General features: G+C 47.8%; 2 protein-coding genes across 3 annotated transcripts; both read right to left on the bottom strand.

Moving 5' to 3' along the window:
* Positions 1–21,912: 21,912 nt before the first annotated feature.
* LOC117362448 (peptidyl-prolyl cis-trans isomerase-like) lies at positions 21,913–95,330 on the bottom strand. 2 transcript variants are annotated; one of them, XM_033948825.1, is made up of 5 exons: positions 95,053–95,330; positions 67,875–67,905; positions 30,218–30,306; positions 25,117–25,289; positions 21,913–22,242 (listed from the first exon to the last, which is right to left on the bottom strand). In XM_033948825.1, exons 1-5 carry the CDS (start codon positions 95,119–95,121, stop codon positions 22,110–22,112), a joined length of 495 nt encoding a protein of 164 aa, XP_033804716.1. In that variant the 5' UTR covers positions 95,122–95,330; the 3' UTR covers positions 21,913–22,109. The 2 variants fall into 2 exon arrangements, with proteins under 2 accessions (XP_033804716.1, XP_033804718.1); XM_033948827.1 differs by lacking the exon at positions 95,053–95,330 and adding an exon at positions 77,584–77,590.
* A 24,211-nt stretch (positions 95,331–119,541) lies between these two features.
* LOC117362609 (peptidyl-prolyl cis-trans isomerase-like) lies at positions 119,542–135,733 on the bottom strand. The gene is made up of 5 exons (XM_033949224.1): positions 135,527–135,733; positions 129,350–129,380; positions 126,477–126,565; positions 120,580–120,752; positions 119,542–119,861 (listed from the first exon to the last, which is right to left on the bottom strand). The coding sequence occupies exons 1-5, from the start codon at positions 135,593–135,595 to the stop codon at positions 119,729–119,731; spliced, it is 495 nt and encodes a 164-aa protein (XP_033805115.1). The 5' UTR covers positions 135,596–135,733; the 3' UTR covers positions 119,542–119,728.
* Positions 135,734–144,179: the final 8,446 nt, after the last annotated feature.

Genomic DNA, 144,179 nt, shown 5'->3' on the forward strand with positions numbered 1-144,179 from the left:
CCTGCTTCTGAAAAGCAGAAAGGGAGACTGGTTGACATGGAAGGAAGACACTACCTTCTGAAGAAATGATGATACAGTCCTAACTCAGACCCCTGAATCCGAAATTCATAAAAAAGGATCTCTGAAGGATCTGCAACTCCGAAACCTGCCGGGTTGAAGCCATAGCTACAGGAAATACTGCTTTCAATGTCACATCCTTTAAAGTCACATTGGACAAAGGCTCAAACGGAGCCTTCTGTAAGCCCCCAAGGACTAACTTAAGGCTCCACTCCAGACAGACTTTCTTAACAGGTGGATGAATATGTTGTACTCCTTTCAGGAACTGAACTACATCAGACTGAGAAACAAGGGAAGATCGAGACACGCGGCCTCTAACAAGCAATGGCCGCTACTTGAACTTTAAGAGAATTATACGCCAAGCTCTTGGCAACTCCATCCTGTAGAAAAGATAGAATGTTAGCTAAAGAAGCATGGAAGGGCGAAATACCCTGATCACCACACCAAGACTCAAAAACTCTCCAGACTAGCACACGACGCAAATGGTCGAGAGGCCCATCAGATCTGCATACCACGGTCGGCACGGCCAGTCCAGATCTACTAATATCACCGAGCCCTGAAAGCAAGCTACACGCTGGAGCACACGACCTATCGGCCAAGGGGGAAACACAAAGACGACACTGAAGCTAAGACATAGCCAATGCATCTACCCCCTTTGACTCCCGCTCCCTGTGTCTACTTTAGAACCAAAGAAGCTTTGCATTTCGAGACAAGGCCATGAGGTCTATTTCTGGGAGGCCCCATCGCTGCCATACCTGACAGCTGGAATGCCCAAGTGGAGAGTTCCCATTCTCCAGGATCTAGAAGATTTCTGCTGAGGAAGTCCATCTGAACATTTGCTTGTCCTGCAATGTGAGCTGCCAAGAGAAGAGGAAGATGAGCTTCCACCCACTGAAGCAGAACCATTGCCTCGCTTGCCAATTGAGAACTTCAGGTACCCCCTGTGTGTTAATATAGGCTACTGCCATGACACTGTCCAAAAAGACCCTGGTTGGCTGATTCTAAATCAAGGCCTGAAACGCCAGAAACACCAGCCGGATCGCCCGCAACTCCAGATTGATGGAGCCTCTTCCAGAGACCAGACTCCCTGTGCTGAGGACTGAAGGCACTGAGCCCCCTCCAACCCAACCCTTAGTAATTATGATCCAGTCCGGCGATACTTGTGGCATTCCTTTGAACAGATTGATCTCGCTGAGCTACCAATTCATGCTGAGTGACGCTTGAGGAGTCCAGTAGTTGACTATTGTAGTCCTGAGATACTGGGAACCACCGGGAGAGAAGTGATTTCTGCAGTGGTCTCATGTGAAAGCGAGCCCAAGGCACTACTTCCAAAGCTGCCACCATTGATCCTAGAACTTGTACATAATTCCATACTCTCGGTCTGGGAGACTGTAGGAGACGAACTTGAGACTGCAACTTCTCTCCCTAATCTCTGGGTAGGAACACTTTCTCCTCCTTTGTGTCCAACAATACTCCCAGATGTTCCAATGTTTGGGAGGGGATAAGAAAGCTCTTTGGAAAGTTGACTACCCATCCCAAAGATTGGAGAAGAGAAATCACTCTTTGGGTCACTGCCAGACTCTCCTGTCTTGAAGATGCCCGAATTAACCAGTCGTCTAGGTAAAGATGAACATGAATGCCCTCATTGCAAAGAAATGCTGCCACTACTGCCATCACTTTTGATAACGTCCGTGGAGCTGTGGCTAGGCCAAATGACATGCCCAAAACTGAAAGTGCTGGCCGAGAATGGCAAAGCAAAGATACCGCTGATGCGGTGGCCAAATGGGATTATGTAAGCAGGCTTCTTTGAGATCTAGCGCTGTAAGGAACTCTCCTGGCTGAACTGCTGCAATAACCAATCTTATCGCTTCCATGCGGAAAGTCTGATGTTGAAAAACTGATTGACCTGCTTGAGATCTAGCACCGGTCTGACTGATCCTCCCTTTTTGGGCACTATAAAGTAAATGGAATATCTTCCCTGGCCCCTTTGTTCCGGAGGAACTGGAATTACTGCCCCTAGTTCCAGCTGAATCTGAAAGGTGACTTGCACCGATTCTCTCTTGGCTGTCCCCACACACGGGGACACCAAGAAAGAATCATGGGAGAAGAAAATTCTAATTTGTAACCTTCTCGAATAATGTCCAACACCCATTCATCATACGTTATTTTTGCCCACTCTGCCAAAAAGGAAGACAGTCGACCCCCTATGGAAACGGTGGAGAGAGCTGAGTCCCCGTCATTGAGAATTATGTAAGGCTGGGGTACGGGCTGGTTGAGCAGTTGGGGGTTTTGTAGGACGAAAAGGAATTCTTTTGCTGGTACCTAGGCTTGGAATTAAAAGAGGAACCTTAAGATGGTGGAAAGTATGGCTTCCCAGGCCTATATCTTCTAATATCCCGGAAACAAGGTTTGAGAGACAAAGGCCCCCGACGTCACAGCCGACCTCCCCCATAAAAGGGGTCGAGCCAACAAGGGTCTTCAGCGCTAGGCCAGCCGAGCAAGCACGTGGGAGCAGCGTGAGGGTGCTTGCAGGGAGAGAGGGCAGAGAGGCTGAAATAGCTGAGAGACGCAGGAGGCACACAGCAGCAGGAGAAAGGAGCGGAGAGTGTGCAGAGGCGGAGAGTGTGCAGAGAGACGGAGGAAGCAGAGAAAGAGAGCGGAGAGAAGCAGTGAACGTACGGAGAGGTGAAAAAAAGGAGCAGAAAGCACACGGGAGACGGAGGAGACAGTGCAGGAGAGCGGAGAGGAGCACTGAAGTCACCAGGGGCTGAGGAGGCAGACGGGACGCGGTGGTAACTCCGCTCACCCCCCGTCACAGCCGATCTCCCCCATAAGAGGGGTCGAGCCAACGGCGCGCAGCCGTTTGGCATGCGGCAAAGGCGCTCGCCTTAGCGAGAGCGCCTTTGCGAAGGGACTCAAGGAAGGGCCATCAACTTCCACACCTAGTTAATTAACTTCAGTCTTTCTTCATTAATTAACTTCAGTCTTCTTCATTCTTTCTTCCAAGTCTTTCAACTCTCTACTTCTACCTAACAAACATGCAACCAAATCATTCACACTTAACAGGCAGACCACACTATCCTCTAATCCCTTAGATCAGACTCTCTAGCACACTAACAAGCAGGCAACCTTAACTGACAATCAACTAACTGTTAACTAACTACTCTATCCCTCAGACCAGGAAATAACTAACTACCTCTATCCCTCCCTCAATACTTACTGACCAATACCTAACAGCCCCCACCCTAATATCTTGTATATAAAAATAATAATAATAATAAACCTTTGTAAATGGCAGGTAGGACTAGAAGCAGCAAGACTTCAATCAGAACAGGCAGTTCAGTCACCGAGCGTACCCAGGGGATGGCTATGGTCCGAGTACAGATGGAAGGGGAACCAGGACGGAGGACAGAGGTCTCTGTACAGACCAAGGCCATCCCCTCAAAGATGTCTACAGGCTCAACGCAGACAGAAGTAATGGACCAGTTGGATGAAAGCCTTTTGCTGGAGCTGAGGAGCCTGAGAGGGGAGGTTCAGCGCTTAAAGAGCATCCGAGACGACGAGACCTTCATCGATGGAGTCATCCAGGAGCTGTCTCAGATCGCTGAACAGGAACCTGACAAGACCACCCTGGGAACACCCAAAGCATCCAAACCTGCTAACTTGAGACAAACCGCCAAAATGCAGGAAGTGGCTGGAGACGCTGACTCCTGGTAACTGGTGAATTCCTCCACAGGAAAACGCAGAGGACCTAACTCTGTCTCTTTTTCTCACATACAGGGCAGCTCTACATTGACACCACAAATCGCCCTGAGGAACACATATCAGCTGCTACAGGAAGGTCCTGAGAACGAGGTACAAGAAGTTGTCCAGCAGAAGGTTCCAACTCCGGAATCAATAGTACGGCCCACCCCTAAGAAGCGCAGAGTGGTGGTCATCGGGGATTCGCTGCTGAGGGGCACCGAGGGACCAATTTGTAGATCAGACCTACAATCAAGAAAGGTCTGCTGTTTGCCAGGGGCCAGGATGTAACCGCTTGCCTTGACAGACTTATCAAGCCCTGAGACCACTTCCCCATGATTCTAATCCACGTCGGAACCAACGACACCGCCAGGAGCACCCCGGACAATATACCTGAAGACTACAGGGCCCTGGGGGGAGAAGCTGAGGATGGATGTGCAGGTGGTCTTCTCCTCGATTCTCCCAGTGAGGGGTAAGGGCAGAGCCAGAGAGGATCGAATACAGAGGGCGAACGACTGGCTGCGAGGATGGTGCAAGGAGATGAACTTCGGGTTCCTGCACCATGGAGAAGCTTTGCAAGGACTACAGGGACACGACGGGCTACACCTGACCAGACGAGGGAAGAATGTCCTTGGACACTGTCTAGCCCGCCTACTTCACAGGGCTTTAAACTAGGTAAGTCAGGGGAGGGTACAGGCACAAACAACATACCTGGCGAACTAAACTGCCAATACATTTTTGAGGATGAGGTAAGTAGTCACCGAAATTCTGGGTCAGGGACGAGTACACACACTTTCGAGTCGAGGGTAAATTCACATCATAAGTATGAGCCACATTGTAATTCTGGGTCTAGGGGGAGTACACATTGTAATTCTGGGTCTAGGGGGAGTACACATTGTAGTTCTGGGTCTATGGGGAGCGCAAATAATGCTAAAGGTGTTCAAGCAGCTAAAGCAGGAATATCCCCACTGAGAGGTAACAAAAATACAACATGGAGGGCTATGTACGTCAACGTACACAGTTTGGGAAACAAGATCCTGGAATTGGAAACAGAAATAAGGAATGCCGACCTGGATGTGGTGGAGATATCTGAGACCTGGCTCACAGACTCCCACGGGTGGGATATGGTCATACCGGGTTACAACTTGCTTCGGCGGGACAGGGAGGGCAGAATGGGAGGAGGTGTAGCATTATATGATGACATTAAGGTCACAAGAATCTCAGATGTCTAGTACACTGAGGAATCCCTTTGGGTTAATTTGGCCAGAGGGAAGGACAAATGCTTGTATATTGGTGTAATTTACAGACCCCCAAGACAACAGGATGACCTGGATATGGAAATAATCGGAGATATAGAAAATATCACCTTGCGTGGGGACACAGTATTGTTAGGCGACTTCAACATGCCTGATGTGGATTGGGATACACTTACCTCTGCTTTCGGCAGCAGCAGGAGGCTATTAAACTCTATGAAGGGAGTTGGTCTCAGGCAACTGGTGTTGGAGCCAACAAGGGATCAGGCAATACTTGACCTATTACTTACCAATGGAGAAAGTGTCACAGAGGTCTCGGTGGGTGACACATTGGCCTCCAGTGACCACAACATGGTATGGTTTAATCTTAGGAAAGGTTTCACTAAATCTACCACGCTGACCAAGGTCCTCAAATTCAGGGACACAAACTTCTAAAACATGGGTTCCAAAGCCAAACAAAAACCGATAGCGTGGAAGAAATGTGGTCGTCTTTGAAAGCCACCATAAAGGAAACGATAAACCGCTATGTTAAAGTAGTAAGTAAACGGCGAAGGAACAATAAGCCGCAGTGGTTCACTGCGGAGATCTCAGACCTCATCAAGGAGAAGAAAAAAGCATTCATCTCTTACAAACAATTGGGGAAACAGGACTCCAGAGCAGACTACCTGACCAAGTCAAAAGCAGTCAAAACAGCGGTCAGGGAGGCTAAATTCCACATGGAGGAGTCTCTGGCAAAAAACATCCAGAAGAGAGATAAATCTTTCTTCAGATATATCAGTGACAGAAGTAAAAACTCAGGCGGGATTGTACGTCTTAGGAAACCAGACGGAGACTATGTGGAAAAGGATTCCGAAAAAGCCCAACTATTAAATGAATACTTCTGCTCAGTCTTCACCCGAGAAGCGCCGGGGCTTGGCCCTCAGCTACAGACAAGGGCTGACTCAGTTGACCCGTTTAGTAACTTCGAGTTTACGCCCAGCAGTGTCTACGGTGAGCTGTCGAAGCTCAAGGTTAACAAGGCAATGGGGCCTGACAACCTACACCCCAGGGTGCTTAGGGAGTTGAGTGAGGTCTTGGCAGAGCCACTGTCAGCACTCTTCAACCTCTCCCTTAGTACAGGCAGCGTCCCGTTGGACTGAAGGATGGCTAACGTCATTCCACTCCACAAAAAAGGCTCAAAGATGGAGACAGCAAACTACAGACCAGTGAGTCTAACATCGATAGTGAGCAAACTAATGGAAACTCTAATCAAACACCAATTGGATAAGATCCTGATGAGGAGAATCTACGGGATCCCCGTCAACATGGATTTACTAAGGGGAGATAACAAAAGAATTACCCCTGTCGGGTCAGACCGGAGGTCCATCGAGCCCGGCAGTCCGCTCACGCGTCAGCCCCTCAGGTCCAAGACCTGATAGTGCTCATACCCTAAAACTGTCATACGCTTTTCGCTTATGACCTGTAGAGTAACCTTCTATCTATACCCTGTAATCCCCTTCGCTTCCAGGAAATCATCCAGCCCCATTTTGAAACCCAGTATTGTACTCTGTCCTATTACCTCATTTGGAAGTGTGTTCCAGGTGTCCACCACCCTCTGAGTGAAGAAAAACTTCCTTGAATTCGTTTTGAATCTGTCCGCTCTCAGTTTTTCTGAATGACCTCTTGTTTTTGATGTCCCCGCTAGTCTGAAGAATCTGCCCCTATCCACCTTCTCTATGCCTTTCATGATTTTATACGTCTGTATCATATCTCCTCTCAGTCTCCGCTTTTCCAGGGTAAAGAGCCCCAGTTTGTCTAACCTTTCGGAATATGAAAGGTTCTCCATTCCTTTTATCATCCTAGTTGCTCTCCTCTGGACCCTCTCAAGCATCGCCATGTCTTTCTTAAGGTACGGTGATCAGTATTGGACACAGTATTCCAGATGTGGTCGCACCATTGCTCGATACAATGGCAGGATAACTTCCTTCGTTCTGGTAGCGATACCTTTTTTGATAATGCCCAGCATCAAAGAGGCCAGTTATTCAGATAGCATTGAATATCGATGTAGAATCAATCTGTAATAATCCAGTTTGTTTAGTAGCTTGGAAAGAGTATTTCTAATACTTAATACTAAATTTGAACAGTTATAGTGGACATGGATATTCTTTTGTCTGGGTTGTTTAGTTTCTCACTGAAAAGGCAATAAGCCATATGCCAGGTTAAATGGTTAAAGATTTTCCAGTATAGGTTTCAGGGGTTCTGGAAATAACTGAGAAAAAAAGCACTTTTACAAAGCCACAGTAACGATGCTGTCATGGTAAACGCACCGAAGCCCTTCACATCTATGGGCTTCAGTGAGTTTGCCATGGCTTTGTAGAAGAGGCTTTAAGTTATTTGCATGTGATGATATGAAGGCTGTATTTGATTGAATTTTTCTTATTTGCTGGCTTTGTTTTGTTGCTTAGAAATGGGCATTGATTATGTTGTCTGGTTTTGCTTCACACTGAGAAAAACACTAAGCCTTGTGCTATTAGTTTGTTTTTTTTACACTAAAAATCCCCCCACTAAAGGCTTTTTTTACAAAGCCACAGCAGCACCTGCTGCAGTAATTGCTCCCATGACCATATGGATTTAACTCTAACCACCACCCAACGATCTCCCAATCGACATTGGAAATACCCACCTATATTATCTCTTTATCTGTGATCTAGAATGTACTGTAATTCTTCTACACTACACCCGATTTAACCGATCGAGTTGACATGTATTACCTCTGTAAAATGCATTATCTTCTGTTATATGTATTACCTTCTGTAATAAGTATTATCTTCTGTGAAATTGTAGTATCATAACTCATTACTGTTCCTGTAACTTACTCTTATCCTGAAATGTAACTCTACTGGAATATCCCAGATATTTTCTATATTGTAATCCGCCTAGAACCGCAAGGCACAGGCGGAATAGAAATTCCTAATGTAATTGGCATCAGAGCATTTGCTGCGCAGCAGCCATTATAGCGGCTTTATATAAATAAATAAAAAAAGGGGGGGGGGAAATTATGTGTGTGATATTCGGAGGGCTCTTCTTGATATTGTTGCAATTGTCTGTTTTGCTCAGAATTTTAAAACAAATTCACTTCTTGGACTAAAATATCACTAGTACAGAGTTGATATCTGGCTTTCTGTGTACAATGCCTCACAAGTTGTATTATATTGATGTTTTTGCAAACAAAAGTTAGAACCAACCCCTTTCACACACTGTAGGCTTAAAATATTTGTAATACCTTAGGTCTATAAAATTGCATAAAATCATTTTTCTGCTTTGAGCAGGGAGATGCAGGGGGAAAAAAATTTAGACTGGTGGGTTGGTAAGGGGACAGGGATGAAAAATGCTTTACTACAGGGACAATGAGTAGACAGGTATAGGGATGAACCCTTGTCACTTTCTACAGTTCAGAGAGTCACAGCTCTAGTCCAAAACAGCAATGCTATAACTGCATTATACTTCTTGGAAGGAATGGGGTAATCTAAATAGAGCTGCAGTTATGATCCTAAACAGCAGTGTTTTGATTCCATCAGATACCAAGAAAACATCTGCATAACCTGCTTGGGGTGGCAGTTACATCTCTAAAAGGCAGCAGTACAGCTCTGAAAGGTTGAGTGAAGCATGGAGGAAGTGAATGATGTGCATACAAATTCTCAAAAGAAATCTATCAATCTAGTGTGGAGAAATTGCTGGTCATTTTGTAATCAATATTGTCCATCTCTTGTCACTCTTGTTTTACCTCCATTTCCTACCTGTAACCATGATCTCTCCTGAGAAACAATGTCTTAATGCTATAAACTCCATTTTTACTCCAAGCATTTACCCCCTAGCCCAGGCTACCACCATATAAGGACTAAAAGTGAGTGTGATAACATTGTACAGAAATAAAGAATGAGAGATTTGTTTGCGAGACTCTAAAGTGCAGACATTTTACACTGGCAGCATGCAAACATGCAGAGCTGCCCTGTGCCCTAACCCACATAGACAAAATGAAAACTACAAGGCAAACATGATACTCAATTGAAAATATGTTTTAAGGGCTGGAGCTACCATGTATATCCCTTTCTTACTGCTAGAAAGCAGTTACTTACTGTAACAGTTGTTATCCAGGGACAGCAGGCAGATATTCTCACACATGGGTGACGTCATCGACGGAGCTCCGCAGCGGACAGCCTCAAAAGCAAACTTGCTTGAAGATCTTTGAACTTTGAGTGCTGCACCGCACATGCACGCGTGCCTTCCCGCCCGAACTAGGGGGCACGTCTCCTGTGAGGATCCTCAGTTCAGATACCTAGCTAAAAAGCCAACCAGGGGAGGTGGGAGGGTTGTGAGAATATCTGCCTGCTGTCCCTGAATAACAACTGTTACGGTAAGTAATTGTGCTTTATCCCAGGAAAAGCAGGCAGCATATTCTCACACATGGGTGACCTCCAAGCTGAGTAAAAAGGGATGGAGGGAGAGTTAGCAGATTAAGAAAAAAGATTTTGCAAAACAGATTGGCCAAAATGGCCATCCCTCCTGGATAAGTATCCAAACAGTAATGAGAGGTGAATGTATGAACCGAGGACCAAGTGGCAGCCTTACAGATTTCCTCAATAGGAGTTGATCTGAGGAAAGCTAAACGCCGCCATGGCTCGAACTTTGTGGCCCGTGACTCGACCCTGCAGAGGAAGACCAGCCTGAGTATAGCAAAAAGAGATGCAAGCCGCCATCCAGTTGGAGATGGTTCGCTTCGAGACAGGATGTCCCAACCTATTTGGATCAAAGGAGATGAAAAGTTGAGGAGATGTCCTGTGCGGTTGCGTGCGTTGAAGGTAGAAAGCCAAGGAACGTTTGCAGTCCAAAGTATGAAGTGCCACTTCTCCAGGATGAGAATGAGGTTTTGGAAAAAACACTGGCAGAATAGATTGATGTGAAATTCTGAAACCACTTTAGGTAAGAATTTAGGATGAGTACAGAGAGCTACCTTGTCATGATGAAAAACTGTGAAAGGCGGGTCCGCAACCAAAGCTTGTAACTCACTGACCCTACAAGCAGATGTAAGAGCAATCAGGAACACTGTTTTCCAAGTGAGATACTTGAGTGGAGCTTGATCAATTGGTTCAAATGGAGGTTTCATCAGTTGAGTCAAAACAACATTGAGATCCCAGACCACTGGAGGTAGTCTAAGTGGTGGATGAACATTAAAAAGTCCTTTCATGAAGCGGGAGACCATAGGATGTGCAGAGAGGTTTCCCATCAAAAGGTTGATGAAAGGCAGCAAAAGCACTGAGATGGACTCGAACAGATGTAAATTGAAGTCCAGAGTGTGACAAATAAAGCAAATATTCCAAAACAGAAGCCAAAGAGGAAGAAAGACAGTGGCTGCAGGTGACGGGTGAAACACCAAGGAGAAAATCTAATCCATTTTTGATTGTAACACTGACGAGTGGACGGTTTCCTGGAAGCAAGTAAAATATCTTGAACAGACTGAGAAAAAGGAGAAGAGTGTCAGGTAGAAAGGTACCAAGCTGTTAAGTGTAGAGACTGAAGATTGGGATGAAGTAAGGAACCTTGACTCTGAGTGAGCAGAGAAGGAAAAATTGGAAGAAGCAGAGGCACCCTGGTGCTGAGTTGAAGTAGAAGGGAGTACCATGGTTGTCTGGGCCACTGAGGAGCTATCAGAATCATGGTGGCATGTTCTGATTTTAGTTTGACTCGAGTCCTGAGAATCAGAGGAAATGGAGGAAAGGCATAAAGGAACTGAGCCCTCCAGTCCAGGAGAAACGCATCCGCTTTGAGATGTTGAGGAGTGTAAACGCGGGAACAAAACTGAGGCAGTTTGAAGTTGAGGGGGGACGCAAAAAGATCTATCTGGGGGGGTCCCCCAGCGGGCAAATACTTGATGAAGTGTGGGAGAATTGAATGTTCATTCGTGAGGCTGTAGAAGACGACTCAATTTGTCCGCCAAACAGTTGCGTTGACCCTGAATGTAGACAGCTCTGAGTAAGATGTGATGAATTGCCCAATGCCACAGCTTCAGAGCTTCCTGACAGAGGGAGTGAGATCCCATATCTCCCTGTTTGTGGACATAATACATGGCCACTTGGTTGTCTGTTCGAACAAGAACCACCATGTCATGGAGGAGATGCTGAAAAGCTTTGAGAGCATTGAAAATCGCTCCGAGTTCCAACAGATTGATGCGACACTGACGGTCTGTTGAAGTCCATAGACCCCCGAGTACGGAGACCGTCAACATGGGCTTCCCTTGCGTAGGTGGACGAATCAGTTGTGAGAACTTTCTGATGAGGGAGATTGTGGAACAGCAAACCTCTGGAAAGATTGGAACAGAGCATCCACCAACGGAGAGACTTCTGCAACAAAGGAGTTATTGTAATTTGTTGAGATGGCAGGTCCATGGTTTGTTGCCATTGAGATGCCAGGGTCTAATGAGGAATGCGAAGGTGAAGTATGGCAAAAGGAGTCACATGAACTGTAGAAGCCATTTGACCGAGTAGAACCATCATTTGCCGTGCAGAAATGGATGGAAGACGAGAGACCTGATGACAAAGTCGAATGAGGGTATCTTGACATGGTTGTGGAAGATATGCTCTCAGGTGGACAGTATTCAGAGTTGCCCCAATGAACTGGAGAGATTGAGATGGGGTTAACTAAGACTTGGGAAAGTTTATCTGGAACCCCAGACTTTGTAGGAATAGAAAGCACAGTTACTTACCGTAACAGGTGTTATCCAGGGACAGCAGGCATATATTCTCACATGTGGGTGACGTCATCTACGGAGCCCCGATGCGGAAGCATTTTCAAGCAAACTTGATTGAAGATTTAAGTTTGCTCTGCTGCTCCACGCATGTGTGCCTTCCTGCTCCACTAGGGGGTGCATCCCCTCGTGGTCTCCAGTTCACTTAACTAGCCAAGAAGCCAACCTCGGGGAGGTGGGTGGGTTGTGAGAATATATGCCTGCTGTCCCTGGATAACACCTGTTACGGTAAGTAACTGTGCTTTATCCCAGGACAAGCAGGCATGATATTCTCACATGTGGGTGACCTCCAAGCTTACTGAAGAGGGATGGAGGGAAGTTGGCAATTTAAGCAAATAGATTTCGCAATACCGATTGGCCGAACCGGCCATCGCTTCTGGACAGGGAGTCCAGACAGTAGTGGGAGGTGAAGGTATGAACCGAAGACCACGTGGCAGCCTTGCAGATTTCCTCAATAGGTGTGGACCTGAGGAAGGCTACGGAGGCTGCCATCGCTCGGACTTTGTGTCCCGTTACTCGACCATGCAGCGCGAGACCAGTCTGAGCGTAGCAAAAGGAGATGCAATCGGCCAACCAGTTGGACAAGGTGCGTTTGGAAACTGGGTGGCCTAACCGGTTTGGGTCGAAGGACAGAAACAGTTGTGGGACTTTCCGGTGTGGCTGAGTGCGTTGGAGGTAAAAGGCCAACGCTCTTTTGCAGTCAAGAGTGTGGAGCGCCACTTCTCCAGGGTGAGAGTGGGGCTTGGGGAAAAACACGGGTAAGATGATGGACTGATTTAGATGGAAATCAGACACTACTTTAGGTAGAAACTTTGGATGGGTGCGGAGTACCACCTTGTCGTGATGGAATACCGTGAAGGGTGGGTCCGCTACCAGCGCTTGCAGCTCACTAACCCGCCGTGCGGACGTGAGCGCGAGTAAGAAAATTACCTTCCAAGTGAGGAATTTTGGATGGCATTTGTCTAGTGGCTCAAATGGAGGTTTCATTAATTGAGCCAGAACCACGTTAAGGTCCCAAACCACCGGGGGAGGTTTGAGAGGGGGGTGGACGTTTAGCAGACCCTTCATGAAGCGAGTGACTAAGGGATGGAGCGAGAGGGCTTTCCCTTCCAGGGGCTGATGAAAGGCCGCAATAGCACTGAGGTGTACTCGAATGGAGTTGGTCTTTAGGCCGGAATGAGATAGTTGAAGTAGATAGTCAAGGACCAGGGGGACGGAGACCGACACCGGGTCCTGGCTGTGGGAGGAGCACCAGGTTGAGAATCTGGTCCACTTTTGGGAGTAGCAGGTTCTCGTCGAGGTTTTTCTAGAGGCCTCCAATATCTCCTTGACTGATTGAGACACGGGGAGAGCAGTCAGGGGGAGAGAAACCAAGCATTCAGATGAAGAGACTGAAGATTGGGATGTAACAGTGAACCCTGACCCTGTGACAGTAGAGAGGGAAACAGAGGCAGAGGCAGTGGATCTCTGACACTGAGTTGACGTAGCAGGGAAAACCACGGCTGGCGTGGCCAGCGAGGGGCAATCAGGATCAGGGTGGCTTGTACTGTTTTCAGGTGGACAAGCGTCCGCCGTATCAGAGGAAACGGCGGGAACGCGTACAAGAACCTTCCCTCCCAGTTGAGGAGGAAGGCGTCGGCCTCGAGCCGGTCCGGGGAGTATATCCTGGAGCAGAAGAGAGGCAGCTTGTGATTGTGAGGGGACGCGAACAGGTCTATTTGAGGCGTCCCCCACCGTTCGAACACTCCTCGTAGGGTCTGAGAGTGTAGTGACCACTCGTGTGGCTGGAGGAGGCGGCTGAGTCTGTCCGCCAGGCAGTTTTGTTCTCCTTGTATGTACACCGCCCGAAGGAAGGTGTTGTTGGAGATTGCCCATTTCCAGAGGCGCAGGGCTTCCCGACAAAGGGGCCAAGACCCTGTGCCCCCCTGTTTGTTTATGTAGTACATCGCTACCTGGTTGTCGGTTCGGATGAGAACCACTCGGTCGCGGAGCAGATGTTGGAAGGCTACAGCTGCGAGGTAGATGGCCCGAAGTTCTAGCACGTTGATGTGGCAGCGGCGGTCTTGTGCTGACCACATTCCTTGGGTGCGTAGGCCGTCCAGATGGGCTCCCCAAGCGTACTCCGACGAGTCCGTGGTGAGTACCTTGCTGTGGGGTGGGGTGAGGAAGAGCAAACCTTTGGAAAGATTTGAAGAGTCGGCCCACCAGCGGAGCGATCGTTGCAATGAAGGAGTCACTGTCACGGAGTGGTCGATCGGGTCCCGGTCTTGACGCCATTGAGACGCCAGGGTCCATTGAGGGATTCTCAAATGGAGGCGGGCGAAGGGTGTGACATGGACGGTGGAAGCCATGTGGCCCAGGAGGGTCATCATCTGTCGGGCTGATACTGAGGTCAGCCGAGAGATCCTTCGGCTCAGACTTACTAACGCCTCCAGGCGCGGAGGGGGGAGGAAGGAACGGAGGCGAACCGTGTCCAGCGTGGCCCCGATGAACTGTAGGGACTGCGAGGGGCGTAGTTGAGATTTTGGGAAGTTTATTTCGAACCCCAGACTTTGTAGGTAGGTAATAGTCTGTTGGGTCGCTGAGATAACCCCTTCTTTGGACGGGGCTTTGATTAGCCAGTCGTCCAGGTAGGGGAATACCTGGAGGCCCTGGGAGCGTAAGGTTGCTGCTACCACCACGAGGCACTTGGTGAAGACCCGAGGTGATGATGCTAGTCCGAAGGGGAGGACTCGGTATTGTAGGTGCCAGTCCCCTACTTGGAAACGCAAAAACTTGCGGTGAGCGGGGTGCACTGGGACATGTGTGTACGCCTCCTTGAGATCGAGGGAGCAGAGCCAGTCGCCCTCGTCGATCAGGGGGTAGAGTGTTGGAAGTGAGAGCATCCGAAACTTTTCCCGTACCAGGAATTTGTTGAGGCGTCTCAAGTCTAGTATTGGGCGTAGGTCTCCCGTTTTTTTCGGTACCAGGAAGTAACGGGAGTAGAAGCCCTTCCCCCGTTGGTCGGGGGGGACCTTCTCCACTGCTCTCAGGCGGAGCAGGTCTCGAGCCTCGGAGAGGAGTAGAGGTAGCTGAGTCCGGTTGGGAGGGCAATTCCTTGGTGGATTGTCTGGGGGAATGGCCCGAAAGTTGAGAGAGTACCCTGATGAGATCACGCCAAGGACCCATGCGTCCGACGTGATTTGTTCCCAGCGAGGGTAAAAGGCTTTGAGTCGACCCCCGATGGGAAGGAGGCCTGGGACTATGGCGGAGGGGGCCCGCCCCCTTCCGCGTGTCCCGTCAAAAGGACGGGGATGGTTTGGTGTTCGCGGGCGGTTGAGACTTGGGCATGGCCCTGTGGTGGGCTTGCGGACGTCTGGGTGGGGGCCGTGAGAAAGCAGGGGTGGACTTTTGTGGGTAGCGGCGCGGAGGGGCCCTGTATGGCCTGGACGCTGGCGGTTTGGGCTTTTGCCGGACAAGGGAGGCAAACGAGCGTTCATGTTCGGAGAGGCGTTTTGTCGCCGCCTCGATAGTGTCATCGAACAATTCCTTTCCCACGCAGGGGAGGTTAGCCAACCGGTCCTGTAAGTTGGGGTCCATGTCGACCAGGCGCAGCCAAGCTAGTCGGCGCATGGCGATAGCGAAGGCTGCTTCTCTGGAGGAGAGTTCGAAGCCATCGTAGGCCGCGTGGAATAGATGAAGGCGCAGGTTGGAGAGGGACTCTAAAAGCAGGCCGAACGTTCCCTGCCGGGAGGCCGGTAGGTCAGTCTCAAAGGCTCTCAATAGTCCAATGAGGTGTTTGAGGTATGATGTGAAGGTGAAAGTGTAGCTTTGCACCCTAGAGGCCATCATTGCGTTTTGGTATAGTCTCCTGCCGAACTTGTCCAGGGTTCGGCCTTCTCGGCCTGGGGGGACCGCTGCTGAGACCCGGGACGGGTGAGCCTTTTTCAAGGAGGATTCCACTAGCAGCGATTGGTGGGAGAGCTGTGGTTGCTCGAATCCCGGGTAAGGTACTGTGCGGTACTTGGCCTCCATTTTGGAGGGTACGGCCGTGACCATGTAGGGGGTCTCCAGGTTCCTGAAGAAGGCCTGTTGGAGTACCGGGTTAGGTGGTAAGCGAAGGGACTCTCTGGGCAGTGATGGCATATCCAGCTCCGCCAGGTACTCCTTAGAGTATCTGGAGTCGGACTGGAGGTCTAAGTCCAATGCGTGGCCCATGTCTTGGACAAAGCGAGTGAAGGATGGGCGAGATGTCCCCGGGGCCCCGTGCGGGGTCGGGGAACGAGACCTTCGTCGGGTGGAGAAGGATAAGGAGGCTTCCCTCGAGTATCGAGGTTCATGCTCTGATCCATGCTCCGAGACTGGGGAAGCACTGTGAGAGTGTTCCGGGGTTGTCGATCTTCGGCGTCTCGAGGAGCCCCTCGGAGACGATGCCGGGGTTAGGGGTACCGATCGATGTCGAATTGGTGACCTTGATCCGGACTCCCTCGGAGAATGCGTCCGAGGGGGAGTTCGGAGGATGCGCGGGTTGGAGAGTGATAACTCAGCCACCCTTAGTGGTCCCGTACGAGGTGTGGGAGAACGGCCTCGTAGAGTTGGTGAACCTCGTGCCCTCTTAGAGGTACGGCGGTTCGAGGTTTCTGTAGTTCTAGCCCGACGTTTTGCCCCTCTGCGGTCTGCGGAGGGGGAACGTCTCGGGCGTCTCGGCGAGGAGTCCGAGGAGGATGGGATGCGGCGAGGATTGCGCACCTTTCCTCGAGGTTGTTCGGTGTGAGGCTCAGGCTGGTCTGGCACATTCGAGGCCGATTGAAACTGGGCCATTGCAGCGGACAGCTCCGACGTGATCATCGCTCGGAGTAGGTCCTGGAAGACGGGCACGGACAGCATCGAAGGCATGTCCACTGCCTCGGTGCGCTCCACCGGGGGCGACCTCGTATTAGAGTATTCCCGTGTGGTGGAGGCACGGCCCGAAGGCTTGGAGGGCTTAGATGGGGCTGTAAGCATGGGGCTTCCGCCATGCGTCGCCGTTGTCCCTGAGGTTGGCTTCTTCGCTGTTACAGAACCTGAAGAGGGAAGAGGGGACTTACCCGGAGCCGAGGCTTTTTGTTGTCCCGAGGACTTCGGGGTCGAGTCTCGAGGCGATGCTGAGGTTTCCGGGGCCGAGGTCAAGGCCGGGGCCGACCTCGAGGCCGAGGTGGAGGGTTGGTCCGGGGTGAAGAGATCCGCCATACGGGCTTTTCTTCGGCGGAGGGCCCGGTTTTGGAAAATAGCGCACTGGGGGCAGGAGTCGGTTGGATGAGCCGCCCCCAGACAGAGGATGCACCGGCGATGCGGATCTGTGAGAGAAAGAAGCCGCTCGCACCGGGTGCACTTTTTAAAGCCGGTCAGAGGCCGGGACATTAAATCGAAAGTAGCCGCGGCTTGATTAGCCACGCGGCCACGGGGACCCGGAAGCCTCCGGGTCGTCGAAAACGAAGCAGGAATCAAGTAAAGGAGTAAAGAATTCGCGCACAGCGACTTAATCGTGAAAAAACAAGAAAAAATCGCGGTGCTAGAAGGCAGTTGGGGCAGAGCCTGAAAAACACGTCTTCTAGGCTCGCGGAAAAATTTGAACTGGAGACCACGAGGGGATGCACCCCCTAGTGGAGCAGGAAGGCACGCATGCGTGGAGCAGCAGAGCAAACTTAAATCTTCAATCAAGTTTGCTTGAAAATGCTTCCGCATCGGGGCTCCGTAGATGACGTCACCCACATGTGAGAATATCATGCCTGCTTGTCCTGGGATAATAGTCTGTTGGGTCGATGAAATAACCCCTGAAAGAGAGGGGGCCTTGATTAGCCAGTCGTCCAGGTATGGAAAAACTTGGAAGACCCTAGGTACGAAGAGAAGCAGCTACTACCACCAGACATTTCGTGAACACTCTGGGGGATGAGGCCAAGCCGAAAGGAAGAACTCTGTACTGCAGATGAAGATCCCCCACTTCGAATCCGAGGTACTTGCAAAAGGCTGGATGAATGGGGATATGAGTATAAGCCTCCTTGAGATCCAGCGAGCACATCCAATCTCCCTGATCCATCAGGGAATACAAGGTTGGCAAAGAAAGCATCCGGAACTTCTCTTTGAATAGGAATTTGTTGAGAGCTCTGAGGTCCAGAATAGGTCACAAATCCCCCGTCTTCTTTGGAACCAGAAAGTAGCGGGAATAGAATCCCAAGTTCCACTGGGACAGAGGAATCTCCTCGACAGCTTGAAGGCGAAGAAGAGCCTGGGCTTCCTGAAGAAGGGGAAGTTGCGACTGGTTGGAAGGATACCCTCTTGGAGGGTGATCTGGAGGTACCTGAAGCATGCGAAGAGAGTATCCCTCTCGTAGGATGGTAAGAACCCAGAGATCTGAGATGAGCTCCCACTGGTGATAAAAAGTGGACAGGCGACCCCCCTATGGGAAGAGGAGAATTCTGAAATAGGAATGCTCAAGCTGAGAACGTCAAAAAGGCTGAGCTGGCTTGATGGCAGAAGGAGTTTGTGACTTCTGTTGACATTGCTGCTGCTGCTGACGGCAAGGTGGAGGCCTGGAAAAAGCAGGAGTCGTTTTCTGAGGGTAACGACATGGAGTCTGTTTATACGCCCTAGCTGGTGGAGTCTTGGGTTTAGGGCGAATGAGAGAAGCAAAAGAGCTTTCATGCTCTGAGAGACGCTTAGTGGCTGCTTCAATAGTCATCAAATAACTCATTCCCTTGACAAGGTAGGTTTGCCAAACGATCCTGGAGATTGGGATCTATGTCAACAATACGTAGCCATGCTAGCCTACGCATGGCTACAGCAAAAGCAGAGACTTGGGAAGACAATTCGAAAGCATCATAGGAGACTTGCAGCATGAAAAGTCTCAACTGAAAAAGAGTCTTGAGGATTTGCTTGAGCTCAGAAAGATGTGTCTTGGAAACATCAGGATAAAAAGAAGGCAACAATTTGAGGAAATGGTTGAAATAATTGGTGAAAATGTAATTATAGTTAAGAATTCAATTTGCCATAATAGTTTTGGTATAAACGGCGACCAAACTTGTCCATAGTACGACCCTCCCTGCCTTGAGGGACTGCAGCATAGATCTTGGAAGGATGGGCTTTCTTTAAAGATGATTCCACCACCAAGGATTGATGAGAACCCCTTACAGGGAACAGTACGATAACAAGATTCCAGCTTAGATGGAATAGCAGTGATGGAATAAGAAGTTTCCATATTACGAATAAAAGTGTTTAAGTACTGGAGTCATAGGCAATCTCAAAGACTCCTTAGGTGGATGAGAAAGTTCCATATCTGCCAAATATTCAGGAGTATATTTGGAGTCTGAATGGAGGTCCAGTTTGAGAGCTTGTCCCATGTCAAACACAAACTTGGCAAAGGAAGTGGACGGAATCAGAGGCTTCATCTGGAGAAGGACTACGAGACTTTGGAGCCACCGAGTAGGAAGGGGAAGCCTCCCTAGAGTATTGAGAGACTGGTTCAGACTCAAGATGCATGGTAATAGAAGAAGCTGCACTGTCAACGTGAGGTGGAGTCATAGAATGTCTACGCTTCAGACTCCGCAAAGGTGATGCACCCGGAGTGCGAGGCACAGAATGAGTAAGCAGGAGGAGAAGAGTCTCGGCGAGCTGACTTCAATGGAGGAGTCCTCGACCTGGATGGACTTCGGGTCAAGGCAGAGTGCAGTCGAGACCTGTGCTTAGAGGTGGAAGAGTGAGGCAGAGAAGTCTCAGTATTCAGAGAAGAGTGCACTACAGAGGACTCACGACGAAGCTTGGAAGCAAGATGCCTTGAATGCTTCGAGCGATGCTTCGAACGAGGCAACTCAGGTGAAGAATCACTGGAGGACAACCGCTTTGATGCACGAGAACTGCCTCGAAACACGAGGACTGGAGGTTCCGGTTGGGTCTCAGGCTGGTCTACCAGAGGCAGAATCGAGGACGGGACCAGTTGAGCCACGATGGAGGATATCTGAGCACTTGGTCAAGATGGATTTGAGCATGTCCTCGAGCATCGGCACCGAGACAGAAGGATCTGATCTCGTAGGTGCAGCAGTGCGCTCCAAAGAGGGTGACCTCAAAGCTGAGTATTCCCTTATCTTGGAGGCACGCTTAGAAGGAGGGAGCAAGGACTCTGGTGGTTTCTTAGGTACGGCACCTGAAAGACACAGGAGACTTACCTATCGAGGACGTCTTTACAGGGGGTACCGTCGAGACCTTCAAGGGCGTCTAAGCCGGTGCAGGAGTGGAAGTCGAGGTCAAGGCCTTCAAGACCGGAACTCCCATCGACGTCTGAGTTGAGGCCTTCAAGACCGGGGCCCCCGCCGGGGCAGAAGTCAAGGCCTTGTCCGAAGGTTGCTCCATATCACCAAAAAGTTGTTGAAATTGGGCACACCTACGACAAAAAGCTCTAGGTGTAAGGGTGAAACAACGGTGACAATTTTCTGGTGAATGAATCGAACCCAAACACTTCAAACAACGACAGTGAGGATCGGTGACAGAAATCACCCGATTACACTGACGACAGCGTTGAACCCGGTAAGAGGCCAGGACATAGAAAAAATAAAGTCCATGTCGAATGATGTGAGCAGTTGGGCCTAGGCCCAAGGCTCACCGACCAGATGAAAGGAGACGGAAAGAAAAATAAACATTTTTTTTTTGTATTTAAACCAAATAAATAAAAGAAACCACACACAGCGACCGAACTTTAAAAGAAAAGAAACAGCCGCGGTGACTAGAAGGCAAGTGCTGCAGAGCTGAAGAAAAAACGACTTCTTGGCTCCGCGGAAATTAACGAATTGAGGATCCTCACAGGAGACGCGCCCCCTAGTTCGGGTGGGAAGGCATGCGCGCATGCACGGTGCAGCACTCGAAAGTTCAAAGATCTTCAAGCAAGTTTGCTTTCGAGGCTGTCCGCTGCGGGGCTCCGTCGGTGATGTCACCCATGTGTGAGAATATGCTGCCTGCTTGTCCTGGGATAATTACTTTTAGCCCTGTATATCGCCTATTAATTCTCTCGCTTCCTTATACACCATCCAGTTCCCCAAACCATTTCTAAATATCATCTATCTCCATTTCATCCATGTTTGGAGACTAGCAGCCTACTTTTACCCCTTCCTACAGGGCAATTTTGAAAGCCAATTCTGCAAGTAAAACACATTCCCTTTGAAAACTAATGCAAAATCTACAGCTGTGGACAGACCATGAGAACAATAGGGCGGTGCCTTGGGGATCCACTATTCCCTAGCCTGTATCTAGTTTAACAGGTTATTAGGGGCCCATGATCCTTTTTGCCCAAGGGCCCAGATCATCATTCGTTTGTCCCTAAAAGAACCCATGAGTTCAGCACAACATAGGTACCTATCTCTTTGATAAATTTCTCTGACTCCTTTCCTGTTTTGTTGTATCTTTGAAATGCTTCCGGATAAATCTTGACATGCTAATGGAATTTGAAAGTCTTTTTTGTAACATTGCTGTCTGTATACAGTCTCTTCCTCTGTAAACCGCTCTGAACTGCTTGTGGTATTGCGGCATACACAAATAAGTTATTATTATTAGTGTGGACACTGTGTTCCCTTAGCACAAAAAAACCCCACCCAAAACCCACTAGTTATCTGAAAAAGTGATTTATTAGGATACTCGAGATTTCGAATTTATCCATTCATAGCTTAACCATCATGGTAGGCTCTAATGCTCATATCCAGGGCTTTTTTGAAGGAGTGCTAGGGGTAACACTGAGTACCGGCATCTTTTCCATTGCTTGATAAAAATGACCCAAGGTCCCCAAATATTTATAAAGAGATCAGGTTCTGCACATTATCAGGATGCCAGGGAAAAGAAGTGGTCTGCACTTTGGGCATTTTTGTAACATTTTTTAATACATTACTGAAGAATTTGTAGGTCTTATTTTCATGTGTGTTATTACATTTTCGTATGTGTTATAGTGGCAAAATAAATAGCTTGGTATGTCATCTTATCCCATCAAGCTCCTTTGTATAAATAAAGTGTGTTTGGATATATGTCAAGCTTTACTTGACCAGGACCCAGTGATAAGTGCAATTATGAAAGAAGGTAGAAACCAGCCCATGGTTGGATTATTTTTATTCTCTCATCTTAAACTTAACTCTGCAGTCTGCATGGACTCATAAGGATATGAAGAGAACATAGAATGCTACTATTACAGCAGCAACTGAGGAGTACAGATTTCAGGGAGACTAGAATTAGACTATTATTTTCTGCCAGCTACAGAAGGAATGATTGCAGTGCTTAAGACAATGCCATTACAGTACTCCACAGTTAGCAATGACTAGTTTTTTGCTAGTCTTGCCACTGCTTGATCCATAAGTCTCCATTTTTTTGACGATATCCAATCCTTCCACAACACAGCCGAACACCACATGCTTTCCATCCAACCTAAAAGGGAAATAAAGTGTTAAGATAACTAGGCATTAAAGCCATCTATAAAACTCAATTTAGTGGAATACAGAGCTGAATTTAGGAAAGTTATAGCTTACATGGAAACCCCTTAATTTTAGGGTTTCACTCAACCTCAATGATGTTACTTGGCTTTCCATTAAAAAAAAAAAACCTCCACTAAAAAAAAAGATTGTATGATTTTCCTCTGGTGGCTTACTATGGTTAGATGGATGGACTTACATCTGTTGCCAATATGGCAGGTTACAAATCTCTAATTACTTATACATAAGTTTTCAAAATATATTTTTTGTCCTTGGCACAGTTATGATCCTAAACATATATGTTTCTTGAACAAGGACAACTTGTTTATGCAAGAGAAAGCTTTTGTCTTTAAGATGCTACATAAAAACCATGCAGATCGTCATCAGAGTTTCAATATAGTATTAAAAATTACAATTTATCAAAAAGTATACAAGCTGAATATTCAAAAAAAATAACCAACAAATATTCAGAATAAAGCTGCTAATAGTGGAAGGAAACAGGCTGAAAGGCAATTAACTAACATGGAGAAAAAGACCTCAGTGTTTCAAGGAAACAACCAAGAAACTATATGTTCAGTTATAAACTGCCATACAAAACACATCCCAGGTCAAAAAACTCCATGGAAAAGATTCATAAAGATACAGTTTAAAATACACAAGTTAAACTGCAAAAAAACAGCAAAAAACTATAAAAACTTGCACATATCTCCCATTCATCTCCCACAAGCAGTGGAAATAAATATCCGTTGCTCCAATACGGAACCAGACACACTTTTCAAAGAATACTGAGTTCATTCTTTGAAAAGTGTGTCTGGTTCCGTATTGGAGCAACGGATATTTATTTCCACTGCTTGTGGGAGATGAATGGGAGATATGTGCAAGTTTTTACAGTTTTTTGCTGTTTTTTTGCAGTTTAACTTGTGTATTTTAAACTGTATCTTTATGAATCTTTTCCATGGAGTTTTTTGACCTGGGATGTGTTTTGTATGGCAGTTTATAACTGAACATATAGTTTCTTGGTTGTTTTCTTGAAACACTGAGGTCTTTTTCTCCATGTTAGTTATTTGCCTTTCAGCCTGTTTCCTTCCACTATTAGCAGCTTTATTCTGAATATTTGTTGGTTATTTTTTTGATTAAAAATTACAAATCATAATTCCTATATTTTTGTCTAGACCAGTGGTTGGCAAACCGTGGCTCTTTAGTCACTTGAATGCGGCTTGTCTAGAGCAGGTGTGTCCAACCTGCTTCCCTTCCTTGTAAAGAGGACGCTGAAGCGCCGGGCTGACCAACCTCAATTCTGACATTGGAGAGGAAGTTCTGGGCCAGCCAATCGCTGCCTGGCTGGCCCAGAACTTCCTCTCAGACGTTAGAATTGACGTTGGGGTGGGAAGGGTGGTCGGCCCGGCGCTTCAGCGTCCTATTTATGGGGAAGGGAAGCAGGGAGAGCTCAGAACTCGGCAGTGGCCTGTTCCCCAATGGCGGTGACGGCCTGTTCCCCAATGGCAGTGGCTTGGGGGAGGGCACAGAGAGAGAAAGACAGGGGAGAGCGAGAGCGAAAAAAAAGAAGGGGGCAGGGTAAAAGAAAGAAAAAATTTGGGGAGGGAATGAGGTCTGGAGGAGAGGAAGCATACAGGAGGCTGAAAGAAGGGAAGAAATATTAGATGCACAGTCAGAAGAATAAAGTGCAACCAGAGACTGATGAAATTACCAGACAAAGGTAGGAAAAATTATTTTCAATTTAGTGATCAAAATGTGTCCATTTTGAGAATTTATATCTGCTGTCTGTATTTTGCACTATGGCCCCCTTTTACTAAACCGCAATAGCGGTTTTTATGCAGGGAGCCTATGAGCATCGATAGCAGCGCAGGGCATTCAATGCAGCTTCCTGTGCTAAAAACCGCTATCGCGGTTTACTAAAAGGGGAGGGGATATATTTGTCTATTTTTGTATAGTTCTTACTGCGGTGACATTGCATAAAGTCATCTGCCTTGACCTCTTTGAAAATACGTGGAATATAAATGATAATTAACATTTTCTCTGTGTACAGTGTGCTTTGTGTTTTTTTTAAATTTTATTGTTAGTAGACCATTTTGACTTGGCCACAAAGGGAAGAGGGAGGGAGGGAGGATAGCTGCTGAAATACATCTAGTAATCTTTGCAGGCTTGACTGTGCAGGGAATTATTTTTGTAAAATCATGTTTTATTATGTGACTGGCATTAGACTTTAATTTCTATGAATGAATAGAATGAAAATGACATAAAATTGCTTGCTTGTTTCTATGTGTGTGCGCTGAAGGGAAGTGGAGAGAGAGTGGGCTGAGGACGCTGAAGAGAAATGGGGAAGAGAGAGTGGGGAGAAGACGCTGATTTATAAATTGACAATTGTACAGAATATTTCCTTTTATACTTTAATATAAGTTCAGTATAAAACTATTTGAGGCTTGTGTGGATGGGATCAGATGGTTTGTGGGGACGGGGACTGAGCTCGCAGGGACAGGATGGAGACAAATTTTTTCCCCATGTCATTCTCTAGGCTCTGCCACGAATCGATTTCAACTACATGCAGGTGAGCGGGGTGTCAGTCGGGTTGACGTAGCCGTCATAGCACAAGCGGGTGCGGGGTATGGCTCTCAAAAGAAATCTTAATCGTTGCTGATTTTTGGCTCTTAACCGTTGCTGATCTTTGGCTCTTTTGACTAATGAGTTTGCCTACCACTGGTCTAGTCCAACATATTCGCACAAACTAAACTGATCAATGAGAATGAACACTTATTGTAGTTTATATACATTAAGATCTATTTTTTCCATATATACAATACTGTCTACTTACCAAGGGGTTTGTACAGTACAAATAAAAAACTGGGAACCATTTGTGTTGGGGCCGGCATTTGCCATGGACAGGATTCCAGGGCCAGTATGTTTCAAAGTGAAATTCTCATCTGCAAACTTTGCTCCATAAATTGACTTGCCACCAGTTCCATTGTGGTTTGTGAAATCTCCACCCTGTACAAGAAAAAAATCATGTCACATTAAGTGCTCTTACGGTCAGCTTCCATACACTTCCTCCCCCCCCCCAAGTATCTTTATTAAATTTTAAAAAACAGATACATAACTGGCACTAACTTCGTAGCTACAGCAGACTTACTTATAGTTAATATTAGGTATTATAATTTTTAACAGCTAAACAGGGTCAAGTCTACTATTCCAATTAAAGCGTTCTAGCATTACAGGTAGCTCAAAAATTAGAAATGGAATTTCTGAATCCGGGCAACATCAAGAGATCAAAGTGTACTACGTACTGTCTTTCGGACTGAACATTAAATTTCTTTATCCTTAAAAAGTCACTACATAAACTATCTTAAATGATTAAAAAAATGTTTGCACAACAATGAGGAAAACCAATTTAAAAAAGAGCCACCATAAAGCAGTTATTTACCGTAACAGTTGTTATCCAGGGACAGCAGGCAGATATTCTCAACTGGTGGGTGACGTCACCGACGGATCCCCGCAGCGGACAACCTCGCAAGCAGACTTGCTTGAAGATCTTTGTAAGATCTTGCGAGTGCCTTCCCGCCCGAATCTCCTGTGAGGTACCTCAGTTCAGATAACTAGCTAAGAAGCCAACCAGGGGAGGAGGGTGGGTTGTGAGAATATCTGTCTGCTGTCCCTGGATAACAACTGTTACGGTAAGTAACTGTGCTTTATCCCAGGAAAAGCAGGCAGCATATTCTCAACAGGTGGGTGACCTCCAAGCTAAGCATGATGGGATGGAGGGAGAGTTGGCAAGTTAAGAAAAGAGATTTTGTAAAACAGACTGGCCAAAATGGCCATCCCTTCTAGAGAAAATATCCAAACAGTAATGAGAGGTGAATGTATGAACCGAGGACCAAGTGGCAGCCTTGCAGATTTCCTCAATAGGAGTTGATCCGAGGAAAGCTACAGACGCCGCCATAGCTCGAACTCTGTGGCCCGTGACTCGACCCTGCAGAGGGAGACCAGCTTGAGCATAGAAGAGATGCAAGCAGCCATCCAGTTGGGTATGGTTCGCTTCGAGACAGGATGCCCCAACTTATTTGGATCGAAGGAGATGAAAAGTTGTGGGGCTGTTCTGTGAGGTTGAGTGCATTGCAAGTAGAAAGCCAAGTCACGTTTACATTCCAAAGTATGGAGTGCCACTTCTCCAGGGTGAGAATGAGGCTCTGGAAAAAATACTGGAAGAACAATAGATTGATTAATGTGAAATTCTGAGACAACTTTAGGCAAGAATTTTGGATGAATATGGAGGACCACTTTGTTATGGTGGAAGACTGAAAGGTGGATACGCAACCAATGCTTGTAGCTCACTGACTCTTCGAGCAGACGTGAGGGCAATCAGGAACACCACTTTCCAAATAAGATGCTTGAGATGAGCCTTGTCAATTGGTTGAAATGGAGGCTTCATCAATTGAGCCAGGACGACATTGAGATCCCAGACCACTGGAGGTGGTTTGAGCGGTGGATTAACATTAAAAAGTCTTTTCATAAAGCGGGAAACCACAGGGTGTGCAAACAGAGGTTTCCCATCAAGAGGCTGATGAAAAGCAGCAATCGCACTGAGATGGACTCTGAGATGTAGACTGGAGTCCAAATTGTGATAAGTGAAGTAAATAATCCAAAACAGAAGCCAAGGAAGTACACATTGGTGTTCTCGCCAAATGGAGCCAAGCAGAAAATCTAGTCCATTTCTGATCGTAACACTGCCTAGTGGACAGCTTTCTGGAAGCTACCAAAATGTCCTGTACAGATTGAGAAAACTGTAGAGTCAGTTAGGTTGAAAGGTACCAAGCGGTTAAGTGTAGAGACGGCAGATTGGGATGAAGTAAGGACCCTCGACTGAGTAAGCAGAGGGAAAAACTGGTAGAAGCAGAGACTCCCTGGTGCTGAGTTGAAGTAGAAGGGAGTACCACGGTTGTCTGGGTCACCGAGGAGCTATCAGAATCATGGTGGCATATTCTTTCTTGAGTTTGACAAGAGTACTTGAGAATCAGAAGGAATGGAGGGAAGGCATAGAGAAACTGACCCGTCCAGTTCGGGAGGAAAGCATCTGCCTCGAGACGCTTGGGAGAGTATATCCGGGAGCAGAACTGAGGCAGCTTGTTGTTGAGGGGAGACACAAAGAGGTCTATCTGAGGGTCCCCCATTGCGCAAACACCTGACGTAGAGGCGAGGAATTGAGTGTTCATTCGTGAGGTTGCAGAAGATGACTCAGCTCTGAGAAAGATGTTTTGATGGATTGCCCAATCCCACAGCTTTAGAGCTTCTTGACAAAGGGAGTGAGATCCCGAACCTCCCTGTTTGTTGACGCAGTACATGGAGACTTGGTTGTCTGTTTGGACAAGGACTACCTGGTCGTGAAGAAGATGTTGAAAGGCTTTGAGAGCATTGAAAATCGCTCCAAGTTCCAACAGATTGATGTGACAAATACGGTCTGCGGGAGACCAATGGCCTTGGGTACGGAGACCGTCTAGATGGGATCCCCATGCATAGGTTGACAAGTCTGTTGTGAGAACCTTCTGATGAGGGAGTGTGTTACAGCAAACCTCTGGAAAGATTGGAAGAGAGCATCCACCAGTGGAGAGACTGCCTCAACAAAGGAGTTACTGTAATTTGTTGAGAAAGTAGATCGGTAGCTTGTTGCCACTGAGATGCCAGGGTCCACTGAGATAAGCGAAGGTGAAGTCTGGCAAAAGGAGTCACATGAACTGTAGAAGCCATGTGACTAAGGAGAATCATCATTTGTCTCGCTGAAATTGATGCGAGATGACAAAGGCGAATGAAAGCATCTTGGCGTGGTTGAGGCAGGAATGCTCTGAGCCAGACAGTGTCCAGAATGGCCCCGATGAACTGAAGAGACTGAGAAGGGTTCAAGTGGGATTTTGGAAAGTTGATTTCGAACCCCAGACATTGGAGGAACATAATAGTCTGTCAGGTCGCTGCAATAACCCTTTGTTGAGAGGGAGCTTTGATGAGCCAGTCGTCCAGGTATGGAAAAACTTGAAGATTCTGGGTACAGCGAGCTGCAGCCACTACCACCAGACACTTCGTGAAAACTCTGGGTGATGAGGCGAGTCCGAAAGGAAGAACTCTGCATTGTAAATGAAGATTCCTCACCCGAAATCTTAAATACTTGCGAGAGGCTGGATGAATCAGGATATGAGTGTAAGCCTCTTTGAGATCCAGAGAGCATAGCCAGTCTCCCTGATTCATCAGGGAATACAAAGTTGGTAAAGAAAGCATCCAAAAAACTTTGACTAGAAATTGGTTGAGGCCCTGAGGTACAGAATGAGTCGCAAGTCCCCTGTCTTCTTGGGACTAGAAAATAACAGGAATAAAAGCCCATGTCCCGTTGGATCAAGGGAACCTCCTTGACAGCTCGAAGGTGAAGAAGAGCCTGAGCTTCCTGAAGAAGGGAAGTTGCGACGAATTGGAAGGACACTCTCTTGGAGGGCGATCTGGAGGCACTTGAAGAAAGTGAAGTGAGTATCCCTTCCGAAGGATGGTGAGAACCCAGAGATCTGAGGTGATCATCTCCCACTGGTGATTAAGAATGGTGAAGGCGAACTCCTATGGGCAGAAGAGAAGTCTTATGGAGGGAGGTTGGTATGCTCAGACTGGGAATGTCAAAAAGACTGAGCTGGTTTAGCTGCAACAGGAGTCTGAGCTTTCTGCTGTCGTTGTTGCTGTGACGGTCGTCTAGGCGGAGGCCTGGAGAAAGCTGGCATCGTTTTTTGAGGATAACGACGTGGTGGCTGCTTGTATGGTCGAGCAGGAGTCTTAGGCTTCGGCTGAATCAAGGAAGCAAAAGAGCGCTCATGTTCAGAGGCGCGCTTTGTAGCAGCTTCAATGGAATCATCAAAAAGTTCATTTCCCTGGCAAGGCAAGTTTGCTAAACGGTCCTGCAAATTGGGATCCATATCAACAATGCGGAGCCAAGCGAGGCGACGCATGGCTACTGCAAAAGCAGAAATTCTGGAAGAGAGCTCAAAGGCATCATATGTGGCTTGCAGCATGAAGAATCGAAGTTGAGACAGAGTTTGAATAATCTGTTTGAATTCTGGAAGACACTGTTCCTCAAGAGCCGGGTAGAACTTAGGCATTAATTTGAGGAAGTGATTAAAATAAGCAGTGAAAGTATAGTTGTCATTGAGAATTCTGTTAGCCATCATAGAATTTGATATAGCCTATAGCCAAACTTGTCCATGGTACAGCCCTCTCTGCCTGGATGGACCGCAGCGTAGAGCTTAGATGGTTGAGCTTTCTTTAATGAAGATTCCACAACCAAGAATTTTAGCACGGCGTCTGCAAAGGGCTCGAGGTTGAAGGGTAGCACAGCACAAACAAATGTTAAGGCAATGTTCGGGACCCAGGCAAGCGATGCACCAACGATGAGGGTCGGTGAGTGAAAGTACCTTGCCGCACTGGCTACACTTTTTGAAACTGGTATATAGAAAAAAGAAAGGCCGACGAAAGAATGAGGTTCAGCGGCCAGGCCAAAAAGAAATAAAATTTTTTTGGGGTTAAAGAAAAGGAGAAAAAAAAAAAAGACACGCAGGCACAGCGACTGAGAAAAACAACAAAGCCGTGATGCGAGAAGGCAACGAAGTAGCTGCAGAGCTGAAGTGAAGAGGACTTCTCGGCTCTATGGAAAACGTTGAACTGAGGTACCACTCAGGCGGGAAGGCACTCGCGCATGCGCAGTGCAGCACTCGTAAGCTCTTACAAAGATCTTCAAGTAAATCTGCTTGTGAGGCTGTCCGATGCGGGGCTCCGTCGGTGATGTCACTCACCTGTTGAGAATATGCTGCCTGCTTGTCCTGGGATAACCAAAATTATATCAGTACTAGTACACTATAGCTGGCAGAGGATTGCCAAGTCACCCCATACTTCCTTACCTGGCACATAAAATCCTTGATTACTCTGTGGAAACAAGAACCTTTGTAACCAAAACCCTTCTCATGAGTACAAAGTTGCTTGAAGTTTTCTGCCAAATAAAAGTATATATAGTTAACAGCTGTTAATAAAATAAGTCACCTAATTTTAAAACCACAAGAAATTATGACTACCATCCTAATCCTTAACTATCTACACAGAACTACAGTACATTGTCTTGCAGAATTCTTCACACCCTTGTATACTTCACATTGCTGTCTAAAAATGCAATTCAAAATGTATTAAACTAGGAGTTTCACTGATTTACACAAAGCTATCAACATGAAAAAATGAAGTCTGAAGTGCCTAAGTTTTCACATCCCTTGACTCAATATTCTGGAACCCCCTTCTGCAGTAATAGTAGCTATGAGCCATTTAGAGTAAGTTTATCCACTCTGCAAAGGATGGTGCAGCTTTACCTATTAGCAGAATCAATCAAGTTTTCAGGCTGGTTTGACTAGGCCACTTGGACATTTTCATCATCTTGCTGAGCCATTCTGCATCTATTTTTCCTTCCATCTTCACATCTCCCTGTCCCTGCTGCCTCCACTACACTATAATTTAGGAATGTGTTAGTGTATATATATAAAAGGGGTACAAAGCCTACCTTTGGGACTTTAGAGAATTTATTCACAATGTGATATACCGCTATGTGATGGGGTATATACGCCCATCACCGAAATCACCCGGCAGGGGAGACAGAGGAGCAATACAAGAGAACCTTCTGGATATAGGCTCTTCCCATAAGGTCAAACTGGAAAGTCTCCTTTGCATAGCCTTTTCACATGACAATGCTGTAGAACAGTGTTTTTCAACCTTTTTTGGGCAAAGGCACACTTGTTTCATGAAAAAAATCACGAGGCACACCACCATTAGAAAATGTTAAAAAATTTAACTCTGTGCCTATATTGACTATATATAAAGTAATTCACTTGAGTGCCACCGCCGCCATCGGGAACAGGCCGGCGCCAAGTTCTCCCTGCTTCTCTTCCCCGCAGGGCCGACCAACTCTCGCCACCCGTCGTCAATTCTAACGTCGGAGAGGACGTTCTAGGCCAGCCAGGCAGCGATTGGCTGGCCCAGAACGTCCTCTCCGACGTCAGAATTGACGCGAGTGGCGAGAGTTGGCCGGCCCCACAGGGAAAAGCAGGGAGAACTTGGCGCCGGCCTGTTCCCGATGGCGGCGGTGGCACTCAAGTGGCTAAAGAGCCACAGTTTGCCGGCCTAGGGACAACACTGGAGGGTGGCCAGCTGTGCACCCCCTTGGGACGTAAACCCGGGGTGGGGCAGACCGCCCCCCCCACCCTGGTATGCTACTATCTGTACCTCACTCCCTCCCTATGACCAAAAATTCTTTCTTCTATTCCCCGTGTACACAACCATCTCTTTCCCTCCCTTCCTCTCTCCAAAATCCATGCCTTCTGTGTCCAAACACTCATTCCCTCCCCCACCTCAGCATCTCTTTCCCTCCCTTCTTTTCTCCCAAGTCTATTTCTTCTGTGTCCAAAAACGCATTCCCTCCCCCACCTCAGCATCTCTTTCCCTCCCTTCCTCTCTCCCAAGTCCATGCCTTCTGTGTCCAAAAACCCATTCCCTCCCCCACCTCAGCATCTCTTTCCCTCCCTTCCTCTCTCCCAAGTTCATGCCTTGTGTCCAAAACACACTCCCTCCCCCCTTTTGTGTTCCATGTTTGCCTCCCAGCCCATCTTTGCAACTTTCTCAGCAAAACGAAGCTCAAGCCGCGAGGCTTGTCTTCTGCTTCCTGCCTGCCCTGCCGCGCACAAATAGCCGAACGGAAGTATTCTCCGACGTCAGCGCTGACGTCGGAGGGCAGGCTTTGCTTAAGCCCTCCCTCCGAAGTCAGCGCTGACATCGGGGAACGCTTGCGATCGGCTATATGTTAGCTGCAGGGCAGGCAGGAACAGAAGACGAGCCTCGCGGCTCGAGATGTATTGAACTCCGCGGGTCCCCCGTCCAGCTCTCTCCTGTCCACGTGGGGCGGACCGCCCCTCTCCCTAGACTGTGGCCTAGGACCCTGGGGGAGCCCGGGCTCCCTGTCAGCTCCGGGCCCCTGAATGCAGGACTGGTGGTACTGCCCTGATGGCGGCCCTGACCGTACGGCACACCAGGCAACATCTCACGGCACACTAGTGTGCCGCGGAACAGCAGTTGAAAAACACTGCTGTAGAAAACCCACCTAAAGAAGAGGGGATCTAGTCCGACTCTGGAGTGCACTGTAAAACCAGATGATTCATCACAGATTTTGTGTGGGATGAACAAAAGATGAGAAAGATCACTTCACTTTAATAGGATCCTTTCCCACAAGACCTCTGAGCCCAGAAAGACTAGTGAGGAGTTATTAGCAAAAAGAATTCCCATGCTGACCAGGGGGGGGGGGGGATGCATGCTGGCTTGCGCCTAACATCCAGTAAACCTTAACTTGTGTGGCCAGAGCATGGCCAAGGGCAAGCGACCAGTGGTAGCCAGAGCAGCTGGTGATGACCAGGACCTAGAAGACTACTAGATGGGCTGAAGACTCAGTAGACTAATAGATGGGCTATTTGGCCTTTATCTGCCATCATTGTTTCTATGGGAGATCTGGAAACTGGCAGAACCAGAGAAAAATCACTTCACTCACTAATAAGGGATGAAGAGTTCTTAGTTGTGGAGTCTACCCTAAGCCTTTGGACAATAAATTATGGAGTCACACTCCATATCTGTTTTGCTTCAGAAATACTTAGCTCAAGAGGGAAGTGACTGCACACAAACAGCAGAGACGTTGGTGCTTTGCCAGTGCAGAATTTTTATTCTCTAACAAGAGGATGAACTTCAAACCAGGAAAAGCCATGTCTGGGGGACATGAAACTTTCCTCTTCCCATAATGTTGTCATAACAGTGCCTAATATCCAAAGGAGACGAGCAATGCCCACTTGCACATACACATTCCCAACTGTTTGGCAATAATTTAAAATCTCAAATTATCTGAATTGAGCACAGATGCTTGGACATTTTTGGCTATTTGGCTGCTTCAGTGAAATGGAGGTCAGGGGATAAAGATGGGCAGAAAACTATACAAAGGTCATATCCACTTCAGAACTCCCCACCCTGGCCCTTCATGAACAATCAGAATTAAAGACAGCCTCCAAATACAGGTGTCAAAGTAGCCAACTAAGCAGAAGGAAGAACAGGATTATTGGAGAGAAGCTGCAACTAAACAAAACAAATGTGAGGAAGGAGAAGACTAGGTGCCTCTGGGAAAGGTCCTTTGTGTAATCCACATTAAGTTGGTGGCGATGAAAATGGTGATGAAGTTATAGGGAAATACTTGTAAAACCAATAAGAGGAAATTTTTTTTCACTCAGAGAATAGTTAAGCTCTGGAACCCATTGCCAGAGGTTGTGATAACAGTGGATAGCTGGTTTTAAGAAAGGTTTGGACAAGTTCTTGGAGGAAACATCCACAGTCTTATTGAGAAAGACATGGGGGAAGCCACTACTTGCCCTGGATCAGTAGCATGGAATATTGCTACTCCTTGGGTTTTGGATCTCATAGAAAACTGGGCAAAATGGTCTGTTTACCTTAAAGGTCTTTATGGCAATTTTTGGAAACCAAAAGATAGTCTTCAAATCTGATCTCATAGTAAACTGTGGAGTCAAGACTTGGCTCTCGCTTGAATATTTCTATAACTTTTTTGCACTGAATGTGCAGTTTTGTGTAGATCAGGTGCAACTAACATTTTAAAATGTTAGTATGGACAGCAGAAAAATGTACAAGAGGAAAAATGTCTTTACCTATTAATTTCCTTTCCTTTAGTCACAGCAGAGACCATCTACCAGCAGGTAGAGATAAAAGGCACTAAACTGAACTCTATCACACAGTATGTTATGTTCCTTGTTCAGCCAGTATCGCTAATCAAAAGGACAATTAATGAAAATGATAGAAGCAGAACTGCTTCCTCACAAGTACTAGATATGAATCTGAACCTGACGCTGCCAGAAGGCCAAACACCTAAGGAAGAAAATTAAATAAGAGAGGGAGTAACTCTTGATTCATCTGCTGTGACTAAAAAAGAAAATCATCATCAGGTAAGAATTTTTCCTTCATCAGCAGATGAATCCAGACTTGTGGGATGTAGCAAAGCAGTCCTCATTAGGGTGAGATAGTGAATGTTAAGAAGAGAAGCCAATGTCACAAAGTAGGCTAGCAACCTAGCCACCACTCAAGGTTGAGAACTAGTGAAACTAGTGGCTGCATGTTCTGAAGGAAGATATCCTTTGTCCATATTTGAGGACTAAAGTTTAGAACAGAAAGAAGCTGACCACATAGCTGTGGGTAATCAGCCAAATAGCAGCATGATAGCTACAGAAAGGAACCAGCGAGCCACAACTGAGCAATGAAGTGAAGCCCAAGCTCAAGCGAAGAGATATGAACCATCAATCGCTATGAAACTGAACTCCAAATCCAATATTGCAAGAGCAGAAACAATATTAGCAACAGGGCAAACTATTACCTGTAGAGAAGTCTCGGCCTACTCTCAGCAATGGAACCATACACCTACACAGAGCTGAGCTGCACTCAGCAGACCGAGCCCGAGTTGTGTTTTATATTCTAAACTAGAGCTGAACCCCGCACCAGGTATGAAGACATGCCCCTCCATTAGAGAAAGAGCTAAAAGAGGATTCCCAACCTGAGAGAAGATGCAAGACCTCAGCAGAAAAATGCTACACCCAACATCAAAGATGAAACCATCTTCAAGTTAAAGATGGTACATGCTCTCCATAACGCAATGAAGCGGCACTCCCAACCACAAAGCTATGTTCATAGATATATGAAGCTGTGCTTTGCCTATAGAGGAATGCAGATTGTACACAGATATGAAGGTGTGTACTATAGGCCAAGAAAGGCTGAGCATGAGATGCCAAGATTCACAAGCAGCAATGAAATTGTGCACAACATATGGAAGTGACTCTGGACTCCACATGCAAGAAGTTATGCTCCACATACCAAGAGGGATCTGTGCTCTACATCTAGAGGGAAAGTAGAACTTAAGCAGGAAGGCAGTGCTGGACATGCAGAGATTAAGCTGAGCAACACACACACAGATGAAGTGGCATTCTTCCTACAGTGATGGAATTGCGCTCTACATTCAGCAATAAGAGCTGCTTCCACTGACAGAGATGAAGATGAGCTGCTCATTCTAAGACAGAGAAGTGCTTCACAATCAGAACCAGAAAAATACTTGACATCCTAATTTTTTAAAAAAATGTTAGCACTACACCCAGAGAAGAAGCTGTATCCGCCAATCCAGCAATTGACTTCGACCTTCACCAAGATAAGGAATTGCGCTCAATATGAAGAGGCAATATTGAGCTTGACAAACCAAGCAAAAATTATGCTCAACATCCCAAAGATTAGGTTTTTACCTTGGCAATCTTTTTTCTTGTAGAGGCACATCAGTTGAATTAGTGGGTAGTCACCCTCAAAACAGTTTGTCTTTCAGAAGATGGCAATAATTTTCTTCGGCTTCACCTCCTACCTCAGTCCCTTAGTTTGTACCAAAGTAAATCGAATAGCACAATAATAAAGAATACACAAAAAGGAAACATTTACTTGTGCTTGAAAGCACACAAGATCTATGAGCTGTACCTTAAGAGGAGACTGCTAGCCCCTTTTCTAGGCCATCCTGAAGGAACATCAGTCATACTGCCACTGGTGCTTGGAAGGGTTCCACACTTCTATTGTCACACCAGCCACAAAACAGCTTCCAAGCCTTTACATAGGCAGTAACAGTTATTCGTTTCTTGGAAATTAGAAGAATCACAATAACCATATCCTAATAGCCCCTCAACTTTAATGCCGCTCAGACTCTCCAGGGCAATCAGGCCCTGTGAAAGAAGAGTCAAATGAAGAGTAAGCCTGAAGCTCCTGTCCCTCTTCAGCTGCATTAGATCTGCATACCATGGCCGCCACAGTCAATCTGAAGCGACCAGGTTCACGAGACCTGGTTAAGTCACTATCCTTCGAATAACCCAGCCTATCATCAGCCAAAGAGGAAACACATACAGCACACCTGCATCCGGCCTCCTCTGTACTAATGCGTCCATGATGGTGCTTCCGGGCTTGTAATCTGGCTAAAAACCTCAGCCTTTTTGTTGGTCACCGTCGCAATTAGATAGAATGCTGGACATCCACATCGATGCAGGACGTCCACATCGATGCAGCATAGTGTCAAATGCTCTTTGTGACTGAATCCATTCTCCAGAGTCCAGGGTCTGCTGACTCATGTAGTTGGCCTGAACATTGTTTACCCTACCACATGAGTGGCTAAGAGCTTCTGCCCACTGAAACAGTTTAAGTGGCCTTCCAGTTTCAAGGGAGTGCTCTTGGTGCCTCCTTGCCTCTTGACATAGGCCAATGCTGTGGCATTGTCAGAAAAGACTTAGAAACATAGAAACATGACGGAAGATAAAGACCAAAAGGCCCATCTAGTCTGCCCATCCACAGTAACCATAATCACCTACTCTGAGAGATCTCACATGTCTATCCCAGGCCCTTTTGAATTCAGACACAATCTCTGTTTCCACCACCTCTTCCACTGTTCCACGCCATCTACCACCCTTTCTGCAAAAAAGTATTTCCTCAGATTACTCCAGAGCCTATCACCTCTTAACATCATCCTATGCCCTCTCATTGCAGAGTTTCCACGTGAGCGGACTGCTGGGCATGAGGGACCACTGGTCTGACCCAGCAGCAGCAATACTTATGTTCTTGTTCTTAAATAAGACTCGACTCATTCACATTTATATAATGTAGGTATTTAAATGTCTATCATATCTCCCCTCTCCCCCGCCTTTCCTCCAAAGTATAAAGATTGTGATCTTTAAGTCTGTCCCCATATGCCTTATCACGAAAACCACACACCATTTTAGTAGCCTTCCTCTGGACCGACTCCATCCAACCCAGTCAAAGAAATTAATCAGATTTCTCTGACAAGACCTACCTCTAGTGAATCCATGTTTCTAGTCCTGTAATCTACAGGATTCCATAAACTGGACCATTCAGCACATTTACTTACTGTAACAGGTGTTATCCTGGGACCACAGGCAGATATTCTCAACATGTGGGTGACGTCACCGATGGAGCCCCCTAGCGGACGTTTTTCGCAAGCAAACTTGCTTGAAGACCTTCAAGCTTGCGATTGGCCCACGCGTGCCCCTCCCGCCCGACCTAGAGCATGCGTCTCTTCAGCGTGGCCTCAGTTCAGATAGCTAGCAAAGAAGCCAACCACAGGGAGGTGGGTAGTTTGCGAGAATATCTGCTAGCTGTCCCTGGATAACACCTGTTACGGAAAGTACTGTGCTTTATTCCAGGACAAGCAGGCAGCATATTCTCAACATGTGGGAGACCTCCAAGCTAGCCAGAATAGGATGAGGGAGAGTTGGCAAATTAGGAGAATAGATGTTGCAAAACGGACTGGCCAAAATGGCCGTCACGCCTGGAGAAAGCATCCAGACAGTAGTGAGAGGTGAATGTATGAACCGAGGACCAAGTGGCAGCCTTACAGATTTCCTCAATGGAAGTTGAGCGGAGGAAAGCAACAGACGTCCCCATCGCTCTAACTTTTTGGCCTGCGACTCGACCCGGCAGGGAGAGACCAGCCTGAGTGTAACAGAAATACATACGGCCAACCAGTTAGAAATGGTCTGCTTAGAGACAGAGCGACCCAAGCGATTAGGATCGAAAGAGAGGAACAGCTGGGGAGCCGAACGATGAGGAGTAGTGCGCTTCAAGTAGAAGGCCAGCACACGCTTACAATCAAGAGAATGCAGGGCCACTTCTCCGGGGTGAGAATGGGGCTTTGGGAAAAACACAGGAAGAAAAATGGATTGGTTGATGTGAAACTCAGAGACAACCTTAGGCAAGAACTTAGGATGGGTATGGAGAACCACCTTATCATGATGGAAGACAGTGAAAGGCGGGTCCGCTACCAAGGCTTGAAGCTCACTGACCTGACGGGCAGAAGTGAGAGCGATAAGAAACACAACCTTCCAAGTAAGATACTTCAAGTGAGCCCGTGCTAGTGGCTCGAACGGGGGTTTCATCAAACGAACAAGGACCACGTTAAGATCCCAAACCACAGGAGGAGGTTTAAAGGACGGATGAATGTGGAAAAGGCCTTTCCTAAAGCGGGAAACCACAGGATGAACTGAGATAGGCTTCCCGTCAATCGGCTGATGAAAAGCAGTAATGGCACTACGGTGGACTCGAACCGAAGAGTACTTGAGTCCAGTGTCAGACAAGTGCAACAGATAATCCAGGACAGCAGACAAGGAGGCAGAGATCGGCTACAGCTGTCGAGTAGCACACCAGGAAGAAAAGCAGGTCCACTTCTGAAGATAACATTGGCGAGTGGACTCCTTCCAAGATGCCTTCAGGACATCCAGCACAGGTTGGGAGAACTGGAACGAGGACATTAAGTCTCAAGGAACCAAACCGTCAATTGCAGAGACTGTAGGTTGGGATGAAGAAGAGAACCTTGACTCTGCATAAGCAGAGAAGGAAAAACAGGCAGAAGAAGGGGCTCCCTGGAACCGAGTTGTAACAGAAGGGAGAACCATGGCTGGAGGGGCCACCGAGGAGCTATCAGAATCATGGTGGCACGCGTGGATTTGAGCCTGACGAGAGTCTTCAGAATCAGAGAGAACGCATACAGAAACAGGTCCATCCAATCCAGCAGAAAAGCATCCGCCTTGAGCCTGAGAGGGGTGTAAACCCAGGAGCAGAAGCGGGGCAACTGGTGATTGAGGGGGGATGAGAACAGATAGACATCCAGAGTCCCCCAACGAGCAAACACCTGACGCAGAGTCAAGGAATGGATGGACCACTCGTGAGGCTGCAAAAGACTCCTCAACTTGTCCACCAGACAATTGTGCCTGCCCTAAATGTAGACCACAAGAAGGAAAATGTTATGGCGGATCCCAGATGATAGAAAGCATCCAACTGTCGGTGGTAAGATTTTCCCTCTGCGAGTAGAAATGATGGAGACGCCCCCCGATGGGGAGGGGAGAAGTCTCCAGAAGGAAGGGAGCCCGAAGGCTCATACCGGAATTGTCAAAAAGACGGCCCAGGCTTTGCCGAAGCCGGCGGCTGGGCCTTAGTTTGCCGTTGCTGCGGTTGTTGAGGCCGCTTTGAAGGAGGCCGAGAGAAAGCAGGATTAGATTTTTGCGGATACCTCCGGAGAGGGATTTTGTATTGCCAAGCCAGAGGGGTCTTCGGCTTAAGTCGCACCAGAGAGGCAAAGGACCTTTCGTGTTCCAAGATGCGCTTAGTAGCCACCTCTATGGAATCATCAAATAGCTCATTACCCACACAAGGGAGATTGGCTAGATGATCCTGGAGATTCGGGTCCATATCCACAATTCTGAGCCAAGCGAGGTGATACATGGCGATTGCAAAAGCCGTGACCGTCGAGGACAACTCGAAGGTGTCATAGGCCGCCTGAAACATATAGACACGGAGCTGGGAGAGAATCTCCTCGAGGAGACTAAACTCCTGACGACGAGACTCCAGCATGTCTACCTGGAACGAGTGGAGGGCTTCCATACAGAACCGGAGATAGGACATGAAGATGGTTATAGTCGAGGACACGGTTCGCCATCATTGAGTTTTGATAAAAACGGCGACCAAACTTGTCCATCGTACGTCCCTCCCGGCCTGGAGGGACGGCTGCATATACTTTTAAGGGGTTGGATTTCTACAAAGAAGATTCAACCACCAAGGATTGGTGAGAAAGCTGAGAACTTTCGAACCCCTGACCGGAATCGTCCAGTTAACGGGACTCCGATTTGGAGGGAATAGCCGGGACCGCATAAGGGGTCTCCAGGTTCCGGAGATATGTTTGCTGGAGAACCTGGTGCAATGGCAAGCGCAGCGCCTCAAGGGGCGGAAGAGCAACACCCATTTCCACCAGGAATTCCTGGATATAACTCTTTACAACTCCCTTTCACTTCAGTCAGCTATATATATTTTGTTTCCCCATCCATTCTGTGTATTTACCCTTATTGATCCCTCCTTTCCTATTATAAATTGTATTTCTTCCCCCTCTTTCCCAATGTTTCCTGTCCAAATTTGTCTAGTTTGTTTTAAAATGATTTTTAGATTTTATTATATTATTGTTAATTTTTATTATGTATTTTCTGTAAATGTAAATCGCTTAGTAGTTACGATAGGCGATTAATCAAATATTGAATAAAACTTGAAACTTGACTCAGACTGAAGGTCCAGGTTCAAGGCCCTGCCCATGTCAGAGATGAAACAAGTGAAGGAGGAGTTTCAAGAAGACTCCTGAGGAGATCCCGAGCGAGATCTTGGGGCAGCAGAAAACGAGGGAGAAATTTCCCTCAAATAGCATGCCAGAGCCTCGGAGTCCCGTGAATGGGAAATCGAGGAGGCTCAACTAAAGCGCCTCGGGGGCGTCTAAGAATGACCCTGCATAAGGTGGGTCGGGGAGGACCCCAGAGTCTGAGGAACCATCTTGTGGAGCCCTGAAGATGGGACAAAAGAAAATTCCTCCACCGGTTTCGAAGAAGACCCCAGAGAGGCGGTCATCCGCTTCGAGGGGGACTGCACAGTAGAGTCCAATTCAAGAACAAGGGTGTGCCTGGAAGGTTTTATGGTTGGAGACCTGCCCCAAAGGGGCAGAGAAGCCCGCAGCTTTTTAGGAGGGGCAAACCTCGGCAAAGTAGCGGATGAGAAGCGGGTCCCTGTCATGGGCCCCTGGAAAGTCACAGGCCCTGACTCCGGAGACAAAGAATTGCTCGAGGGAATCTTGCAAGTCTTGCGGGCACAGCCCCGAGACACAAGAGAAGGACACTCAGGCTGGTCATATCGTGGCTTGGTCGAGACCAAGGTCAGAGACATCGAGGACGGGACCAGTTGGCTCACCACCGAGGAAAGCTGTGAGTTAAGGTTAGCCTTAAGCATGTCCTCAAACATAGGCACCGAGACCAAAGGATGTGGGGTCACAGGTGCAGCAGTGCGCTCCTTCGGGAGCGACCTCGAGGAAGAGTATTCCCTATGGGAGGAGCCACGCTTAGAATGAGGTCTTGAAGATGCCGATTAGGCGGCACTTGCATGAGACTCAGAGGTAGGCTTCTTTGCCGGCACACCTGTGGAGGAAAGAGGAGACTTACCCAAGGCTAGAGCCTTGGAGGTCGAGGGGATTTCGAGACCGAGGATTTTGACGCCAGTCCCTAAGGATCCATCGGGCCAAAAAGTTGAAGAATATTGGCCACCCTCCGAAGAGCCCGTGGTTGCAAAGTCGCACAACGCGGACACGACTCAGCACGGTGCTCCGCACCCAGGCACTCCACACACCAACAATGAGGATCGGTGATAGAGATAACACTGTTATACTTAGTGCAGTGCTTGAACCCGGTGCGAGGCCCGGACATAAAGCACAGTTACTTACCGTAACAGGTGTTATCCAGGGACAGCAGGCATATATTCTCACATGTGGGTGACGTCATCTACGGAGCCCCGACGCGGACAGCTTTTCAAGCAAACTTGATTGAAGATTCAAGTTTGCTGTGCTGCACCACGCATGTGTGCCTTCCTGCTCCACTAGAGGGCGCATCCCCTCCTCGTGGTCTCCAGTTCACATAACCAGCAAAGAAGCCAACCTCAGGGAGGAGGGCGGGTTGTGAGAATATATGCCTGCTGTCCCTGGATAAAGCACAGTTACTTACCGTAACAGGTGTTATCCAGGGATAGCAGGCAGATATTCTTGACTGATGGGTGACGGCACCGACGGAGCCCCGGTACGGACAATTTTAGAGTGATTGCACTCTAAGAACTTAGAAAGTTCTAGCTAGGCCGCACCACGCGTGCGCGAGTGCCTTCCCGCCCAACGGAGGCGCGCGGTCCCCAGTTAGGATAAGCCAGCTAAGAAGCCAACCCGGGGAGGTGGGAGGGACGCAAGAATATCTGCCTACTGTCCCTGGATAACACCTGTTACGGTAAGTAACTTTGCTTTATCCCAGGACAAGCAGGCAGCAAATGGGGGGATTAGTATTAGAGGGAAGTAACCTTGAAAGAGATTTGGGTGTACTGGTGGATACAACAATGAAGTCAACGACGCAATGCGCAGCAGCCGCGAAGAAGGCGAACAGAATGTTGGGTATTATTAAAAATGGTATTACGACCAGAACAAAAGAAGTCATCCTGCCGTTGTATCGGGCAATGGTGCGCCCGCACCTGGAGTACTGTGTTCAGTATTGGTCACCGCACCTTAAGAAGGATATGGCAATACTTGAGAGGGTCCAGAGGAGAGCGACACGAATGATTAAGGGCATGGAAAACCTTTCATACACTGAAAGATTGGAGAAGCTGGAGCTCTTCTCCCTGGAAAAGCGGAGACTCAGAGGAGACATGATAGAGACCTACAAGATCATGAAGGGCATAGAGAAAGTGGAAAGAGACAGATTCTTCAAACTTTCAAAACATAAAAGAACAAGAGGGCATTCGGAAAAATTAGAAGGGGATAGATTCAAAACAAATGCTAGGAAGTTTTTCTTTACTCAGCGGGTGGTGGACACCTGGAATGCGCTTCCAGAAGATGTAATAGGGCAGAGTACGGTACTGGGGTTTAAGAAAGGATTGGACAATTTCCTGTTGGAAAAGGGGATAGAGGGGTATAGATAGAGGATTATTACACAGGTTCTGGACCTGTTGGGCCGCCGCGTGAGCGGACTGCTGGGCACGATGGACCTCAGGTCTGACCCGGCAGAGGCATTGCTTATGTGCTTATGTGCATATTCTTGACTGATGGGTGACTTCCAAGCTAACAAAAAGAGGGATGGAGGGAAGGTTGGCCATTAGGAAAATAAATTTTGTAAAACAGATTGGCCGAAGTGTCCATCCCGTCTGGAGAATGAATCCAGACAATAGTGAGATGTGAAAGTATGAACTGAGGACCAAGTAGCAGCCTTGCAGATTTCCTCAATGGAAGTGGAGCGGAGGAAAGCTACAGACGCTGCCATAGCTCTAACTTTGTGGCCCGTAACAGAACCTTCCAGTGTCAGATCCGACTGAGCATAACAGAATGAAACGCAAGCAGCAAGCCAATTGGATAAAGTACGTTTAGAAACAGGATGACCCATCTTGTTAGGGTCAAAAGACAAAAAAAAGTTGAGGAGATGATCTGTGAGGCTTAGTGCGTTCGAGATAGTAAGCCAAAGCATGTTTACAGTCCAAGGTATGAAAAGCCTGTTCACCTGGATGAGAATGAGGCTTCAGGAAAAAAACAGGTAAGACAATGGACTGGTTAAGGTGAAAGTCAGACACCACCTTAGGGAGAAACTTTGGATGGGTACGCAGAACCACCTTATCATGGTGAAAAACAGTGAAAGGTGGATCGGCCACTAGTGCATGTAACTCACTGACCCTCCTGGCAAAGGTGAGAGCAATAAGAAAAATCACTTTCCAAGTGAGAAATTTGAAATGTGCTGTGGCCAAAGGTTCAAAAGGAGGCTTCATTAATGCGGAAAGAACTACATTGAGATCCCAGACCACAGGAGGGGGCTTAAGAGGTGGTTTAACGTTGAAAAGGCCCCCCGCATGAATCTGGAAACCAAAGGATGAGCAGAGAGGGGTTTTCCATGAATTGGCTCATGAAAAGCAGCAATGGCACTGAGATGAACTCTGATAGAAGTAGATTTGAGACCAGATTCAGACAAGGAAAGAAGATAGTCCAACACCAGCCCCACTGCTTAGAGACGTGGGATTATGGTGATGTAAGAGGCACCAGGAAGAAAACAGAGTCCACTTCTGCTGGTAACAATGAATGGTGGTCGGTTTCCTAGAAGCATCAATGATAGAACGGACAGGCTGAGAGAGAAGAGAGTGAGCTGAAGTTAGCCTGAGAGATACCAAGCTGTCAGGTGCAGAGACTGTAAGTTGGGATGTAGTAGGGACTGCCGATGCTGAGTAAGCAGAGAAGGAGACAGTGAAGAAGTATGGGCTCCCTGGAACTGAGTTGAAGTATGGGCTCCCTGGAACTGAGTTGAAGTATGGGCTCCCTGGAACTGAGTTGAAGTAGAAGGGAAAACCAATGTTGCCTGGGCCACCGTGGAGCGATGAGAAAGCACAGTTACTTACCGTAACAGGTGTTATCCAGGGACAGCAGGCAGATATTCTCACATGTGGGTGACGTCATCTACGGAGCCCCAGCGCGGACAGCTTTTCAAGCAAACTTGATTGAAGTTTCAAGTTTGCACACTGCACCACGCATGTGCATGCCTTCTCGCCCACTAGAGGGCGCATCCCACCTCGTGGTCCTCAGTTCCATCACTAGCAAAGAAGCCATCCCCGGGGAGGCGGGCGGGTTGTGAGAATATCTGCCTGCTGTCCCTGGATAACACCTGTTACGGTAAGTAACTGTGCTTTATCCCAGGACAAGCAGGCAGCATATTCTCACATGTGGGTGACCTCCAAGCCAACCAAAAAAGGGCAGGTGGGAGGATGGCAATTTAGGAAAACAGATTACGTAACACCGACTGGCCAAACCGGCCGTCGCTTCTGGACAAAGTGTCCAGACAGTAGTGGGAGGTGAACGTATGAACCGAAGACCACGTGGCAGCCTTGCATATGTCCTCCACCGGTGTAGAACGGAGGAAAGCCACAGAGGCTGCCATCGCTCTGACTTTATGCCCCGTGACTCGACCCGGGGGCGGAAGACCAGCCTGAGCGTAGCAAAACGAAATACAAGCAGCCAACCAGTTGGACAAGGTGCGCTTGGAAACAGGATGTCCTAAGCGATTAGGATCAAAGGACAAAAACAATTGAGGGACCTTCCTATGAGACCTGGTGCGTTGGAGGTAAAATGCTAACGCCCTCTTACAGTCAAGCGTGTGAAGCGCCGTCTCGCCAGGATGGGAGTGGGGCTTCGGGAAGAACACAGGAAGGACAATGGACTGATTGAGATGAAAATCAGACACAACCTTTGGTAAAAATTTCGGATGAGTGCGGAGAACCACCTTATCATGATGAAACACAGTAAAAGGGGGATCCGCAACCAAAGCTTGCAACTCACCAATCCGTCTTGCAGATGTGAGGGCAATCAGAAAAATTACCTTCCAAGTCAGAAATTTCAAATGAGATTTGTCGATTGGCTCAAAGGGAGGTTTCATAAGTTGAGCCAAAACCACATTCAGATCCCACACGACGGGAGGAGGTTTCAGAGGGGGACAAATCTCGATTAGCCTTTTCATGAAGCGTGTCACCAAAGGATGGAGCGAAAGAGCGCGTCCATCCTGGTGACGATGGAAGGCCGAAATGGCACTGAGATGAACACGCACAGATGAAGTTTTCAGACCAGAATTAGACAGGTGCAACAAGTAATCCAGAACCGACGACACCGGGACCGAATCAGGATCCAGGTGATAAGAGGAACACCAGGAGGAAAACCTGGTCCATTTCTGAGCATAACAAAACCTGGTCGAAATCTTGCGGGAGGCTTCCAACACTTCCCTCATGGATTGAGAAACCCGGGGCGAAGGAACCAAGCGGTCAGGTGTAATGACCGAAGATTGGGGTGCAACATCGAACCCTGACTCTGCGACAGCAGAGAAGGAAACACAGGTAGAAGAAGAGGCTCCTTGGTACTGAGCTGAAGCAGCAGGAAGAACCAGTGTTGACGCGGCCACCGAGGCGCAATGAGAATCATAGTGGCCGTGGATGATTTGAGACGCACCAATGTTCTCATGATCAGAGGAAAAGGAGGGAACGCATACAGGAACCTTCCTCCCCAGTCTAGAAGAAAGGCATCTGCCTCCAGCCGGTCCCGGGAGTACATCCGAGAACAATACAGGGGCAGTTTGCGAGTTTCCGGAGAGGCAAACAGATCCACCTGCGGGGTCCCCCAGCGGTCAAAGACTTCGCGCAGGACTCTGGAGTTGAGCGACCACTCGTGCGGTTGAAGAAGTCGACTGAGCTTGTCTGCCAAGCAGTTCTGTTCTCCCTGGATATAGACCGCCTGTAGGAAGATGTTCTGGGATATCGCCCACTCCCAAAGGCGAAGCGCCTCCCTGCAGAGGGGCCAAGAGCCCGTCCCACCTTGCTTGTTCACATAGTACATCGCCACTTGGTTGTCCGTGCGTACGAGGACTACCTGATCTTGGAGTAAGTGGTCGAACGCTCGAACCGCCAGAAAGATGGCACGGAGTTCCAGCACGTTGATGTGATAGCGACGGTCTTCCGTCGACCACAGACCCTGTGTCCGTAGACCGTCGAGGTGGGCCCCCCACGCGTACTCCGAGGAGTCTGTGGTCAGAACCTTGCGATATGGAGGGACGAGAAATAGCAAACCCCCGGAAAGATTGGAAGAGTCGATCCACCAACGGAGCGATCGTCTGAAAGAAGGCGTCACCGTAATGAGACGAGACACCGGATCGCAATCCTGGCGCCACTGGGAGGCCAGGGTCCACTGAGGAATTCTCAGGTGTAGCCTGGCGAATGGAGTGACGTGAACCGTCGATGCCATGTGGCCCAGAAGCATCATCATGCGCTGGGCTGACACCACAGGCAGTTGAGAGACTAGACGGCCCAGCCGAACCAAGGCTTCCAACCGAGGGGGCGGAAGGTACGAACGTAGGCGCACAGTGTCCAGCACTGCGCCTATAAACTGAAGTGACTGGGCCGGGGACAACTGCGACTTGGGAAAATTTACCTCGAACCCCAGTCGTTGAAGGAAGGTGATAGATTGCCGGGTCGCTGAGATAACCCCCTCCCTGGTCGGGGCTTTGATCAGCCAATCGTCCAGGTACGGGAAAATGTGAAGCCCACGAGATCTCAGGGCCGCCGCGACCACTACCATACACTTCGTGAAGACTCGAGGGGACGAGGCCAGGCCGAAGGGAAGGACCCGGTACTGAAGGTGCAGTTCTCCCACCTGGAACCATAAAAATTTCCGGAAGGCGGGATGCACCGGAACATGGGTGTATGCTTCCTTCAGGTCGAGGGAGCACATCCAGTCCCCTTCCTCCAGGAGAGGATACAAAACCGGGAGAGACAACATCCGGAATTTCTCCCTGACCAGGAATTTGTTGAGCTTCCTGAGGTCCAGTATGGGGCGTAAGTCCCCGGTCTTTTTTGGGACCAAAAAGTAACGGGAGTAAAAGCCCGTCCCCCGCTGGTCGTGGGGTACCGGTTCCACCGCCCGAAGCTTCAACAGGGCCCTGGCTTCGGCCAGAAGGGTAGGAAGTTGGGCCTGATTGTAAGGGGAAGCCCCCGGAGGTTGATCCGGCGGCACCGACAAAAAATTGAGAGAGTAGCCCTCGGAGACGGTCCGGAGCACCCAAGCGTCGGATGTTATCTCGGTCCAAGCCGCATAGAAGGACCGGAGACGCCCCCCTATAGGAAGGGGTTCCCGTGAGATCGCGGAGGGGAACCTGCCCCATCCGCTCAGCCCGTCAAAAGGAGGGCGCGGGTTTAGAAGGACCCTGCGCCGGGGCTTGCGTCTGTCCCCCTCTGCCTCGCTGAGATGGGCGTCTAGGCGGCGGCCTAGAAAAAGCCGGGGTTGACTTTTGGGGATACCGCCTCGGAGGAGGACGGAAGGGTTTCTGCGGCGGGGGCCTAGGCTTGGGACGGATCAAGGAGGCCAACGAGCGCTCCTGTTCCGACAACCGTTTGGTCGCCGCCTCTAAAGACCAAAACAACTCGGACCCCAAGACGTTCCTGCAGGTTTGGGTCCATATCGAGGGTGCGAAGCCAGGCCAGATGGCGCATGGCCACTGCGAAGGCCGATACCCTCGAAACCAGCTCAAATGCATCGTACACCGCATGGAAAAGGCACAACCGCAATTGAGACAGGTTGGACATAAATTTGTCAAATCCAGCCCTTTGGGAGTCCGGTAAGGAGTCACGATATTGAGGGAGGTCCTTCACCATGCCACGCAAATATGAGGAGAAGGTGAAGGCATAATTTAGTACCCTGGTGGCCATCAGGGAATTAGAGTAGAGGCGACGGCCAAACTTGTCCAGGGTCCGACCCTCCCTGCCGGGTGGAACCGCCGCAGAAACCCGGGAGGGTTGTGTCTTCTTCAGGGCAGACTCAACCAGTAAAGACTGGTGGGAGAGCTGCACCTTCTCAAACCCCTTAGTGGGCACCGTCCTGTATTTTGACTCCATCTTGGACGGGACAGACGTGACTGTAAGAGGGTTAGCCAGATTTTTCAGCCAGGTCTGTAGGAGGATCTTATTTAAGGGGAGCCGAGGTGCCTCCCTAGGTGGAGTGGGGAGGTCCTGCTCCTCCAGGAATTCCTGTGAATACTGGGAACCCGCCATGAGGTCCAACCCTAGGGCTCGGGCCATGTCCTGTACAAAGGTGGAAAAAGAGGACGGCCTGGCGGGCGGGGAAGGGGTTCTCGACCTCACCGCCGAGGAAAGGGGAGAAGCCTCGTGAGAGTAATGGGGTTCTCTGCCGGACCCCGAGCCCCACGAAGTCAGCTCCGATGGTCTCGAGGGGGTAGGAGAACGTCTCCGCCTCAAAGAGCCTCTAGGCGAGGTACCTGGAGTCCGGGGAACGGGGGCACTCTCCCTTTTCCTCGGCGAGGAGTCACGAGAAACCCGTTCAGCAGGGGACCTGAGAAGCCTCGGGTTATCGAGGCGCAACTCTGACACCTGTAATGCCTCGCCCCCGAGCGGCGAGGAACGATCACGCCGCCGAGGAGAGCCCCGCGAACGCTTCGGCTTCCTCGGCCGGCGCCTCGTCCGAAGTCGAGTCGAGGGCGAGGAGCCCTGGGAGGACCTCGAGGAGGAGGAGGAGGAAATGCGTCGCACCTGCCGCATCTTGTCCCGGGGCCGCACGCTGCGCTCAGGCGGTGCCCCCGAGGTCGAGGTCGAGAGTAATACCGAGACCGAGGTCGGTGGAGCCCCGATACCCGAGGCCGACGAGGTCGGGGCCTCCGAGGTCGAAGCAGCCGGGTTCGAAGCCTGCTGCAGCTGTTCAAGGGCCCCCGACAGCTCCGACGAAATTAGAGCTCGAAGGAGGTCCTGAAAGGCCGGAATCCCGACGAAGGTCGTGGCTTCCGAGGTCGAGGCAGCCGTGACCGAAGCCCTTTGCAGCACTTCCAGGGCCCCCGACAGCTCCGATGAAATAAGAGCTCGGAGGAGGTCCTGAAAGGCCGGAATCCCGACGAAGGTCGGGAGTTCCGAGGTCGGGGCATGCTCCCTGGAGGGCGACCTCGGTCTCGAGTATTCCCTCGGGGCGTGCATGGCCGGAGTTTTAGGAAGGGCCGAGGACGACCCACCTGTCGCGGCAGGAGCCGAGGATGGCTTCTTGGCAGGCCCTGTAGGGGATGGAAAAGAGGACTTACCCGAGGCAGGTCTTGTCCCCGACGTCGATTTCGAGGTCGAGGGCCGAGGCGAAGCCGAGGCCCCCGAGGTCGCCGAGGCCGATGTCAAGGCCGGGGCCGAAGCCGAGGCCGACGTCGAGGCCTTCACAGGCGCGGGGTCAACAGCAAACAACTCCGCCTCTCTAGAGTAACGAGGCTCCCGCTCCGACACACGCTCCGACCCCGGGGAGGCACACAGGTAGCGCTCCGGGGTTGAGGACCTGCGTCGCCTCGAGGAGCCTCTCGGGGACGACGCCGGGGTACGGGGCACCGACCCGATGTCGGGCCGGAGACCTGTCCCCGAACTCCCTCAGCAAAAGCCTAGAGCCTCGGACCGGAGCCCCGGACCGAGGGGGAGTGAGCAAGAGGTGAGGGTTAGTCAGAGAACTCAGTAACCCTCAGCGGCCCTCCAACACGAGAAGTCGGGGAGTGACCCTGCTGCGGAGGAGAACTTCGGGCCTTCTTAGAACTCCTGCGGCCCGAGGTCTCGACATACTTCGAGCGACGCTTCGCCCCGCGGGGGAAGAACGCCTCGAGGTCTGCGGCGAGGAATCCGAGGAGGACGAGAGGCGCCGAGACCGGTGCACCTTGCCCACAGGGGCCTCGATGCGAGGCTCAGGCTGGTCCGGCACACGTGAGGTCGAGATCGGGGCCGGGTGAAGGTGGGCCAGCACGGCAGACAGCTCCGACGAGATCATCGCCCGGAACATGTCCTGAAAGACCGGCACTGACAGCATCGACGGCATGTCCGAGGCCGCAGTGCACTCCACCGAGGGCGACCTCAATACAGAGTATTCCCTTGTGGTGGAGGCACATCCCAAAGACCTGGAGGACTTCGCCGGGGCCACAGGCAAGGAACTCCCACCATGCCCAGCCAGCATCCCCGAGGCTGGCTTCTTCGCCGGTGTGGAACCTGTGGGAGGAAGAGGGGACTTACCCGGAGCTGAGGACTTCATCGACCCCAATTCCTTTGGGGTCGAGTCTCGAGGCGGGGCCAAGGTACCCGAGGCCGAGGTCAAGGCCGGCGGCAAAAAGATCCACCATGCGGGCCTTTCGTCGGCGAAGGGCCCGATGCTGAAATGTAGCACACCGGGGGCAGGACTCGGTGGGATGGTTGGCCCCCAGGCAGAGAATGCACCAACGATGCGGGTCTGTGATGGACAGGAGGCGATCGCACTTGGTGCACTTCTTGAACCCGGTCAAGGGCCGGGACATAGAAAAAATATAGGCCGCGGCCGACGAGGCCACGACAACCCAGGCTGTACCCAAAGTTACCGCGAACTTCGCGACGAAGCAGAAAAAAGAAAAAAAACACGCACACAGCGACTCTCGAATCAAGAAAATAAGAAAGCCGCAGTGCTAGAAGGCACTTTCGGGCAGAGGCAAGAAAGATGACTTCATGGCTCCGCGGAAACAAAAGAACTGGAGACCACGAGGAGGGGATGCGCCCTCTAGTGGAGCAGGAAGGCACACATGTGTGGTGCAGCACAGCAAACTTGAATCTTCAATCAAGTTTGCTTGAAAAGCTGTCCGCGTCAGGGCTCCGTAGATGACGTCACCCACATGTGAGAATATCATGCCTGCCTGTCCTGGGATAAGAAAAAATACGGCCGCAGCCCCACGAGTCCAAGCAGCCAGAGCAAGACCAGAGACTCGGTCAAAAATACACAAAAGAAAAAATAAAGATGTGAGCACAGCGACCTCTGCCCTCGGCTTAGACTCCAACTCCATTTTTATAGGTAAGGCTTGACTCATCTGCTGTATGAACTTAGCAAAGAACAGGCTTTCAGGTGGTGATCTCCTGCCAGGAGATAGAGATGGGTCTGAAGAGAGTTCATATGACTCATCAGCAGGGAGCTCTGGGTACTCAGAAGAGGAAAGGTACAATACATCAGAATCATACTCTTCGATGTGAGGTTCTGGTGATGGAGAACGTCGACATGATAGACAAGAAGGGCACCGAGGCTTCCACTGAGATGGAGAAGAACACCAAGGAGAGCATCGAGATATGCTTCGAGATGCTCAATGACATTGATGTGATGGAGATATACTGGATGATGTCACTCTCCTTGACCTAAATTATGCCAACCAACTCACTTTACAAAAATCTCCTTGATATTATCTTGAAGAGAAAGCACCGGTACCGTGATAGCCATCAGTATAGATGGTGCAAGTGGCGCTGGGTGTCTAGGCATTGATGACCTTGAAGAGGGACGTCTTCTGGGAGCCACTACCAGTAAAGATGGTAACCTCAATACCAAACATCAATGTTTTGAAAGTGTCAATGGTGGATGCCTGGGATGACGAAGTCCATTTGGAGGGGGAAGCATGCCTATGCTTCATAGCCTTTTTACTTAGATCTCCTGATGGCTGTAGCAGTGATGAAGTGGACATCAAGCGAGGCATCAATGTTAGCACTGGTTTTGATTCTGAAGATGGTTCCTGTGTGTCAAATGGACATTCCCGATATCTGGATAAATTTCTTGAATTGGAGCTGCCTAGCCTTTAGTGACCATTTCTGAAGTTCAGAGTAACACCAACAACTGTCTACATGGTGATCAGGACAAAGACACTGAATGCACCAATTATGTGGATCAGTGACTGAAATGGCCCTGTTGCACCATATGTACAGCTTAAAGCAGTGGTCTCAAACCCGCGGCCCCCATGTACTATTTTGAGGCCCTCGGTATGTTTATCATAAATCACAAAAGAAAAATAAAACAGTTTCTTGATCATAAGTCTCTTTAGTTATAAATGACAATATTATTATTAAGACTTAGCCAAAAGGAAAGATTTATAAACTATAAAGCACAGTTACTTACCGTAACAGGTGTTATCCAGGGACAGCAGGCATATATTCTCACATGTGGGTGGGTGACGTCATCTACGGAGCCCCAGCGCGGACAGCTTTTCAAGCAAACTTGATTGAAGTTTCAAGTTTGCACACTGCACCACGCATGTGCATGCCTTCTCGCCCACTAGAGGGCGCATCTCACCTCGTGGTCCTCAGTTCCATAACTAGCAAAGAAGCCATCCCCGGGGAGGCGGGCGGGTTGTGAGAATATATGCCTGCTGTCCCTGGATAACACCTGTTACGGTAAGTAACTGTGCTTTATCCCAGGACAAGCAGGCATGATATTCTCACATGTGGGTGACCTCCAAGCTAACCAAAAAAGGGCAGGTGGGAGGATGGCAAATTAGGAAAACAGATTACGCAATACCGACTGGCCAAACCGGCCATCGTTTCTGGACAATGTGTCCAGACAGTAGTGGGAAGTGAATGTATGAACTGAAGACCAAGTGGCCGCCTTGCAAATGTCCTCCACAGGTGTAGAACGGAGGAAAGCTACCGAGGCTGCCATCGCTCTGACCTTATGCCCCGTGACTCGACCTGGGGGCGGAAGACCAGCCTGAGCATAGCAAAAGGAAATACAAGCAGCCAACCAGTTAGACAGAGTGCGCTTGGAAACAGGATGCCCTAATCGATTAGGATCAAAGGACAAAAACAATTGAGGAACTTTCCTATGAGACCTGGTGCGTTGAAGGTAATATGCTAACGCCCTCTTACAGTCAAGTGTGTGAAGCGCCGTCTCGCCAGGATGGGAGTGGGGTTTCGGAAAGAACACAGGAAGGACAATGGACTGATTGAGATGAAAATCAGACACCACCTTAGGCAAAAATTTCGGATGTGTGCGGAGAACCACCTTATCATGATGGAATACAGTAAAGGGAGGGTCCGCAACCAAAGCTTGCAACTCCCCAATCCTTCTAGCGGATGTGAGAGCAATCAGAAAAATCACCTTCCAAGTCAGAAATTTCAACAGAGACCTGTCGAGTGGCTCAAAAGGAGGTTTCATTAATTGAGCCAAAACCACATTCAAATCCCACACGACAGGAGGAGGCTTAAGAGGGGGACAAACCCTGAGTAGCCCTTTCATGAAACGTGTCACCAAAGGATGGAGCGAAAGAGCACGTCCATCCAGGTGATGATGGAAAGCCGAAATGGCACCAAGATGAACACGCACAGAGGTGGTTTTCAGACCAGAGTGCGAAAGGTGCCATAAGTATTCCAGGACCGAGGACACCGGAACCGAAACAGGATCCAGGTGAAAAGAAGAACACCAGGTGGAAAACCTGGTCCATTTCTGTGAATAACAAAGCCTGGTAGAAATCTTGCGGGAGGCTTCCAATACCTCCTTCACAGATTGAGACAGACCAGGCGAAGTTAAGGAGCAAGAAACCAAGCCGTCAGGTGTAATGACTGAAGATTGGGATGTAACATTGACCCTTGACTCTGAGACAGCAGAGAAGGAAACACAGGCAGAAGTAGAGGATCCCTGGCACTGAGCTGCAGCAGCAGGGAGAACCAATGCTGATGCGGCCACCGAGGCGCAATGAGAATCATAGTGGCCGCGGACGATTTGAGACGCACTAACGTTCTCATGATCAGCGGAAAGGGAGGAAACGCATACAGGAACCTCCCTTCCCAATCGAGAAGGAAAGCATCTGCTTCCAGACAGTCCCGGGAGTACATCCGAGAACAATACAGGGGCAGTTTGCGGTTTTCCAGAGAGGCAAACAGATCCCCCTGCGGCGTTCCCCAGCGATCGAAAACCTCGCACAGGACTCCGGCGTTTAGGGACCACTCGTGCGGCTGCAGAAGCCGACTGAGTTTGTCCGCCAGACAGTTCAGTTCTCCCTGGATGTAGACCGCCCGAAGGAAGATGTTCCGGGAGACCGCCCATTCCCAAAGACGAAGCGCCTCCGAGCAGAGGGGCCAAGACCCCGTCCCACCTTGCTTGTTCACATAGTACATTGCTACTTGGTTGTCCGTCCGAACGAGGACTACCCAATCTTGCAGTATGTGGTCGAATGCTCGAACCGCCAGAAAGATGGCACGAAGTTCCAGCACGTTGATGTGACAGCGACGGTCCTCGGCAGACCATAGGCCCTGCGTTCGAAGACCGTCGAGGTGGGCTCCCCACGCGTACTCCGAGGAGTCTGTGGTCAGAACCTTGCGAAAGGGAGGGGTGAGAAACAGTAAACCCCCTGACAGATTGGAAGAGTTGGTCCACCAACGCAGTGATCTTCGCAAAGGAGGAGTCACCGCAATGCGACGAGACACCGGATCGCGATCCTGACGCCACTGAGAAGCCAGGGTCCACTGAGCAATCCTCATGTGCAGCCTGGCGAACGGAGTGACGTGGACCGTCGATGCCATGTGGCCCAGCAGCATCATCATGCGCTGGGCCGAGACCACCGATTGTTGAGAGATCAGACGGCCCATCCGCCCCAAGGCTTCCAACCGCGGAGGCGGAAGGTACGAGCGCAGGCGCACAGTGTCCAGCACTACGCCTATAAATTGAAGAGACTGGGCCGGGGATAACTGTGATTTTGGAAAATTTATCTCGAACCAGAGTCTCTGCAGGCAGACGATAGACTGTCGGGTCGCTGAGATAACCCCCTCCCTGGTCGGGGCCTTGATGAGCCAATCGTCCAGGTACGGGAATACATGCAGCCCACGAGATCTCAGGGCTGCCGCGACCCCAACCATGCACTTCGTGAAGACTCGAGGGGACGAGGCCAGGCCGAAGGGCAGGACCCTGTACTGAAGGTGCAGATCTCCCACCTGGAACCGCAAAAACCTCCGGTAGGCGGGGTGCACCGGAACATGGGTGTACGCTTCCTTCAGGTCGAGGGAGCACATCCAGTCCCCTTCCTCCAAAAGAGGATACAAGATCGGGAGAGACAGCATTCGAAACTTCTCCCGGACCAGGAATTTGTTGAGCTTCCTGAGATCCAGAATAGGGCGTAAGTCCCCGGTCTTTTTTGGGACTAAAAAGTAACGGGAGTAAAACCCCTTCCCCAGCTGGGTTTTGGGGACCGGTTCCACCGCCCGAAGCTTCAACAGAGCCCTGGCTTCGGCCAGAAGGATGGGAAGTTGTGCTTGGTTGGAAGAGGTAGCCCCCGGGGGTTGATCCGGTGGCGCGGACACAAAGTTGAGCGAGTAGCCCTCGGAGACGGTCCGGAGCACCCAAGCGTCTGATGTTATCTCGGTCCAGGCCACATAGAAGGACCGAAGACGCCCCCCTATGGGAAGGGGTTCCTGTGAAATCGCGGAGGGGAACCCGCCCCTTCCGCTCAGCCCGTCAAAAGGAGGGCGCGGGTTTGGAAGGACCCTGCGCCGGGGCTTGGGATTGTCCCCCTCTGCCTCGCTGAGATGGACGTCTCGGCGGTGGCCTAGAAAAAGCCGGGGTAGACTTCTGAGGGTAGCGGCGCGGCGGAGGACGGAAGGGTTTCTGCGGCGGGGGCCTAGGCTTGGGGCGGACCAGGGAGGCTAACGAGCGCTCCTGTTCCGACAACCGTTTGGTCGCCGCATCCAAGGACTCGTCAAATAACTCGGACCCCACACAAGGCAAGTCTGCAAGACGTTCCTGCAGGTTTGGGTCCATATCGAGGGTGCGAAGCCAGGCCAGACGGCGCATGGCCACTGCGAAAGCCGACACCCTCGAAACCAGCTCAAATGCATCGTACACCGCATGGAAGAGGTACAACCGCAATTGAGACAGGTTGGACATAAACTTATCAAATCCTGCTCTTTGGGAGTCCGGTAGGGAGTCTCGATATTGAGGAAGGTCCTTCACCATGCCACGCAGATATGAGGAGAAGGTGAAGGCATAATTTAGCACCCTGGTGGCCATCAGGGAATTAGTATAGAGGCGACGGCCAAACTTGTCCAGGGTCCGCCCCTCCCTGCCGGGTGGAACCGCCGCAGAAACCCGGGAGGGCTGTGTTTTCTTAAGGGCAGACTCCACTAGTAGAGACTGGTGGGAGAGTTGCGCCTTCTCAAACCCCTTAGGGGGTACCGTCCTATACTTCGCTTCCATCTTGGATGGGACAGACGTGACTGTAAGAGGGTTAGCCAAATTCTTCAGCCAGGTCTGCAGGAGGATTCTATTCAAGGGGAGCCGAGGCACCTCCCTAGGTGGGGTGGGAAGGTCTTGCTCCTCCAGAAATTCTTTGGAATATTGAGAACCCACCATGAGGTCCAACCCTAGAGCTCGGGCCATGTCCTGAACAAAGGTGGAAAATGAGGACGGCCTGGCGGGTGGAGAAGGGGTTCTCGACCTCCCCACCGAGAAGAGGGGAGAGGCCTCGTGGGAATAATGAGGATCCCTCGCCGACCCCGAGCCCCAGGATTCCCGCTCCAAAGGCCCCGAGGGGGAAGGAGAAACTCTCCGCCTCGAAGAACCCTTGGGCGAGGACCCCGGGGTCCGGGGGGTCCTCTCCCCCTTCCTCGGCGAGGTGGCACGGGAAGTCCTTCCAGGAGGAGATCGGAGAAGCCTCGGGTTATCGAGGCGCAACTCCGATACCTGCAAAGCCTCGCCCCCGAGCGGCGAGGAACGACCGTGCCGCCGAGGAGAGCCCCGCGGGCGCTTCGGCTTCCTCGAGCGGCGCCCCGTTCGAGGTCGCGTCGAGGGCGAGGCGCCCCGGGAAGACCCCGAGGAGGAGGAGGAAATGCGGCGCACCCTGCGCATCTTGTCCTTGGGTCGCACGCTCTGCTCAGGTGGCACCCCCGAGGCCGAGGTCGAGGGCAAGACCAGGGCCGAGGTTACTGGAGCCTCAATACCCGAGGCCGCCGAGGTCGTGGCTTCCGAGGTCGAGGCAGCCGTGACCGAAGCCCTTTGCAGCACTTCCAGGGCCCCCGACAGCTCCGATGAAATAAGAGCTCGGAGGAGGTCCTGAAAGGCCGGAATCCCGACGAAGGTCGGGAGTTCCGTGTCCGGAGCACACTCCCTGGAGGGCGACCTCGGTCTCGAGTATTCCCTCGGGGTGTGCGATGCCGGGGTCCTAGGCGGGGCCGAGGCCGACCCACTCGCCTTAGCCGGGGCAGAGGATGGCTTCTTAGCTGTCGGGGATGGAACAGAGGACTTACCCGACGCCGGTTTTCCCGAGGACGCCTTCGATGTCGAGGGTCGAGGCGAAGCCGAGGCCAAGGCCGGGGCCGAAGCCGAGGCCGACGTCGAGGCCTTCACAGGCGCGTCGACGGCAAATAACTCCGCCATTCTGGCCCGTCGGCGGCGGAGAGCTCTGGGCTGAAGAGTAGCACAACGGTCACAAGAAGCTGTCGGATGATCCGAGCCCAGACAAACAATGCACCACCGGTGGGGGTCGGTGATAGAAAGCAACCTCTCACACCGGCTGCATTTCTTAAAACCCGTCACAGGACGGGACATGTACGGAAAAACAGGCCGGGAACGACCGACGTCCCGCGGCCACGGCTGCCGGGAGCCCCCGGAACCCAACGAAAAGAAAAAAAAATTTTTTTTTTTTTTTTTTTTTTTGAAACGAAGGAAAATAACACTAAAACAAAACTAAAGAGCACCGCGATTCGAAAAAATACTCAAACGCGGCGGCAGAAAGGCAGCAAAATTGGAGCTCAAATCCACAGGGCTTTCTGGCTCCGCGGAAAAAATTGAACTGAGGACCACGAGGTGAGATGCGCCCTCTAGTGGGCGAGAAGGCATGCACATGCGTGGTGCAGTGTGCAAACTTGAAACTTCAATCAAGTTTGCTTGAAAAGCTGTCCGCGCTGGGGCTCCGTAGATGACGTCACCCACCCACATGTGAGAATATCATGCCTGCTTGTCCTGGGATAAAGAGTTTTACCTCATGCAGAATTGTCATTTCTTTAATAAGACATTAATTATTTTTTTCCCAAGGCCCTCCAAGTACCTACAAATCCAAAAGGTGGCCCTGCAAAGGGCTTGAGTTTGAGACCACTGGCTTAAAGCCACTAGAAGGCTTTGACATGGAGGGAAAGACCACTGACCTGAGATCAAAGGACTCAATGGTCCAGGAGGGTCAAGTTTAACACTGAACCCAAAAAATGCTCAACGCCCTCAGCATGGTCTTAAGGCCCGAAAAATGAACTGTCAAAACTGAGGTTTCTTAAATAAAAAAAAGATTAAACATTAAATAAAAAGGTAAACTATGGCAAAAAATAAAAAGGCAGAAACATGAGGTGCTTTGGAAGAACTCCAAACACAGCTTCTTAATTCCGCAGAAAACTAAGAACTGAAGATCCCACAAGCTGGCAGAGTGGGAAGGTGTCAGCGCATGCACAGTATGGGCAGTATCGAGACTGAAAAGTCTAAAGTGACAGTACGCTTTTGCACTGTCCATATTGGGCTCCGTGGATGACATCACCCACACGAGAGAATATACTGCCTGTTGTCTTAGGATAAAAACATAACGATATCCAATCAGAATGCAATTCACTAGATACAAAAATTTAATCTAAAGAATTGCTTAATTGATGTGATGCAACTGAACGAAACCTAAGTTATCCATAAAATCCAAAAATACTACTCTTATTTTGTCCATTTGTTATATTGAAAGCACCTAAAATTGTTGTTTATACTTTAGAACCATATAGATGATAAATGCTTGAGTACCTGATTGTAAAAACCGCTTAGATAACCTTGATAGGCGGTATATAAAAATCCTAATAAACTTGAAACTTAATAAACTTAAAACTGGACAGCTGCCAATAGTGCATTAAAAACCAAAAAACCCATAAAAACTGAAGACAGTTTTTGCTTGTTCTACATCTGAAGATGGTATATAGTGCAGTTCTAAGATGAATGCATGCTCTACATCCAGAGATGGGGCTATGCTATACATTCAGATGGAGTTCTGCTCTACACCTAGAGAGAAGCTGTGTCCTACAATCAAGAGATGGAATTGTGCTCGACATGCAAAAATGAAGCAGCGTCCTATATCTATAGTAGGGGGGGGCATGCTCAACTTCAAAAACTGTGTCTTCCACAGAGGGTAGGAGATGTAAGTCAGTTGATCCCCTCAATTCAACCTGGGTAAAGACTAAGAAACTTGTAAACTGAGGAAGGAAGTTCAAAAACTAGACAAATGGATAACACTGCCTTGGTCACCAGATGCTGTCTGAGTATTACAGCTACCAACATGGACTATATGGAAGCCAGAGGCTAGTTATGCAAAGGGCTGGAGTTGCAAACTAGCCCCAAGATAACCACAGAATAGCAGAAACATACAATGTATTCTTGTATGAACTATAACAGAGGTATAGCAGCCAGTGTTCCCTCTAAGCCCTGTGCATAAGCGCTTGTAAACAGGTTAGAAAGGGAGCAGCACACATGCCTGGAAACTGTTTGCACAATTTTTTTTTGCGACAGTAGGCTATGCTGCATATGTTGAGTAGAGGTGGAAAACTTGCGCACAAAGCACTAGAAAAGGGTCCAGGTGCCTTAAAAGATGCCCAAGATAGATCTTGAGAGACTGAGGGGCAGAAGTGTAAGAATAAGCTCAAAGCAAGAAAAACTCAAGGGAGGAGTAGTAATGTCAGTCATTTTACAAAGCAGTACAGTAAGCTGTGTAGATACTAAAATTAGCTGGCTGATAAAACAGCAGGGAGAGCTCTCACCCCAGAGCTTGAAACGTGGGTTTTCAAAATGGCCGCAGGTGCAGGCAACTGAACTACAAGATTGTGCAGGCCCCATCACCACCAATGCCAAATCTGAAGACTTTGACCCACTGCTCTTCACTTTCTAGCAAGAAAGCAGTACCAAGATAGAAAGGAAAAGAAAAAGGTGTACTAACATACCTGAAGCAGTTGGGAGTGGCTCAGAACTAATTCAGTTCCCTCTAAATTGGGGCCACAAGCATTTAGAAGATGACAAAAAAATGCACTTTTTTTGTTAACTAGGAAGGAGGATGGAGTAGTGGCATTGAGGGATGATGGGTAGAGAAGGACCTGGAACCACCAGCTCTACCCTGTAAAATAAGTCCTGCTTAGCCTAAACACACCTAGCTTCACTGAACTCAAACTCAGAACAGGAACAAAGTAGCAAAAACAACTAGGAGCTTGCGAGACCATTCATCTGCCTGTTGGAGATAGAGCTCAGTTTAATGCTCTGTCACACAGGATGTCATGATCCTTAGCCAGTGTTCTCTATCACCACCTGCTAGTTGATGGTTATAACCCACAAGTCTCACAAGGCAGACATTGATACAGATCAAGTCTTAGGTTTTTACTCTATTAAATGTATTTGTAACTAGCAATCCCTTTCATCAAATCAGTACAAAGTTAAATGAAGCTTGTCAAATATACAGTGGTTGGTGACATTTTATAAGAGAAGAATTAATGGGAAGGTAAGCAAAATAGCATCTAATGTCAAGGGCTTAAGCGAAGTGTCAGAAATTCATTACGGAAAATATAGAACATTTCACAGGATTAAAAACTAACTTGTGGTGGGTAGATATTTGCCAAAGTCTGAAACAATCCAGGACCTTAGTATGGTTTTCAATCGCTTCTAGGCATATGGGTGTTCGTGGGAACAGGAGGGGCAGAGATAGTTATACTTTATATAAATATGGTTGATGGTTGTTTCACTATGCTGGCATGGTTGTTTCCTCTGTACTGCTACCTTGCTGTACTTGATGGCTGTTATTTTGTTACCATCAATAAAGCACAGTTACTTACCATAACAGTTGTTATCCAGGGACAGCAGGCAGAAATTCAACACTTGGGCGACGTCTTCCACGGAGCCCCGTAGCGGACAGCCTCGCAAGCAGACTTGCTTGAAGAACTTCAAAGTTTGCAAGTACCTTCCCGCTCAAGTTAGGGCGCGCGTCTCCTCAGCATCTCCTCAGTTCAGATAGCTAGCTAAGAAGCCAACCAGGGGAGGTGGGTGGGTTGTGAGAATATCTGCCTGCTGTCCCTGGATAACAACTGTTATGGTAAGTAAATGTGCTTTATCCCAGGACAAGCAGGCAGCATATTCTCAACATGTAGGTGACCTCCAAGCTAACTAGAATGGGATGGTGGGAGTGTTGGCAATTTAGGAAAAGAAATGTTGTAAAACTGACTGGCCAAAATGGCCATCCCGTCTGGAGAAAGTATCCAGACAATGTGAGGTGAATGTATGAACCGAGGACCAAGTGCCAGCCTTGCAGATTTCCTCAATAGGAGTTGATCTGAGGAAAGCTATAGACGCTGCCATCGCTCTAACTTTATGGCCCGTGACTCGACCCTGCAGAGGGAGATCAGCCTGAGCATAGCAGAAAGAGATGCAAGCAGCCATCCAGTTGGAGATGGTTCGCTTGGAAACAGGATGCCCCAACTTACTTGGATCGAAGGAGATGAAAAGTTGAGGAGCAGTTCTGCTAGGTTGAGTGCGATGCAAGTAGAAAGCTAAAGCACATTTGCAGTCCAGAGTATGAAGCGCTATTTCTCCAGGATGAGAATGAGGCTTGGGAAAAAGACACTGGAAGTACAATGGATTGGTTGAGATGAAATTCTGAAACTACTTTAGGGAGGAATTTAGGATGAGTACGGAGTACCACCTTGTCATGATGAAAAACAGTGAAAGGTGGATCAACAACCAAAGCTTGTAACTCACTGACTCTTCAAGCAATCGTGAGGGCAATGAGAAACTCCACTTTCCAAGTGAGATATTTGAGATGAGCTGAATCTATTGGTTCAAAAGGATGCTTCATCAATTAAGCAAGGACTACATTGAAATCCCAAACTACTGGAGGCAGTTTGAGTGGTGGTTTGATATTGAAGTCTTCTTCTAGATTTGGAAACGACAGGATGAGCAGAAAGGAGTTTCCCTTCAATAGGCTGATAAAAAGCAACAATAGCACTTAGGTGGACTCTAATAGATGTGGACTTGAGGCCAGTGTGAAATAAGTGCAGTAGATAATCTAGTATTGAAGACAAGGAGGTAGATTGCAGCTCCTTGTGATGAGTAACACACCAAGTAGAAAATCTAGTTCATTTCTGGGTGTAACACTGTCTAGTGGACGGTTATTTAGAAGCCTCTATAATGTCCTGTACAGATTGAGAGAACTGTAAAGAGGCAATTAGGTTGTTAAGTGTAGAGACTACAGGTTGGGATGGAGCAGAGACCCTTGACTTTGTGTAAGCAGAGAGGGAAAAACTGGTAGAAGTAGAGGCTCCCTGGTACTGAGTTGAAGGGAGTACCACGGTTGTCTAAGCCACCAAGGAGTTATCAGAATCATGGTGGCGTGCTCCATCTTGAGTTTGACAAAGAGTTTTGAGAATCAGAGGGAATGGAGGGAATGCCTAGAGAAACCGATTCATCCATTCCAGAAGGAAAGCATCTGCGTCAAGGCGATGAGGAAAGTATATCCTGGAGCAGAACTGAGGCAGCTTATTGTTGTGGGGAGATGCAAAGAGATCTATCTGAGGAGTCCCCTACTGAGCAAACACTTGATGTAGAGGCGAGGAATTGAGTGTCCATTCGTGCAGTTGTAGCAGAAGACTCAATTTGTCTGCCAGACAATTGTGCTGCCCTTGAATGTAGACAGCTCTGAGGAAGATGTTGTGAAGAACTGCCCAATTCCAAAGCTTTAGAGCTTCCTGGCAAAGAGGAAGAGATCCCGTGCCTCCCTGCTTGTTGACATAATACATGGCCACTTGGTTGTCTGTCTGAACAAGGACCACGTGGTTGTGTAGCAGAGGTTAAAAAGCTTTGAGAGCATTGAAAATCGCTCCGAGTTCCAACAGATTGATGCAACAAAGACAATCTGTGCTGGACCAATGGCCTTGAGTATGGAGACCGTCGAGATGAGCTCCCCCAAGCGTAGGTTGAAGAATCTGTTTTGAGTACCTTCTGATAAGGGGGGCATGTGAAATAGCAAACCTCTGGAAATATTGGAAGAGAGCATCCATCAATGGAGAGACTATCTCAACGAAGGAGTTACTGTAATGTGTTGAGAGATTGGATCGCAATCTTGTCGCCACTGAGATACCAGGGTCCACTGAGGAACTCGGAGGTGAAGTCTGGCAAAAGGAGTGAACTGTTGAGGCCATGTGACAGAGGACCATCATGTGTCTCGCTGAAATTGTCAAAGGTGAATGAGAGCATCTTGACATGGTTGAGGCAGGAATGCTGAGTTGAAGCGTGTCCTGTATGGCTCCAATAAACTGTAGAGTTTGGGAGGGATGTAACTGGGACTTGGGAAAGTTGACTTTGAATCCCAGGCTTTGGGGAAACATAACAGTCGCTATTATAACCTCCTGTTGAGATGACGCTTTGATGAGCCAGTCGTCTAGGTATGGAAACACTTGAAGGCCCTGCGTCTGCAGAGCTGCAGCTACCACTATCAGGCACTTCGTGAAGACCTGGGGGATGAGGCGAGTCTGAAAGAAAGAACTCTATTGAAGATGGAGATTCCCTATCCAAAATCTCAGGAATCTGCAAAAGGCTGGATGAATTGGGATACGAGTATAAGCCTCCTTGAGATCTAGAGACCATAACCAATCCCCTTGATCCATCAGGGGGTACAGTGTTAGAGAGCATCCAAAACTTTTCTTTGACAAGAAATTTGTTGAGGGCTCTGACGTCCAGAATAGTTCGCAAATCCCCCGTCTTCTTTGGGACTAGAAAATAACGGGAATAAAAGCCCATGTCTCGTTGGTCCAAGGGAACCTCCTCGACAGCTCAAAGGCGAAGAAGAGCCTGAGCCTTCTGAAGAAGAGGAAGTTGCGACATGCTGGAAGGAAACTCTCATGGAAGGAGATCTGGTGGCACTTGAAGGAATTGAAGTGAGTAACCCTCCTGAATGATGGTGAGAACCCAGAGGTCTGATGTAATCTGCTCCCACTGTTGGTAAAAGTGATGGAGTCAACCTCCTATGGGCAGGATAGAAGTCTGATGGATGCAGGTGGATGTTATGCTCAGACTTAGATTGTCAAAAAGACTGCATTGGCTTCTGCATTGGCTTAGCTGCAGCAGGAGCCTGAGGTTTTTGTTGACGCTGTTGCTGCTGCTGTCTTCTAAGTGGAGGCATGGAAAAAGCCAGAGTAGACTTTTGAGGGTAATGCCATGGAGGCGGCTTATAAGGCTTAGCAGGTAGAGTTTTAGCCTTAGGCTGCACCAGAGAGGCAAAGGATGCTCATGCTCAGAAAGATGCTTGGTAGCTGCCTCAATGGTATCATCAAAAAGCTCATTAACATGACAAGGTAGATTAGTTAGACGGTCTTGCAAGTTGGGATCCATGTCCACAATGCATAGCCAAGCCAAGCATCGCATTGCTACTACAAAAGCAGTTACCCTAGAGGACAACTCAAAGGCTTCATAAGTGGCTTGGAGCATGAAAAGACGAATTTGTGAAAAGTCTCCTGAAGTTGTTTACACGCAGGTAGGCGATGGACAGCCAAATCAGGAAAGAAATAAGGCATGGTTTTAATGCAGTATAAGTAAGATGTGAAGATGAAAGTATAATTGAGGACTCTATTATACTATTATACTAAAGACGACAGCCAAATTTATCCATGGTATGTCCCTCTCTGCCTGGAGGAATAGCAACATAGACCTCGGAGGGATTAGATTTCTTTAGAGATGATTCTACAACCAAGGATTGGAGAGATAATTGTGCCTTCTCAAATCCCTTGCAAGGAACTGTACAATAACGAGATTCCATTTTAGAGGGAATAGCCAGAATGGAATAGGGAGTCTCAAGATTCCTGATGAATGTGTTTTAATACAGGATTCATTGAAAGTCTCAAGGTTTCTTTTGGCGGATGAGGGAGCTCCATCTCAGCCAAATATTCAGGGGTATACTTGGATTCAGACTGGGATCAAGCTGAAGAGCCTTACCCATATCAAAGATGAATTTTGTAAAGGATGATGCCATAGAAGTCGAAGCCTCCTTGGAAGGTGAAGAGGAGCGAGATCTAGGTGCTGCTGAGTAGGATGGAGAAGCTTCTCTAGAATATTGAGAAGGAATATCAATATCCAACGTAAGAGACACTGAAGAGGCTCTACTTTGTAATATTAGTGGAGTCAGAGTGCTTACATTTCAGAAGCCTCAAAGGAGAAGACCCAGGAGTCCGAGGAATTAATGTCCTCGAGTAATGCCTCGGAGAGACAGGTGAAGGAGGATCTCTTATGAGTGGTCTCGAGGAAGGAATCCTCGATCTCGACATGCCTCGATGTGGAGAAGCAGGAGGTGTAGAAGGCTGTGGAGGTCGAGACCTATGCCTGGGCTTCGAAGGGGTTTCAATGGGCCTTGACTCATTGCTCTTCTTAGATGGCAGGTGCCTTGAGGATGAGGCATGTTTCGAATGGTGCCTCGATCGAGGTTTGGCCCCCTCGTCATGAACAGGCTGGGTGCTTAGAGACTCGGGCCTGGAAGGACAAGGCAAAGAGTCACTGGAAGACAACTGTCGAGACCTATGAGGCTTGTCTCGATGGAATGCTCAGGCTGGCTCGCAGTAAGCAGGGTCGAGACGAGCAAGCTGAGCAAAGACCGAGGTAATTTGCGTGGTCAATATGGCTTTCAGCATGTTCTTGAACATAGGTGCCAAGACCAATGGATCTGGTCATACAGGTGCAGCAGTGCACTCCAATGAGGGCGACCTCGAAGATGAGTATTCCCTATGTTTGGAGGCATGCTTGGATGAGGTCTCGTAAAGGCTGGCATGACTGCACTCGTTGCCTGGACTGCCTGAGACCCAGCTGGAGGCTTCTTAGGTAGCATACCTGGAGAAGGAATAAGAGACTTACCCGAGTACGGAACCTTAAGAGGCACAGCAGACGAGTCCTTCGAGATCGAGGGCGACTTGGCCGAGGTCGCTACTAGGGTAGAGGCCAAGGCCTTGTCCGCAGACTGCTCTATAGTGCCAAAGAGCTCAAGAATTTTGACACGACATCTGCGAAGCGCCCGTTTTTAAAGGGTAGCACAGCGTGGGCAGGACTCGGGACAATTTTCGGGTTCTAAGCACTGAATGCACCAACGATGGGGGTCGGTCAAAGAAATGGCCCAACCACACTTTTTAAACCCGGTAAGAGGCCGGGATAGACAAAAGTACAGCTGCAACCGAACGAGGGCTGATGGCAGGGCCTAAGCCCGGAGCTCACCAGAGAGAACCTGTGGAAAGAAAAAATAAGTTTTGGGGTTTTTTTGACATGCCGCACAGCGACTTAACGATAAGAAAAAATAAAGAGAAAGAACAAAGCCGCGGTGCAAGAAGGTGGTAAACTGCAGAGCTAAGAAAAACAGGGCTTTTGGCTCCGCGGAAACTGAGAACTGAGGAGATGCTGAGGAGACGCGCACCATAACTCAGGCGGGAAGGCACTCACGCATGTGCAGTGCAGTACTTGCAAACTTTGAAGATCTTTAAGCAAGTCTGTTTGCGAGGCTGTCCGCTACGGGGCTCCGAGGATGATGTCACCCACATGTTGAGAATATGCTGCCTGCTTGTCCTGGGATAAAAATTGTTTACAACTTAAAAACAAACTTGTGTTTAGTAACAAAAATTTCAAATTTATAAAATCTGAAATTGAAGGAAACTATGAATGAAGTAAATGTTAAGGACAGGGGCGTAGCCAGAAGTCCATTTTGGGGTGTTCTTGATATTATCCCCCCCTCCCATGCAGCCACAGCTATCAGCCACAATAGAATATTACCTTTACTGGCAGGGAAGCCAAGCCCCACCACCCAAAAACATCTCTTGCCCGAGTTGCACCTGCAACAGCTTTTAATTCAGCAGGTGTGCTTCAGCCCCTAATGCCACTTCTCCCACACATGCTCAGTTAGACCTGAACCAAGCATGCACAGAAAGCCAGCATTAGTGCCTGAAGCACACCTGCTGAATTAAGTACTGCTGCAGGTACAACTTGGGCAGGAGACATCTTTGGCTGGTGGGACTTGGCATCCCAACCAGCCATGAAAGCAGAGGGGACATGAGATGAAGGTGAGGGGAACCCAGGTCCCCCAAAAGGCCCCTGTTAAGAGTAGGCATATCAAATATCTTATATGCTACTTCTAAATTCTATTAGGGACACATCAATCTTAAGGTTTTATTGACCACACATCAAATGTCCAAGTTCATTTTCATGAAGTAGCTACCACAGTAGTAACTACCAGCATCAACTTCAAGCAAGCACCCCACCATAACTGAAGTTATGTATTAGATTACAATGGGCTCAACTTTGTATGCAAGAATACAGCAGGGCCAAATATAAGCATATGGTACTAAGCAGAATGTGTTAAACATTAGGTATATTACTTGTATACACGTTTTCAGCCAGAATGCTTCCTCACCTGAGAATGTCAGATTTATAAAATCAGATTTTATTAGAATGCCAAGTTTTCAATGTTATGACAATTTTGGGAGGTGCAATCTTTCTGTATAGGTAGTAAAACAAGAACAAACCTGCTGTCTTTGGGACCACATCAGGCCTCAGCTGTAAAAAAGAGGAAAGTTGCATATTAGTTACCAAAGCTACTATACAAAATTTGTTTCTAATCATTCCAATCACTTGTTCACTTATTTTTTTAAGAACAGAATGCACCCCCACCTTACCAAAGTATGGACATAGAACAGTTCCCAAAACAAGCTTAGGGGACCCCCAGCCAGTTGAGTTTTTAAGCTATCCACAGTGAACACTATATATAAATCTTACCATTTATTTATTGTAGATAACCTTGGAACTTGGTCTAGATATTTCAAGCCCACTCTTAGAAATCACCAAATATTCAACTGGGATTGAAAAACTACCAGCATTTAACTCAAACTTGTAGGAAACATCTCTGAACTATACATTTATACAAGGACTCAAGCAAATTCCAGGTGCCAGATACAATGGTTGACTAAATTTGGACCTAGTACCTAAATTTTACCAGCTCTCTCCTCGGCACCTCCACAGGCACGCACATGCATATAGTCCACCCCTCGCCTTCCCAATCAGGACAAGACCCATTGCTGATCACAAGTCTGACTAGTGATTTGAATCAAATCCACCCTAGTTGATGCTGGACTATCTGAAGCTTCCTCTCCAATTCCCAGGTCTACAACTTGTCAACTGAGGAAGTCTGTCTATACATTGTCGATTCAAGCCACATGGGCCACTGAGAGGGACAGAAGATGAGCTTCCGCGAAACATCATGCATGCTTCCTGGCTGTGGCATTGTCTGAGAATACTTGCATCGCTTTTTCTTCCAGAAAGGGCTGGAGAGCAAGTAACAACCAACTGAATCACCTGGAGCTCCAGATGATTGATCAACCAACACTTCTGACAAGAAGTCCACTGCCCCTGAATGGAATGATCCCCGCAGTGAGCACCCCAACCCAACAGGTTGGCATCTGTCATAAAAGCCATCCACTCTTGATAGCCAAAGAAGCCTGCCCTTGCAGAGAACCTCTCCCTGACGCCACAAGATCAAACTTCTGCGAGCCGGTTCCATTCAGATGAGCGGCATCTAAAGGGGATGACGTTGCAAAGACCAGAGAGAGGAGGCTGCCATGGACCCCAGCACCTGCACATGCCAGGCCGTGGGATCTGGACAGTCCAGGAGATCTGATATGCTACTGAAGTTTGTCTGTGTGCCTTGGAAAGAAACACCCGACTCTGCCGGGTGTCGAAGAGAAGGTCCAGATATTCCAATGACTGGGACACTTTTCCTGAAGTTGACAATCCAACCTAAAGCCTGTAGCAGAGATACTGCCAACTCCACTGCGCACTCATTCCTGTCGAGAAGGAGCCCAGATCAAACAATCATTCAAGTAAGGATGAACTTGGACCCCCCCTGCCAGCAGAGAAAAGCTGTCAAAACATCCATCATCTTGATGGAAGTGCAGGGCACTATCGTGAGCCCAAAGGGCAGAGCTGCGAACTGGAAATACTATCGCAGAACATGGAAACCTGTGATGCTCCGGATAGATTTGAATATGGAGGATAAGCCTCCATGAGGTCCAAGGATGCCAGAAACTCTCTGGAAGAGATAGCAGCTATGACTGTACACACTGTTTCCAGAAACAATTGACCGACGAGATCCAGAATGGGTCTCCAGTCCTCTGAGCCTCTCTTTGGCATGATGAAGTAAAGGATTTGTGTTCTAAAATGGGTTCCATCGCTCTGATGTCAGACACACTTCAGGGTGTGGACCTTGGGACTCCTCTTCTGACCGACATGCTGAGTATCCAGAAACAAATCCGAAGGCAGGCAACAGAAGTCTACCTTGTGCCCCTTCTGAATGTACAGCACCTATTGATCCGAGGAAATAAGTCCACTCCTGGTAAAACAGAGTTGACCCCTGATATGAGAAAGCCCCGCCTGACCTCTGGCATCATTGGGGCTTTTTAGGAGCTGTAGCTCCTGGGATACGGAAGCCTGAGGATGTCTGGAATTGGACTTATTGTAACAAGGGCAGTAGCCCCAGGAATATTGTGGGAGGGGGGGGGTTGGAGCCCATGGCTCCCAGACTAAACCTGCAGAAGGGACAAAAATTACTACAGTCAACCCCTAAAGTCCAGCAAGACCTATTCACAGGCAGAGACTTAGGGCGGCAATTTGCTACACTAGTCATGAGGTCATCCAGACCTTTTCCAAAAAGCAGCTGGCCTTTGAAAGAAAGTTTGCTCAATGTGGCCTTGGAGGCAGCATCCCCAGCCCAATCACAGATCTAAAGATTTTGGCGCGCAGACACCGCATAAGCTGAGACCTTATTAGAATGAGATCATAAAGGGCATCAACCACATAATCAATACCGTCCACCACCAGCAGGGGGCAGGCATGTACCTCCGCAGAGGACCCACTGTGCAATCTCGTGTGACAAGCACACGTTGCAAAGAGGCCGCCGCCACTTTGATACCTGAAGAAGCCACTTCAAAAAGTTTTCAACATAGTGTCCACTGTGATCCTGAGAATCCTTAAGCATCACTCCTCCATCACTAGGGAGGGCAGTGCGCTGGCTACCACTGCCACAGCGAATCCACCTTAGGTTGCTCAAAAACTGCTGAAAATCAGTAGCCAGCGGATAATCTTAGTCATAGCTTTAGAGAGCTAGAAAAAGCTTTCTGGGGTATCCCATTGTTCTGTAACCAGACCAATAAGCTGGGGATGAGATGGAAAAAAGGAAGTGAACACATTAGAACAATCCATGACCAAATACTGAGATGTCGAAGGTAGAGAATCCAACTTGAGCTCTTTCAGAACATCAACAATAAAATGGTGGACAGAGCCATGCTTAAAAGAGTCTGAGGATGGAAGGGTCATCACCCAAATCCGGACTCTCAGGTTGGCCGAGATTGACCAGTCCTGGCAATGGTATTTGTTGGATTCAAAACAGCAGCAGTGTCCTGGCAATGGTATTTGTTGGATTCAAAACAGCAGCAGTGTCCGGAGGCATAAGAGACATAGTATCTGTATGGCAACTAATGCAATCAGTTCTGCCAAAGCCTGATGAGAGGACTAATGAATAGAAATCTCCGCCACTGGTGTAACTAGCTGAGAAAGAACCAGTGCATCCGCTGGCTGCGTCAACTGAGTTGAGTCCAAAGAATACGCTTTCCAGAAGAGCCAAAATTCAGTGAAAAGTCAAACCCTGTGGCCATGGCAGGACTCTGCCGAGACACTTGCACCATGCCAAAAGAGTCCCCCAGACTGGAACGCAGTCATTTGGCACCAAACTGTAAGCCACTGGGCATAATTGTTTTCCCCTAAGTCACAGACCCAGGCCGGATCACCAGCCCTGGAGTATTTGGAGGTGAAGTCTGAAGTTCCCCCTCCCCCAGCATGCTGTGGTACATGGCCGCTGATCCAGCGCAATCACTGCACACATTAGATAGATTAGGGGTTAGGGAGTCCATCCCAAATGATTTTTAATCAAACTGAGGCAGAGAGAAAACTTTGACGAAAAATCCAAGATAGCAGGCACCAGCAAATTCACACCAAAAACAGCAAAAAAATAAACAAAATCAGGAAGACTTCTGCATGGATTGCTTGCTGAATTGATACTGCAGATGGCTCTAGTGTTGGATTTCTGCAACTCCTGGTTTGAAAACCTAGCACAGTGGTCGGCAAACCACGGCTCGCGAGCCGCATGCGGCTCTATAGCCACTTCAGTGTGGCTCGCAGCTCAGCTAGCTAGAGCAGGGGTGCCTAACCTGCTTCCCTTCCCCATAAACAGGACGCTGAAGCATAGGGCTGACCAATTTTCGCCACCTGACGTCAATTCCGATGTCAGAGCAGAAGTTCTGGGCCAGCCAATCGCTGCCTGGCTGGCCTGGTACTTCCTCTCAGACGTTAGAATTGATGTCGGGTGGTGAAAATTGGTCGGCCCGGCGCTTCAGCGTCCTCTTTATGGGGAAGGGAAGCAGGGAGAGCTCAGAACTCGGCAGCTGCCTGTTCCTCGATGGCGGCGATGGCAGCCTATTCCCCAGCGGCGGTGGCTGGGGGAGGGCAGGGAGAAAGAAAGAAAGGGGGCAGGGAGACAGAAAGACAGACATACAGAAAGAAAGGGGGCATGTCATGGAGAGAGAAAGAAAGAAGGGGGTAGGGTGAAAGAAAGAAAAAGTTGGGGGAGGGAATGAGGTCTGGAGGAGAGGAAGCATACAGGAGGCTGAAAGAAGGGAAGAAATATTGGATGCACAGTCAGAAGAACAAAGTGCAACCAAAGTGCAATCAGAGACTGATGAAATTACCAAACAAAGGTAGGAAAATTGATTTTATTTTCAGTTTAGTGATCAAAAAGTGTCCGTTTTGAGAATTTATATCTGCTGTCTATATTTTGCACTATGGCCCCCCCCCTTTTACTAAACCGCAATAGCAGTTTTTAGCGCAGGGAGCCTATGAGCATCGAGAGCAGCGCAGGGTATTCAGCACAGCTCCCTGCGCTAAAAACCACTATCGCGGTTTAGTAAAAAGGGAGGGGGTATATTTTTCTATTTTTTGTATAGTTGTTACTGAGGTGACATTGCATAGTCATCTGCCTTGACCTCTTTGAAAACCCGTGGAATATAAATGATAATTAACATTTTCTCCGTGTACAGCGTGCTTTGTGTTTCTTAAAATTTTATTGTTGGTAGATCATTTCAGCTTGGCCATGAAGGTAAGGGGGAGGAAGGGAGGGGAGCTGCTGAAAGACATCTAGTAATCTTTGCAGGCTTGACTGTGCAGGGAATTATTTTTGTAAAATCATATTTTGTTATGTGACTAACATTATTTAGACTTTAATTTCTATGAATGAATAGAATGAAAATTATATAAAATTGCTTGCTTGTTTTTATGTGCATGCGCTGAAGAGAAGTGGAGAGAGAATAGGCTGAGGACGCGGAAGGGAAATGGGGAAGAGAGTGGGAAGAAGACACTGATTTATAAATTGACAATTGTACAGAATATTGTTTCTTTTTATACTTTAATATAATAAGTTCAGTATAAAACTATTTGAGTCTTATGTGGATGGGATCAGATGGTTTGCGGGAAAGAGGACCGAGCTCGACTGGACGGAGACAAATTTTTTCCCTGTGTCATTCTCTAGGCCAGGGGTAGGGAACTCCGGACCTCGGGAGCCGTATTCCAGTCGGGTTTTCAGGATTTCCCCAATGAATATGCATTGAAAGCAGTGCAAGCAAAAAGATCTCATATTGATTGGGGAAATCCTGAAAACCCGACTGGAATACGGCTCTCGAGTACCGGAGTTCCCTAGAGAGTTGTGCGGGGACAGAATAATAATAATAACTATTTTTCTATACCACCATAATCTTGCGACTTCTAGGCGGTTCACAATGAAAAAAAGCTGTACAAACAGCGAATTACAGAGTATAGGTAAATAAGAGAACATTGAACTGTCAGTGAAATTACAAGGTGAGTTACAAGGACAGTGAATTACAAGGGTCGCAATAAGTAAAGCTATACAATCGGCGAATTACAGGGTGAAAAGATAAGAGAACATTGAGTGGTCAGTGAATTACAAGGTGTAAAATGGTTAGAAGAAAAATATACATAGGTTATTGAGAAGAATTAACTTATTTTCGTATTACATTAAATGATCGGGCATCAGCGGGAAGCTGGGTACGATTGTGTGGAGGACATAATGGCAGACAGAGAATAAAGGATTCCTATTATGAGGAATGAAAGAATTCGGGTGAAGTGTGGTAGCTTTGGTTAAGGGGGGGAAAAAAAGTCTGGCTAGGGTATGAATTTCTTAAACAGGGTGGTTTTTAATTCTTTACGGAAGACACTGTAGGTCTGTCTAGTGACATCGATGAAGTAGCCTAGCCAAGTTTGCTGTCTGCCAGCTTGGAACTTGAATGTTCTGTCTAGGAAGGTTCGATATCTGCAGTCTGTGATTTTCGGGTATGTAAAGATGTTGCGGTTTCTGGTAGACCTAGTAGAGGAGTAGAATTCGAAGTGAGGTAGCAGGTAGTTGCAGACCATTCCCCAGATTAGTTTGTAGCAAAAGCAGGAGAATTTGAATAGAATTCGTGCCTCAATTGGTAACCAGTGTAACAGTTTATAGAAGGGACTGACATGATCGCTTTTCTTCAGTCCGAATATTAAGCGGACGGCCGTGTTTTGAACTATTCTCAATTTTCTCACGTTTTTTTTAGGTATCCCCAAGTAAATAATGTTGCAGTAGTCCAGGGTGGATAGAATCAATGACTGAACCAGTATTCTAAAGGATAGAGAGTCGAAGTATTTTTTTATGGTTTTCAGTTTCCAAAGAGTGAAGAAGCATTTTTTTCTCACCGAATTTATGTGATCGGTCAAGGTCAAGTGGGTATCCAAGGTGACTCCGGGAAAGATGATGGAAGCAATGGTAAAGGATGCAATCTGCGAACACATAGAAAACAATGGACAACTGAAGGCGAGCCAGCATGGCTTCTGCAAGGGAAGGTCGTGCCTCACGAACTTGCTGCACTTCTTTGAGGGAATAAACAGCCAGATGGCAAGGGGGAATCCATAGACATCATTTACCTTGACTTCCAAAAAGCCTTCGACAAGGTACCTCACGAACGGCTACATAAAAAGCTGTGGAACCACGGGGTGCAAGGGGATATCTACCGATGGATCAAACACTGGTTGGCAGGCAGGAAACAGAGGGTTGGAATAAAAGGCCAATACTCAGACTGGCAATGGGTCACGAGCGGAGTTCCGCAGGGGTCGGTGCTGGGACCTCTACTGTTCAATATATTTATAAACTATCTGGAGACGGGGACAAAATGTGAGGTTATCAAATTTGCTGATGACACCAAACTCTGCAGCAGGGTTAGAAACACGGAAGACTGTGAAGACCTGCAAAGGGACCTAACGAGACTGGAAGACTGGGCAAACAAGTGGCAAATGAGTTTTAACGTACAGAAATGCAAGGTCATGCATGTAGGGAAAAAGAACCCGATGTTCAGCTACAAAATGGGGGGAACACTGCTAGGGGTGAGTAACCTTGAAAGGGACCTGGGGGTGATGGTAGACACATCACTGAAACCATCGGCGCAGTGTGCGACAGCCTCAAAGAAAGCAAACAGAATGCTGGGCATCATCAAAAAGGGTATCACAACCAGGACGAAAGAAGTCATTATGCCGCTATATCGCGCAATGGTGCGCCCGCACCTGGAGTACTGTGTGCAGTACTGGGCGCCGTACCACAAGAAGGACATGGCGGTACTCGAGGGAGTGCAGAGGAGGGCGACTAAACTGATAAAAGGTATGGAAAATTTTTCATACGCTGACAGGTTAAAAATGCTGGGTCTGTTCTCCCTAGAGAAGAGGAGACTTAGAGGAGACATGATAGAAACCTTCAAAATCCTAAAGGGCATAGAGAAAGTAAATAAGGACAGATTCTTCAAACTATGGGGAGCCACAAACACTAGGGGTCACTCGAAGAAATTTAAAGGGGACAGGTTTAGAACAAATGCTAGGAAGTTCTTTTTTACCCAGAGGATGGTGGACACATGGAACGCACTTCCAGAGGATATGATAGGCCAGAACTCTGTACAAGGGTTCAAGGAGGGTTTGGATAGGTTCCTGGAGGATAAGGGGATAGAGGGGTACAGATAGAACTTGAGGTAGGTTGTAGAGGTGTTCAGAAACCACTTCACAGGTCGTGGACCTGATGGGCCGCCGCGGGTGCGGACCGCTGGGCTAGATGGACCTCTGGTCTGACCCAGTGGAGGCAACTTCTTATGTTCTTATGACTCCCAGTATTTTTATAGTTTTTAGTATTGGGTGGTCGTGACCATTTACATGTATTGTAGTTGTAGTGATTTTTTCATTTGGGCTTGCCAGGAAAATTTTTGTCTTTAATGAGTTTAGTTTCAATTTAAAATTTATAGTCCATTGTTCTATTTCGGTCATGATGGAGGAGATATGTTTTTGAGTTGGCAGTGGTCACGTTTGTTGTTGGAATTAGTATGGAGATGTCATCTGCGTATATATAGTATGTTAGGTTTAACTTTTGTAGTAGATGACCTAGGGAGGAGATGTATATATTAAACAAGGTGGGAGATAGGGGGGAGCCTTGAGGGACACCAGAAGGGCTTTTCCAAGATTTGGAGTAATTCCAGTCATGGACCACTTGGTAATATCGTTTGGTTAGGAATCCTTGGAACCAGGTCCACACTCTTCTTGAGTGTCCCATTTTGTCTAAGCATATAAGCATTATTTCATGGTCCACTAGGTCGAAAGCGCTGCTAAAGTCTAATTGTAAGATCAGGGTGCTGGACCCTTGGCTGAAGAGGTCATATAGGTGATTAAGGAGAGAGCCTAGGACTGGTCTCGGTGCTGAACCCTTTTCTGAATCCTGATTGGTGGTCGTTTAGGAGATTGAATTTATCTAAGTGGTTTACTAATTCCAGGTTGACCAGCCCTTCCAGTATTTTGGTGAAGGGGGTGCTCGCTATGGGTCTGTAGTTGGACGTCAATGTGAGTGAGGTCTTCTGATCTTTGGGGATGGGTGTGATCAGAATGTGTCCCATATTTTCCAGGTAAGTTCCATTTTTAAGAGAATATGTTGCCCAGTTAAATAGGTCTCTTTTAAATTCTGGTGCTGCAACTTGCATGATCTGAGATGGGCATTCGTCTAATAGACAATTTGATTTGGCGTATTTATTGAATAGTGTGAGGAAGTTGTTCCAATCTGGGGGCTCGAAGTGGTTCCAGATCATATCGACACTGGGCTCGCTTTCCTGCGATTTGAAGTGGAATTCGAAATTGGGTCCCCGTCCCCGCCAAAATCCCACCCGTTCTCACCCGTCCCCACAAGGAATCCCACCCGTCCCCGTGAGGAATCCCCTCCGTCCCCACCCATCTCTATAAACTTAAGAAATAGTTATTTCATTTAATTATGCTACTGAATTAAAGGCTCTTGTAGAAACCCATTTACAAATAAGCAAAGAGACTATTAATTTGGAAATATTAATTGGGAAGAATACATACTTTATAAAAGGGTTTCTACCAGAGCCTCTAATGTAAATATAAAATATAAATATTCAGCTGATGAGAACCCTCAAGCTGTCAGCTGAGGACTTCCTTTGCAGTTGGCCGGGGGTCCCTTTTGCCAAGCAGCAGTACAGTCCCTGAGTCACAGATGCTGGCACCTCAGTGGCTCATGGATGTTGCCAGCAACTGCTGTGCTTGGTGAAGGGGAGTTCTGGCCGTCTCTAGAGGAGGTCCTCTGCTGGCGGTGTTTGGGGATCTCCACCAGTCACAAGAAGGGTCAGCAAGTACTTCAACACTGTAGAAATAAAATCAGAAATGCATTTCCTTTTCTTTTGAACACAATATAAAGACATCTGCTATATACATTTTCCAAAGCTAACATATTTTAGTCAATAAGTTCCGTTTTTTACCTTTGTTGTCTGGAGACTTATTTTTCCATAAAGTTGGTCTATACTTCATTCCCTCTCCCAACTTTTTCTTTCTTTCACCCTGCCCCTTTCTTTCTTTCTCCCTGCCCTCCCCCAAGCCACCGCCATTGGGGAACAGGCTGCCACCACCTGGGAACAGGCTGCCACTGCTGCAATCGGGGAACAGGCCGCCGCCAAGTTCTGAGCTCTCCCTGCTTCCCTTCCCCGTAAAGAGGATGCTGAAGCGCTGGGCCGACCAACCTTCGCATCTCCACCCAATCTCCACCCCAGACCCCACCCCCATAATAGTACTAATTGTAACACAATTTTTTCCATCCATTTTTCATATAGCAGTTACTTACCATAACAGGTGTTATCCAGGGACAGCAGGCATATATTCTCACATGTGGGTGATGTAATCTACGGAGCCCCGATGCGGACAGCTTTTCAAGCAAACTTGATTGAAGATTCAAGTTTGCTGTGCTGCACCACGCATGTGTGCCTCCTGCTCCACTAGAGGGCGCATCCCCTCCTCGTGGCTCCAGTTCACATAACCAGCAAAGAAGCCAACCTCGGGGAGGCGGGCGGGTTGTGAGAATATATGCCTGCTGTCCCTGGATAACACCTGTTACGGTAAGTAACTGTGCTTTATCCCAGGACAAGCAGGCATGATATTCTCACATGTGGGTGACCTCCAAGCTAACTGAAAAGGGATGGAGGGAAGTTGGCAATTTAAGAAAACAGATTACGCAATACCGATTGGCCAAAATGGCCATCGCTCCTGGACAATGTATCCAGACAGTAGTGTGAGGTGAAAGTATGAACCGAAGACCACATGGCAGCCTTGCAGATTTCCTCAATAGGCGTGGACCGGAGGAAAGCTACCGAAGCTGCCATCGCTCGGACCCTATGTCCCGTTTCTCGACCATGCAGCGCGAAACCAGCCTGAGCGTAGCAAAAAGAAATACAAGCAGCCAACCAGTTGGACAAGGTGCGCTTGGAAACTGGGCGACCCAACCGATTAGGGTCGAAGGACAAAAACAATTGTGGAACTGTCCGATGAGACTGAGTGCGTTGAAGGTAAAAGGCCAACGCTCTCTTACAGTCAAGAGTGTGGAGCGCCACCTCTCCGGGATGAGAGTGGGGCTTGGGAAAAAACACAGGCAAAACAATGGACTGATTGAGATGGAAATCAAACACCACTTTAGGCAAAAACTTAGGATGAGTGCGGAGAACTTGTCATGATGGAATACAGTGAAAGGCGGGTCCCGCCACCAGCGCCTGCAGCTCACTAACCCACCGAGCGGAAGTGAGGGCAAGCAGGAAAATCACCTTCCAAGTGAGAAACTTAAGATGATATTTATCCAGAGGCTCAAACGGAGGTTTCATGAGTTGAGCCAGAACCACATTTAGATCCCAAACCACAGGGGGAGGTTTGAGAGGAGGATGAACATTCAAAAGACCCTTCATGAAACAAGAGATCAAGGGATGGAGTAAAAGAGCCTTCCCCTCCAGGGGCTGATGAAAGGCAGCAATCGCACTAAGATGTACTCGAATGGAATTGGTCTTCAGGCCAGAGTGAGATAAATCAAGCAAATACTCCAGAACCAAAGACACAGGGACCGACACCGGGTCCTGGCGGTGAGAGGAACACCAGGACGAGAATCTAGTCCACTTCTGGGAATAGCAGATTCTAGTCAAGACCTTCCGAGAGGCCTCCAATACCTCCCTGACCGACTGAGATACAGGGAGAGAAGTCAGGGGGAAAAAAACCAAGCAGTCAGATGAAAAAACTGAAGATTGGGATGTAACAGTGAACCCCGACTCTGAGATAGTAGAGAGGGAAACACAGGCAGAAGCAGAGGTTCTCGAACACTGAGTTGAAGTAGTAGGGAAGACAAAGGCTGGCGGGGCCACCGAGGAGCAATCAAGATCAGAGTGGCCCGCACCGATTTGAGATGGACCAGCGTCCGCAGAGGGAAAGGCGGAAACGCGTACAGGAACCTCCCCTCCCAATCCAGGAGGAAGGCGTCGGCCTCGAGACGGTCCGGGGAGTATATCCGGGAACAAAAGAGAGGCAGTTTGTGATTGAGGGGGGAGGCGAACAGATCTATCTGAGGTGTCCCCCACCTGTCGAACACTTGTCGCAAGACCTGAGAATGCAGGGACCACTCGTGCTGGAGGAGGCGACTGAGCCTGTCCACCAGACAATTTCGCTCTCCTTGTATGTAAACTGCTCGAAGGAAGATGTTGTGGGACACCGCCCACTCCCAGAGCCGGAGAGCCTCCTGACAGAGGGACCAGGACCTTGTCCCACCTTGTTTGTTGACATAATACATCGCCACCTGGTTGTCCGTACGGACGAGAACCACCTGGTCGTGAAGCAGATGTTGAAAGGCCACAGCGGCGAGATAGATGGCCCGAAGCTCCAGCATGTTGATGTGACAGCGGCGATCCTCTGCTGACCACATCCCCCGAGTGCCGTGCGTAGACCATCCAGATGAGCCCCCCCAAGCGTACTCCGACGAGTCCGTGGTGAGGAGCTTGTGGTGTGGAGGGGTGAGAAAGAGTAAACTGTTGGAAAGATTCGAAGAGTCGGTCCACCAACGGAGCGATCTTTGCAAGGAAGGAGTCACTGTCACGGGACGGTTGATCGAGCCATTGAGAGGCCAAGGTCCACTGCGGAATCCGCAGATGGAGACGGGCAAAGGGAGTGACATGGACAGTATGGCCCAGAAGTGTCATCATTCGTCGTGCTGGGACCGAGCCCAGCATCGAGATTTGTCGGCTCAGATTTACCAATGCCTCCAGATGCGGAGGAGGAAGGAAGGCATGGAGACGAACCATGTCCAGCACGGCCCCGATGAACTATAAGGACTGAGAGGGGCACAGCTGGGATTTCGGGAGGTTTACCTCGAACCCCAGACTTTGAAGGTAAATAATAGTCTGTTGGGTCGCTGAGATAACCCCCTCCCTGGACAAAGCCTTGATCAGCCAGTCGTCCAGGTAGGGGAATACCTGAAGACCCTGGGAACGCAAGGCAGCTGCGACCACCACGAGACACTTTGTGAAGACCCGAGGGGACGAGGCCAGGCCAAAGGGGAGGACCCGATATTGTAGATGCAGGTCTCCCACCTGGAAGCGCAGGAATCTGCGATAAGCGGGATGCACCAGAACGTGGGTGTAGGCCTCCTTCAGATCGAGGGAGCAGAGCCAATCGACCTCGTTGAGTAGATGGTAAAGAATCGGGAAGGAAAGCATCTGAAACTTTTCCCGTACCAGAAACTTGTTGAGGCGTCTCAGGTCCAGAATCGGGCGCAGGTCTCCCGCCTTCTTCGGTACCAGGAAGTAAAGGGAGTAAAACCCTTGCCCCCGTTGGCAGGGGGGAACCACTTCCACCGCCCGCAGGCGAAGAAGGTCTCGAGCCTCCGAGAGAAGGAGGGGCAACTGCGCCCGATTGGGAGGACACGCGCTCGGAGGGCTGTCGGGAGGGATCTCCCGAAAGTTGAGAGAGTACCCGGATGAGATCACGCCAAGGACCCAAGCGTCCGACGAGATGGACTCCCAACGAGGGTAAAAGGCTCGCAGGCGGCCCCTGATGGGAAGAAGGCCCGACGGTGGCGCGGAGAGGGCCAGCCCCCATCCACGCATCCCGTCAAAAGGACGGGGACGGCTTGGCAGGGGCAGTCGGCTGGGATTTCGACAATGCCCTAGAATGAGCCTGCTGACGCCTAGGTGGAGGTCTAGAAAAATCCGGGGTGGACTTTTGCGGGTAACAGCGAGGCGTGCCCCTTAGGGGACGAGGAGCGGCCGGCTTAGGCTTGGGACGCACGAGGGAGGCGAACGACTGCTCATGCTCCGACAAGCGTTTTGTAGCCGCTTCAATAGTGTCGTCAAAGAGTTCCTTATCGACACAAGGAAGATTAGCCAACCGGTCCTGAAGGTTGGGGTCCATGTCGACCAGGCGCAGCCACGCCAGCCGGCGCATGGCCACAGCAAAAGCAGCGACCCTCGAGGAAAGCTCAAAGCCGTCGTAAGCTGCATGAAACAGGTGGAGACGGAGGCTAGAAAAATCCTCTAGTAGGAGGCCAAACGCCCCTCGGCGAGAGGCCGGCAAATCCGTCGCCAAGGCGCTCAGTAGCCCAAGCAGATGTTTAAGATAGGATGAAAAAGTGAACGTGTAGTTCAACACTCTAGAGGCCATCATAGAGTTCTGGTACAGACGGCGGCCGAATTTGTCCAGGGTCCTGCCCTCGCACCCCGGAGGGACCGCAGCGGAGAACCGGGAGGGGTGAGCCTTCTTCAATGAAGATTCCACCAACAGCGATTGATGAGAGAGCTGTGGCTGCTCAAACCCCGGACAGGGTACCGTACGGTACTTTGACTCCATTTTAGAGGGGATAGCCGTCACCATGTAGGGAGTCTCGAGGTTCCTAATGAAGGTCTGCCGGAGCACAGGGTTCAACGGGAGCCTGAGGGACTCCTGGGGTGGAGAGGGCATATCCAGCTCCGCTAGGTACTCCTTGGAAAACCTCGAGTCCGATTGGAGGTCCAAGTCAAGGGCACGTCCCATGTCCTGGACGAACCTCATAAAAGAAGGGCGGGACGTTCCCGTAGCCCCATGCGGGGACGGGGAACGAGACCTTCGTCTTGCTGAAAAGGAAGGAGAAGCTTCCCTCGAGTAGCGAGGCTCACACTCAGACCCTCTATCTGAGACCGGGAAAACGCTGTGGAAGCGCTCAGAGGTAGAGGATCTGCGCCGCCTCGAGGAGCCCCTCGGGGACGCCGCCGGGGTAAGGGGCACCGACCGACGGCAGGCCGGAGACCTCTCCCCGAATTCCCTCGGCGAAAGCCTGGAGCCTCGGACCGGATCCCCGGACCCGGGGGGGAGTTAACAAGAGGCGAGGGTTGGTGAGCGACAACTCCGCCACCTTGAGCCGTCCCCCGGAGCGAGGTATTGGGGAGCAACTCCGCCGGCTCGAGGTCTCAGAATGCTTCGCGCGGCGATTTGCCCCGTGGGGGAAGAACGCCTCGAAGACCTCGGCGAGGAATCCGAGGAGGACGATAGGCGTCAGGACCGGCGCATCTTGCCCCGAGGTACTTCGACGCGAGGCTCAGGCTGGTCCGGCGCACGCGAGGTCGAGGCCGGAGTAAGGTGAGCGAGGGCCGCGGACAGCTCCGATGATATCATCGCCCGGAGCATGTCCTGAAAAACCGGCACGGACAACATCGAGGCATGTCCGAGGCCGGAGTGCACTCCACCGAGAGCGACCTCGTATCAGAGTATTCCTGTGTAGTGGAGGCATGGCCCGAAGATTTAGAGGACTTCGCCGGGACCGAAGGCAAGGAGGTTCCACCATGCCCGGCCGCCGTCCCCGAGGCTGGCTTCTTCGCTGATGCAGAACCTGAGGAAGGAAGCGGGGACTTACCCGGAGCCGAGGACTTCAGAGAACCCGAGGTCTTCGGGGTTGAGTCTCGAGGCGGGGCCGAGAGAGCCGAGGCCGAGGTCAAGGCCGGGGCCGAGACCTGGTCAACCGCAAAAAGGTCTGCCATCCTGGCTCTACACCAACGGAGTGCCCGGTTTTGGAAAGTGGCACACTGGGGGCAGGACTCGGTGGGATGATCAGCACCCAAACACCTGATGCACCAACTATGCGGGTCGGTGAGCGAAAGCAGACGCTCGCACCGGGTGCACTTTTTAAACCCAAACAGGGGCCGGGACATAAGACGAAAAATAGGCCGCGACCAGGGAGGACAAGCGGCCGCGACAACCCGGGAGCCCCCGGGCGGTCAAAAACGAACTGCGACTTCGCGATTCGGCAGCAGGAACAAAAAATAAAACAAACAGGCGCACAGCGACTTCCAACCAATTTAAAATAAGAAATCGCGGTGCAAGAAGGCACATGGGGCAGAGCCTAAGAAATACAGGACTTCTTGGCTCCGCGGAAAAAAACGAACTGGAGACCATGAGGGGATGCGCCCTCTAGTGGAGCAGGAGGCACACATGCGTGGTGCAGCACAGCAAACTTGAATCTTCAATCAAGTTTGCTTGAAAAGCTGTCCGCATCGGGGCTCCGTAGATGACATCACCCACATGTGAGAATATCATGCCTGCTTGTCCTGGGATAAATACACATATACAATATAATCGTATTAACAACACATAATGGTTAACCACAAAATTAAAATACAGAAAGCACACTATATGCTTTTCAACATTCATTTCTACCAGAAAACAGATAACCCCATGCAAATGCAGGACCAAAAACTAAAAGTACTAATATTCAAACAAACCCTAAGATGCAAGACTCTTCAAGCAGTACAACCCCCAAAGAAAACCAAGCAAATGCATTTCTTCCTGAACAGACAGCAGATGCAAAATAACTAAATAAAAGCATTTCCTCTACCGTTGTTGTCTCTCTCCCTCCATGTGTCTTGCTTTCTGGCCTGCCCCCCGGTGTTAGCTTCAGGCTGGTCCATGGTGCGATCAATGCAGGGTCTTCGGGCTGGCTCCCTGAGTGCTGAATTGCACAAAGTTGTGGGAAGCGGCTCCTCGTGCGCGTCCCACACCTGATCTGGAAGCCTTCCCTCTGACTTTGCGACATCAGAGAAAAGGCTTCTGGGTCAGGCGCAGGCAGAAGCCTTTTCCCATGGCTTTGTGCACTGCAGCACTCAGGGAGCCAGCACAAAGATGCCACATTGATTGCACCGAAGACCGGCAGCTATTGAACAATCTCTTGGGCCCAATGGAGGTGCCGGCCCTGTGGACCAGCAGAAAATTTCTGCGGACCAGGGGTTGAAGCTGAGCCATAAGCCGCACTCAAGTGGATAAAGAGCCACATGCGGTTCGCGAGCCATGGTTTGCCGACCTCTGATGTAGAGTAAACGGCAATCTCTTATGCATTAAGATGACAACACCCCTTTGCCTCCCACTGAAGATAGAAGAGTAGACTTCCCCCACCCAACCCCTCAGCAGCTTGGCATGCTCGATCTGAGAAAGGTGGGTCTCTTACAAATATGCTATATCAGTACCCAGCTTCCTGAGATGAGTCAATATCCGTGAACGCTTAATGGGAGACTTCACTCCATCCACATTAAGCGTAGTCACTTTCAAATCAGCCATAATCAGACTATCTGGATGCCCAGCTAAACTCCGCTGCAGATTGAGTATGTGCTACCAACCACAATGCCCTCGGTACCTCATCCCACTCCCACACCCACCCTCCCCACAAACATACACAGGCATACCCCCCCCCACCAGACCAGGTGTACCCTGGCATAGTTTTAGTCCCCATATCACTATATGCTTCTCAAGGGAGACGTGCATCTAATTTACCCTTACCTGTATCACTCTATGCCACTCTTAAGGATATGTGCATCTAGTTTACCCTTAAATCCTAGAACGGTGGATTCTGCAATTACTTCCTCTGGGAGAGCATTCCAGGTGTCCACCACTCGCTGCGTGAAACAGAACTTCCTGATATTCGTCCTGGACCTGTCCCCCCTCAGCTTCAGTCTATGTCCTCTTGTCGTGTCACATTGGTCATTGTAAATAACTGCTTTCCCTGCTCCATTTTGTCGAATCCTTTCAGTATTTTGAAAGTGTTGATCAGATCCCCTCAAGGGAGAACAACCCCAGTCTCCTAAGTCGTTCCTCGTAGTCCAGGTTCTCCATACCTTTCACTAGCTTCTTTGCTCATCTTTGCCCCCTCTCTAGCAGTTTTATATCCTTCTTTAGGTATGGAGACCAATGCTGGACACAGTATTCCAGGTGCGGTCTGACCATGGCTCTGTAGAGCGGTATTATAACTTTCTCTGATCTACTCGCAATTCCCTTCTTTAACATGCCTAGCATTCTATTTGCTTTCTTCTACCGCCGCCGCAGGTTGTGGGTTCAAACCCTACACTGCTCCCTGTGACCCTGGGCAAGTCACTTAATTCTCCACTGCCCCAGGTACATTAGACAGACTGTAAAAGCCCACTGGGGAAGATAGGAAAAATGCTTGAAGTACCTGTATGTAAACTGCTTTGAGTGTGGTTGTATAACTTCTGAAAGGAGGTATACAAGTTCAAATCCCTTTCCCTTATACTGCAGACAGGGGCCAAGCCCTCATCAACTGGACATTATTTAAAAAAAAAAATAAATAAAAAAAAAAAAGAGAAATGAAATGATCAAGAAAAATCCCAAAAATATTGGAAACACTGTTCTTTTGGTAGAACAGAAAAAGTAGAGATACTTACCTGTGGTTCTCCGAGGACAGTAAGTATGTTTTCTCACGTGGGTGAAGTCATCTACAGAACCTGGTATGGACACTGCCAAATGTAGTGTCACTTTAAATCTTTAGGCAGTGCCCACCTGACCGGCTTGCAGGACCATCAGTTCAGTAATAAAGCTAAATCAACTAAGTTAAGTGGGCGGGTTGTCTGCTGTTTCCAGAGAAAGCACACTTACCATAACAGGTGTTATCCAGGGACAGCAGGCAGATATTCTCAACATGTGGGTGACATCATCTACGGAGCCCCGTCACAGACAGCTTTTCAAGCAAACTTGATTGAAGATCTCAAGTTTGCTAGTGCTGCACTGTGTATGCGTGTTCCTTCTCGCTCAGCTAGAGGGCGCGTCTCCTCAACGTGGTCCTCAGTTCAGATAGCTAGCAAAGAAGCCAACCCAGGGAGGTGAGAGAGTTGCGAGAATATCTGCCTGCTGTCCCTGGATAACACCTGTTACGGTAAGTAACTGGGCTTTATCCCAGGACAAGCAGGCAGCATATTCTCGACATGTGGGTGACCTCCAAGCTAACTAGGAAGGGACGGTGGGAGAGTTGGCAATTTAGGAGAATATTTGGCGGAGATGGAGCTTTCTTATCCTCCCAAGGAATCTCCGCCTCCCTTTGAATCTGGTTTTGCAGCAGACTTTCTTCCAGAATTTGGAGACTCCTTATGCTATCCCGGCCATTCCGTCCAAAATGGAATCCAGGTACCGGACGGTCCTATGTAAGGGCTTTGAGAAGGCTCAACTCTCCCACCAGTCCCTGGTGGTGGAGTCTTCTCTGAAGAAGTCCAATCCTTCCCGAGTCTACGTGGCTGTCCCGCCGGGCCGGGAAGGCCGGATTATGGATAAGTTTGGCAGGCACCTGTACCAAAACTCGATGATAGCGAATCGGGTTCTGAACTACAATTTTACATTCACATCCTTTCTCAAACAATGCTTTAAATCTATGCCCTCCTTTCTGGATGATTTGCCGGTCCATTGCCGGACGGAATTTCGCCGGCTCCTGGATACGCTGTCGCAGATTCGACTTTATATGTTTCAGGCGACATATGAAGTCTTTGAACTCTCCTCCAGGGTCTCCGCCTTTGCGGTAGTCATGCGCCGCCTGGCTTGGCTCCGCATCGTGGACATGGACCCGAATCTGCAAGACCAACTGGCGAATCTCCCGTGCTTGGGCAACGAACTCTTTGACTCTATCGAGGCAGCCACCAAACGCCTCTCTGAACATGAGCACTCCTTTGCCTCATTGGTCCGACACAAAGCGAAGCCTGCTCCTCCTAAGTCGTACGAATTGCCTTCCCGGTGCTATCCCCAGAAATCGATGCTGGCGTTTTCCAGGCCGCCTCCTCGGCATCAGCAATAGCAGAGGGCCCCTCAGAAGCCTCAGGCCCCGGCGACGGCTAAGCCTGCGCCGTCCTTTTGACTGTCTGGGTTGGAGTGGGCCGGCCCCCTCCATCCTCGAGCCTTCTCTTCTGCCTAAAGGGGGGCCGCCTCCGTGCCTTTTCTCACCGTTGGGCACTGATAACTGCAGACAATTGGGTCCTCTCCGTCATCAGAGAGGGGTATTCCCTGCACTTCCGGGCGCCGCTTCCAGACCGGCCCCCAGGAGAGTGTCCTTCGAACTGAGGTCCCTTTGTGTCAGCGGGGCTCCGGGTTCTACTCCCGGTACTTTCTGGTCCCCCAAAAAGACCGGGGACCTATCCTGGACCTCCGAGGGCTGAACAAGTTCCTGGTCAAGGAGAAGTTCCGTATGCTCTCTCTTCCCACGTTGTACCCCCTGCTGGACGAAGGGGACTGGCTATGCTCTCTGGACCTGAAGGAGGCCTACACTCGCTTCCCGATCCACCCGGCCTCTCGCAGGTTCCTTCGGTTTCAGGTGGGAGACCTTCACCTGCAGTATCGGGTCCTCCCGTTCGGGCTCGCTTCGTCCCCCCGAGTCTTCACCAAATGCCACGTGGTGGTGGCCCTGCGGTCGCAGGGTCTTCAGGTATTCCCATATCTCGACGACTGGCTTATCAAAGCGCCATCGCGAAGGGGGGGTTATTTCAGCGACCCAACAGACTATTATATTCCTTCAGCGCCTAGGTTTCAAGGTCAACTTTCCCAAGTCCCAGTTGAGCCCTTCTCAGTCTGCAGTTCATTGGGGCTTTGCTGGACACGGTTCGCCTCCGCTCGTTTCTGCCTCAATCTCGGCAGGCTGCCCTCCTCCACCTGTGCAGGGGTGTCTCCCTTCAGTCCACGGCTGCCGCCAAGCAGATGATGATCCTGTTGGACACATGGCCTCCACGGTTCATGTGACTCCTTTTGCCAGACTTCACCTCCAAATACCTCAGTGGACCCTGGCGTACCTGTGGAGACAGGACCGGGATCCTGCCTCTCAGCGCATTGCGGTGACTTCCTCCTTGAGGCGTTCGCTCCGTTGGTGGATGCAGTCTTCCAATCTTTCGAGAGGTTTGCTCTTTCTCACGCCCCCCGCCACGGAAGGTCCTAACGATGGACTCCTCCGCATATGCCTGGGGGGCTCACCTCGATGGCCTCCGGACCCAGGGTCATTGGTTGACTGCCGAACATCGCTGCCACATCAATCTGCTGGAGCTTCGGGCCATTTACAATGCCCTGGTCGCCTTTCGGCATCTGCTTCAGGATCAGATTGGCCTGGTACGCACGGACAACCAGGTGGCTATGTATTATGTAAACAAGCAGGGGGGTACGGGTTCCCTATCTCTTTGCCAGGAGGCTCTTCGACTCTGGGAGTGGCGATATGCCACAACATCTTCATTCGAGCAGTCTATATCCAGGGAGAGCACAACTACCTTGCGGACAGGTTGAGTCGTCTTCTCCAGCCACACGAATGGTCGCTCCATGCCTCTATTCTGCACCAGGTGTTTGCTCGATGGGGGACGCCGCAAATAGATCTATTTGCCTCAACCACAAATTGCCTCACTTCTGTTCCAGGATTTACTCCCCGGATTGTCTCAAGGCAGATGCTTTCCTTCTGGATTGGACGGACTGGTTTCTTTACACGTTCCCTCTTTTTCCTCTGATTCTGAGGACTCTCGTGCAGCTCAAGTCGGCTCACGCCACTATGATTTTGATAGCTCCTCGATGGTCCCAGCAGCCGTGGTTCTCCCTTCTCCTCCAACTCAGTGTCAGAGAGCCTCTGCTTCTGCCTGTGTTTCCTTCTCTGTCTCAGAGTCGGGGTTCGCTGCTGCATCCCAATCTGCAGTCTCTACACTTGGTTCCTTTCCATCTGAATCCCTCCTTCGGGTTTTCTCAGTTGGTGTGGGATGATCTTGAGGCCTCTCGCAAAAGTTCTACTAGACAATGCTACTCCCAGAAATGGTCTAGGTTTGCTGCGTGGTGTGCTTCGCTTCGCATGGAGCCGCTGTGTCTGCTTCCGTGCTGGACTATTTGCTCCACTTGTCTCGGTCTGGTCTCAAATCGACTTCTATTCGAGTCCACCTTAGTGCAATTGCTGCCTTTCATTAGCCGATTGATGGGAAATCGCTCTCTGTCTATCCGGTGGTTTCGCTATTCATGAAGGGCCTCTTTAATGTTCATCCTCCACTCAAGCCGCCCCCCGTGGTTTGGGATCTTAATGTGGTTCTGGCTCAATTGATGAAAACTCCGTTTGAACCCATTGATAAGGCTCCTCTGAAGTACCTCACTTGGAAGGTGGTGTTCCTGGTTGCTCTCACGTCTGCTCGCAGAGTCAGTGAGCTGCAAGCTCTGGTTCCGGACCGGCCTTTTACTGTCTTTCATCATGACAAGGTGGTCCTTCGTACTCATTCAAAGTTCTTGCCCAAGGTTTCGGATATTTGGTGTACCTAGAATCAAACTGGAGGTCCAATTGCAGCGTCTTGCCCATGTCCATCACAAACCTGGTGAAGGAGGACGGCTTGCCCGCAGAAGGCCCCCCTAGGGGGAAGCCGAGCGAGACTTCGGGGCAGCAGAAAATGAGGGGGAAGCCTCCCTCGAATACTGCACCGGCACATCAGTGTCAACAAGCATGGACGTTGAGGAGGCCCCACTAAAAGAACGAGGGGGAGTCGATGACGGCTTGAGTTTAGAAACCCGGGAAGGCGCGGACCCGGGGGTCCGAGGGACGGAGATCCGAGAAGCCCGCTCCAGCAAGCCCCGGGGAGAAGAGACCCGTCGACATCGGAGGGAGGCAGGAGTCCTCGACCTCAGAGCCCCTCGGTCCAGGGACTAGAGAGTTGCGCGGGGACAGAAATCCCACCCGTCCCCGTGAGGAATCCCACCCGTCCCCATGAGGAATCCCTCCGTCCCCACCCGTCCCCACGAGGAATACCCTCCGTCCCTACCCGTCCACGGGAGGAATCCCCTCCGTCCCCGCCCGTCCCTATAAACTTCAGAAATAGTTATTTCATTTAATTATGCTACTGAATTAAAGGCTCTGGTAGAAACTCATTTACAAATAAGCAAAAAGAATTTATTAATTTGGAAATATTAATTGGGAAGAATACATACTTTGTAAACGGGTTTCTACCAGAGCCTCTTTTGTTTATAAATTTTTATAAACACAACTAATATACTACTTTATGTTGAAGCAAAAAAAAAAAAAAATAGAATTCTTTTCCTACCTTTGTTGCCTGGTTTCTGCTTTCCTTATGTTTTCATTCAGTTCCTTCCATCCACTGTCTCTCTTCCTTCTGCGTCTTCCATTTGCTCTGTTACTGTGCCTCTCCCTTTCTCCCCCCTTCCAAATTGGTCTGGCACCCATCTTCTTCCCTCCGCTCCCCCCATAGCCTGGCATCTCTGTCTTCTCCCCACTCTCTCTTCCCCATGTCCTTTCAGTGTCCTTCTCCCCCCTCTGTCTTCCCCATGTCCTTTCAGCGTCCTTCTCTCCCCCGTCTTCCCCATGGTCTTTCAGCGTCCTTCTCCATCCCCCCCAGTCTTCCCCATGTCCTTTCAGCGTCCTTCTCCACCCCTTTGTCTTCCCCATGTGCTTTCAGTGTCTTCCCACCCCCCCGTCTTCCCCAGTGCTTTCAGCGTCCTTCTCCCCCTCCTTCTCTCTCGCCCCGGGTGTAGCACAGCCGGCCAGGTCCCCTTACTTTTGTGGCGCTTTCCCGACCGACCGACAACAGCCCCAGTCTGACAAACCTCCCTGCCCTTAACCGTGAATCTAAATTTCCTTCTTACAGCTGCTGTAAGAAGGTAATTTAGATTCGCGGTTAAGGGCAGGGAGGTTTGTCGGACCAGGGCTGTTGTCGGTCGGTCGGGAAAGCGCCACAAAAGGGGACCTGGCCGGCTGTGCTGCACCCAGGGCAGGGCGGACCGCCCCCTCCCTTGGTAACCACTACCCTGCCTGCAACACAGAGCCGAACGGAAGTCTTCCCGACGTCAGCACTGACATCGGAGGAAGGGAGGGCTTTGTTTAAGCCCTCCCTCCCCTCCGACATCAGCGCTGACGTCGGGAAGACTTCCGTTCGGCTCTGTGCTGCAAGCAGAGCAGGTAGGGAGAAAAGCCGCACGGCTTAGTACATCCAGCCCTGCAGGAACCCCGCGACCCTCAGAGGCGTCCCCACGGGATCCCCGCGAGCCTAGGGGGCGTCCCCACGGGATCCCCTTGACCCGAAGGGGGAACCCGCAGGATTCCCGTCGTCCCCGTTCCCGTGCAGCTCTCTACCAGGGACTGAGGCGGCACAGGAGAGCGGAGAAGACTAGGGTCAGACAGTACTAGGTCCAACGGCTTGATGGACCCCATAGTGCGAGGGCCCGGAGACCTACCCCGCTTTGGGGAAGAATCCCTGGGCCGCCTCGCAGACCTCTGCCTCGAGGATGAGGCACGTCTCGACCGGTGCTTCGCACGAGGCCGGGTGGCAGGAGAAGTCCGCCTCGAGGGAACAGGCGAGGAATCACTCGAGGACAAGCGTCGAAACAGACAACTTGCCTCGAGAGCCATTGGCACGATGCTCAGGCTGGTCCGCAATGAGCGAGGTCGAGGCAGAGGCAAGCTGGGCTAAAGCTGAGGAGATCTGCGAGGTTAAGATAGCCTTAAGCATATCCTCGAACATCGGCTTCATATCCTTGAACAAAGGATTCAGACGTACTGGTGCCCCAATGCACTCCAATGAGAGCAACCTCAATGTAGAGTATTCCCTTAAAGTGGAGGCATACTTGGAAGGAGGTCTCGTCGAGGCTGGCAGGACTACACTCACTGCATGGGCGGCCAGAGACTCCGAGGAAGGCTTCTTCAGTAGCTGAGCTGAACCTGAAGGAGGCAGAGGAGACTTACCCGAAGCAGAGGTCTTCAAAGCCAGAGCCCCCGAGGACTTCGAGGTCAAGGGAGACTTGCTCGGGACTGAGGTCTTCGAGGCCGACGTCGAGACCAGGGTCGAGGAGTTACCAGCTTCCATGGCGAAGAGATCACGTATCTTCGCCCGACGTCGACGAAGAGCCTGAGGCTGAAGGGTGGCACGAGGGCAGGAGTCCGTAGGGTGATCGACACCGAGGCAAAGGATAGAAATAACCCAACCGCACTGCGTGCATTTATTAAACCCGGTTAGAGGCCGGGACATATGGTATAGAATGAGGGCCGTGGTACATGCAAGGCTGAGCGGCCACAGAAGAACTGGGATCCCGGTCGCGGAAAGAAGGGAAAAACAAAAAAATTATTTTTTTATTTTTTTTGAAAAAGGCAATAAAACAATAAAGACGCAGAGCACAGCGACCTCCGACTCGAAAACAAGAAAAGAAGCCGTGGTGCAAGAAAGGCACTCAGGATCGCAGAGAAGAGAGACAGGGCTTTCTGGCTCCGCGGAAAACTAAGAACTGAGGACCACATTGAGGAGACGCGCCCTCTAGCTGAGCGGGAAGGCACACGCATGCGTGGCACAGCACTAGTAAACTTGAGATCTTCAATTAAGTTTGCTTGAAAAGCTGTCCGCAACAGGGCTTCGTGGATAACGTCACCCACATGTCAAGAATATGCTGCCTGCTTGTCCTGGGATAATACCTGTTACAGGTAAAGTATTTGCTTTAGCCAAGAATAAGCAGGAATAATTCTCACACATGGAACTCCCAAGCTGCCTGTGATCATGTTTCTGGAAGAGCTGTTAAACGAAAATACAGGATCCTGGCGAAACCCTATAGGACTGGAGGAAAAGTTGGCTTTTAAGTAAAGCAGGGGTGCCCACACTTTTTGGGCTTGCGAACTACTTTTAAAATGACCGTCAAAATGATTTACCAACAATAAAATAAAAATTTTAAAAAACCCACAAAGCACACTGTACGCAGAAAAAATGTTAAATCATCATTTATATTCTGGGGGGAGTTTCAAAGAGGTCAAGAAAATGATTTTATGCAATGTCACCTCAATCTTTAGGGCACCACTTAAGTAGAGTATAGATTCTGCAGAACTGCTTGCCCAAACTGTCTTCTGGAGTTGTGCTCTAAATAGTAGTAAGAAATAAATTAATGGATTGAGGACCAAGTAGCTCTACTTTGCAGAATTTCCTCAATAGATGCAAAGTGGAAATGAGCTACCAAGGCAGCCATAGCCCATACACTGTGGGCTATTACACAGCATTGCAGCCTCAGCCCAGCCTGACAATATGCGAAGATGCAGTCTGCTAGCCAAGTAGAGATGGTTCTCTTAGAAAGGGGGGTAAGGAAAATAATTTCTACACAATATGATATAATATATTATACAATATCTAAGGTATGATTGAAAAATAATAGAAGGGTGGGGGGAGGGAGAGGGGATAAAATTTATTTAGAACATAATGTATTAGATATAAAAATGTTATTGAATATTCATCAATTGTATTATAACATGTTGTACACTTTCTGTAAAATTTGAAAATTAAAAATATTATATTAAAGTAATAAAAGGGTGGGGGGAGGGTGAGGGGGAAAATTAAATTTTAGATATATAATGTAATAGAAATAAAAGTGATACTATGTATTTATCAATTGTATTTTAATATTTTGTACACTTTATGTAAAATTTGAAAATAAAAAATAATGGGAAAAAAAAAAAAAGAAAGTTAACTCCTAGCCTATTAGAATCTAAGGCAAGAAAAAACAGGGAGGAGCAATGTTGTTTAGTCCAGGTAGCATGCCACTAGTCACACCTACCTAATGGGAGAGGTTAAACTGTCTAACCCCCGTGAAATACAAAATTAAGATATCCAGAATGTATTGAACCACATCGAATACAAGGACCTGGACTTAATAACAGTAGAAGCCAGGCAGATGTGCTAAGGGTATCAATACCACCAAGCTCAGGTTTGGCGGAGCCTGTTTTAGAGTAGCTACTGTTTAGAACATTCACCTCAAACGTTTTTCAACGAATCATTTTTCTTTGTCTCTAGTAAGGGTCACACACAAAAAGGTGACAGGAAACCCGTGAACATCACCTGCAGCCAGTGTTTAAACAACCCTGCTACCTCGAGCAAATTCAACAGAAGGGCAAGGACAGGAAAGCGACGCCTCAGCTCCTCCAGGCTATGCGGAATTGGCACCGTTTTCTTTCCTTACTCTTAATCTGCTAGAGCCTCCCCACAAGGAGGAGGAGAGAGTCTGGCTTGCCCCTTCTCTCTCTCTCGGCACACAGGGTGTGGCAGCACACTTGGAAATTGCAATTTCTTTTTTTTTTTTTTTTTTTACCACTAACCAAGATTACGCTCCATATAAACATAAAAAGTAAGACGTAAAACAAAACGTGATGCTACCGAATCTAAAGTCATGCCATCACAGCTATTAAAGGCTGTCTATTGAGAAATATAAGCGTTAGTTTGTCAAACACCATTTAAATAAGGAAACGACCCCTTTGATTTCGGGAATAAAGAGCCATTATATATATATATATATATTCAGATGCATTTTAACCAGAAGAAAGCCACTACAGCAAAATGAGGTAGGGCGAATTAAACAATGTTTACGGACTAAGAGCAGATTTACATCTTAAGGAAGCTTTATTTCACCCCCCCCCCTTTTTGCATTTGTAACCCACTCGCCTCCCCATCCAGCCTTCCTTTTGTTTAGTTTAAATACATACATTATAAAGGTGAAAGTGATGAACCTGCAGCATAGAACCTTTAACAGTTTTTTTTAAATCCGCATTCCTCGCAAAATGGCCCCGTCCCTGCGCGGGAAGATGGAGCCTTTCAGCGATTACGACTTTTCTATCTGCTCTGCACCCAACTCTCTGGACAAATTACCCCCCACACACACACACACACTTACTTAATAAAGTAGAGAAAATAAGGCCATTTTAGGAATGCGTCAAAAACCACCTTTTTTTTTTTAACGGAAGAAAAAAAACCCTGCGCCACTAGAATTATGTTTTCGTTAGTCCAAAACATCTGTCGCGCAGTGGTTTTTCTTTGTGGGGAGGGGAGATAAACAGATGTGGAGTATCTCGAGCCTGAAACCACCCTTCATTTTATTACCCAGATCATTTAACACAGCAGTAAAAATTAATTTTCTTTACACTAAATGTTCTTTATAGCTATTATTGTCAAATACCTCCATAATAATTCGGCCGAGAGAGACATCGTCGGCGGTAATGTCGAAGAAGCAGCGTGGAAGTGCCATGGTGATAGGGGAGGTGGGGGGAAAAAAACTGATTCTATCTGTCAGGGGTCTACGAATCGAAGGGCTGCGGCCCTATCCTTTTTTTCCCCTTTCCAGAGTTCCAAACGTTCCGAGCGCGCGAAGGAAAAAGAAGCGAAAAGCGGAAAATGACGTGCCTAAATAGGCAAAATACAGTCACGTCTGATAGAGGGCACCGCTGTCCAATTAAAAACACGAAGGGGCGGAGGGATCGAACCTTGAAACCAATAAAACCCCAAAGCAGAACTCTTTTTTTTCTCTCTCTCTCAAAGACAAGGTGGGATTAAAAAAACAACCCTCCGTTTTGGTTAATTAGTTCCAGTCCGAAGGAGCGGTGTGTAGGGAAAGGTGAAGGGGAGGAGTTTACAATGATTGGCAAGGGTGTTCCCAAGAATGAGCAGGGCGGTGGTGATTTTCTGAAAGAAAGTGCACAATGGTACCCGAAATGGGCTATCTGTTCTGCTCAGTATTTCATTGCCACGCTTAACTCCCTTCTCAAAGTGCCCCCACTTCCGACCCCTCCTTCTCTCTCCCCCTAGATTATGGCTGATTACTTTCATGACAAGGTTCACAAGATTGCCCTTGAGTTCACTACAAAGTGGAATCCTTTTCCTCTACCTACCATCTACTCTCATGAACTTCAACCTAGAGAACGGTGATTGTTACCCGCGGCTAGCCGCGGGTAACCCACCAAAACGGTGACCCAAAAAAAAGGTCACCGCGAGTTCGGGCACAAGGCCATTCACCGCCCCGCAGAGCAGTGAATGGTAGCACGGGGCGGTGAACAAGTAGTGAACGCGCGATGAACGAGGATTCGATCTGGCAGCCCACTCTCTCCCGCCGGCTCTCCATGCATCTCCCACCCTCCTTTTCCCTTACCTTTTCTTCTTGAAACTGGCGATTTCTATAAGGCTTGGAGCTGTATTACAGCCAGAGCCTTGAAGTCGCGTCGCGTTGCCTGCTGGAAAAAGTTTCCTCTGACGCAACTTCCTGTTTCCGGTTGCATCGGAGGAGATTTTTCAAGCAGGCAACCCGACGCGACTTCAAGGCTCCGGCTGTAATACAGCTCGTAGCTTTATAGAAATCGCCAGTTTCAAGAAGAAAAGGTAAGGGAAAAGGAGGGAGGGAGGGAGGGAAATGCACGGCTGGCCAGCGGGAGGGAGCTGCTGAGCCGCATGAAGGGTGTTGGGGATGGGGGGATGGAGAGGAGAAGACGCTGAAGATGGTGACGGGGCGGTGAAAGAGACAACGGGGACAGTGACGGGGCGGTGAAGGGGACGGCAGAGACAGGGACGGGGTGGTGAAAGGACCAGTGGGGACAGGGCAGTGCAGAGCATGGTGGTCCGGGGACGGGACGGTGATGGGGACAGAATTTTTCCCCATGTCATTCTCTACTTCAACCTCGTACCTCCCCTTCATCCGAACAGCTCAGGAAGCCCCTCCCGCTTGTCTCCCCCCCCAGCTACTGCTGACTTTTCTGCCTTCTCTGTAATCAGAGGAAGAAACTGCACAACTTCTGTCCTCATCCAAGCCTATTACATGCCCCTCAGACCCTATTCACACCCCTCTATTCGACCTCCATCTCACATACTGTTAAACCTCCCATATGCCATATTCTCAATCTATCTCTTTCCACTGCAACTGTCCCTGCTACCTTCAAATCTGCGGTGGTTAAGCTGCTTCTAAAAAAACCCTCGCTAGACCCTTCAAGCCCGTCCAACTATCACCCTGTCTCCCTTCTTCCATTCCTATCCAAGATACTCGAGTGTGCTATTCTCCGTCGCTGCCTGGACTTCCTTTCAACTCCACAGATTCTCGATCCTCTACAATCTGGTTTTCGCCCCCAACACTCCACAAAGCCTGCTCTCACTAAGGTCTGCAGTGACTTGTTCATGCCCAGATCTAAGAGCCTTTACTCTATCCTTATCCTTCTTGACTTGTCTGCTGCTTTTGATACTGTAAATCCGCAGGGGTCGGTGCTGGGACCGCTCCTGTTCAATATATTTATTAATGACCTGGAGGCAGGAACAAATTGCGAAGTTATTACATTTGCGGATGACACCAAACTCTACCGCAGGGTTGATACCATGGAAGACTGCGAAGATCTGCAAAGGGACCTAACGACGCTAGAAAAATGGGCCAAAAAATGGCAAATGAACTTTAATGTAGGGAAATGCAAGGTCATGCATGTAGGGAAAAAGAACCCGATGTTCAGCTACAAAATGGGAGGATCACTGCTAGGGGTAAGTAACCTTGAAAGAGACCTGGGAGTGATGGTGGACACGTCTTTGAAGGCGTCGGCACAGTGCGCCACAGCCTCAAGAAAAGCAAACAAAATGTTGGGTATCATTAAGAAGAGTATCACGACCAGGACAAAGGAGGTCATCCTGCCACTGTATCGTGCAATGGTGCGACCGCATCTGAAGTACTGTGTCCAATATTGGTCGCCGTACCTCAAAAAGGACATGGCGGTACTTGAGGGAGTCCAGAGAAGAGCAACTAAACTGATAGGAGGTATGGAGAACCTCTCATATACTGACAGACTGAAAAAGCTGGGGCTGTTCTCCCTGGAAAAGCGGAGACTTAGAGGAGACATGATAGAAACCTTAAAGATCCTGAAGGGTATAGAAAAAGTAGACAGGGACAGATTTTTTAGATTACGGGGAACCACAAGTACAAGGGGGCACTCGGAAAAATTAAAAGGAGACAGGTTTAAAACAAATGCCAGAAAGTTCTTTTTCACCCAGAGGGTGGTGGACACATGGAACGCGCTTCCGGAGGCTGTGATAGGCCGGAGCACGTTACAAGGCTTCAAAGAAGGTTTGGATAGGTTCCTAGAGGATAAAGGAATTGAGGGGTACAGATAAGAGTAGCGGTAGGTTATAGGGATAGTCTGGGACCATTGCTCAGGCAATGGGCCTGATGGGCCGCCGCGGGAGCGGACCGCTGGGCGAGATGGACCTCTGGTCTGCCTCAGCGGAGGCAACTTCTTATGTTCTTATGTACTCCTTGATATGCTGTCGTTTGGATTCTGTCCTCTCCTGCTTTGCCTCCTACCTTTCCCAACGCACCTTTAGTGTATGTATTGAGAGTCCTCTTCTGCTGCTACCCCGCTAGCGGTTGGTGTACCCCAGGGTTCTGTCTTAGGACCTCTTCTCTCTCTACACCTCTTCCCTCGGTGCCCTGATCTCCTCCCATGGCTTCCAGTATCATCTTTATGCTGATGACTCCCAGCTCTACCTCACTACACCTGAAATTTCACCTAAAGTCCAAGATAGAGTCTCTGCTTATTTGGCTGACATTGCTGCCTGGATGTCCTGCCGTCATCTGAAACTAAATATGTCCAAGACTGAGCTGCTCCTCTTTCCTCCTAAACCCTCTGCTCCTCCTCCTCCTTTCTCCATCTGAGTAAATAATACTGCCATTGTTCCAGTCTCCTCTGCTTGCAACCTTGGAGTCATCTTTGATTCTGACCTCTCATTTTCTACATATATCCAACATGCTGCTAAGACCTGTCACTTCTATCTCTTCAATATTACCAAAATTCGCCCCTTCCACTCTGAGCACATTACCCAGACCCTTATCCAAGCTCTCGTAACCTCACGCTTAAATTACTGCAATCTACTCCTAACTGGTATCCCTCAGTGTCGCCTCTCCCCCTTGCAATCTGTGCAAAACTCTGCTGCACGACTCATTTTCTACCAACCTCGCTACGCTCATGTCACCTCTCTCCTTAAGTCACTTCACTGACACCCTATCTATCATCGTATACAGTTCAAGATCTTATTGCTGACCTACAAGTGTGTTCATTCTGCTGCCCCTCAATATCTCTCCTTGCTTCTCTCTCCTTATACCCCTCCCATTCCTCAGATAAGTCACTCTTAATGTTACCTTTCTCCTCCACTGCCAATTCCAGACTTCGTTCCTTTCATCTAGCTGCCCCCTATGCCTGGAATAAATTACCCGAGTTTCGCCCCTTTGAGTCAGCAGCTACCATTAAAGGCTCAGGAGAGAGCTGAATCATGAGTGTTTGGATGGATGATTGAGCTCAGTACACTGATGATGATGAGAATTAGTAATCAGCAAAGCACAGGAATGCCTTGCAATTTAGAATAGTGGTAGTTTACCTTTAAGGAAGGAGGATAAACCCACATACACTAGTCTAGGGCAGGGCACACCCAAACCTGGAACCTAAGAAGCAAAATTTACAAGCCTGCAATGAACTATTTAACATAGCCTATGTGAATAAAGTTTGCAGAAGCCATCAGAAGAATCCAGAATTTGTGGGAACTGTAGTCAGTTCCCGAGTTTGTCCGTCAAGCCCCTTCCCTTCCCTTGTTTAAAAAGCAGACTGAAAACCCACCTTTTTGATATAACTTTCAATCGTTAACCCTATTCCTCTGCCCTCCAACCCAGCCAGCTGATTAACCATTCCCCTTAACTGTATCCATGACATCTTGTTTGTCTGTCTTGCCTGTTTAGATTGTAAGCTCTTTCGAGCAAGGACTGTTTTCTTACTCTTTGTGACTCTGTAAAGTGCCGTGTGCATCTGGTAGTGCTATAGAAATAATTAGTAGTAGTAGTAGTAAGATGGCCACAATCTCAACTACCTCTTGGTCATGGTACCCTCTCCTGCCATGCTTATGTCTAGGGTTGCAGTTGTTTTCTTGGTTCATAAGAACATGGGCTGCTGGAACCCTGTCCCTACAGCATCTAATCTCTTCTTGCCCACTGCAGCATCTCATTTCTCCTTCCTTCCTTTCTTTCCATATCTCCTCCCCCACACTAGGGAGCAGATGCAGCAAGCCTCACGGTAGAGCCATAGCTCTACTTCCAACAACAAAAAATCATAAATGTGCCTGTAAACTATTGCCCTGTTAAAATCGTGGCATACTATTATTAATGAGGCGCATGCAAATTACTGCCAAGTTAAAATGCACAGTTCATTGATAAAGGCACCTTTCCTAACAGTGCCACAGTATTTATTCTGTCCCATCCTGGCCCCCAAACATCAACTAGTAGCACCTACCTCAAATCACTGGTGTCTAGGGCAGCCCCACCATTACCCCTCATCCAGCTACAACTCCCCCCCCCAAAAAAAAAAAAAAACCAAACAACAACTGTCTAGTGGCACCCTTCCCTCCCACTAGCCTAATCAGAATTTTAAAAATTAAGTCATCCATGGTATCTAGTGGCACTCCCCCCCCCCACTACTAAATAATCATTTCTATAGTACTAAAAGGCATACACAGTGCTGTACATTCAACATGTAACAGCTGGTCCCTGCTCAAAAGAGCTTACTCAGAAGACCCTCACTCAGGTCTCCCCCCAGATCCAATACCTCTCAGGAAGCAAGAGAGCTGCACACTTGCTGTTGCTTGTTACCATCATTCATTCTCAAAATGGCATCTCCTGCTCCATGAGGTGCATCCTGGGGAATGGGCCATATAAGGGAGGAATTTCCATATATGGCAAACTGGTCCACCCAGTGCATCCCATTAAAACTTGGTGGTGGGTATATAAGAAAAATGTTTCTGTGTACTTCAGAGTAAAAAGGATCAGGAAACCAGTGGGCCCCAAGGAGTCCTGTGTTTCACAATGCTCTGCATATTTTTCATGCTCAAAAATAGACAAATTTGAGCATGGCTGAAAAGTAAAATCTGATACCCAGTGACAGCCCCACCAGTAGGTGGACTAGGAAACTGCATAGGGTAGCACATTTTTGGGTGGAGTAGGATTGTAGAACGGCTGAGTGACACTTTAAAGCTGTGAACAGAGCACTTGTGCATGCACAAGGCATGCCCTAACTCTACTCCTCCGGCAGAAAGATTGTGTTGGAGGGGGACTGGGCAGGCCTTAATCTTAATGCCCAGGGGCTTTGTGTCTGCACTACTTTTTAGTGCTGAACAACCCAGGCCATTTTATTTTTCTGATCATCATAATCCATCTCTGATGTCTACTTTCCTATCTTCTTTTAACTGTTTGCAGGGTCTGCTGTTCTTTTGACATTTTTTTTAAACTCATCTTCACTTCCTCCCCTACATCCATTACTGATATTGATCTTTAACCTTCAGATTTCTTCCATATATTTTCCTGCTTCTTTATCCACTATTTCACTCCTCCTCACCATTCAATCCTCAGTCTTCCTTTCCTATTGCATCTGCCTACAGTTACCCATCTTCCTCACTTCAGCCCTTTCACTCCCCATCTGCTTCTCCTTCCCTAACTTCCCCACTCTTTCCTTCCTCTAGTTACATGTCCAGCATTTTCCCTTCTTTTCATCTGTGATGAGTCCAGCATTTTTCCTTCTCCATCCCCAGCATCTCTTCTTCCCTTCCCTACTCCATTGTTCACCATTTCTCTTTCTTTTCACCCCTGCTCCATGTCTAGCATTTTCCCTTCTCTTCCTGTTCCTATTCCCATAGTCCATCTTCACCTTACCTACCCTACTTTTCAGATGTCTAAAAATCCCCTCTTCCTCTCACATGTCCAGTATCTCTACCCCACCCCCATGGCCAGCTTCTTACTCTCTTCCATTCTCTGCACCTCCTCCTCCCAGAATCAGGCCTGTTTCCGCCACTTATTTTATTTGCTACTACTACTAATCATTTCTATGGTGCTACGAGACATACGCAGTACTGTAAACATTATTTGCAAGTACTTTCTCTGTCCTTACCTCTGTCCCTAGTAGGCTCAATCTGTTGTGTTTTGGGGTTTTTTTGTACATGGGGCAATGGCATGTTAAGTGACTTTCCCAGGGTCACAAGGACCTGCAGTAGTAGATCCTTAGGATCAAAGTCTACTGCACTAACCATTGCCTTACTTGTACTTGGGCTGCTCAGCAGCACTAAAAAAGTAGTGTGTGTAAGAGCAGGGACTTTGAGCACAGATGTTCCACACCTTCTTATAGGGCTTGAGCACACATAAAAGGCCTTGAGCATTTGCGGGTGCTAAAAATCCTTGAACAGCACTAAGATCTGTAATGTGCCAATATCCAGGCCTCATCCTAGTTGAACTGGATTCACTTTTTTTTTTTTCTCCAAATGTGGCTGTGCCCAAACAGTTTCATTTTTATTTCATCAGTCCATGTTGTTCAAAAAGTTTCAGTCTTAGCAAGGTTTTCTTTTGTATACTTCAGGCAATGACTTTTGGGATGAGGTAAAATATGACATAACCACGCTCGAGAAATGGGCCACGACATGGCAAATGAGGTTCAATGTGGATAAGTGTAAGGTGATGTATGTCGGTAACAAAAATCTCATACACGAATACAGGATGTCCGGGGCGGTACTTGGAGAGACCCCCCCCAGGAAAGAGATTTGGGAGAACTGGTCGACAAGTCGATGAAGCTGTCCTCGCAATGTGTGGCGGTGGCGAAAAGGGCAAACAAAATGCTAGGAATGATTAAGAAGGGGATCACGAACAGATCAGAAAAGGTTATCATGCCGTTGTACCGGGCCATGGTGCGCCCTCACCTGGAGTACTGCATCCAGCACTGGTCACCGTACATGAAGAAGGACACGGTACTACTCGAAAGGGGCCAGAGAAGAACAACTAAAATGATTAAGGGGCTGGAAGGAGTTGCCGTACAGTGAGAGATTAGAGAAACTGGGCCTCTTCTCCCTTGAAAAGAGGAGGAGAGGGGACATGATCGAAACATTCAAGATACTGAAAGAAATAGACTTAGTAGATAAAGACAGGCTGTTCACCCTCTCCAGGGTAGGGAGAACAAGAGGGCACTCTCTAGGATTGAAGGGGGACAGATTCCATACAAATGTAAGGAAGTTCTTCTTCACCCAGAGAGTAGTGGAAAACTGGAACGTTCTTCTGGAGTCTGTTGTAGGGGAAAACACCCTCCAGGGATTCAAGACAGTTAGACAAGTTCCTGCTGAGGTGAGGCTGGACTCATTTAGAACACTGGTTTTTCACCTAAGGGCTGCCGCGTGAGCGGACTGCTGGGCACGATAGACCACTGGTCTGACCCTGCAGTGGCAATTCTTATATTCTTATATCACTGTTGTGTAATTAACACTATACTGTCTACTGCTATGATAGCTAACCTTTTCCAAATTATGTAATGATCTTTATATTCTAGTGTAGGTTTTTTAATTATTTAAATTTTTATTAAAAAGTTCTGAAAATTCATAAATATAGAGACACACTCTACATAACTATTAGTGAAAATATACAGTATGTATACTATACACACTATAGGGCTCATAATCAGAACTTTAAAATGTCTAAAAAAACCACCTAAGTCAGCACTTTGACATCCTACTAGACAGGTTGTCCAAGTGCCAATAATCAAACTGACTTTTTGGATGTGTAGTGGGTCTTTTTATGCCTTTGAATGCCACTGTGTGTCCAGAGCTGAAAGGGGCATATCTGGTTAGGGCAGTATGTGGGTGGGATGTGGGCCAACCTAGACTTAGACATGCTGCGGGGATAATCAAATGTTTTACTAGATATTCTGAATGAAACTTGGATGTTGTGAGTTAGGTGACATAAAAACAGGTATAAGTGCCAAAAAGATATCCAAAGTGACTAGATAACCACTGCAGACAAAGTAAACACCCACACACACTCCCCCGGTGTTCACTGACCCCCTCACATCCCCCACAAAGATCAGAATAAAAAAAATGCATACCTGTCTCCAGAACATCAGCATTTGGTATAGAAAAACCTAGTAGAACTGCACTCAGAAGTCTTAAGTAGCCTGGGGGGGTGGGCTAGTGAACCATAGAGAGTAGCAAGTCCCATAAGTCACTCTAACCACTACATTTATGGTGTGAGCCCATCAAAACCCTACTCTACTGCAACATAGGTGCCACCTGCAGCCATGAGGGCTATTGGGGTTGTAGACAGGTGGGTATAGTGGGTGTTTTGGGGGGCTCACCATTACCTATAAGGGAGTTCTGGTGAGATGTTTATATGGCACCCTTTATGTGAAATTCACAGCAGTGCCCTGTGAGGTGCACCACTGCTCTGTTGCTATGTCTGGATGGCCAGTCCATTACAAGATTGGCCCCTCCCATGCCCAAATGGTCTTGTTCTGGGCTTTTGGGACTTGGACGCTAATAGAATTCTTGCGTGTCGGAGCAGTTACCACCAGTGCCGGCTCTAAAACTCACGCTATGCGTTCGTAAAAGAGGGGGCAAATTAGTGGAACTGATTTAAATTATTAGCAGGAATACTTGGTCATGTTGTATGGAAACAATTTTATCTTCAATTTCCCTCACCAAAGACAATTGTGCTAATTAGTTCAATAGAATGCATCCTTTTTTAATCAGGCTCCTTTAATTTGAGATGAACTTCCTATTTTAGTGTAAATCTTTTTTATTGTTGTACAACAAACAAGCAAACAAAGGAAACAAGTAGCACAACTCCCCCCATTCCCCTGCCCCATCTACTCCCAACAAGCCCTATCCAAACGAATTTCCCCAGGACAGAGCAAACCATGAAATAAGCTGAGCAAGCTGTGTTCTTATGCCACTCAGCAAACATGTAGCAGAAGCTATCCCCCTCATCCCCACCCCCCACAGAAACCACCTCCCCAGCTCTCAAACCGCATATGAAATGAATGCACACAGTAATCACACCCACCATCCGTACACTTCCATACACCATATCAATCACCCAGGGGAATATCTGAAGACAAGCACACTGAACAACATCCATACCAGCCAGCCACGCACAACCAAACACCATACCAAGCACTCCAGGGAAGCATCCAAGGCCAAGCGGTATCATAACCTAGAATGAGTTTAAGACCAAACTTCTGGCCCTAAGGGAGAGCGATTGAATCTAGGAGTCCCAGATCTGCAAAAAAATATTTTTTTTCCGCTTGAAAGACAAGCGGGCATGGCGTTGCTCCAAGAGCATCAAATTCTGAAAGTGATTCCGCCAAGCCTAGTAAACAGGTGCAGTCGGTTGCATCCAGACACTAAGTATGATATTCTTACCCAAAACAGCTCTATTTTAATTAGACCTGTAGGCCAATATACTGTTTTCTGTTCAAAAAATTATCTTGAAATGTATCATCCTTTATTATTTTATACTTATTGTCATTATGTTTTGCTTTAAGTACCTGTATGTAAACCGCTTTGAATGTGGTTGTAAAAAAACAAACTATAAAAAGACAGTATATAAGTCCCAGTCCCTATTATGTTAACTGGGTTTGTTTCCAGGAATTGAAAGATATTGTTATCTGCCATGAACTTTTAAGGGCTTTGGCAGAATAGAAGTCAGAATGTAATGTAACTACGATATTATACCTAACTAGCCTTATAGCCCGTTACATTAATGGGTGCTAGAATATATGTGTGTGTGTCTGTCTTTATTTCTTTCTCTCTCTCTCCTTAGCCGCTTTCTTTCTTTCTTTTTCTTTGGCTGTCCATCACCACCCCTTGCTTGCTCCCCCTGTCCATTCTCCCTTCCTTTTACCTCCCGTGTCCACCACCACCCCTTCACTGCTCTCCTTATGCAGCAGCAGGCCTTCTCCCTTTGTTTTACCCCGTCCAGCAGCACCTTTCCTTCTCCCCCTGTCCAACATTAGGCCTCCGTTCCTTTTTCTTCACCCCCCTGTCCATCAGCACCTCTTTCCTTCTCCCCCTGTCCAGCAGTAGGCGTCCTTTCCTTTTTCTCCCCCCCTTCCTCCTTCTTAGCCCTATGATACACTTACCTTGCTCTGCCCCTGATCAGAGGTCCCGACAGCAGCCCAGTTGCACCCATTTGAAAAGTACCCTCTGCCGCATCCCGCACACCTCCTGACGCGACTCCCGCTGTCCCTGGCCCCCTTTGTCTGTCTTTCTGTGTATCTCCCTGCCCGTGTCTTTCTTCTTTTCTTTCTGTCTCCCTTCCTCCCTCTGTCTGTCCGAAGCAGCATTCCCTCCCCCTCCATTTCCCTCCCCCCACACCAGTTCCCTGTGCACCTGCCCCTGTGTCTTTCTGTCTCCCTTCCTCCCTCTGTCTGTCCAAAGCAGCATTCCCTCCCCCTCCATTTCCCACCCCCCACACCAGTTCCCTGTGCAGCAGCATTAGCATTTCCTCTACCCCCCTTTCCCTTCCCGCGGTCCCGACTACACATGGCGATTCAACTACACCCGGTTCTTAAACTGACCCGAGTCCTTTGCCGCCCCCCCCACCTTCCCTTCCCGTGGGCCCGACTACACATGGCGATTCAAGCAGCGTGTGCAGCAGTCTTCACACGCTGCTTCGGGTCCTTCTACTGCCCTGATTTACTCTGGCACGTCCCTGATGACATCATCAGAGAATCGCCGGGTAGGTAGTCGGGCCCGCGGGAAGGGAAGGGGGGGCAGCAAAGGACTTGGGTCAGTTTAAGAGCCGGGGCGGAAAGTTGCTGGGCTCCTTGGTGGGGGCGCTGAGCGGCCGCGATCCCTCTCCTCCGAGACACCCCCTCCACCCGCTGGAGGAACGGAGATCGGTAGCTGGCTGCGGTTCCGGCTTGTGGAGGCATCGGCGGCTGGTGACGTAAGCGCACATGCGCACTCCTACCTAAGGTGCCCTACATCTCACGGAAAACGGATGCACGCAGGTAGGAGTGCGCATGCACGGATTACCATTTTATTATATTAGATGATGATATTACCATTCTCTCCCCCATATAAATATATGAGTAAGCCTCCAAATCTGCTCCCCCTCCATACCCCTAGATTTCTCCTGCAGTTGAAGAAGCCTATCTCACCTTCTGTGCCTGAATCTTTTTCCAGTATTTATCTCACATCCTCTCTATCCCCCAATCTTCTTTCTATAGGGCTGTGCAAGGCTGAATGATTTATAGTCTGTTGTACATATCTGAACAGTTTACAGGCAGTTTCATCACATTTTTCTTTCTCTTCTAGATCTTGCCTTGACTGCAACTGTTCATGTAAATGATGATGCCCCTGACATACTTCTGCCCTATAGCTTGGTGACCTTACTGGTATTTGTGGTGCTGCCTGAAACTTATCAGTATGCGGTACTGAGCCTGGTTCTAACCTGTGGCTGAAGTGTGGACACTTGAGTTCTGGTATGATGCCATCATGTTGAGGAAGCTGAGGATCAACTACAACTGCTTAACCTTGTAGGTGCAAATGTTAAGAGTAGTAACCAAACAGCCCTCACCTCTGCACAATGATACACCCAGGTTGCTCCTATGAGGGCCAATGACCCTGTAAGATCTGATTCAGAGTGGATTACCTAAGCTTGCATTGGTGTTAAAGATCAACCCTGTATGAAGGCGCCAGGAGGAAGGGCAGTTGAGCCGACGGCTTCAGGGTCCTGTCTATCAGCACCCCCAGGTCCCTTTCTTGTTCGGTCTTGCCCAGTGTCACACCTAACATTTTATATTCATGTTCCTTGTTTTTCTTACCCAGGTGCATCACTTTGCATTTTTCTATGTTAAACTTCATCTGCCACTTTTCCGCCCATTTCTCTAGCTGGTTCAAATCTCTCTGAAGTTCTTCTCTGTCCTTTTGTGACCCAACTACCCGACATAGTTTTGTGTCATCTGCAAACTTGATTAAATTACTTGTTGTTTCATCTTCTAGGTCGTTTATGAAGATATTGAACAAGATGGGCCCAAGAACCGAACCCTGGGGTACACCGCTTGTCACCTCTTCCCAGTCCGAGAACTTCCCTTTTATGCCCACCCTCTGCAATCTGTCGAACGCTTTCTGGAAGTCCAAGTATATTATATCCACCGGTTCACCGCTATCAATTTGTTTGTTCACCTCCTCAAAAAATTGAAGTAAATTAGTCAAACATGACTTCCCTTTCCTAAAGCCGTGTTGGCTGGCTCTCATCAGGTTGTGATTTTCCAGGTGTTGCTCTATGCTATCCTTTATTAGTGCTTCAATCATCTTCCCAGGAACCGACGTAAGAAAGTACAAGCTTTTAGGGGGTTTACATCAATGTCTCCTGGGCTGCTCTTGTAATTGATGTTCTGTATACTTATGTATATTTCTCTATATTAATTCTAATACTTGGATCTTTACTTTTATTTGTGAGCTGTGTTTAGGATTATTAGTTTTCTTTGATTTTTATTGCAAATCTGTACTCAAGTAATTAATGTCCTTATTTGGAATTTTGGAAAAATGAATAAAGAATAATTAATTCCAAAGGGCATAAGAATTGCCGCTGCTGGGTCAGACCAGTAGTCCATCTTGCCCAGCAGTCTGCTCACACGGCGGCCCTCTGGTCAAAGACCAGCGCCCTAACTGAGACTAGCCCTACTTGAGTATGTTCTGGTTCAGCAGGAACTTGTCTAACTTTGTCTTGAATCCCTGGAGGGTGTTTTCCCCTATTACAGACTCTGGAAGAGCGTTCCAGTTTTCTACCACTCTCTGGGTGAAGAACTTCCTTACATTCTTTCAATTTTAGAGTGCCCTCTCGTTCTCCCTACCTTGGAGAGGGTGAACAACCTATCCTTATCTACTAAGTCTATTCCCTTCAGTACCTTGAATGTTTCGATCATGTCTCCTCTCAATCTCCTCTGTTAGAGGGAGAAAAGCCCAGTTTCTCTAATCTTTCACTATACAGCAACTCCTCCGGCCCCTTAACCATCTTAGTCACCCTTCTCTGGACCCTTTCGAGTAGTACCATGTCCTTCTTCATGTACGGTGACAAGTGCTGGACGCAGTACTCTAGGTGAGGGCGCACCATGGCCCGGAACAGCATTCTGTTTGCCCTTTTCGCTGCCACCGCACATTGCGCTGATGGCTTCATTGTCGATCAGAACTCCCAAGTCTCTTTCCTGGGAGGTCTCTCCAAGTACTGCCCCAGACATCCTGTATTCGTGCATGAGATTTGTGTTATTGACATGAATCACTTTACATTTATCCACGTTGAACCTCATCTGCCATGTCAATGCCCATTCAAGCCTGATTATGTCATGTTACAGATCTTCACAATCCCCATGTCTTCACTACTCTGTACAACTTCGTATCATCCACAAATTTAATCACCTCACTCATCGTACCTATGTCCAGATCATTTATAAAGATGTTGAAAAGTAGAGGTCCAAGCACCAAGCCCTGCAGCACCCCACTGGTGACGCTCTTCCAATCCGAGTATTGTCCATTTACCCCACTCTGTTTCCTATGCTCCAGCCAGTTTTTAATCCACATGAGTATTTCACCCTCGATTCCATGGCTCATAATTTTCCGAAGTAGTCATTCATGTGGAACCTTGTCAAACACCTTCTGAAAATCCAGACATACAATGTCGACCGGGTCACCCTTGTCTATCTGCTTGTTTACTCCCTCGAAGAAGTGCTGCAAGTTTGTCAAAACAAAATCTGCCTTTGCTGAAACCGTGCTGGCTAGTTCTCATCAGACCATGTCCATCAAGGTGATCAATGATGCGGTCCTTTATTAGCGTCTCTACCATCTTTCCCGGAACTGAGGTCACGACTCACCAGCAGCTTTGAGTCCACAGTCAACATTCCCAGCCTTGCTCAAGGATAGGGGGGAAGAGGGAGTATCCAGAATGTGAATGCAGTCTCTAGTGGCCAGATTCAGGATGCATGCTATCAGGCTCAAGGATCACAGGATACAGTCTGTATCCCCTTGCTAAGCGCTGCTATTGTGATGGTCAGCCTCAATTTTCAAATTATGTGAGAATACTTGTCCTACTGTTCTCAGAGAGCACGTGCTACAGGTAACTTCACTTTCTCTGAGGACAAACAGGTCAGTTTCTCATATTTAGGAATCTCTAGCTTCCAAGCTCACTGAAAACAGCAAACAAATAACAGGGATTTGCAACAGTAAGACCAACCAGAACCAACACCACTTTAAAAACATGCCTAATGTGATAGGAGAGTGGAGCTGTACTCTAGACCAGTGATTCCCAACCCTGTCCTGGAGGAACACCAGGCCAATCGGGTTTTCAGGCTAGCCCTAATGAATATGCATGAGAGAGATTTGCATATGATGGAAGTGATAGGCATGCAAATTTGCTTCATGCATATTCATTAGGGCTAGCTTGAAAACCCAATTGGCCTGGTGTTCCTCCAGGACAGGGTTAGGAACCACTGCTCTAGACCAGTGGTTCCCAACTCTGTTCTGGAGGACCACCAGGCCAATCGGGCTTTCAGGCTATCCCTAATGAATATGCATGAGAGAGATTTGCATATAATGGAAATGACTGGCATGCAAATCTGCTCCATGCATATGCATTAGGGCTATCCTGAAAACCTGATTGGCCTAGTGGTCCTCCAGGACAGGGTTGGGAACCACTGCTCCAGACTCAAAATCTGCAGAATTGAGAAACCAAACTAGCTGGGCACAACCACTGAGCCTTAAACCTTACATCAAAGAATGCTGGTTTAGAAGGACTGAGGCTGAGATAAACACTAAAGAATGACACTGTATAGTAGGTCCTCCCCTAAAAAGCCCTGATGGTCAAGTGGCCTCTTTGAGGACAAAATTGAAGCCCACCATTCCCTGCTGCTGCTCAAATTAAAATGGTTGTTGAGGCTGGCAGCTATTTCACAACTGTTTCCAATTACAAAATGACTGCCATGACAGAGGAACATTAAGAATAACCATATTAGGTCAAACCAATGGTCCACCTAACCCAGTAGCCTGCTTCCAACAGTGGCCAATCCAGGTTATAAGTACTTGACAGAAACCTAACAGTAGTAACATTCCATGTTACCAACCCCAGGGCAAGCAGTGGCTTCCCCAAGTTTGTTTCAATAGTAGACTATGGCCCTTTCCTCCAGAAACTTGTCCAAACCTTTTTTTGGACCCAGCTATGGTAACTACTGTTATCACTTCTCTAGCAACTAGTTCAAAAGCTTAATTATTCTTCCCAAATGAAAAAAATAAATTTTCCTCTTGTTTTAAAAATTGTTTCCATGTAATTTCATTAAGTATCCCCTAGTCTTTGATTTCCAGAATGAAAAATCAATTATTTTACCTGTTCTACACCAGTCAGGATATTGTTGACCTCAAGCATATCCTCCCTCAGTGTCTCTTGTTAAAGCTGAAAAGCCCTAATCTCTTTAGCTTTTATTCATATGAATTCTATCCCCTTCATTTTGGTTATTTGAACCTTTTCTAATTCTGCTATATTGGTGTTTGAGATAAGTTGAGCAGAACTGAATGCAATAATCAAGACATGGTTACACCATGGCATGATAAGAGGCATTATGTTCTTTGTCTTATTTACCATCCCTTTCTTAATAATTCTTAGCATCCTGCTTGCTTTTTGGCCACCGCTGCTGCACAGTGCACACTGGGCAGAATTAAGCCTTGTGTCTACACCAACATCCAGATCTTTCATGGGTGCCAAGTCCTAAGGTAGACCCTATCATCAGGTAACTGATTTGAATTATTTTTCCCAACATACATCACTTTGCATTTGTGCACATTAAATTTCATCTGTCATTTGGATGCCCTGACTTCCAATTTCCTAGTTTTCTTGTTATTTTTCAGTCCACCTGTTTACACAACTTTGAAGTTTTGTGTCATCTGCAAAACTCAATTACTCATGTTCTAATTTCCATGATTTATAAATGTTAAAAAGCAGTGTTCCAGGATGAGTGTTATATCAAATCTCTAATAAACTTGAACCCTGCAGCACACCTAACCTTTGTGTTTCCTATCTAATAACCAATTCCTAATCCATAGCAGAATGATAAAATATATATAAAATTGCCATTTAGTCCCTTTACCCTGTCTATGGTCTAAGGCAGGGGTAGGCAATTCCGGGCCTCGAGAGCCGGTCAGGTTTTCAGGATATCCAAAATGAATATGTATGATATGGATTTGCATGCACTGCCTCCTGCAGATTTATTGTGGATATCCTGAAAACCTGACCTGGCTCTAGCTCTTGAGGACTGGAATTGCCTACCTCTGGTCTAAGTCAGCAACACTTTTAAAAAGTACTAGAAACATGGCAGCACATAACAGGCCAAATGGCCCATCTAGTCTATCCATCTGCATTAACCTTTAGCTCTTGCTATCTCTAAGCAATCCCACATGCCTATCCCAGGCCCTCTTGAATTCAGACAGTGTTTCCATCACCTCTTCCGAGAGGCTGTTCCATGCATTTCCCATCTTTTCCATAAAAAAGGTATTTCCTCAGATTACACCAGAGCCTATCACCTCATAACTTCATCCTATGCCCTCACATTGCAACCCAAAGACTAATCTCTGCAAGACTGAGCCCACTTGTTCTAAACTGACATCTATGCTAGTCTCATTTGGGGGGGGGGCTGCTTATCTAGAAATTTAACAGGATGGATGTGACTGTCCTACAGCCCAACTACTCAGGAGTTGTCTCTTTTACCTCAACCTGTGGATGAAGATTAACAGATCCCTTAAGGGAGTATAGTCCCATGTACATTAGGTAGAGCGTGAGCCTACCAGGACAGATAGGAAAAATACTTCTGTACCTGAATGTAAACCACTTAGGCCATAAGTGGTATATAAATGCTTAAAAGCACAATTACTTACCGTAACAGGTGTTATCCAGGGACAGCAGGCAGATATTCTCACATGTGGGTGACATCATCCACGGAGCCCCGACGCGGACAGCTTTTCAAGCAACTTGAAAGAAAGTTCAAGCTTGCTGTGTTGCACCACGCATGTGCATGCCTTTCCGCTCCACTAGAGGGCGCATCCTCACCTCGTGGTCCTCAGTTCACATAGCCAGCAAAGAAGCCATCCCAGGGGAGGAGGGTGGGTTGCGAGAATATCTGCCTGCTGTCCCTGGATAACACCCGTTACGGTAAGTAACTGTGCTTTATCCCAGGACAAACAGGCAGCATATTCTCACATGTGGGTGACCTCCAAGCTAAGCAACAAAGGGATGTTGGGAAGATGGCAATTTAGGAAAACAGATTACGCAAAACCGACTGGCCAAACCGGCCCTCGCTCCTGGATAAAGTATCCAGACAGTAGTGCGAGGTAAACGTATGAACCGAAGACCAAGTGGCAGCCTTGCAGATCTCCTCGATAGGCGTAGACCTGAGGAAAGAGACCAAAGCCACCATCGCTCGGACCTTATGTCCCGTGACCCGACCTTGCAGAGCGAGACCAGCCTGAGCGTAGCAGAAGGAAATACAAGCCGCCAACCAATTGGACAAGGTGCGCTTGGAAACCGGCTGACCCAATCTATTGGGATCAAAGGACAAAAACATTTGAGGAACCGTCTGATGAGACTGAGTGCGTTGAAGATAGAACGCCAACGCCCTCTTACAATCAAGAGTATGCAACGCCACCTCTCCAGGATGAGAATGTGGCTTGGGAAAGAAGACAGGAAGCACAATGGACTGATTGAGATGAAAATCAGATACCACCTTGGGCAAAAATTTAGGATGAGTGCGGAGAATCACCTTGTCATGATGGAATACAGTAAAAGGTGGATCCGTCACCAAAGCCTGCAGCTCACTAATCCTACGGGCAGAAGTCAGCGCAAGCAAAAAAATCACCTTCCAAGTAAGAAACTTCAGGTGAGACTTATCCAGAGGCTCAAACGGTGGCTTCATCAGCTGAGCGAGAACCACATTGAGATCCCAAACCACTGGAGGAGGCTTGAGAGGAGGATGGACATTCAAGAGCCCTCTCATAAAGCGAGAAACCAAAGGATGAACCAAAATTGGTTTGCCATCGAGGTGCTGATGAAAAGCAGCAATCGAACTAAGATGGACCCAAACAGAATTTGTCTTAAGGCAGAACGGGATAAATGAAGTAAATAGTCCAAAACGGAAGACAAAGCAGCTGACGAAGGATGAATAGAATGCAAAGCACACCAGGAAGTGAACCTAGTCCACTTCTGGAAATAACATTGCCTCGTAGAGGCCTCCAAAACATCCCTCACCAACTGGAACAACTGAAGAGAAGGGATCAGGTGGAAAGGAACCAATCTGTCAGATGAAGAGACTGCAGATTGGGATGCAACAGCGATCCCCGACTCTGAGATAGCAGAGAAGGAAAAACAGGCAGAAGCAGCGGCTCCCCGACACTGAGCTGAAGAAGCAGGGATAACCAGGGCTGCCGAGGCCATTGAGGCGCAATCAGAATCAGATCGGCATGAGTCGACTTGAGATGAACCAACATTCTCAAAATCAGAGGAAAAGGCGGAAACACGTAAAGGAACATCCCTTCCCAAGTCAGAAGGAAAGCATCCGCCTCGAGACGATACGGAGAGTATAACCGGGAACAGAAAAGAGGCAACTCGTGATTTAGAGGGGAAGCAAACAGATCTATCTGAGGAGTCCCCCAGCGCTCGAACACCTGACGTAAAGTCTGAGAATGAAGAGACCATTCGTGCGGTTGAAGACGACTCAGTTTGTCCGCCAAACAATTTCGGTCTCCCTGAATGTAAACCATCCAAAGAAAGTCCCACAGGAGAAGGGCCTCCCTGCAAAGAGACAGGGACCCTGTGCCCCCCTGCTTGTTGACATAATACATTGCCACCTGATTGTCCGTGCGTACGAGGACGACCTTGTCTCGAAGCAGATGACAAAAAGCCACCCCTGCCAAATAAATGGCTCGAAGCTCCAGCAGATTGATGTGGCAAAGGCGATCCGACGCCGACCAAGCACCCTGGGTCCAAAGACCATCCAGGTGCGCCCCCCCACGCATACTCCGAGGAGTCTGTTGTCAGGACCTTGTGATGGAGGAGTGAGAAAGAGCAAACCCCTGGAAAGATTGGAAGAGACGGTCCACCAATGGAGCGAGCGTCTCAAAGAAGGAGTCACGGCAATGAGACAGGAAACCGGGTCCCGATCCTGCCGCCATTGGGACGCCAAGGTCCACTGAGGAACTCGAAGGTGCAACCGGGCGAACGGCGTGACATGAATGGTGGAGGCCATGTGACCCAAGAGGACCATCATCTGCTTGGCCGAGACCCAGAACCGCTGGTAAACCTGCTCGCACAGTCTGACTAGAGCCTCCCGACGGGGCTGGGGCAGGAACGAGCGAGCGAAGTTGAACAGTGTCCAGCACGGTGCCAATGAACTGCAGAGACTGCGTGGGGCACAACTGAGACTTGGAAAAGTTCACCTCGAACCCCAGACCCTGAAGATAAGTAATAGTCTGTCGGGTCGCTGCAATAACCCCCTCCCTCAACGGCGCCTTTATCAACCAGTCGTCGAGGTAAGGGAAAACTTGAAGGCCTCGGGATCTCAGGGCCGCCGCAACAACCACTAGGCACTTCGTGAAGACTCAAGGGGACGAAGCCAGTCCAAAGGGGAGGATCCGATATTGGAGCTGCAACTCCCCTACCTGAAAGAGTAGGAACTTGCGAAAGGCAGGATGCACCGGAACATGGGTGTAAGCCTCCCTCAGGTCGAGGGAGCACATCCAATCTCCGCCGTCGAGCAGCGGGTACAGAACCGAAGGGAGAGCATTCGGAACCTCTCCCGGACAAGGTATTTGTTGAGCCGCCGGAGGTCCAAGATGGGACGAAGGTCCCCGGTCTTCTTGGGAACCAAGAAGTATCAGGAATAGAACCCCCGGCCCCGCTGATGAGAAGGGACATGCTCCACCGCATGGAGGCATAAGAGAGCCCCGGCCTCCGACAACAGGAGCGGCAGCTGTGCCCGATTGGAAGGACACGCGCCTGGCGGACAGTCGGGGGGAATCTCCCTGAAGTTGAGGGAGTAACCCTCGGACACGACTTTGAGGACCCAAGCGTCTGAGGTGATAAGGGTCCAAGCGGAATAAAATGCGCGGAGACGACCCCCGATGGGAAGCGGGGTCAATGACAGTGCGGAGGGGGCCTGCCCCCAACCGCTCAGACCGTCAAAAAGACAGAGTGGGCTTAGATGCCGCCTGCGCCTGTGGTTTCTGCTGCGCCCGGGACTGCTGAGGTGGCCTTCGAGGAGGCGGTCTCGAGAAGGCCGGAGTAGTCTTCTGAGGGTAGCGCCGAGGCGGAGCCCAGTAAGCCTTAGGAACGGCGGGCTTCGCCTTAGGACATACCAGGGAAGCGAAAGATCTTTCGTGCTCCAAGAGGCGCTTTGTGGCCGCTTCGATAGAGTCGAAGAACTCGGAGCCCACACAGGGTAGGTTAGCGAGGCGATCCTAAAGATTAGGATCCATATCCATGATCCTGAGCCACGCCAGCCGGCGCATAGCTACTGCTAACGCGGATACCCTGGAGGTGAGCTCAAAGGCATCGTACATAACATGGAACAGATAAAGACGGAGCTGAGAGAGGGACTCGATCAGCCGTCCCGATGCGAGTCCGGCAAGACCCCATGGAAGGCCGGCATAGACTTCACCAACTGTCGGAGATAGGACGTGTAAGTGAAGGAATAATTCAGAACCCGATTTGCCATCATCGAGTTCTGATACAGCCTCCGGCCAAACTTATCCAGCGTGTGGCCCTCTCGCCCCGGCGGGACCACCGCGGAAACCCTGGAAGGGTGAGATTTTTTGAGCGAGGACTCCACCAGCAATGACTGGTGGGATAACTGGGCCCGCTCAAATCCCGGACAGGGCATGGTACGGTATTTGGACTCCATTTTAGAAGGAACCGCCGTAACCGCATACGGGGTTTCAAGATTCCTCAAAAAGGCCTGGCAAAGCACCGGATTTAAGGGGAGGCAGGGAGATTCCCTGGGCGGGGAAGGCAAATCCATCTCCGCCAGGAACTCCTTCGTATATTTGGAACCAGATTTAAGGTCCAAATCCAACGCCTGCCCCATATCTAAGACAAACCTCGAAAACGAGGAAGGCCGCACCCCGGGCCGATCATCCTCCGGGGTAGGCGAGCGAGAACAGCGAGCAGCTGAAAACGAGGGTGAAGCCTCACGGGAATACCGGGGCTTGCGGCCAGTGCCACGACCCGACCCCCAAGAGTGCTTCGGGGTTGAGGACCGCCGAGGTACCGAGGAACCCCTCGGGGATGACCTCGTGGTACGGGGCACCGAACCTCTCAGACGCCTCGGAGAGGGGTCCCGGAGCGAATCCTTCCGAAGAGGAGACCGAAGCAACTGCGGGTTCGTAAAAGAGATCCGAAACCCGGAGCGCCCCATCCGCCCGGGAGCGACCCTGCCTTGGAGAGGAACCCCGAGAGCGCTTAGCGCCCCGACAAAGCGGGGATGAAGTAAGCTTAGAACGGTGCTGCAATCGAGGCAGGCCCGAGGGCCAAGAACCCTCCGAGGCCCCAAGCGAAGACTCTTGCCCCGAGATGCCCGAACGCCCCGCTCAGGCTGGTCCGAGGTCGAAGTCGAGGGAGGCTGCAAATGGGCCAAAGCCGAGGACAGCTCTGAAGAAATTAACGCCCGGAGCATGTCCTGGAAGACCAGGACCGCTATCATGGATGTGAGAATATGCTGCCTACTTGTCCTGGGATAATAGATGTTTCCAACTATAACCATGGGTTACAAAAATAAGTTTGAAATAGAAGTTTTTATTTTGAAGTGAAAAGTTTTGTTTGTTAGCTGGGTAATTTAATGCCTGCCTGAGAGTGAGAATTCTGGAATGTTTATGTCTGCATCAGGTCTGATGAGGTCACGTAGCAGTGAGCAGTGCAGGTCAGGATTCTATAACTGACAGAGAGAGAAAAAAACAGAGTTGGGAAGAGTTCAGTTTTTAAAGACAGGTTGGTCTGGGGTTTGTATGAGAATAGTTTAAAATACATCAGGGTTGGAAAAGTTAGGGAATTTCAATTATTTTTTCTTTTCTATGGGTATGGTATAGAGAAAATTAAAGCAATAAACATATTTTTCAGGGTGTTAGAGTTTTGCTCCCTTTGATTTCTTTAAGTTAGGAAGTAGGTTTGCTGTTGATCAAAACTGAATCTCAAAAGAAGAAAAAAAGAAGCACTGGTACCCAACAGCTGTGTAAAATAAACAACAGAGTTCTGTAAGAAAATTTTACATTTGAAATCTGTGGAAAAAAAAAATCTGTTGAAAGGACTAAATTCTATGATGAAAAGTTTATTTGGGATTTTATGTTAAAGTTATTTTGATATATATCTTTTAGAATTGTAATAAAATAAAAACTTTTACTTCTTGTAATTTTTTTTAAAGGTGATTTCATGTTTAACTTTTCTCTCTTAATAGACTGAAAATAGCGAGTTTTGAAGAGGGAGGAGTTACACAACTCTTAAACCCAAAAGATGTCACCTACATACTATATTTCCCCAACACATGATGCATGTAACCCAAGAGGTATGCAGCAACAACAACAAAAAAAAATCCATCCTTCTTGCTCTCTCCCCGTGTATGGCAGTGGTCAATTCAGAACAGGTACAGAAGATACATGGGACATATGTAATAAAAAAGAAATAAAAATCCATCTTGCTCCCTCCCCATTTTGAATTTGGAGCAGGTACAGAAGCTACATGGGCTACATATAGAGCAGCTCTATATCTTCTGTAGACATCCGATTGATCTGCCACAAATGGAAACCTATACTGCTTGCCTCCTCTAAAGCCTAGGGCTGTGTAATTCAGGTTGGCAAATTTCTCTTCCCCTCTCCCCCCCCAAACATATTTTATCACAGCTGCAACCTAGATCTTTGCTCTCTACCAGAGCTTGGTAAGAGATTCTATTGTAGCATGGTTGCATCCTTACCCTGCTCTTGCCTTAGCACTAAGTACAGAGGGAAACTTAATGTGGTGTTGGGAGAGAACCACACACATACAGCAAAAGAAAGTGATTTATTGGGACAGGAAGGGGCAGTGTACATAGGGGAGCATGGGTATATTTATAAAGGGGAAGAATAAAGGATGTTTGGGGAATAATAAAACACAAAAGGCATAATGGGGCAGAGGTGGGTGGAGTGAGCAGATGGCTGTTGAGCTCCTCCTTTGAGGGTTGAGGTGATGCAAGTCCTTCCCAGGTCACTGAGGGATCCTCCCAGGTGACTCTAGCTGTAAGCATTCAGTGAGTGAGCATAAAGAACCTCTTGTTTTTGGTTTGAGTGCTACTGTTAGGGCTTTGAAGACATTCTTGACCCTACTCTAAGGTTGAAGGTACTAAAGATTGGGTCTGCTGTGCCCTTCCCAACATGCCGAGTAGTACTAGTGTTAGCAGGAGGCAAACCAACTTCCTAACTCTTGAAGCAGTATGATGACAGGGGAAAGAGCAAATTTCATTCTCAAGGTAGCAACTCTTGACTAGCCATGGCAGGTATGAGCAGCAGTGAATGAGGGTGCTCCTATGCCCATAACCAACAAGGGGGAGGGGGGTGACTTCTTGGCTTCAGTTCAATGAAACCAAGGTTTCAGTTGAGTTCTACTGCATACATTGTAAACCCTGGTTTGTTTTTGTTTTTTTTTTGGGGGGGGGAATCTAGCCTCCATTAAGTAGTTACACAGAAATCAGCTACAATTATACAGATTAATACTAGCAATACATATTTAATTAGCTTTCTTCAATACCTACCCCCTCTAACATCAGGGGGTACCTATATGAAGTTTACACTATTAACTAACAAATTTCCTCAAGGACAGTAGACTTTTATTTCATATTTGTCTGTCCAAATGGACTCTGCACAATGTGAATAAGGACATTTCCTCAAACGTTACACAGTAGCAAGTCAAAAGCACCTTGATGACAGGATACAGAATGTCAGAAACAAAGACATAGCATAGCACCAGCTGGAACACTATAATTAAGGCCCTATCAGAGCTGCCCACAGTTTGCAATGACAATCCTTTTGTTGGTTTTGCCACTCTTTGACCCAAGTTTCTCAATTGCTTTCACAGTTTCCAAGCCACTCACAACATTGCCGAAGACAACATGTTTTCCATCCAACCTAGAAAAGGAAAAAGTTCAGATTTTAAGTTATATAAAAGTTAGTTAAAAGCCAACTGCCATTAATACCCATTCCATGTCTTCTAAGGCAGTGGTCCCCAACCCTGTCCCAGAGGACCACCTGGCCAATCAGGTTTTCAGGCTAGCTCTAAAGAATATGCATGAGAGAGATTTCCATATAATGGAAGACAGGCATGCAAATCTGCTCCATACATATTATTTAGGGCTTTCCTGTAATCCTGATTTGGCTTGGTGGTCCTCCAAGACAGGGTTGAGGACCACTACTCTAAGGCATACAAAATCATGAATTTGGTCTTCATTTTAGTTTAGAGCTGTCTCAACCCAGTCCTTGGCACACCTTTCCAAGCAGATTGTCAGAATATCCACAATAAACATACATGAGATTTGCTCATAAAGAGTAGTTCATGTAAATTTCATGTATATTGTGGATACCCTAAAAATCAGACTGCTAGGTGTCCTAAGGACTAAATTGAAAACTCCTGATTTAGAGGTAAACCTAATTTTGACCTAGAAAGAGCAACAGTATGTAAAAGCACATTTCCAAGTTTGGACTAATATGGGGCAGGGCCTCAGCACTACTTTTAAGGATAACTATTAGCTACTGTATCAACTTGGAAAGAACCACCTTAGGTGAATTTAAATATTCAGAGGCTCAAAACTTTAGATTATTATTTTTTTAAAGTTAGAGATAAACTCACCAGGGAGTAGATGCTGTACAGATGAAAAACTGGGAACCATTTGTATTTGGGCCTGCATTAGCCATAGACAGGATCCCTGGACCAGTGTGTTTAAGAGCGAAGTTCTCATCAGCAAATTTTGTTCCATAAATTGATTTTCCTCCTGTTCCATTGTGGTTTGTGAAGTCACCACCCTATAAGAGCAGCAAGCTAACAGATTAAACATCTACAGTTGTGTGATCAAACTTACAGCAGAGGCATGCCTCCAGATCAGTTTTGCTTAAGGTAGTTCTGTGCTTCATCACATTATCCTACAAGGCAGATATAGAAGTGTTCATATGTTAATACTCTTACAAGGGAAATGGAAACAAAATTGTTAAAATTAATATTTGAGAGAAGTGTCATACAAGATAGTTGATTTTTCTAGTGCTCCAAGAGGTAAAAAAACAAAAACCCAGGATTATGGACACCCCCCCCCCCCCCCACACACACACCTTAATAGCCAAGCTAGTAGTAAGCTGTGCTTGCTGGACTATTATATTTAACACGTTCCAAGAAAAACATAACCAGATTGAAACTGATTCAGAACACCAATTTATTGTCTGAAGAAGTTTTGATCACATTACTCCTTTTTATCATGAGTTGCACTGGCTTCCTGTGGAGGTACGTATAATCTTCAAACTGGGTTGCTTATGTTATAGTTGCCTATGTTCTAGCCCCATTCTATTTGGCCCAGAGATTTTCAGTAGCATCCCAAAATAGTAGAAAATCGCATGCTCTCTTTGTATTTCCTTCTATCAAGGGTTATAAAAGCAAGAAATACCATGATCAAACAGCTTTCCACGATAAGGTTTTGCGACCATTGTTCTTCATATCTCATTCTTATGAACATTTTAGAAAACTGAAGACTTATCTTTTTTCAAAATATTTGGTCAATTAAACCTCTAATGCTTTGTTATTATGTATAACTTGTAAACCACATTGGTTACACGGTATAGAAATACAATGTTGCTAAGTCAGCTGTTAACATGACAAACACTGTGCATGTTCTGTTAGATGCCATCAACTCGTGCTCAAGTCCTAGCAACTTGATGAATTGCGGATCTAAAGAAAATTGGTTTTGTGCTGTCTGGAAAGGTCCTCCATCGTTATCCCCATGGTTGTTTTCAATTTGTCCAGCCATCTGATTACGGGTTACCCTCTTTGCCTGGTTCCTTCGATCTTCTCAAACATGTCCTTCTCCAGTGATCTCTCTTCTGATCGTGTGACCAAATAAGAATGGCAAAACTTCATCATTTGGGCTTCGAGTGACATAGCTGGTTTGATCTCTTCTAGAAACGATTTGTTGGTTCTTCTGATGGTCCACAGAACATTGTATACATACTCCTAATTCGACAATAGGAAGAATCTGGGCCCAGGAATGGGAAGCAGCTATTTAATGGGCCTGCTTAGTGAGCTCAAATGGTTTTCTGAAGGGCTGCATTTTGATTTTTACTACAGTCTGCATACATGGTGGAATGGCCATTTATTCCATCTGTAAATCTAGGCTTTAGATGCCAACCTCCCATTCTTTGCATGCCTTGAGAATAAAGGTGATCCAAAAGGCAAAACTCGTTGGTAACTGAGGTACTGAAGTACTCGCTCAACATCAAGCAAATGCCAACGCTTTATCCTCTTAAGACCTTGTAGGGCAAAAAGCATACAAACTTCCCAATTGACATGGAAGGCTTTCTTACCTTTGGTAAGAAAGATGGGACCATGCCTAAGGAGAGCCGTGTTTCTGTGAACCTAAGGAACAGCTTCCTGCAGGAAAGAGCTTGTAATTTAGAAACCTGTTTCGCTGATGTAACTGCCACCAGAAACAGTTTTAAGATATAAAAATGGAAACTTCCCGTTAAGGGCTCATATTGAGCAGTACCTAGACCCTGTAACATGATACTGCCAAGGCTCCAGGATGGAAAAGGGAACACACTAGAGCACAAAACTGCAGAGTCCCTTTAATGAACTGGGTGACATCTGGGTGAGAAACCCAAGGAGTCTTGTTCCCCTTGAGCTTGGAAACAGGAAAGATCTGCTACCTGCACTTTCAGAGAACCTACCAAGATCCTCTTCTGAAGTCCCTCTTGCAAAAATTCCAGGATTATTGAAAAAGTCAGAGCTTGCCAGGGCTCTACATCCTTCATCACACACCAGCGCTGAAAGGACTTCCAGGCCTTAGCTGCCACCGTGGACAGCTTCTTTGCTCTGAGCAAATGTAATGACCACATTCAAAGAACCATTGCTTGTCAGGGCGCCCACTCAAGAGCCATGCTGTAAGCTCAAAGTGTTCCAGATTCTCAATAAGGACTGGTCCCTGAGTGAGAGGATACACTTGGACCGGAAGTCTGAGACCTTCATTCCTCTGGAGACAAACTAGGTCTGCATATCATGGTCTGTGAGGCCAATCGGGCACCACTAGGACTATCAAGCTGAGATGGATCGCAATTCTGCGAAATGACTCAGCTGAACATGTGCCATGAGAGAAAACATACAAAAGTTCATTCTCCAGCCACTGTCGGAACACATTCAACCCCTCGCTTCCAAGCACACTACAGCCAGCTGATTAGCTCCGAGCTCCAACTGGACCATTTCCACTGAAAGAGTGTCCAATATCCCTGAATGGGATGCAAAGTGTAGTGGGGTTCCCCAACCCTGAAGGCTGACTTCTGTCAGCACCACAATCTGTTAGGTCAGTGTTTTTCAACCTTTTTACACCTGTGGACTGGCAGAAATAAAAGAATTTAACTTCTAGAACTAAAATTTTAAAACCCCGTTTCTGCCCCATCTCCGCAAGCTCGGTCCCCACAAATCATCTGATCCCATCTGCACAAGCCTCAGTTATGATTTTATATTGAATGTATTTTATTAAAGTATAAAAAGAAACAATATTCTATACAATTGTCATTTTATAAATACAAATAATTCAGAGCAAGGATCAACAAAACCCCTGTCTCCCCTCCCCTTCATATATCTATTATTAAGAAAACAGAAATACAATGCTAACAGAATACTGCAGTCACACATGACAGGAATAGTGTTATGGGAGTGCAACTACAGGCAAGTGCCCCTGGTCAGAGAGAGCCCTAAGCCACTGCCTAGGCTTTGCAGTCCCCAGTTATGTCTAACACCAGCTCTAGCAGGATATATTTTTCAAATCTGATATTCTAATCACAAAATAGAAATAAAATTATTTTTTTCTACCATTTTGCCGTCTCTGGTTTCTGCTTTCATCTTCTTTTCACTCTCTTCTTTCCAGCGTCTGCCCCTTCCATCCACTGTCTGCCATCTCCCCCTTCCATATGGTATCTGACTTCTTTCTATGTCCCTCTCCCCTTTCCATCCAGCCTGTACCCCCTCTCCTTTTTACATGATTCATTCCAGCTTCACTGCTCTCTTCATTTTTATCTCTTACACCAGATATAGCATCATTGTTCCTCTGCTTATTTCTCTGCTGACCCCTTCCTATCTTTCTCATGCCTATCTCTCCCCTTCCCCTCCTCTAATCTCCCTGCCAGCTGTTTCCTTCCTTTTTTCCTTCTCCCTTCCCTCCTCCTTCTGTCCAGCAGTAACTCTCTTCCCTTCCTCCCCTCCCAGCAGCATCTCTCCTTCCCTCCAGGGCCAGTAGCAGCTGTCCCTCTTTTCCCTTGTCCAGCAGCTTCCCAGACTCCTTTCCCTCCTCCCCTCCCAGCAGCATCTCTCCTCCCTCTGTCCAGGTCCAGTAGCAGCTGTCCCTTTATTTCCCATGCCCAGCACCTTCCCAGCCTCCAACAGTGGCTTTCTCTCCTCCAAGCAACTCTCCTTATTTGCCAGCGCAGCGATTCAGGAAGGCAGCCTTAGGTCCTTTGTTGGGTCACGCCGCCTCTGAGGAAAGAGGAAGTTGCATCATCAGAGACGGCCGCGATTCAGCAAAAGCCCCAAGGCTGCCTTCCTGAATCACTGCGCTGTTAAGTAAGGAGATCTGCAGAGAGGGGAGAAAGCCACTGTCTGAGGCTCCCTATGATCTCTCCGGCCCAGCTGAAAATATCTCAATCTTGCCGGCCCTGCATGGATCAGCAGGAAATTGAAGTTAATCAATCTCCCCGGCCCTGTGCAGACCGGCAGCAATTTCCTGCGGACCGGCACAGACACAGAGAGAGAGAGGCCTGAACCAAAAGGGGAAAGACAGGAGGCAGATGCTGGACTATGGGAGGTGCAGACAAGAGAGGGGGAGAGACCTGAGGAAGAACAAAGATATGCAAGATCATAACAGAAGGAGACATGTTGCCAATAGGGATAGAGGAGAGAGAGGAAGAAAAGTTGGACTTATGGAGGGACAGAGAGAAATGTTCATTGGAAAGCGAATGCGGTCAGGAGAGGAACCATGCAGGAGGAGGCAGAAAGCAAGAAATATTGGATGCAGTCAGAAGGAAGTCCCAACGAGAAACTAATTAAAATCACCAGACAACAAAGGTAGGATTCCAATTTAGTGATTAAAATGTGTCAAGTTTTGAGAATTTTATAATCTGCTGTCTATATTTTGCACTGTGTGTCTATTTCTATAGTTGTTACTGATTGCATATTTTAAAGTCATCTGCCTTGACCGCTCAAAAAAACCCCAAATATAAATCATTAACATTTTCTCTGCATAGTGTGCAGTTTTAATTTTGTGGTTACCATTATAAATAAGTTTATATTGTGTGTACATGAAAAATGAATGGAAGAAATTACATTACAATTAGTACTATTATAATGGAGGTGGGGACAGGGGCAGAGCTTGGTCTGGGGTACTTGGTTGGTATGTGCTAGACTTAGTGTACTTGGCTTGATGAAGTTGAGAAACACTGGTCAAGGTGACTATGGAGTTCACTCAGTAAGGGCTCCTTTTCAAAGCCACAGTAGCGATTCTCCCATTGCAAATGCAAAGTCCATTCAATTCTTATTGGCCTCAGTGCATTTGCTGTGGCAAACTGCTACCGAAGCTTTGTATAAGGAACCCTAAGGCAGGAGCTACTGTCTCTGTGCTAAGTCTTAAACAAAAAACAGATTGCCAGGGATGCAAAAGCATTAACTGATTCCAACATGAGTTTGTGAAGTTGATTGAATACCACTCTCTCAAGTACGGTAGTTTTGAAAGAAATGGAAGGTTTGATACTGGTCAGTAGTTATTTGGAATAAGAGGATCTGCATTACTTTTTTCAAGGGTGGCTTAAATGCTCCTGGAACACAGTTTAAGTGTCAAATCTTAAAAAAAGGAAGTCATAGGACCATTGGAAAATAGTTAACTAATAAAAATAGTGCATATTTAATTTTCCCCACCACCAAATTGCCCCATCCCGCCCAGCTACTTTTTCATGCAAGAACACTGTTGGACATAGTGATGGAAAGAGATATGTGGAATGGTGCAGGAGAGGGGTGATAGGAATGGGAACAGGGACAGTGGTGAAAAATGCTGCACATGATCCAGGGGATGAGGGAGAAATATTGGACTGTGAGTGGGCCAAAAAAGAGGGGAGATGTCAGACCACTGGAAGGAGGGGATGTCTATGAGAGAACTTGCCCAGTAACTAATCAGTACAAGTACAAGTTTATAAGAAACCAAGACTTTGGCTGAGACCGATTTGTTTATAAAAATAAATAGAAGAAATGGCATTACAATCAGTCTATTATTACAGGGGTGGAGTCTGGGAAGGGTACTCTGTTGGTATTTATTAGACTTAGGGGGTACTTGGCTTAAAAAGGTCGAGAAACACTGCTTTAGATTACAAATCTGTATCTTGACTTGTCATGGTCCAAACCATTTGCCCTACTATGCCCAACTGCATTAACAAAATGACAGCTGAAATACAACAGCATTTTCATACACCCATCAGCACTATAGAATATTCATCATGAAGACTTACTTGGCACATAAAGTCAGGGATGACTCTATGAAAAGTGGAACCTCTGAAACCAAAGCCTTTCTCTCCTGTACACAATGCTCTGAAATTCTCTGCCAACAAACACATGCAGATTAGTCAAACGACAATACTCCCCATCTGTCCAGTTCTTAATGATTTAACTATGCATACTTTATGCAATTCCTGAACTATTAAGTATGAGGACTTCTCCCTGCTGTCAGCAATATTTTCCAATTCCCAAGACGACATCAAGCATTACTAGCTTAGTAGTTAGAATAGCAAGCAGAGAGCCAGTCAAGTCTGGGCCAAATCCCAGCTCCTTGGAATTCTGGCAATAGGCAGGAGTGATGCCCACTAGAGAATGACATGGTGGCGGTTACCCGCGTTTAGCCGCGGGTAACCCACCAAAATGGGGAACGAAAAATAGCAGTCGTTGCGGGGACAAGGCCATTCACCGCCCTGTGGAGCGGTGAATGATCTTGTCTCCGCAGTGAGGCATCAAGGATCGCTTGGTCCCCACAACCCCTGCCCGCCCGATCGATCGTAGTGTTTAGCCAGCTCCCTCCCTTCACCTCACCTTAGTTTGCAGGCTTTCTTTTTCGGCGACCCACACGCGCGGCTGCTCAGTGTTCAATCTTCTGCTCTGACGCAACCGGAAAGAGGAAGTTGCAGCAGAGCAGAAGATTGAACACTGAGCAGCCGCGCGTGCAGGTCGACGAAAAAGAAAGCCTGCAAACTAAGGTGAGGTGAAGGGAGGGAGCTGGCTAAACATTACGATCGATTGATCGGGCGGGCGGGTGGGGGCTACAGGGACCGCGCGATCGCACGTGTTCCCAAGAACTGGAAGGAGGGAGTGAAAGGGAAAAGGATTCTGGGCCAAGGGGATGAAGAGGGAAAGAAAAACCCACAGCAGGAAATAAAGGGGAGGACAGGCAGGTGAGCCAGATGCTGGAAACAGGGGGGGGGGGGAAAGAAAGAGGGAAAGAAGCTAGATGGGGTTGAAAAGAAGAGACACACTGGTATGGAAGAGGAAGATAGGGGAAATCTGGACACAGGAAGGTAACAGAAAGAGGGGAAATTATGTGCATGGGGCATAGGGACAGACATAAAGGGGACATGCCATGGGGATGGTATATGGACACGGGGGGGGGGGGGGGGGGCAATGGCAGATACATAGGGAAGATATTAGAAATGGGGAAAATAGGAGCACAGAAGCGAGATGGTTTGTGGGGATGGGACAGGGACTGAGCTCGCAGGCTCCAGTGGTTTGCACAAATTACATTGTAACGTGCCATGAAAGTAAGAGGGAAGAAGGTAGATTGATAGGCCACGCAAGAGGAGCTGAAGGATGGTAGAAAGGAACAGATGGTAAAGGAGGGAGGGAAGGGTGGTGGAAAGGAATAGAACAGACATTGAAGGAGGGTGGAGAGGAAGAGACCCTGAAGGGAAATGTGAAAGACAAGAGTGGGGAGAAGATGCTGGAAGGGAAGAAGACAGATGCCAGACTATGGGGGAGCGGAGGGAAGAAGATGGGTGCTAGACCAATTGGTGGGGGGGGGTGAAGGGAGAGGCACAGTAACAGCAAATGGAAGACGCAGAGAGAAGACACACAGTGGATAGAAGGAATTGAATGAGAAGATGTGGAAAGCAGAAACCAGACAACAAAGGTAGAAAAAAAAAAAAATTATATTTATTTATTTATTTTTGGCTTTAGGATAAAGTAGTATATTAGTTGTGTTGATAAAAATTTATAAACAAAGCCCTGCCAGCTGAATATCTCTTTCTCTAGTTCAGCAGCAGGAACATTGATTTATAAGAAAGGAATAAGCTAAATATTACAGTACTAAGGCTTATATGGATGCTGCGAGGACGGTGACGGGCGATAAATGGGATAGCAGTAGCAGTGACGGGGCCCTGGTCAGAACTGGCCTATCCTTTACTGCCAGAATCAGATACTTGAGCTTTGCTCTGCCTGTTTCCAGTAGAAAAACCCTGCTCCAATCTGTATTGGAACAGAATTTCCAGGTATTCCAAGGACTGTCAAAGCCAAGTGGCTATTTCTGAAGTTTTATCATCCAGCTTAGGCTCTGCAGAAGCTGGACCACCACGGGCTACTGCTGCTTTTCCCTCTGCCTCAGGCGGTGCTCTTAGCCGATCCAGGTAAGGGTGCACTTGTATCCTCTCCTTACAGAGTTTTGCCACTACCATAAGCATTATCTTGGTGAAGGTACTTTAGCCAGACTAAACAGAAGAGCAGAGCACTTAGATATTCTAGTACATAGAACCTAAAGAACATTCTGTGAGCCAGGAACAGGGGAATATGCATATAAGCCTCTGCCAGAACCAAGAGGCAAGGAATTCCCCCGGTGCCATTGATACAATGACTGACCAGACCGTTTCCATGAGGAAGCAGGGGACCTTGAGGGCTGCACTGACCAGCTTCATATCCAGGATCAGTCTCTAGTCATTCAAGTCTCTTTTGGGCACGATAAAGTATATTGAGTATCTGTCTGAGCCCCATTTGCCTTCTGGTATGTCTCAGGGGAACAGAGCCTCTGCAGCACCAAAAGACTCACTTACAGGAGAAAAAAAAACCTGGGAAAACCCCCCCCAGAAAACGTGAGCACAACAGAGAGCTCCTACAACTTTGCTGTAGAGAGTAAGACTGAAGAAATATAGCACAGCCTAGAATGAGAGGAGGAGCTGAAGAGTATGTATATTAGTCTCTATAGACTTCACAATAAAGGAGGGTAAATATCTGTTGGTCAACTAGAAGCATAAAAACAGAACTAGCCAACAAAGAAAGGACACTTTGAAAACTTAGATAAACAATGGCTTTTTGAAATGTTTTGTATTGCCTAAAGCAAAGCACATACCTGCAGTCTTTGGAACAACATCAGCCCTTAGCTGTGGAAGAGGGGGAAAAAAAAAAAGGAAAGGGAGTCAAGTTTCAGTGAAGTTCACCACAAAAATTAAAATGGACCTATCTGTGCACATCCCACAGGTATCATGAGCCTGAAGTGTACAGAATAAGATTCTGAAGTTTGAACTCTTCCAGATACAGTAGTTTATTTGCCATGTTACTAGGAAGACATTTTTGAATTGACACCATGCTTGCTTCCCCCCTCCCAGCATGTACAGCAATTTTTACATTTAAGGGGTTACCATTGCATATACTGGGGGGGGGGGGGAAAGCAAGCATGGCGTCAATTAAAAAAAATGGCTTCATAATAACATGTGAAGCCAGAAAATAGGCAGAGAATCTGCATACTTAACAGCAACACAATGGTAAGTAGAGTCTTTATAGCTGCTGCTAGCAGGGTTAGTTAACACTATTAGACAGTAGGCACATTTATGGGTCTTTATAAAGGACAATTTATTTTTCACAACACTCCAAGTCATTCCACTCCTTTCCTGCTCCCTCCCAACCCCTGGATCTTCACTGAACACCTCCCCTATACTTCCTTTCCAGAAGTAATGTAGGTAAAGCTCTAGGGTAGTGTCTCAAACTGTGTGCCATAGCAGAGTGGTGTGCCCCAAAGAGATTCCGGGTGCCATGAGAGATTCCATGTACTTCGCCTACACAAGAGTTATGAGTGTGTGCTTAAGGATACAACCACACAGAAAATCATTCTTTGACGTGATTCATCCTTGAAAACTAACGACAAGTAATTTTATTTTTTATGCAGTAGTTATCCTAACTTGAGCAACAAAGCAACTGAGGCTGTGTTACTGTTTGAATCTTATCTTTGCAAACTTGGATTTTCAGCTCCGACAGAATTAGAATTGCTAATCATTGTGCTTATTTTTTAGTACAAATTAACTCAAAACTTCATCCATCTGCATCTCTTTTCAATTTAATTTCTATCTACTTTAGTAAGTCTCAAATTTATTTTTTTGTTGGTTTTGCATTTTTATAATTTCAATTATAATGTGCTAGAGCTACACAGTTTTGAGAGACACTGCCCTAGGGCCTAGTATTCAGTGTGGTGGCAATAACAGGGTGCAAGCGCATACTTCTGGTGGAGCCTAGTAAAAGCAATGAGTGAAGAACTAGGGAAATTGGGCAGATTAATTTAACCCACTGCTACAAAACCAAGTACTGCAAGGATGGACAGCATCAAAGAAAAATATACCATGACATATCCAAGGTTTGTAGAAATACAAACATGTAAACTTTTTTTCCAGAAATTTTAGCCAGTCTTCTGGCAACTACATGTGCAAAAATATGTGCAAGTCCTGAAAAAAAGAAAATCATCAGTAACCCTGCCCTCCTAAGCACATATGATACAGACTCCCTAAATATTTGGGCCCTAGGCAAGTATCTATTTGCCTATGATTTAACTCTATCCAGGCTGCCACTGCAGAGAGTTCCCCAAGAGTGTCTCTTGTAGAACTTTGCTGTAGTTGCAAAAGGAGTTAGTGAGACCTGTGCTGCAGTCTGTGCACCCTATCCCCACCCCCTCCCGCCTAGATCTTACCTACAGTCCCTGAAGCTAGTCACCCTGGATGCAGGCAGAGCAAGGGAATAGTGATGATTAACCCCTCTACCTGCATGTGACCAAAGCCCAAGCCTTCAGACATGAATTAAACATCAAGCTCCATCCTCTAAAAACTTTGCCAGTTATTTTAATCTAGCCAAACCATTAAGGGATTAATTGGCACTACAGAATTAATAAAATCAACTGAATTCAGTCAGAAAGTTTTGAAGTAGAAAGGAAGAAAAGATGAAATCAACTTAAAAATGCAGTACCTCATATCTGTAATCCATGTGTACACAGAAGAGGTCAGATTTTAGAAGCAGAGGCAGCTAGATGGTTGATCCGTAATGCTTATTAAGCCACTGCCTCAGATTTGTACAATTTTACACACTCCTCCCTTTTCTTCCTATTGTCTATTTTGTAATATTTGTCTTTATTCAAATTTAAACTGCTTTGATATTCTATGGATTGAAGGGCGGATTAGGTTCCTAGCGCAATCTTTCAAGTAGAAGAGAAACCTGAGTTAAGTACACTGTAATCCACACAGAAAACCAATGGTGCAGACCCAAAACGTGTGCATGGAAATATCAGCGAGTTAAAAAAAAATTAAAAAATTAAAAAAAACCTCCATAATCTGAATTGCAGAAAAATGCTCTCCAACAATGAATTCAGACTGGATCTGTTTTACTCACCGATATTGTTTCCATCCACACATGTACCTTATAATTGAGCGTCCACAGTCTGGGACCCCTGAGGAAGGCGTGTTTAGCCAAAAAAAAACAGACCTTGTTGGGTCTGCACCATTTTCTATGTTGATTTATATGGATTACTGTGTACTCTCCTTGTGTTGGACTGAGAATAAATACCTGCATCAAGGACATATCTTCCAAGGTATCATTCTTGTTTTCTCCTTTCCACTGTGGAATTGTTGTTTGGGGGGGGGGGGGGGGGTGTTGCTAATTAAGAAACACGAGTTGACCAGTGTGTTATCTGCTTTTAACCGAGTTGTGTGGAAGATATCTACCAGGAATTTTTCAGCTTTGCCTCCTTCCTCAGTGGGCTGTGCAGAAGTTCCTCGTTTGTCTCAAAACAGTTGTAAACCACTATAAGGGAGAAATAAAGAGGGGCACAGGGAGCCTCCCTGACCATCCACTTGGGCTGATCTGAAGAGAAATAAAGTGGAACAAAACCAGCCACCTACTCGAGTGGAAGTAGATATAGATAACTTAAGGAGCCTCTTAGCAACAGAGGTTGCTTACTCCTGGCAGAATTCTGCACAAAACCCCTGAAACTTCTTTCAATATTTCAAGAATTCACTCATCTTAAGGTCTGAAATTCCTTCCAGTCTTTTCCTTTCCCAGGTTTCAGCCTCCTCTGTTCCCTCTCTCACTCCAACTGGAGCATCTGGCCTCCTCCATCTCTCTCTAAATCCTACCTTACTCACACCCTGAATCCTCTCCCTCACTCTCTTCACTGGCTAAGAATCTCTTCCTCCCTTCCCACCCCCTTTCTGGTCCAAACAATTCTACCATCACCCCACCCCTTGGGAGTCCAGCATCCATGCCCCCTCACCCCATCCAGCTAACCACCCCTCGCTTTTACCCGGAATCCCTTTCCTGCTGTCCATGGCCTGGCATTCCTGTCTCCTTCTCTCCACAGCCAAGCACCTCTTCCTACCACCCCTTTCTGGTCTCTCTCTACCATCCCCCTCCCCTGCTTATAGATCCAGCATCCATGTCCCCTCACCTCCTTCTCTTGCATCTCTTCCTCCATTCCCACCCTGTTTGATCTTGGTCATTTTCTCCACCCCCTCCCCAAACTTATAGGTCCAGCATCCATATCCTCTCCTTCTTCCACCAATTGTGGTCTACCATGTCCCCTTCCGGTCTAGGACTGCCCTCTTTCTCCAACCATTCCACCCTTTAGCATCTCCCTGCCGTGCTGCGCTTGATAACACCCCCTCCCTTCGTGGAGCTGGTATCTTGCACACACTGGAAAACAGGCTGCTTGCAGCCAGCCCCACTAGGGCCTTTCTTCTGTCACGTCAAAAATGACATGGTAGAGGAAAGGCCCTGGCGGGGCCAGCCACAAATAGCCTGTTGTAGCTGGCTGCTAGTGCTGCCTTTGGGAGGACCTGCAGGTAAGAGATACCAGCTCCACACAGGGAGGGCTGCGATTGAAGGCAAATCTGCGTGGAGAAAGTGTTATCAGGTGAGGAGCAGGACCAGGAATGCATGAGACAGGTCTACGCATAATTCTGTAATTCTCTTTTACTCTTCAAACTTGTCTGACAGTAGAAAATCCTCTTGGTATAACCCTCCCACCATTTGGGTCTCACAGAGAACCAGGGTATGAACCCAACTCCGCCATCGCCAATAAGAAGGTGGGTCCGAGGAAGTCCAAGATTGCAGTATGCTCTTGAAAGCCAGACCTTCTGACATAGCAGAACTCCCCTTCTGTGAAATCCCTGAGATATCCAGCACAAATTGCTCCACCATCCCGTCTCCCCCCCCCCACAGAAAAAAAGAGCAATCGAACAGTTTACTTAGATAATTCACTATAAGGGACCAGAGCTGCTGGATATGTCTGCAGCATCAGAAAGAATGAGCCAGCGTGCTGGGTTCCCCATCACACTTGATACAAAGTGGCTTATCAATTCCACCCCTCTTAAAGAGCTGTGACTGACAGGTAAGTCCGATAAAGGACATTCCCGCAAACTCGCTCCTACCAAAGTAGGAATTCCCTTAACATTCCATAAAACATCCCATAAGCCTAGATACAATTGGAGCTCCTTCTCCCAAAAGGACTTAATTATTGACACATCTAAGGTGCCTTCCAAAGCAGGGCTGTGGAGTCAATAGATAAATCCTTCCACTGCTCAGTTTCTGGTACTCACGACTACGACTCCAGGTACCCAATATTGTCTCCGACTCCTCAGCCCTGTTTCAAAGTAATCAAAGCTCCATGAAGGGATAAAATTTAAGTTTACAGCTTCTGCTCCTGCAAAAAAGCCCCTCACATGCCTTCCAATGCTCTTACCCAGACAGTTCGGTGAGAGCAAGCTGATTATAATGTTTAACCTAGCAATATGCAAACGTATCCCCCCAGACACCCAATATTTCTTGGAGCTGTAAAAGATGTTTCAAACATCCTGACTCCTCCACCACTATTAGGTCAAACCCAAGCCTTTTCAATGTCGAAACACAACATTCTCCCTCTCCAGAGCAAACGCCAGGTTCCCGCTAATAACTGGTCAGTAAGGTATCCCCTTTATTTAGTAGCCTCCACCCAGGCTACCAAATAAATTCTCGGCTACCAAATAAAGGATAATTCTCTCTTTGTAGGCTGAGACCCACAAAGTACATCTTGGGTTAAATGGTGTGGGGTCTCAAATGCCACCATTTTTTAATATGGCAGCACAGAAGAGCTAGTGGACATTAACCCTGCCTCTTTCTCATACACGGGGGTAGGGGCCAAGGATCAGAGGTGCTGAGGTGCCAGTGGAAACTAGGGCAATTTTCCTCTAGAAAGTGGCAGAAATTTGCTGCCAAGAAAAGACCAAACTTATGCTACATTTATGTTCCCATGTTGTGTTCACTTTAAAGTCTTCTTCAGCAATTCTATGTATTGAGGCAAAATGGCTAACAACCTCCTAACTATTCATTTTAGAAATGCTATGCACCAGTGTCTACTATACTACACAACCCTGTAAAGTGAACACCGACTTCAGTAACCATATACTGTACTTCTGAGGACCCACACTGAAAGCTACTGTAGCCACAATAGCTCTCCTAGGATAGATCATGAATATCATCCACCTCCTATTCCACAAACTTAGACCAGCCCCTAATGCTCTCATTCAGGGCCTTTAGTTTCCAGAACAAAGGGAGAAATACGACTTCAATTCTTAACAGCTAGTCACCACCACAAATTAAGCAACCGCAACACTGCAATAAGTATACCCGAATTCGCCACATTGTAATGCAAGTATGGCCCTTCAGAAGTTAGTTCCAGTTACCTAATTTGATTTCTCTCGGTTAACGGCACGTGAATCTTTATGTCTGTCTTCTAAATGCTACTTTTATGCTACAGTTTCACACAGGCAGAAGTTATTAGTATACTACACACCATAAGCACAAGGTCTAACGGCTCTTTAAGGCCGACTGTTTAATTTGTAGGGCAGTGGTAACCAATATGAAGTAGTGTGGAAAAAGAAAGGTAAGACCAACTCGCAGCAAGGAGACCACGTGCGGCCCCTAAAGCTAGGCCACTTGCAATGCAGGCTAGGATCACTTAAAGTACAAGATTTCAAATAAGAAAAACCAGAAGGCTTAAATCCGTCTTTTCAAATAAGATCAATTAAAAAAAAAGCTGCAAATAGGCAGGCGGGTGGGCAGGCGAAACAAGAGAAAGAAACTAAAGAGCCTACTTTGAAGCCAAAAAAGATTACCATACCTTAAATACTAATAAGTGGCCAAGCAGTGGCCCTGGTCCTCCCCTCCCCCTCCCATTTATAAGAACTATATGGCATCGAGCGGCCCAGCATATTCACACCCATCCCATCGTCCTCACCATCATAACGATGCGACCAACAGCTGCACCGTCTGCTGCCATATCGAAGAAGACTTGCGGGAGAGCCATGCTAGCTACGGTGGACTCGTTCCAAATCAGCAACCTTCTCTACCCCACAGTATAACGGAAAGAGAACAAACCCGGCCCAACGTGCAACATATATAGAGAAACGGAAAGGGCAGATCGACGTGCTGAAAGGACCAATCCGACTCAGAGAAAGTTTAGCGCGCGAGGGAACACAAAAAAGGGGCGGAGCTGGAGATACGAACGTCTCCAGTTTCTGAGCTCGGGCAGTACTGAAAGAGGCGGGAATATATCAGTGATTGACAGTCGAGTTATATAGTTTGACGGAAGCTCGTGCAGACGTTGTCCAATAAGACGGATCTCTTTTCCTGCAGGACCAAATTAACAAATACTGTATTCGGTTTTATTGTAATAGAAGTTATTGTATCCTTATTGTTTGCTTGTAGCGGGCTCCTGTGCTCTATTTCATGTCAGACTCATCTCACACAGGACAGTACCGGAGCAATGCAGACAATGCAAGGACGTTGAAAACCTTATGCAAATTTAAATTCGTAGACTCTCCTCCCCGGAAGGTTGTTTGTTTGGAATTTTGTCAAAATATCCTTATTTGTTTTTAATATTAAAAAAACCAAAAGTACAACAATAGTAGCAAAAATAATAATGGGTACAGGAGACTTGGCAGAGTTGCATATGAAATAAGAGAAAAATATTGAATTTAGATGGCAAAAAACCCCAGACAAATATACTGTATCTTTAATAATATACAGGGTGCCCACAAAAACACTCCTTAATTTTAAATGGTTCCAAAATCAAAACTTATTGGAATATATTTATAAATAAGATGACAGCAAATACAAGTCCGAAAAAGCACAGTTAGCAAGATGTATTGTAGGAGGAGTGTGTGGTGCAGTGGTTGAAGCTACAGCCTCAGCACCCTGGGGTTATGGGTTCAAACCCCCACGCTGCTCCTTGTGCTCTTGGGCAAGTCACTCAGTCCTCCTTAGCCCCAGGTACATTAGATAGATTGTGAGCCCACCAGGACAAATAGGGAAAATGCTTGAGTACTTGATTGTAAAACTGCTTAGCTAATCTTGATAGGCAGTATATAAAAACCTAATAAACTTGAATTTACACAATCGCTTGCACTTTCACCCTTATAAGCTGCAATTGGTGCAGAAGTTGCAACCTAACAAAATGACCAGATGTTCCTTAAGTAGCCCCCGAGATCATTGGATATTACTGTTTGTGACTTTTTCCTTTGGGGGTATGTGAAAGAGTGTACATACCTCCACTACCTGCAACTATGTATGGTTTGCAGAAATGCATCACTGAAGCTATAAATGCAATCACGCTGGATAGCTTCGGAGCGTCTAGTCCGAGCTCGATTATCGCATCGATGTTGGCCGAGTAACGTTTGGAGCGCACATCGAGTGTATGTAATCAACAGATACCATATTAAACTTTATGAGGTGATGAATCTGTAGCCTCAAATGTGAAAGAATATTCCAATAAATTTAGGTTTTGTAACCATTTAAAATCAAGCAGTGTTTTTGTGGGCACCCTGTAGTTCAATGGGCCTCCAAATTTTACATATCTTTTTATAAGATATATATTTTTGGTATTTGTAGAATTGTCACAAAAAATGAATATTTAGGGACCCTTTTACTAAGATGCACTAAGAATGATTCCTGTGCAAACAACATACAATTTCTTATGGATATGTTGTGTATCCCAAATTGCTAGTTGGATTGTAGAAGGTGTCAATCATTTTTCTCAGCTCTTTCTCCTTATCTCCCTGGGCAGTGCCCTCTCTCTTTAGTCTTAACTTCTACAAGTGAGTTGAGAAGGTGTCTTTCCTCTGCTCTGCACTAGATTTGTTATTTTTGGGTATTACAGTAATCCAATCTTTTTTTAGGCTTCCCTGTGCTAAGAGGTTCACAGTAGTCCTGGGACAGCTCTGCCTGGGAGAAGGGTTAGATGTTGGGGTCTGAAGCCAGGAGGCAGGTCCAACATTATGGGAGGGAAACAGGGCAGCTGCCATGGGCCCCAGAGCTCCAGGGGGTCCCGCTGTCTGGGTGGGACCAGCCCTATAATGAAGCCAACTGAGGTGTGATAAATACATGGCATGAGGCCATTCTCTGTCAGTTGAAAGGAAACTCCAGAGATAGAGGGCATGGGATGAAGTTAAGGGGTGACAAAGCTCAGGAGTAATCTAAGGAAATATGTGTTTTAAAAAGGGTGGTAGATGCATGGAATAGTCTCCCAGTAGAGGTGGTGAAGACAAAGATTGAATTCAAGAAAATATGGGACAGGCCCATGGGATCTCAGACTGAGATGAGCAGACTGGATGGGTCATTTGACCTTTATCTGCTGTCATGTTTCTATTTTACTGCTAGTTATCTTGAGCCCCTAACGCATAGCCCTTGTGTGGGCAAAGCACCGTCATTGTCATGCTTGTTTGGTTGTAGTTTATTTACCACAAAGAGTGGAGGAAGAGGGCCAATTTAGCACCAGCATACAGATAATTTGGGGGATGCTGCCTATTCCAGAATGCATTCTGATGACCAACTAGTCTACCACATTCCGGCAGCAGAGAATATGGTTTCATAATTTCAATTTTCAGTACACAGAAATACACTCATTATGCTCTGATTTCACTTTTATTGCCATGCAGATATTAAAGGTTCAGAATATATCTCCCACTTAGCCATCAGTGCTACTATGAATCTAAGCTGAAGAGGGGGGCTTGGGCCAAACTGGTGTGCTGCTTCTTGCAGAAATCATGATTCATGAAAGGCCACTGCGGGAGCAGACTGCTGGGCATGATGGACCACTGGTCTGACCCAGCAGTGGCAATTCGTATGTTCTTATGCATCAATGCCAGATGAATGACTGAAAAATAGGCTCAGGCAAGGAGATTTGATAGAAACATGGTTATACAAAAGATGCAAAAATACAGAATCTGCATGGGTGTCCAGTACAGCACCACCAAAGGTTCACATTTCATGGTCATCCATAATCACATTTTTTATTTGAATTATTCTGTGCATGCATGCTTCTGGAATAATCTTAGGAACAAACTTAGGCCAGTAAAAATGATGCCTTCTCGAGCAGATAGCATTGCACTGGCGCTGGGATTTCTCTGCACTGCCTGCTCTTCTGCATGGGGGCCAGAAGGATAGTATGTCATCTCTCATGCAGCTGTTCTCAAGTATACTGTTGATGCATACTGTTGATGTTGGAAAGTGGAAAGATACAGAAATACAAGAAGTAAAAAAGCAGGAAAAGAAAAGCATGCAAATGCAGGAAGTCAAGAGAGAAGCTTACCAAAGGCAGAGTTACAGTTTAATTACACCTGCATTTTCCAGTGTCATTTTATCATTAGTATTGCCAGTCCAAATCCAATCCCAGGCTTGCCCCATTCATATGCAGCCTTTGCCCTCTCTCATCAATGTAACATTCTCTGCAGCTATCAATTCCCTCTCAAGCTTACCCACACAGGGACTTTAGTGTGTATTTCTGAATTGATTGAATTTGCATTTTATCCCTGTTCAAAACAGGGACGATTATGATGTTGTTTAGATAAGTCTATGTTATATGTAGTAATTGCAGGGAAACACGATTTTATGTGATATGGAAAGCGCATAGTTATATGCGGTATATAATTTTTTTAAATAAATAAACTGTGATGCTGTCAGTTCTTTTATTATACAGTTTTGACATTTATTTTTGTACAATATTTATGTTAATGACACTTGAAAAGAAATGTTATTTCATAGTAGTATAATGTGTTTCCTTAGAGAGAATGGAGGATGGTAGTCATATGATAGAGAATGTGTGTTATTTAAATGTTTTATAGTGCTGCAAAGGTCTGTTCTGGGGCCGGCTTTTTTCAACATTTTTGTAAGCGACATTGCTGAAGGGCTGTCTGGTAAGGTTTGCCTCTTTACAGATGATACTAAAATTTGTAGTAGGGTAGACACCCCTGAAGGTATGGATAACATGAGGAAGGACCTAGGGCTAGATGCACTTATGGGTGATGTCATCCACGGAGCCCAGTACAGACAGTATGAAAAGTGTACTGTCATTTTAAGTTTTAAGAAACTTTGCAACTGCTTGTACAGCGCATGCACAAGTGCCTTCTCGCCCGACACCCGCTCGTGGTACCTCAGTTCTTTGTTTTCTGCAGAGCGAAGTCTGTTTTTAACTGTACTCTGTTCAGTCAGTGTTGCCTTCCCGCTTCACATTTCTTTTTTCTAGTTTTACTTTTGTTTGTATATTTTCTAAAAATAATAAAAAATAAATACTGTATATTTATTTTTTTTTGTCCAACCTCAGGCTTCAGCCTTGAAGTTCTTTCCCTGGCGGGACTTTGTTCACCATTCAGTTTAATCACGCCAATGAGATTTTTCACATGTCAAAATCTACGATGGGGTTTAAAAAGTGCTGCAGGTACCAGAGGCCTATTTCCATAACCGGCATAATTGTTGCCTTCAATGTTTGGGCCCTGATCACCAAATTGAATCGTGTATTAAATGTTCTACCTTGCAAAAGAGTTCCATTAAAGCTAGTCATATTCAACGGGAGAAGCTTTTCGGCTCTGCTATGGACATCATAAAAACTTTGGAGCCGTCACTTTTGAAAACATTGCTTTTGAAAACTCCTACATCGGCATCGGAAAATCTCCTAGCATCGGAGAAGCCAGTTTCTATTCTGATTCATCCTCTTCCCAGCAAGCGACACAGGTCTCTGCAGCATCGAGTCTCTTGATGCAGACCACAAATTGACGCCATTGATCTAAGGATCTGCAAGTTGTCTCTCCTAGGTGTGCATCTTCATTGAGGTCACCGTCTCTGAGACAACCTGCTGCACCAATAGTACCGGCTGATAAGCCTTCAGTACTGGTACATGCTGCTCAGCCGATGTCACAGGCCTCGATGATATCGAGTCTCTTGATGCAGGCCAAAAGACATCGTCATCGTTCTGCTAAGCTGGAGGTTGTTTCTCCCATACGGGGTGCATCTTCTGCCAGGTGGCCAGGCCCCGTATGGGTTGTTTCTCCCATAAGGGGTGCTAAGCTGCAGGTTGTTTCTCCCTATAGGATTCATCTTCTGCCAGGTCATCCATACTGAAGCAACCTGCTGCATTGATTTTTCCGGTTGTTGAGCAATCGCTACTAGTGCACTCTTTTCAAGAGAAGCTTGATGAATTCTTTCACAGGGAGATTGCCACTGTTTTTAGGTCACATTGCATGCATCTCCTACACTCAACTTCCTTGGTACCGGCCCAACCTGATCATACTCTTGCGAGGCATCAAGGTACTGATACCACCGATCCATTGGAGCATTGAAATACAGCTCAAGGATCTTCTATGAGGCGTCATGGTTCTATATCTCAGTGCCGATCTTCCTCCAGGCATGGTTCTTCGCATTGAAGCTTTACTTCTTCTCAACAATGCTCCTCTTCGAAACTTAGAGCTGCTACTTTGGGCCTTAAGTCCTCTTCTTCTGTGAGGCATTCCAGACCAAAACATCGGAGTTCCTTTTTTAGTTGACCTCCTCTTTCAAAGAGGCATCAGGAACTTCATTGATCCACTTCCGCCTCTTCATCGGATCAGTCCCAAAAATGTCACAGGACTTCTTCTAGACATTTTTCCCCAGAAGCTTTCTCAGATTTGAAATCTGACTCAGAGTGTGGGTTTTCCTCTCTGAACCTGAATCTGTTGGTGCAGCTATTCCTAAAAGAAGATTTTCTCCTGAGGAAGTTTCTTTTGCGACTTACATTAATCAGATGTGCAAAGACTTGTCTCTTTCAGTGATGCTTCATTTAATGCTGAATTTCGAAATATATTGAACTTTTGTGGACCTTCCAAAGATAATAATAATAATAATAACTTTATTCTTGTATACCGCATTACCATGGAAGTTCTATGCGGTTAACAAATGAAGAGACTGTACATTTACAGCGAAGTTACAATTTCAATAATGTTACATTTACATTTTAGACAATAAATTTACGGTGAAGTTGTTTTTTCAGCTAGGTTGACATGCCATTGCATGAACTGTTTAAACAAATCATTTTCAGAAATTGGGAGATGCCTTTAACTCTCAAGGCTGCTCCAGGGAAGATGAATTCGCTTTACAGAATTTTCTCTACTCCGGGATTTGATAATCCACAACTTCCACATCATTCATTATTAGTGGAATCAACCCTGAAAAAATATTTTCCTACCAGAGTTCTTGCTTCATTGTCTCTGGGATGTGAATGCCTTACTATGGACAAGTTTAGACGTTGCCTTTATCAAAACTGTATTCTGTTGAGCAGAATCCTTAATTATACTTTCTACATGTCTTTGTATCTTCAACATGTTCAATGGCTGACCAATTTCAAGTGATACATTCCTTCAGAGCATCTTCTGGAATTTCAGCTGACTGTTCATACTCTATCACAGATTGTGACGTATCCAAGATTATTCGTGATGCTTTTCAACTGTCTTCCAGAGCATACGCTATGGGGCTCAAAATCAAAACAAAAAAACATCTAAAAAATGGCCTAAATGGGTACTTGGACGATCAAAAAGCCTGATATCCAAGTACCCATAACCAAAGCAGGTTTTAGACATATCTAAAACCAGCATAGGCCTTTCCCCTACCTCTAAATGCATAGAGCGAAAAGAGGTGTTTTTAGAGGAGGGGAAAGGGCAGGAGGTGGGCCGACCTACACTAGTTGTACAGCAGGTATAACCAAAGATTTAGGCAGGTTGCCTAGTTGGCACTTATACATTTTGACTTAGACCAAGTCAAAACAGGTACAAGTGCCGAAAAAGGGACCATTGAGTTGATCGCAGCAGCTCAGCGTCCCCAGCAACCTGCCTACCGCCTGCCTACCGCCTACTGCAACTATCGCGGCAAGAGAGATGGCTCATCTCTCCTGCCACGATGTTGATCGCCCACCCTAGCGAACCGCAGCACTTTGGGGTGAGAATTGCATCAGGGCATCTCCTCTGCCGCGATCCTCACCCCAAAGTGCTGCGGTTCGGGGGGTGGGCGATCGCTCTCTCCTGCTGTGATCCACCCCTCCCCCCCGATCGGATCGGGCAGGAGGGAGGCCAAGCCCTCCTGCCCTGCCGAAACCCTACCCATCTGACACGATCGGGGGAGGGAGTCCAAGCCCTCCTGCCCCAGTGACTGCCCTGGCCCAACAATGATCGGGGCAGGAGGGAGCAAAACCCCCCCCACACACACACTGATGCAGGCAGGAGGGATCCCAGGTCCTCCTGCACTTGGTGGCCCCCCTACGATCGCCCCCCCAAACCCCCGATCGGCACCCCACCTGCCGACCCCTCGACACCACTCCCCCACCTTTGACACCCCCCGTACCTCAAAAGAGTTGGCCGGATGGACGGGTCCCAAGCCCGTCCGTCCAGCAGGCCCGCCATCCATCGAATGGTGGGCCTTAGGGCCTGATTGGCCCAGGTGCCTCAAACCCTGCCCACAGGTGAGGCCTGTGATGCCCGGGCCAACTGGAATCAGCCCAGTAGCCTTAAGCCCCTCCTGTGGGTGTGGCCTTAGGCACATGGGCCCAACCCAGCCCATGTGCCTAAGGCCCCACCCACAGGAGGGGTATTAGGCTACTGGGCCAATTCTGGTTGGCCCAGATGCCTCAGGCCCTACTTGTGGGTGGGGTTTGAGGTGCCTGGTCCAATCAGGCCTTAAGGCCACCATTCGACGGATGGTGGGGTGCCGATCGGGGGTTCGGGGGGCAATCGTGGGAGGAGCACCGAGTGCAGGAGGACCTGGGATCCCTCCTGCCCGTATCTTAGTGGGGGTGGGGGGTAGGGGGTTTCGCTGGGGCAGGAGGGCTTGGGCTACCTCCTGCCCGGATTGTTGTTGGGCGGGGGAGAGGGTCACTGGGGCAGGAGGGCTTGGGCTCCCTCCTGCCCCGATTGTTGTCGGGCGGGGGGGGGGCAGTCGCTGGGGCAGGAGGGCTTGGTTTCCCTCTTGCCACGATCGTTGTTGGGCAGGGGAGGGGGTTGCTAGTGCAGGAAGGCTTGGGCTCCCTCCTGCCCCTATCGTTGTTGGGCGGGGGGCGGGTGTGTCACTGGGGCAGGAGGGCTTGGGCTCCCTCCTGCCTGATCCGATATGGGGGGAGGGGTAGATTACGGCAGGAGAGATGGCTCATCTCTCCTGCCATGATATTGATCCCAAGTGCTGCGTTTGGCGGCACTTGGTGGTATCACTATCACGGCAAGGGAGATGAGCCATCTCTCCTGGTGCAATTGTTGCTGGGGGGTGTATGTGTGTGTGGATTCTGTAACTGGTGTTGTTTTTGAAAGACACCGGTTATAGAAATACAGGTTTTAGGCGAAGGACTCCTTCGCCTAAAAGGCCTGGCATTGGGCGTTTGGGACTTAGGCTTTTTTTTAGTTTATTATATGTCTTAAGTGCAGACGTAGTGGTGGTCTGGGCGTTTAAACGTAGAGGCAGGCCATTATTTTTTTTTAACTCTTTTTGGACGTTTTTTTGGAGAATGGACATTTTCCCTGCTTCTACTTTCAACGTTTAGGGCCTTAGGCCAAAAGGGGACTTAGACCTTTTTTGATTATGTCCTCTATGTCAGTAGCTATGAG

This window comes from Geotrypetes seraphini, chromosome 6 (assembly GCF_902459505.1).
Source record: "Geotrypetes seraphini chromosome 6, aGeoSer1.1, whole genome shotgun sequence".
NCBI classification, from domain to species: Eukaryota; Metazoa; Chordata; class Amphibia; order Gymnophiona; family Dermophiidae; genus Geotrypetes; species Geotrypetes seraphini.

Coding starts and splice junctions, on each gene's coding strand:
- LOC117362609 (XM_033949224.1), bottom strand. CDS start 135,595: ATGGCTCTCCCGCAAGTCTTCTTCGATATGGCAGCAGACGGTGCAGCT. Junction 129,381..135,526: donor TTGGTCGCATCGTTATGATG/GTGAGGACGATG, acceptor CCTCTTCCACAG/CTAAGGGCTGATGTTGTTCC. Junction 119,862..120,579: donor TGTACAGCATCTACTCCCTG/GTGAGTTTATCT, acceptor TTCCTTTTCTAG/GTTGGATGGAAAACATGTTG.
- LOC117362448 (XM_033948825.1), bottom strand. CDS start 95,121: ATGGCACTTCCACGCTGCTTCTTCGACATTACCGCCGACGATGTCTCT. Junction 67,906..95,052: donor TCGGCCGAATTATTATGGAG/GTATTTGACAAT, acceptor TCTTTTTTACAG/CTGAGGCCTGATGTGGTCCC. Junction 25,290..30,217: donor TCAAGGATTTTATGTGCCAG/GTAAGGAAGTAT, acceptor TTTCTTGTACAG/GGTGGAGATTTCACAAACCA.